This window comes from Salvelinus sp. IW2-2015, linkage group LG15, assembly GCF_002910315.2.
Source record: "Salvelinus sp. IW2-2015 linkage group LG15, ASM291031v2, whole genome shotgun sequence".
In the NCBI taxonomy this organism is placed as follows: domain Eukaryota; kingdom Metazoa; phylum Chordata; class Actinopteri; order Salmoniformes; family Salmonidae; genus Salvelinus; species Salvelinus sp. IW2-2015.
This window is the reverse complement of record NC_036855.1, coordinates 7,074,275-7,218,243: the sequence shown is the minus strand read 5'-3', so window position 1 is coordinate 7,218,243 and position 143,969 is coordinate 7,074,275. Positions and strand designations below refer to the sequence as shown.

Below are 143,969 nucleotides of genomic sequence, written 5' to 3'. Positions count from 1 at the left end.
CTCCTCCTTCTTCTCTTTCCTTTCTTCTCTTCTCTCTCTCTCTCTCTCTCTCTCGCTCTCTCTCTCTCTCTCTTCTCTCTCTCTCTCTCTCTCTCTCTCTCTCTCTCTCATTCAATTCAATTCATTCAATTCAAACTCAAGGGGCTTTATTGGCATGGGAACATGTGTTAACATTGCAAAGCAAGTGAGGAGATATTATACAAAGTGAAATAAACAATACAAATTAACAGTAAACATTACACATACAGAAGTTTCAAAACAATAAAGAAACATTACAAATGTTATATTATATATATACATTGTTGTAACAATGTACAAATGGTTAAAGGCACACAAGTTAAAAATAAATAAGCATAAATATGGGTTGTATTTACAATGGTGTTTGTTCTTCACTGGTTGCCCTTTTTCTTGTGCAACAGGTCACAAATCTTGCTTGCGGTGATGGCACACTGTGGGAATTTCTCCCAGTAGATATATTGGAGTTTATCAAATTGGATTTGTTTTCAAATTCTTTGTGGATCTGTGTATCTGAGGGAAATATGCTCTTCTAATATGGTCATAACATTGGGGCAGGATGGATAGGAAGTGCAGCTCAGTTTCCACCTCATTTTGTGGGCAGTTGCACATAGCCCTGTCTCTCTTGAGAGCCATGGTCATGCCTACGGCGGCCTTTTCTCAATTAGCAAGGTATGCTCACTGAGCCTGTACATAGTCAAAGCCTTTTCCTTTAAGTTTGGGTCAGTCAGCAGTGGTCAGTATTCTGCACTGTGTACTCTTCTGTTTAGGGCCCAAATAGCATTCTAGTTTGCTCTGTTTTTTTGTTTTTAATTCTTTCCAATGTTTGTTCAAGTAATTATCTTTTTGTTTTCTCATGATTTTGGTTGGGTCTAATTTGCTGTTGTCCTGGGCTCTGTGGGGTGTGTTTTCGTGTTGTGAACAGAGCCCTAGACCAGCTTGCTTAGGGGACTCTTCTCCAGGTTCATCTCTCTGTAGGTGTGGCTTTGTTATGGAAGTTTGGGGAATCGCTTCCTTTTAGGTGGTTGTAGAATTTTAACGGCTCTTTTCTGGATTTTGATAATTAGTGGGGTTATCGGCCCTAATTCTGCTCTGCATGGCATTTATTCGTGTTCTTCGTGTACACAGAGGATATTTTTGCAGAATTCTGCATGCAGAGTCTCAATTTGGTGTTTGTCCCATTTTGTGAAATCTTGGTTGGTGAGCGGACCCCAGACCTCACCAACCAATAAAGGGCATATGGGGCTCTATGAGCTGATTCAAGTATTTTTAAGGCAGATCCTAATTTGGATATTTGAAATTTATGTTCCTTTTGATGGCATAGAAGGCCCTTCTTGCCTTGTCTCTCAGATCGTTCACAGCTTTTGTGAGAAGTTACCTGTGGTGCTGATGTTTAGCGACAGGTATGTATCGTTTTTTGTGTGCTCTAGGACAACGGTGTCTAGATGGAAATTTGTGGTCTCTCTCTCTCTTCTCTCTCTCTCTTCCTCTCTCTCGTCTCTCTCTCTCTCTCTCTCTCTTCTCTCCTCCTCTCTCCTCTCTCTCTCTCTCTCTCTTCTCTCTCTCTCTCTCTCTCTCTCCCTCTCCACTCTCCCTCTCCCTACTGCACTGAACACATTAATTCTCCTTGGCGGAGAGTCAACCCCCCCACCCCCCTTTCAGCACCCTGGACAGCACATGGTCTTACTGTCTCTTGCCAAAACCCCCTCTACTGTACATTCATGTTCATTGGCAGAGAGCAGCAGCACAGTAGACAATAAGTGTTAACACATGCCTGCGATACAGACTCTCTGTCATATAGGCCTATGCCTAAACATATTGAAAAGGAAAAGAGCTGTTATTCACAGTTAAACCAAAACATGTACTGTGCTTATGTTTTAAAATGCAAGTTGACAAGAGGAGAGTGATCATGTTGAAGACCCACCCTAGTAACAGTAGCCKAACACATCTGACCTCCTACTAGAGCAGACATAAAGGATCCCGGGTAGGGACAGACCTGAAAGACTACTAAGCACATGTGCACCACATGACTGTGTAGTAGGCCTAATCCTATTATAGGGAGGTCCTGATCTTTCCAGGTGATGCACAGCAAACCTTAACCACTGCAATCAACTTAATTGCAGACATCCAGRTTATCACTGTCATGAAAATAAACATAATCTGGAGAGCTACTGGAAGTTTATATGTCATACTTTATATAGGTCACCAAACGTTGAATTGTTACAGATCAACGTTTACCTCTGTTTGCCTATATCATATGACCATAGCATTGGACGTAATGGAATACAGTGAACAAGAGGTATTCTTCTTACCTGACTTGTTCTGCTTCTGCTCGTCAACATTGACAATGATGACATGGATTGGAAGTCCGTCTGGGCCCACGGTGGCTGGAGCCCTGGTGGGCTTGATCACGGCGGAGGTCATTGGGGCAGATGTGAAGTATTCTGTGTCGATGTCTGTGGGGGTGTCTGGGTCTTCAGTCAGGGTTTCACAGGGGAACTCAGGGATGTGAGTGGTGGACTCTTCAATGACCTGTACGCCTGAGGTCACATCCTCAGCTGACGTCTCAATGTTGATGAGAATGGCAACTGCTGTTGTGCTCACAGAGGAAGGCTGCTTGGATGTCACGGTTGCATGTAGTGTGGTGGATTCAGTTGTTGCGGCCTGTGTTTGACTTGCCTCCTCCCTGTACACGGTGGCTGTTGTCTCTACATCATGAGGAAGAGGTTTCTGGGTGGCCTCAGCTTCAGAAACACCCTCTGTCTCAGCCGGGTGAGTGACGGCTTGCACGGTTGACTCTTGGGATGAGTGTGTGGTCAGGGCATCCGTTTCTGAGCCATCTAAAGGCTTCAATGATGAATCCATTGGTATTGCTGAGTGTGTGGTTCCTGGTTGAGTCGGGGTGGTGGTGGTCTCTATGCAGGTGCCGGGATCTGTATCACACACGATTGGGAGAGTGATGGGAGATGTGGTGGTTGAGGGCTCATCATGTACCTCTTGGGTTGGAGGAACTGGTGGAAGTCTCTCTACAATTCCTTCAGAGGATCCCTCAAGGACCTCTACTGCTGAGGGTTGGGCACTAGCCTCAACTTCAATATGATCAATTGGTTGAGAAGTAGCAMCACTTACTGACACATCTGGAGTGGTAGAGGCAGTCATCATTGTGGAATCATCTGTGGTTTCAAGAGTGTAGGACACTTCAGTTACATGTAGACTGGAATCATCTGTAGTGTCCTCGGTACTAATAGGTTCATCTGTAGTTTGCTCAGAGGTGATTGGTTCTTCTGTAGTTTCCTCAGTGGTGATTGATTCAGTTAGTTCGGTTGTCGAAACTGATTGGGCGTCTTTCAGGTTTAAGGTCATCTCTGGAGTGATCCCTTCCAGGACGGTTTGCTCTGTGTTTCCATGAGCAAACATGGGTTCTGTGCTTGGAGAGGCCTCTAGAAGAATGTCAGGTTGAACCGTGCCGACTTCAATCATGGAGTGATCCTCTGGTTCTTCTGTGGCTTCAGCCAATCTCTGCCCAGATTCTGTGCTCTGTGGCTGGGCCACGGTGGTACCTACAGACTCTTCAGGTTTGGCATCATCCACCAGTACGGCTGCAGTGGCCGGAGGGGGAGCAGTGGAGGTAGAATCACCAGGATGTGGAGCTGTTGGACTTCCTGTTGTAGTGGGTGGAGCTTGGAACGAGTCTCCACGGCCTGGGTACGACTCCACATGGCTTGAGATTTCCTCAAAGTCATTGACGTGGGAATCGGGGAAGGGCGTTGTAATGACATTGTCAATGGTCTGCTTGGTGATGGTGGCAACGGTAGTGTGTGGCTCTGTAGCAGCGGTTGTGTATAGCGGGGTCACCTCTTCAAGATCATCTTCATGTGTTACCGGGGTGKGGCGAGGCGGGGCCATGCTGGTTGAGAACATAGACGGAGTCGCTGCTGTCTCAGCTGATTCTCCTGTCTCTGTGACAAGTTCAGAACTCAGGGTCTGGGTAGTGCTGCCTCTGTCCAGAGAAGAGAGCTCTGTTGTGGAACCAATGGGAGACGTGGCCAGCATGGGGGGGGGCGTGGTAGAACCCTCCACAGATACATCCACCCAGGTTGTCTGATTTCTCAGCTCCCTCGTAGCTGCGGACAGAAGAATAGAAATAAAGTCTATTACTGTCAATGAAATCCCCAGACCAAAAGAAGTGCCTGAAACAAAAATAACCAATGACCGACACATAGAAATATGGTCAGGCCACAAAATAGTTTGTTACATAAGAACAGCGTGATTAATAGACAGTAAATTCATATCCCACTGTCTTATTTTTGGACCACTTAACTATTTAATCTGGGATCTTTCATTCTATTTTCAAACTACCCAGTTCCTGTCTGAGGCTCACTGGCTGGCACCAGAATGGTACGTTTGTCTTGGCTGTACCTTGCCAACTCACTCAATCCGCCAGATTTCACACAGCACTACCCACTTACAATACAGCACACACGCTGGTGTATGGCACGACGCCAGTATAGACTTCACTATAAACCCTACAGTGAGTGTCCTCAGAAGACCCAGCCTCTAGACCTACAAATCATGACATCGTCTCCCACAGCCACAATAAGTCTAATAATGCAAACTCTGGAATAAAAGGAGAGCAACATAACAGAAAAAAGAATGATTGATTAGCATTATTGGCTAATTGTTTATGAAACAAAGCAAAGTAATCCCCTTCAAACATAATTCCCCTTACCAAACTTGGGACTCATYTTACAACATTCTATATACTTGCAGAGTTTATAATAATTTGTAACACTTGGTCAAAAGCGTTTCTTCTTGTGAGAAAACAACAAAATCTGAGTAAATACCAGGCATGGCTTAATAACATAGTGTTGCCATGGCATTTGAGTGTAGGGCATGAAAGAACTCTGTGTAAACATGACGCTTAAAGACACAGCTGTAGTGTTTATCACTAGTCACTCCATAAATTCTCACTTTCTCTCCAAGAAATAATGATATTATTCTGAAATTATTTGTTACATGTTATGGAGTTGACAGTCCCTAGAGCATCAGTATTGGAAGCAGTTTCCCACCACTGAGGTTTGTAATCATAACAAAGGTTCAAATGACCAAACAATGGTCATAATTTGTGTCTAGAAGTCCAGTATTATCATGTTGATCCACTCAGAATGTTCTTTCCCCCCATTCCCCCCACTAGCACAGGCTAATTTCCCTAGCACAGGCAGATACTGTAATGTAGGTGAGGTCATTTTCAAAGCTTTCCATTTTAAATGTTAAGACAAGTACAAACTTTGAACAGTAATTTTACATTCCCTACAGTGTCTATYGGCATGCATGTAGCCATTAAGTGTGAATTAAACAGTAGTGTAAAGTACTTAAGTAAAAAGACTTGATGGTGCTACTTAAGTAGTTGTTTGGGGTATTTGTACTTTACTTTACTATTTACTTTTACTTCATTACATTCCTAAAGAATATTATGTACTTTTTACTCCATACATTTTCCCTGACACCCAAAAGTACTCGTTACATTTTGAATGCTTAACAGGACATGAAAATGGTCTAATTCACTTATCAGGAGAACATCCCTGGTGATCTCCCTACTGCCTCTGATCTGGCGGACTCACTAAACACATGCTTCATTTGTAAATTATGTCTGAGTGTTGCAGTGTGTCCCTGGCTATCCCTAAATAAAATAAAAAATAAAATTGTGCCATCTGGTTTGCTTAATATAAGGATTTGAAATTATTTATACTTTTACTTTTGATACTTAAGTATATTTTAGCAATTACATTTACTTTGATATATTTTAAACCAAATACTTTTAGACTTTCACTCAAATATGATTTTACTGGGTGACTTTCACTTTTACTTGAGTCATGTTCTATTAAGGTATYTTTACTTTTACTCAAGTATGACAATCGGGTGCTTTTTCCACCACTGGAATTAAACAGCACATGAACTTTTAGATGTCTATTGTGGATTAGCTCTTGCTTTTTGGTCTCTTTGTGCCTGTCATCGCACGGCCTCTGGGTTTACTAGTGTTGTTCCTCCCTGTGCTCCAGCTCCTGACTTCATGTGGTTACTGGAACTGCTCCTCCAATATTCCTATTACATAGCCGAATCATAATTATGATCCCTCCCTATAAGCTGCAGCACTGAAGGAATATTAAAGGTTAAGCTGCTAAGAGATCAAGACTATATTCCTCCCAGTCTGGTCTCAGTGACTTGATCAAAGCTTGATTGTTCAGAAGGCACATCCTCGCTCGTTCTCTCCCTGTCCCTATGTCTGACTCACTCTCCCCCTCTCCCTCTCTCCTTCTTTCCCTCTCTCCCTCATACATATATATATATATATACACACACATACACACACACACACTCCTCTCCTCAGTGGCGCGACAGGCTGTGTAAAGCAGATGACAGCTGTTCAGCATTACGTACTTTCCCTCCTTCTCTACCAGCTATCTCTGATGTAAGGTGTGAGACAATTTTTTCCCTAGCAGGAAAAATAGACCGTGGTCTGTTAGAAAGCAGAGGGAGTGCACTATCGCACTGATGTTTGTGTGCTGTCACTGTTACACGGTCCTTTGTTTTCTTCAGTCCAGGGACCAAATTATCCCTCCATTTTCCTCCTCTGCCACTCATCTAACTGACTAATGTTTATATTATGTCTTATTTGATGTTTTTGTGTTTGGGGAAGGGGAAATTATGAAGTGTCCCAGTCAATGGAAAAGGGGGTACTTGAAAAGCACTTAGGTGAGAACAAAACCAAAAAGGGAGAGCTAAAAGGCAACACATGGAGATCTAAAATGGAATACAGGAATGTGGAGGTAAGGGTGCCCTCTTTATGTGACCTCCTAACCCTGTGACTTCTAGCGTCTCTCAGGGAGGCCCAATGGCCTGGCAGGGGGCGGCTTATCTAGCCGATCCTCCTTTAAAAAGATGGAATGGCTAGGTCAGAGGTCGGCTTATCTAGCCGACCCTCGTTTAAAAAGATGGAAAGGCCAGGTCAGAGGTCACCAAGGCTGACTGGTTTTAGAAGTCTGGTCAGTAGCTCCATCCGTTATCCTAACGTCTGCTCTGATAACTACCAAGTGAGTGTTACAGAAAAGGGGCAAACTCTGACAGCGGAAACGGATGGAGAAAAGAGAAAGATAAGGAGAGGAGAAAGGGTGACAGACCTGTATCGGCACTTTCTTTTGGTGGCCAAGTCAATTGGCATCACCTGGAGATGTCATGTTTAGATAGAGTTTAAATAACTTGGATCAAATAAGTATATTAAGTATTATAATTTTTTTTAACATCTTATATTTGTATCTTTTATGAGGTAGTATGTGACTGTTTTCTCTGCTCAACTGCACCAATGAGGTTATTCAAAGCTAGCCACAGAGAAAGAAAACACAAAATGTGCCCAGCCTTGAAGTAATACAGCTATTAGAGCCGGACAGATAATGACTGTGTAGGACCCTCCAACACACTATTTGTAAATAAATCGTCCATTAGTATCAGATTGGACTATGCATCAAGTAAAACACCCATCAGATTGGGCTATGCATCGAGTAAAACACCCATCAGATTGGGCTATGCATCGAGTAAAACACCCATCAGATTGGGTCTAATGCATCAAGTAAAACACCCATCAGATTGGGCTATGCATCATGTAAAACACCCATCAGATTGGGCTATGCATCGAGTAAAACACCCATCAGATTGGGCTATGCATCGAGTAAAACACCCATCAGATTGGGCTATGCATCAAGTAAAACACCCATCAGATTGGGCTATGCATCAAGTAAAACACCCATCAGATTGGGCTATGCATCAAGTAAAACACCCATCAGATTGGGCTATGCATCATGTAAAACACCCATCAGATTGGGCTATGCATCATGTAAAACACCCATCAGATTGGGCTATGTATCATGTAAAACACCCATCAGATTGGGCTATGCATCGATAGTAACACACCATCAGATTGGGCTATGTATCAAGTAAAACACCCATCAGATTGGGCTATGCATCAAGTAAAACACCCATCAGATTGGGCTATGTATCAGTAAAACACCCATCAGATTGGGCTATGCATCGAGTAAAACACCCATCAGATTGGGCTATGTATCGAGTAAACACCCATCAGATTGGGCTATGCATCGAGTAAAACACCCATCAGATTGGGCTATGTATCAAGTAAAACACCTTCAGATTGGTCTATGTATCAAGTAAAACACCCATCAGATTGGGCTATGCATCAAGTAAGAATCACCCATCAGATTGGGCTATGCATCAAGTAAAACACCCATCAGATTGGGCTATGCATCGAGTAAAACACCCATCAGATTGGGCTATGTATCAAGTAAAACACCCATCAGATTGGGCTATGCATCGAGATCAAAGGCAGCAAGAGTTTAGAGTCATGATTTCATTCTAATGTTATCCAATCCCAATTTAGTTGCTGAGGGCGGAACACAAAAGGACATACAATGAGGTGAGTAATTCACTGTAACAGGCTACACAGTCTCTCTAGCACGAAATGCACAACGCTGTACATAGGGATCTGTTTCGTTTGTTTTGATGACAAAAGAAACATGAAAATGAACATGCAAATAAACCATACACTCAATACAAGGTGAGTTATACACAACATATTGAGAGTGGACTGTTTTGTAGACATTTCAGTATTTGTGTCAGAGAGGGTGCAGACAAGATGAGGATTGGTGGGTGGGAGTGAAGCAGCTGCACTCTAAAGGGGGGACATCACAGCACTGTCCTTGACCAGAAATATGAAACCTTCTCTCACCTCAGTCTGTGTCTGAGTCGTGTGCTCTGAGAGAGCTCTGTTAAAACCCAAAAGGAACCCTTTCCACATAGATGCCTATGTATGTTTACCTGTAAAGCAGTAGGCTCCCAGCTGGGTGGAGGGTTCTGGGAAGCCAGTCTGGTTCCTGTAGCGGTACATGGTCCTGACGCCCAGTAGACCTCCACCGCACTGCATTCTGGGTACGGCGACGGGATGGCGAGCGCTACCGTCGGAGAGCCAGCCGTAGTCACATCTGTCCARACCCTGTCTCCAGGCGGAGTGGAGCTGACCCGGCGACGCCAGTACGGCGTTCCTGTTCTCACACTCCTTCTTCGCCTCCTCAAACGTCATCTTTCGGGTCACAGGTGCATAGTACACCTCACCTGAAAACAAACAGGCATTACATGTAAATTGTGACATTCTAGTGACTGGGCATCAGGATGTTGTAATACAACTTATATGTGTGCTATCACTGACTATAGTGTTATCACTAACTTTTTGGTTCTTTAAAAACCTGCTGCAGGCATAATATTGTGTGGTATAGCTTGGAAAATAAATACATGTGACTCTGTATGACAACATAATGATGTTTGTTTCCCTGCCATGATACTAACGAGTATCACAATACTGGTATCATCCATAACAAATATGTCATTCCAATTTGACCATGGTAGCAGTGTCATGAAGATATAGACCAATAACTATAAGCCAGTGTCAGTGCAGTGGAGGGCTCTGGGCCTAAACCTTCTCCCACTAATTCATTTAGGACTACAGTACAGCATTCATTCCATTATCCTGAGGTGGGCTAGCAATGCTGACTATGTGTTTTCACTCTCAAAGACAGTCTGTCCCTCATGCCATTAGGWCCCGCACAGTGGGTGTGGCAGTCCATAGTTAATGTAGTCAACTTCATTACTCATCATCCAAAGTTCTTTTTCACTAAATAAAGATGTCAACACTTATTATGTTTTCAACCAGCCTGCAGTGGAATCTAGTTCAAAACAAACGACAGTGGGGATAAAAAAAACTGCATGTCTTCAGTTAAGATTTGGGTGTAACGTTCACTGTCTTAGTAGTTTCCATTTGAATTATCCCATACTTTAAACCTTACAGATTTACTGCCGTAAGTTCCGGACATCCCCAGTCGCAGTGTCTGGTGTTAAATTTGTCTTTAATAAAGCAGGCGTGAGACATATTAAACACCACAACACACAACTGTCTGTTTCTGTTCTGTTGCCATGTGTCTCAGTGTCAAGGGAAGTATACTCTGGCTTGCTAAACATTGAAAWATGTTCACTGAAAGTCTCAGAATCCATAAATATGCATTGATATGCACAGTAATACCATACAGAAACATTGTAGTATAAGGTATGACAGTGTATATACCATACAGAGGAAGTATGTATAAGGTACAGTATGACAGTGTACATACAATACAGGTACCATTTTGGATTCAGGATCAGGGCTGTTTGATGCTATTTCCTACTTCACAGCAACAACAAAATATATATACATATATTTTATGCSTTCTTGAACATGTGAACTTTCATATGCCTGAATTACAAAYGTGTATGGGTTCCGGAAATATGAATAAAACATTTAAATTATGAGCCTAGTTTAGCCAAGGAGAAAACACTACGCTATATAGGGAGAAAGTTAGGACCCATGATTGGCTGAGATAATAGAGGGGGGACAATAGACAGACTACTTTCTAGAGGACAATGCCATGCTGACTCATGCGTTTAAATGTGTTTTTTTAAAGAGATGGGTGGGCCTAAGGATTTAGAGGGCGTTAACAATGTTGAATGGGCATAAACAAAAAAGAGCTCTCTAGGAAGTGTGAAAATCATTCAAGGTCTGTTTTCTCCTACTTCTCTCCAAAGTGGGATAACAAGTTTATCAAATTTCAAAGAAGCATAACTTGTATCATGTTTCCCCCAACTGCAGTGTATGATATACAATTTTGAAGCTGTGTCTGAACTTTTATAAAAATGCATTAAAAGAATGAACATTTGATTAAAGCTCACCTTCCTGAATTCCGTCACAAATTTGTATTTGTGTACTGTGCATTATTGCATACAGTATATGTATATTGTAAATGAGAGGGTTGAACTGTGAGCAGAACATGGTGAGGTACAGGTGGGGTGGGGTGCTGCTTCCTGGCTGACATTATACTGGAGTAACTACATGCGTTCCTCAGCTAGCCTCCATAACAGTGCATTAAGATCAACACTACTACATGTTACACCCTAATGGTATTATCATACTCCTTATGATCCAAGAGGATTTGACCTGATAATACCACAAGGAAGACACGTGTGATACTTTCCCAGCATGAGTGGAGGAGTGACGTTAGTGCTCAGAGACAAGTGATGGAGCACGCTGCGACTCACATTCAATTTGTCAGCAGGCTCAGCGTGAAGGATAAACACAGATAATAAAGTGTATTGGCCGCTTTCAGGCTTTCCCTTTATGGTGCCAGAAGCATTTAAAGCTCCCATCACCACATAGTTTTTGGTGTCGTTTTTAGAGCCTTTGTGAAGGAAGGATCTGGTCCAACATTGAGAGCCTGGCAGTTTGTCTCTTTTGATGGTTGTGCCTGTCAGGGGTATAACGTTTGGCACCTTGCTGCTTGTCAAAGTTACGTAGAGTTACTGTAGCCTTCACTCATTCCTATTTACAGACCGCAAGTATGTTATAAACAGGCAACAAACAAAATAGAATCCAGTAAATATTTAGAGAGGAAATGCCTTGCCACATGCATTTACTTGCTTACAATACCAGAATAAAGACCTAAATTGGTACATTGCCAACTCTTTCCATCACCAGGTGTGTAGAAACCCATTTCTCCCCCTGACTAGCATCAGTGTAGTTTAGCAGCTTGTCTGTGTATGGTTCCATTGGATGTGCTCATCTTGGTTTTCATTGGACGTACCACTAGCCGACTCTACATCCAACATGTTGTTCTCTTACCATCTAGCTTGTCCACATAACAGTAGACATCATAGGTCTCTGTGGCCTTCCTGGCTCCATACGTCCTCACCCCAGCCTTCCTCTGCAGGTTGCCATAGCAGCCAGGTCTAGGTCTGGTGATTGGGTATCTACACATGCAAACAGAAGATAAGGTCACGTCATGTAATTGATCCTCAAAGGGAAAGGTGATTGCATCAGCTAACCTGTACATCATGTCATAAATGAGAAAGCCAGGGAGTCAGAATAGAGCTGGTACTGTCACTGGCTTAAACTCAGTATATGTCAGTACACATGCAAATTCAGACCAATGACAGCTATGGCAAAGAGTTTTAGACTTCAGGCCCTGTGACAACCAGTTACCAGTAGCCTGGGAGACAGTCCTTTTCTGATTTAGCCAATTACTTCTATTTAGTTTTTGACACAAACAGAATAGAACATGGAAGGTCATCTCACCTAACTGACAGATCTGCGATCCAGCCTGCGTCACATTGGTCAAAGCCGTCATCATAGGCTGATTTAAGCTGGTCAAGCGTGGCGATGGAGGCTCCTATGGTTTGGCAGGCCTGGACAGCACTCTTGTAGTTCATGTTGTACCTGCTGGTGCTTGCCCGGTAGTGAAACACAACACCTGGGAACACACACACACACACACACACACACACACACACACACACACACACACACACCACACGACACACAACACACACACACACACACAAGCACACATAAAAACAAATTAGTTCCTGTGTAGAAAAGTGCTCTAGTAAATAATGGATTCATAAATCAAAGAGTTAAAAACTGGGGGTCATGACTCCTGTCTAATAGCACACACAGGTGAAATAAATCAGGGTCTAATATGTTTCTTGTGATGATTTAGCTTAAGATGACTAGAACCTTCTGCAATGACCACAAATGAAGATAACACTGGATGATTTAGAGACGACACCATGACCCTGACTTGCCATATTTGTGGCAGTAGACTGACGCTGAAGAAATGAATGATAACTGCAACAAGTTGGAGAAATGGGTGGTTATGTCTCTGTGAAAGCCAAAGCGATCCCAAATCAACCCATCCCTGTTTTCAATGTCCCAAATATGAGTTATGTCTGCCAGATAATGTAACTCCCCAAATAAAGATTGATAATATGGTCATATTAAATGATTGGGACACAGTTATCCTTCTACACAAAAATTAAGATTTACACCTCAGTTGCCATAGCTCTGTAACTGTTCTGCATAATATCCCACTTGGGACATAGACTGTAAACATGCCAAGATTCAACATTGTATGTTGACACCTCATCAGTGACTGACCTTACTGTGTTTGTCTTTTATCAGATCATATCTAGTTTTCCTGGTGAGAAGATTAACTTTGCATGCCACTGTTTTCAATGAGAAACTGTTTCGATGCAAAACATTGGGAGAAAGAATGTCACACTAATACCAGATGTACTTCCTGATTAATGATGCACACATGATTGTTTCCTATGCTAAATCAAGAGGATAAAACAAGATGTCTTATTATAAGAGCATAGGGTCTCTCACCATTCAGGTAAAAAGGATGGGAACCATCAACAGGCACCAATATCACAAATGCACACAATACTTAGGCCTATAACGTAGCTGAGTAACTCCTCCCTATGGCATAGCCACTACAGAAGTGATGAGCCCCACGTGACGAAACCCCAAGTCTACAGTCGACACATGTGCTCCCCACTTTCATATTTACTGAATGACACATTGAGGGAAATTGCTTTGATTTGTTACTAATACGTCTCCACCACTACATTCAAAGGTTGGCTCATCAACTTCATAAGCTTATCAAACATTTTCCATTATGAACTTGCAAAAGTGTCAATGTGCTTAGCAGATATTTTCTCCAGCATAAGGGAAGAAGCAGAGAAACTGACTATACAGAAATAAACAGATGACACCAACCCTTGACGTCGAGGTTGACCATGTCCTGCGTGTCCTCGATACCATACATGACCTCGCAGCGGTAGGTGCCGGCGTCGCTGGCTCGGAGCTTCACCATGGTCAGAGAAGAATCCCCCACATCCTCTGGGTGGCTGGGCACCGACACACGGTTTCTGTAGATGGGGCCTATCTTAATGACGCCATTTTGGGCCACCAGCACTGTGGATTCCTTTTCCCCATTAATTTTGGTCCATTTGATGCGCAGGTAGTCTGTGCTGGTGGGGGTTACTGTGCCGTTGGCGTTGATGGAGGGCTTGGCTGTGGGCATATTGGAGAAGTGGCATGGCAAAACCACCTTCCCCGAGAGGGAGCCACTCACAGGCCTCATCATAGTTAACGTGTTGGATGCTGGGAAATATTTAAAACAAAAAAGACTAGGTAAGGCAGCTGAAAATGTATAGAGAGATTACTGAACAATGGCATGTTTTTTCAGAGCATAACAATGTTAACTCTGGGGCAGTATCAGTATGGGTGATAAAGGACAACAACAATAAAAACAACAAGAAACAATTCATTGATTCAAGGTTGTCCCCTTCAACCACACTACCCAAGCTTTTCCTCTAGCTTTTAACATCTGTTAAATACAGTCTGTGACAAGCTCTTCATAAAAAGTTAAACCTTTTATTCAAAGTTGAAACACTCTGCAAAGACTTCTAATTAGTCAAGTGTATTGCTAGTTTGCTATGAACCTCTTATTCAATAACAGACACAGAGGGTGTAACATTAAGTCCCAGACAATTAAAGGACATGCATCATAGCACCAAACTAGCTCTTGGAAAGTCAAGCCTCATCCTCAAAACTATGGGTGGGGAGCTTCTCAGTGACATACACAGAATGTGATGTATGTACATAAAAATGTGTATGACATAAAATAGTCAAACAGGGAAGGCATGTCTGGAGCCTTAAAGTTGTTCCACTACTAGACTACTTGTCAGGAACCATAAGAAAAACTGATGCACTGTTCTTCCAGGCTATCAGAGCTAAACATACACAACTGGCTGGTTTCCCAGACATAGATTTACCTTGGTTTTGGACTAAGGAGCATGTTCAACAGATAATCTACATTGACATGCTTTTTAGTCCAAGATTAGGTTTAATCTGTGTCTGGGAAACACTATAAACTACGAATGATACTTAAAATGCAATGTCAAGTCATAAATTAACAGAGTTTTCAAGTCATCAGAGAAAAAGCTCTTATTTGGTCCACATATCTTAAAATATATTGTTACTCTCTCTCTCTATGAAGGCCAAAGGCGCAACAAGAAAAAACACAGCTACAGTATGACACAGCTATGACAGCTTATGAGCATCGCATCTGGTCTTTCTAAACAACTCAGACTTTCTGGCAGCAGGTCGGACAGGCAAACAGTCCTCTGGAGCAAGGTTATTCACAATTCCCTCAACTATTGCTTTTTATAAAGTAATCAACACAGAGTAACTCCCAGTCTCTGTTTATGTTCCGGTTAGAACCACACCACACACAGCACACATCCTCACGATGCCAGATGCAATGCCATGGCAACGGGCTGAATCACCCTTGGCCACCGGCACGGGATTATCACATTGGAGGGAATCAATGAACGCTCGGAGCAACGATGTGCAGAATGCTTTGGAAGCGGTGTGGGACAGCAGTGAGCAAGGGCTCTGAACAGAGGGCCTTACTAGGCCTGAGAGGTGAAACCAGCTGTTTTAGCTGAATCCAGACTGGGACCTGGGCCTAATTGAAAGGTATCCTGTCTGTACAGGGCAAAGGACCTGAGGTTCTAGCTGCCCACTGCTGCCCATCATAGGGCTGATCTTACTCTGGTTGCAGGGCTCACAGACATTGACTTGGCGTTGTCTGTCTGCTTTTTTGTTGTTGATTGGGTTGAAACCTCATTGCTGTGAGACATGGAGTTATTCATTTTTTAAATGTATTTTATTTCACCTTTATTTAACAAGGTAGAATAGTTGAGAACAAGTTCTCATTTGCAACTGCGACCTGGCCAAGATAAAGCAAAGCAGTTCGACATACAACAACACAGAGTTACACATGGAATTAACAAACATACAAACAATAATACAGTAGGAAAATCTATATACAGCATGTGCAAATGAGGTAGGTTAAGAGAGGTAAGGCAATAAATAGGCCATGGTGGCAAAGTAATTACAATATAGCAATTAAACACTGGAATGGTAGAATGTGAAGAAGATGAATGTGCAAGTAGAGATACTGAGGTGCAAAGGAGCTTGATAAATAAATAAATACAGCATAGGGAAGAGGTAAATTGGATGGGCTATTTACAGATGAGCTATGTACAGGTGCAGTGATCTGTGAGCTGCTCTGACAGCTGGTGCTTAAAGCTAGTGAGGGAGGTAAGAGTCTCCAGCTTCAGAGATTGTTGCAGTTTGTTCCAGTCATTGGCAGCAGAGAACTGGAAGGAGAGGCGGCCAAAGGAGGAATTGGTTTTGGGGGTGACCAGTGAGATATACCTGCTGGAGCGCGTGCTACGGGTGGGTGCTGCTATGGTGACCAGTGAGCTGAGATAAGGCGGGGCTTTACCTAGCAGAGACTTGTAGATGACCTGGAGCCAGTGGGTTTGGCGACGAGTATGAAGCGGGGTCTAGCCAACGAGAGCATACAGGTCGCAGTGGTGGGTAGTATATGGGGCTTTGGTGACAAAACGGATGGCACTGTGAATAGACTGCATCCAATTGTTGAGTAGAGTGTTGGAGGCTATTTTATTAATGACATCACCGAAGTCGAGGATTGGTAGAATGGTCCGTTTTAAGAGGGTATGTTTGGCAGCATGAGTGAAGGATGCTTTGTTTCGAAATAGGAAGCCGATTCTAGATTTAATTTTGGATTGGAGATGTTTAATGTGAGTCTGGAAGGAGAGTTTACAGTCTAACCAGACACCTAGGTATTGTAGTTGTCCACATATTCTAAGTCAGAACCGTCCAGAGTAGTGATGCTGGACGGGCGGGCAGGTGCGGGCAGTGATCGGTTGAAGAGCATGCATTTAGTTTTATTTGCATTTAAGAGCAGTTGGAGGCCACGGAAGGAGAGTTGTATGGCATTGAAGCTCATCTGGAGGTTAGTTAACACAGTGTCCAAAGAAGGGCCAGATGTATACAGAATGGTGTTGTCTGCGTAGAGGTGGATCAAAGAATCACCAGCAGCGAGAGCGACATCATTGATGTATACAGAGAAGAGAGTCGGCCCGAGAATTGAACCCTGTGGCACCCCCATAGAGACTGCCAGAGGTCCGGACAACAGGCCCTCCAATTTGACATACTGAACTCTATCGGAGAAGTAGTTGGTGAACCAAGCGAGGCAATCATTTGAGAAACCAAGGTTGTTGAGTCTGCCAATAAGAATGTTGTGATTGACAGAGTCGAAAGCCTTAGCCAGGTGGATGAATACGGCTGCACAGTAATGTCTCTTATCGATGGCGGTTATGATATTGTTTAGGACCTTATAACAGTAATGGTTACTGTAAACCATTTAAAAACAAATTATATTTTCACATACACCAGATAAATACAGTGAATCTGTTTTTTTAACGGGTCAGCCATAGTAGTACGGCACCCCTGGAGCAGATTAGAGTTAAGTGCCTTGCACATGGGCACATCCACAGATTTTTCACCTTGTCGGCTCAGGTATTTGAACCAGCAAACTTTCGGTTCCTAGCCCAATGCTATAACCGCTAGAATATCTGCCGCCCAAAGCACAATAGTTTCCAATTGACTTAGGACCAAAAAGTGTGTTTGACTACTTGCCGACCTGATTTGTGCTGAAACACATGCATGGGTCATTCCACAAAATAAGTGCATTTTGGGTTGCTTTGATGTTTATATACACTTGAAGTCGGAAGTTTACATACACCTTAGCCAACTATATTTAAACTCAGTTTTTCACAATTCCTGACATTTAATCMCAGTAAAAAGTCCCTGTCTTTGGTCAGGTAGGATCACCACTTTATTTTAAGAATGTGAAATGTCAGAATAGTAGTAGAGAGAATGATTTATTTAAGTTTTTATTTCTTTAATCACAATCCCAGTGGGTCAGAAGTTTACATACACTCAATTAGTATTTGGTAGCATTGCCTTTAAACTGTTTAACTTGGGTCAAACGTTTTGGGTAGCCTTCCACAAGCTTCCCACAATAAGTTGGGTGAATTTTGGCCCATTCCTCCTGACAGAGCTGGTGAAACTGAGTCAGGTAAGTAGGCCTCCTTGCTCGCACACGCATTTTCAGTTCTGCCCACAAATATTCTATTGGATTGAGGTCAGGGCTTTGTGATGGCCACTCCAATACCTTGACTTTGTTGTCCTTAAGCCACAACTCTGGAAGTATGCTTGTGGTCATTGTCCATTTGGAAGACCCATTTGCGACCAAGCTTGAACTTCATGACTGATGTCTTGAGATGTTGCTTCAATATATCCACATAATTTTCCATCCACATAATTTTCCTTTCTCATGATGCCATCTATTTTGTGAAGTGCACCAGTCCCTCCTGCAGCAAAGCACCCCCACAACATGGTGCTGCCACCCCCGTGCTTCATAGTTGATATGGTGTTCTTCTGCTTGCAAGCCTCCCCCTTTTTCCTCCAAACATAACAATGGTCATTATGGCCAAACMGTTCTATTTTTGTTTCATCAGACCACAGTACATTTTTCCAAAAAGTATGATCTTTGTCCCCATGTGCAGTTGTAAACCGTAGTCTGTCTTTTTTATGGCGGTTATCGAGCAGTGGCTTCTTCCTTGCTGAGCGGCCTTTCAGGTTATGTCGATATAGGACACGTTTTACTGTGAATATAGATACTTTTGTACCTGTTTCCTCCAGCATCTTCACAAGGTCCTTTGCTGTTGTTCTGGGATTGATTTGCACTTTTCGCACCAAAGTACGTTCATCTCTAGGAGACAGAACGCGTCTCCTTCCTGAGCGGTATGATGGCTGCGTGGTCCCATGGTGTTTATACCTGCGTACTATTGTTTGTACAGATGAACGTGGTACCTTCAGGCGGTTGGAAATTGCTCCCAAGGATGAACCAGACTAGTGGAGGTCTACAATTTATTTTCTGAGGTCTGATTTCTTTTGATTTTCCCATGATGCCAAGCAAAGATACACTGAGTTTGAAGGTAGACCTTGAAATAGATCCACAGGTACACCTCCAATTTACTCAAATTATGTCAATTAGCCTATCAGAAGCTTCTAAAGCCATGATGACATTTTCTGGAATTTTCCAAGCTGTTTAAAGGCACWGTCAACTTAGTGTATGTAAACTTCTGACCCACTGGAATTGTGATACAGTGAATTTTAAGTGAAATAATCTGTCTGTAAACAATTGTTGGAAAAATTACTTGTGTCATGCTCACATTAGATGTCCTAACCGACTTGCCAAAACAATAGTTTGTTAACAAGAAATTTGTGGATTGGTTGAAAAACTTGTTTTAATGACTCCAACCTAAGTGTATGTAAACTTCCGACTTCAACTGTATATTAAATGAAGTGCCCCTAATATAGACCACATGGAAAATTCAATAAAGGCTTGCTAAAGTTCCAAAATTCAGCATTTAGCATGTCCCTCTGTCAAAACCTGTGTCACTTCTAGGAAGATTTTAACCCACTTAATCCCAAAATGTCTCCCAATTTCACTGTCACTGTTAAGCCCTAGTCATTGTGTTGCTTTGACAAAGTCATATCTGAAGATGATTATTTATTTAATGTGATTAGTTATTCATTTACGCATGTCACTTATTTTAAGGACAACCATGTTATGTGAACTGAACTCTAACTTTAATATGGTAATCCTTTTTTAACAAACTCACACATACAGAAACTGTACAGAGAGAGAGAGAGAGAGAGAGATAGTAGTAGTAGTAGTAGTAGTAGCCTGTAGTAGTAGCAGTAGTAATAGTAGAAGTAGAAGTAGTAGTAGGCAACACTTACCGAACCCAGATGCACTTTGACACAGGCAGTATAACCAGAGGAAATGTTTTATATTCAGTATCATCTTGAACCTGAAGGTGGGAGGGAAACACAATGAATTACCTGATTATTATGAGACACACCAGCCTTCTGCTATAAGGTCTAGCAAGATACACATTCCTCATTCATTACAGTGATGCGTCCATTGACATGTCAGCATGTTCAAAAGTGAGCGATAGTGGTGGACCAACAAAATGACGTAATTGTTACAGGCGAACTCCAACGGATCGATTAGAGAATATAATCCTGATAGCGGTTAATTGAATGGTTCTGTCCGTCCMCGTTTCTGCGGTGTCATTCTACAGCCCTGAACGAGTGTCCAGCGGCTCTCTCTTGCTTAGTATGATGCCCCGGTGGTCGCTAAGGACAATTTGTCTGGCTTGTCACTTCCTCCGAATGTGGGTGGTGGGATTGAGAACCCCATGGAGGTAGCCTCCTGTTGGGTCAAGTCACAAATGTGTGGGGGAAAAGGGGGGGCCGCTCAACAGACTGGCTGTGAGTGGCCTCATTTAATTTGCACCTCGGCAATGTAAACACGAGTGACAGTTGGAACTGTTACATTATAGCCTCTCGGTCGGCTGGCCACGCTTCCCGACGTCAAATGAAAAGGTAATAAATGTATCTGATAGCAAGCACTCGGTTATTTGAGTTGATTGTGGGAGAGAGTTCAGGGCGGGTAGGCTGTGACATGTTATATCGTAATACACGTCTAGAGGGGCTGGGTTGGCTGGCTGGCTGTGTGGAAGTTTGATTCAATACACTCCACCCCAAGAACAGTCATTTAAAGAAAAAATAATCTCTGGCGGCTGGTAAAAAAAAAATTGTTGAGGGGAGGGGTAGTCGATGAGTTGCCAATTCACATTGCCCATGTATTAATCTATAACCTGTCTGTTTGATGTACTGCCCCGCGTTCTGTCATCTTGCTCTATCATTAACCTCGTTTCCAGGCTCAATTGCTAGAGAGAGCCGGCTGGGTGGACGAGATTACTCTCTCATCGACCACTGAGTGTCTAAAGCTTCTCAAACTCAATTTGGCTAGACTGCCCTATACCACTGGATAGGCTAACAGCGGTAACCAATGGCACACAAATAGGCTTACAATAGCCCAGTGTTTGTAATGCTTTCTCGAGTTGTGCATAAAAGCGCATTGCAAGAAAGGTAGACTATAACATTATTTAAATCCTAAAGAACTTTCCTTGTTATGAGTTTGCTGAAATGTGAAACATTGATTATTTTCACTGTCAACATTTCCCACTATCCCATATATATAGGGACACCTGTGGGCTACCTAATGTAAATGTCACGTACATTTAATCAGGACTTGATATGACCAATATCGTTAAAATACCAACTTTGAGAAAGGTGATGCATAACTGAGTGAAACTGGTTCACCTGTCAGGCTACAAACCTCAACCGTCGTCTACAGAAGAAGAACAAACATTTGGTGTCCAACAAGTGTGGACAACATGTGAACTGTGGGCAGTGGTGTACCGTACTTAATTAAGTAAAAATCCTTTGTAGTTTTTTGTGGTATCTGTACTTTACTTTACTWTTTAAAAATGATGTACTTTTTACTCCATACCTTTTCCCTGACACCCAAAAGTACTCGTTACATTTTGACAGGAAAATGGTCCAATTCACACACTTATCAAGAGAACATCCCTGGTCATCCCTACTGCCTCTGATCTGGCGGACTCACTAAACTAAGTGTCGGATTGTGCCCCTGGCTATCCGCCAATAAAATAAAATAAAAATGTGCCTCCTGGTTTGTTTAATAAAAGGAATCTGCAATGGTTTATACTTTTACTTTTGATACTTAAGTACATTTTAGCAATTCCATTTACTTTTGATACTTAAGTCTATTTAAAACCAAATACTTTTAGACAACTAGTATTTTACTGGGTGACTTTCACTTTCACTTGAGTCATTTTCTATTAAGGTGTCTTTAATTTTACTCAAGTATGACATTTAGTACTTTTTCTAACACTGACTGTGAGTTACACAGACGGGGTATTTAAGGACAATACAACTTAGCCTAAAAATATGCACGCACTGAACTGTTTGTCCAATGAGGCTATCATCCGCAAAGGATGCTCAAATAGAAAGTCAAAATAACTTTATAACTAATTATTGTATCCCTGCTCCAAGAAAATGTATAGGCCAATAGAGACATAAAATATGATAAGCTTTTTTATAAGACATAAAGGCTCATACATGCTTATAACAAGTTATAAAGCATTATACCTGGATGCTTTAAGTAAAGGCGTACTAATATATAGTATAATAAAATAACAACAATAAACATTACCTTAAACAAGGTTTTAACTCCATGAAATATAGAAAGAGAATCAGTTTATATCCTTGAAATTCCAGTTACTCCCAGTGTAGTCATGCGTAAAAAGTGCCCAATAAATATTTTATCTGAAAGTCGGTCACTAAGCACTTCTTTCCCGGGTGCGCAGATCCTCTCCAATCACTGTTTCTGTGGTGCAGTGTCCCACTCCAGTATGTTGCTTGTTCTGATCCGGGCAAGAGCAACCAAGAAGTGGTAGCCGGCTGCAAGTTCAAATTCTCTTTACACCCACTGTTATTTCGTCACTGTTGGAGAGGAGGGGCCCACTGCCCATCCGAAAAAATTGTGGACACCTTTGGGAGGGAAAAAAACAAACATAATTAGACCCTTTGTCTAACACGAACATCCTCATCCAATAACGTTGTTGCTACACCACACAATTCACTTGCACTGGTCAGACCGTTGTCAATGAATGCATTTAACTTTCTATTTGGAACCCAGATGTACCCATGCGTCAATTAAATTAATCAATACAAAATAATTATATGTTTCTCTTCAATATTCAAATCACTAGTCAGAGCCATCATCTTTTCTTCCATAATTTGATCCAAGAAAATACTGAAGATGATCAACGAATTCCTTTGGAATAAAGGGGTGTCCAAAATGATGCWAGGTGTAGACCACTCCTACCTAAGGGTGCGCGTAATGGAACGGAGCGCGTTGAAGGAGTGATGTGTAATTCAACAACTGGATAAAGTTCCTTGTTGGACAACACACACAACTGTAGAGGGATGAGGTCGCCCACTTTTGACAAATTTTCGATACAACCCAATCGAATCAATAGGCTACAAATGGTGCGTAAACATACACTTTTGCKCAAAAGCCTATTCCTGCCAACATAGCGGGCCGGCGATAAACACAAGCAAATGTGTGATAATTAAATGAAAAAATCTAATGTAGCCTACTGTATGAGAAGTTGGCAAGTTCACTTCATTTGTTGCAGGCATTTCACCATTGGCAACGCAAATATGATCTAAGAACAAGGCTACTTCACGGCTCTAGGTCGGATAACTGAGACCACTGACATGACCCGACAGAGCCAGAGCCTGAGAGCCAGTGACTGATCTGACAGTGAAGCCCCTTTGCCTGTCCTTTCCACACGGGGGAGAGGCCGGACCGCTCTACCTCCTGGCTGATAGTAACGTTCATTGGCTACTGTCATGATACGTAGGCTGGATGAACCTCTGGGGGAGGTGTGTGTGTGACCAACACTCAAAAAAAGGGATTCCATTCCGAAATCGTTGTCAGAGGAGYTTGTTCATTGTTAAATCAATCAAGGATTGCGCATGCAGTCTTTCTCATGTAGCCTATCATCAATTTCAAATCTCCTAGTTCTTGATACAGTATGTGTACTGTCATTTTATAAAGTAGATTTTTGTTTGTTTGGGAGAAAAAATAAATTAACATTTTCACATTTTACACTTTAGTCATTTAGCAGACACTCTTATCCAGAGGTACTTGCAGTATTCTTAGGTCTAATACCACACTTCTCCATAAAACAATTCATTATGAACACCATGCTTGGCCAGGCATAGGAAAATATTATTTTTGAAATAGTTAGTGTTTTTGGATGAATTATTGTAATTTAAAAGTGCTTTAAGATAATATAAATGTTAGAATGTTTCACCTACTTTCGCATGATATGTTGGTCAATAATATGTATTCACAAATTTGTCATTAAACAATGTTATCATGATATGTGTTATGGAATTGTTAGTTCCGTAGGTTAAGGGTTAAAATAACTATTCCCAACAGACACTTTATTCAGACTATCCCGTCAACTGTTTACACAGGGATGTCCAATCCAACATAATTCAGCCCCTACATGCCTAATAGGTGATTTAAGTCTTACCATTTGGATAGTGAAGATTGCTAACAGCTCCATTTGGGATGTCTACATAGTATAATGGGGACTTCCACACCTGTTGTGTGCTTAGATGTGTTATTCGACTTTAATACAGTCTCTGATCGTTGATCACATAAAACTGACATGGCACTCCATTATCATTATAGTGGATCCACACAGTGGGAAGGTGTGTGTTCCTTCTCTGTAAAGTATGTGAATGATGTAGCCTACTTTTGCACTGTATTTGCCTAGTCGGAGGTGTTGCTAACATTTATGATAGCAAATTTCAATATATATATWTTTTTTAATCACTTTTTAAGGCTACTGTTTACAGGCCTCCTGGGCCATATACAGCGTTCCTCATTGAGTTCCATGAATTCCTATTGGACCTTGTAGTCATRGCAGATAATATTCAMATTTTTGGTGACTTTAATATTCACATGGAAAAGTCCACAGACACACTCCAAAAGGCTTTCGGAGCCATCATCGACTCGGTGGGTTTTGTCCAACATGTCTCCGGACATACTCACTGCCACAGTCATACTCTGGACCTAGTTTTGTCCCGTGGAATAAATGTTGTGGATCTTAATGTTTTTCCTCATAATCCTGGACTATCGGACCACCATTTTAAAATGTTTGCAATAGCAATAAATAATCTGCTCAGACCCCAACCAAGGATCATCAAAAGTCGTGCTATAAATTCTCGGATAACCCAAAGATTCCTAGATGCCCTTTCAGACTCCCTCCGCCTACCCAAGGATGTCAGAGTACAAAAATCAGTTAACCACCTAACTGAGGAAGTCAATGTAACATTGCGCAATACCCTAGATGCAGTCGCACCTCTAAAAACAAAAAATATTTGTCATTGGAAACTAGCTCCCTGTATACAGAAAATACCCGAGCTCTGAAGCAAGCTTCCAGAAAATTGGAACGAAAATGGCGCTACACCAAACTGGAAGTCTTCCGACTAGCTTGGAAAGACAGTACCGTGCAGTATCGAAGAGACCTCACTGCTGCTCGATCATCCTATTTTTCCAACTTAATTGAGGAAAATAAGAACAATCCAACATTTATTTTTGATACTGTCGCAAAGCTAACTAAAAATCAGCATTCCCCAAGAGAGGATGGCTTTCACTTCAGCAGTGATAAATTCATGAACTTCTTTGAGGAAAAGATCATTAGAAAGCAAATTACGGACTGCTCTTTAAATATGCATATTCCTCCAAAGCTCAGTTGTCTTGAGTCTGCACAACTCTGCCAGGACCTAGGATCAAGGGAGACACTCACGTTTTTTAGTACTATATCTCTTGACACATTGATGAAAATAATCATGACCTCTAAACCTTCAAGCTACATACTGGACCCTATTCCAACTAATCTACTGAAAGAGCTGCTTCCTGTGTTTGGCCCTCCTATGTTGAACATAATAAACGGCTCTCCATCCAACGGATGTGTACCAAACTCACTAAAAGTGGCAATAATAAAGCCACACTTGAAACAGCCAAACCTTGACCCAGAAAATATAAAAAACTATCAGCCTATATCAAATCTCCCGTTCCTCTCAAAAATGTTAGAAAAAGCTGTTGCGCAGCAACTCACTGCCTTTCTGAAGACAAACAATGTATACGAAACGCTTCAGTCTGGTTTTAGACCCCAACATAGCACTGAGACTGCACTTGTGAAGGTGGTAAATTACCTTTTAATGGCGTCAGACCGAGGCTCTGCATCTGTCCTCGTGCTCCTAGACCTTAGTGCTGCTTTTGATTCCATCGATCACCATGATCTTTTGGAGAGATTGGAAACACAAATTGGTCTACACGGACAAGTTCTGGCCTGGTTTAGATCTTATCTGTCGGAAAGACATCATTTTGTCTCTGTGGATTGTTTGTCCTCTGACAAACCAACTGTAAATTTCAGTGTTCCCAAGGCTAAATTTTAGGACCACTATTGTCTTCACTATATATTTTACCTCTTGGTGATGTCATTCAGAAACATAATGTTAACTTTCACTGCTATGCGGATGACACACAGCTGTACATTTTGATGAAACATGGTGAAGCCCCAAAATGGCCCTCGCTGGAAGCCTGTGTTTCAGACATAAGGAAGTGGATGGCTGCACATTTTCTACTTTCAAACTTGGACAAAACAGAGATGCTTGTTCTAGGTCCCAAGAAACAAAGGGATCTTCTGTTGAATCTGACAATTAATCTTGATGGTTGTACAGTACAGTCGTCTCAAATAAAACTGAAGGACCTCGGCGTTACTCTGGACCCTGATCTCTATTTTGACGAACATATCAAGACTGTTTCAAGGACAGCTTTTTTCCATCTATGTAACATTGCAAAAATCTGAAACTTTATGTCCAAAAATGATGCAGAACGATTAATCCATGCCTTTGTCACTTCTAGGTTAGACTACTGCAATGCTCTACTTTCCGGCTACCTGGATAAAGCACTAAATAAACTTCAGTTAGTGCTAAACACGGCTGCTAGAATCTTGGCTAGAACCAAAAAATGGTATCATATTACTCCAGTGCTAGCCTCTCTACACCGGCTTCCTGTTAAGGCAAGGGCTGATTTCAAGGTTTTAATGCTAACTTACAAAGCATTACATGGGCTTGCTCCTACCTATCTTTCCGATTTGGTCTTGCCGTACATACCTACACGTACGCTACGGTCACAAGACGTAGGCCTCATTACTGTCCCTAGAATTTCTAAGCAAACAGCTGGAGGCAGGGCTTTCTCCAATAGAGCTCCATTTTTATGGAATGGTCTGCCTATCCATGTGAGGGACGCAGACTCTTTATTGAAGACTCATCTCTACAGTAGGTCCTATGATTGAGTGTGGTCTGGCCCAGGAGTGTGAAGGTGAATGGAAAGGCACTGGAGCAACGAACCGCCTTTGCTGTCTCTGCCTGCACTGGGATTCTGCACTGRGATTCTCTGTCTCTAACCCTATTACAGGGGCTGAGTCACTGGCTTACTGGTGCTATTCCATGCCKTCCCTAGGAGGGGTGCGACACTTGAGTGGGTTGAGTCAATGACGTGATCTCCCTGTCCGGGTTGGCGCCCCCCCTTGGGTTGTGCCGTGGGGGAGATCTTCGTGGGCTATACTCGGCCTTGTCTCAGGGTGGTAAGTTGGTGGTTGAAGATATCCCTCTAGTGGTGTAGGAGATGTGCTTAGGCAAAGTGGGTGGGGTTATATCCTGCCTGTTTGGTCCTGTCCGGGGGTATCGTCGGACGGGGCCACAGTGTCTCCCGACCTCTCCTGTCTCGGCCTCCAGTATTTATGCTGCAGTAGTTTATGTGTCAGGGGGCTAGGGTCAGTCTRTTATATCTGGAGTATTTCTCCTGTCTTATCCGGTGTCCTGTGTGAATTTAAGTATGCTTTCTCTAATTCTCTCTCTTTCTCTCTCTCGGAGGACCTGAACCCTAGGACCATGCCTCAGGACTGCCTGGCCTGATGACTCCTTGCTGTCCCCAGTCCACCTGGTCGTGCTGCTACTCCAGTTTCAACTGTTCTACCTGTGTCAATGTTCCCTGACCTGTTCACTGGACGTGCTACCTGTCCCAGACCTGCTGTTTTCAACTCTCTAGAGACAGCAGGAGCGGTAGAGATACTCTGAATGATCGGCGGCTATGAAAAGCCAACTGACATTTGCTCCTGATGTGCTGACCTGTTGCACCCTCGACAACCACTGTGATTATTATTATTTGACCCTGCTGGTCATCTATGAACATTTGAACATCTTGGCCATGTTCTGTAATAATCTCCACCCTGCACAGCCAGAAGAGGACTGGCCACCCCTCATAGCCTGGTTCCTCTCTAGGTTTCTTCCTAGGGAGTTTTTCCTAGCMACCGTGCTTCTACACCTGTATTGCTTGCTGTTTGGGGTTTTAGGCTGTGTTTCTGTACAGCACTTTGTGACATCAGCTGATGTAAGAAGGACTTTATAAATACATTTGATTGATTGATTGACAGTCAGTTCTAGTGTGCTAACTGATGTTCGAACATGCAAGGATACATCCATCTGGCATTGGAATGCTGATTTCCTCTTGCATGACTTCTCAAACAAGCTGATCTGTCTCTAAACCTTTGACACTGCATGTGWTGTGCGAGGCCTGAGTCTTCCTGTGTGACCTCAGGCTAAATACAAGCAGGAAGTCAAAAATAGACAACATAAACATCATAGTGAATTTCTTACAAACTTTATTACGTCAATTAATATAAGATATGAAAAACAAAAATACTTATCAAGATAAACTAAGAACCATGTCCCAACACAAAATAAAATGTGTATGGTGAAAATTTCTTAGGGGGTGAATATTTCACAAATATGACCTTCCTCTTCCACATTGTACAGTGGTATTCCCCTTGACAATAAACAACACATCAAATGAAATCATCTGGTTTTGTAGACCAATGCACTGCATTGACATTGGTGAGTCATTGAAAGTCTGTCTTCCTTTAGTTTGGCTGTGATGCTGAGAACAACCTCGAAACGGCATCCTGATTGGTTATCTGCTCAGCTCATGTTGGTGGGTTCTTCCTGAAAATGTGAAAGTTGCATGTCGTTTACTTTCCTTAAGCAAATTTAGCCGCTAATAACAACACTAATGACTGCCCTTAATAGTAGTCATTGAGAACAGGCTCTGTGAATCAAAGCTGACAGGAAGATCTGGTCTAGCAGTGCAGGCAAGTTGTATTGTGACATCACTGTGTTGTCTCAGAGACTCTTCAGACCAGATGAGAGCTCGAGCAGGGGTGATCAGCCTGTTTTTAGGGAAGATGGTCCTGGCCCCCTGGGGGCCCTTGTAAAAGTGTTAGGTGTCGTCTCCATGCCTGTCTGCACTGTAATCATCCCCGGGCTGACCACCAGGTACCTACTATACCCCTCCCTACAGCTGGCTGGCCTAGAGTGGTGAAACTGGAAAAGAGAGGAGGGTACCCTCGTCAAAAAATTCCAATAATAACATTTATTACAATCCAAAAGACAATCCAAAAGATTTTGGAACCTATCCTATAGGATTTTATCATGTTGCACTGTATCTATAGAATAAAATTCCACATTTTGTTACGTTATTTACTATTTACTATTTGTGTATTAGTATTGTATTTGCGAGACATTCTACTGCACTGTTGGAGCTAGAAACAAGCATTTCACTGCACCTACTAAAACACCTGCAAATCTGTGTACACGACCAATAAACTTTGTTTTATTTTAAACGTTTATGTTATTTGAATCTTAGGACAGGTATCAATCACCTTTGGACAGCAAGTTTGTCATCAGGAATAACACAGAGTTGCAGAGATGTTATACAAGACCAATGGCATGGGGCATGGACTTCTGAGGTCTGAAACATCTGGAAAACTTAGATTTTGGTAGTGAATGATCACTAGCAATAAGGTTAGGATTGAGGATGATTAGCTGATCCTTGATCTGTGACTAAGGGCAATTTCTACCCAGACCACCTTGCTTAAAGAACTTTGCCATTGACCTTGTCCGTGCCAATACTCTGCTCACCATGGCATCCTCCAGTCAACACACCATATGACTCGACGGGGCTAACAGATTTTACAAGGGGGGCACCTCTCTTCTCTCACCCCTAAAGAGAGGGAGAGACAGTGGGTTGTAACAGGGTAGGGAGATAAGAGGGCCTTCCTCAGACAGCTGCTTTAGGTTAGTGGGCTTCATGTTCAGACACATGTTGGACCCTTCCCTGGTCTGTGAGTCAGATTAACGTGTCCTGAGACGCACAGCTAGGGAACATGAAACATACAAAGGAACTTATCAAGGAAGCTTCCTGGGCCTGGTTTCGCAAAAGCATCTGAAGGCTAAGTTAATCGTTAGAACCTTGGTAGGAGCATCGTTAAAWCTCCAAGCTCTTTTCCAAAACCATTATTTCCAAAGTTACTCTTGAAAACACTTGTTTATTACCGACTGCCTCAGACCACCAGTAGAACAGCTAAGTGCATAGTTAGATGCTTTTTTGCCCTTCCACGTCACTTTCTCTGCTAAACATAGAATGAAGATGTTTATCTGTCTCTGTGGTCGCTGATAACTTCAGAAGTAGTTGACTTAAAATACAAAGTTGCCAATGTCTTTGCAATTGTTACAAACAAGCAAAATATAAAAATATTATTCAAATTAAAACCGAGATGAGTGCATTAAAAGATCAATACAGTACAACGCAACATGTCAAGTGTTGGTCCCATGTTTCATGAGCTGACATAAAAGATCCCAGAAATTTTCCATAYGCACAGATAGCTTATTTCTCTCCAATTTGTGCACACATTTGTTTACTTCCCTGTTAGTGACCAAAAAGCCAGCAGCATCCCACCCTGCATCCCACTGCTGGCTTGCTTCTGAAGCTCAGCAGGGTTGGTCCTGGTCAGTCCCTGGATGGGAGACCAGATGCTGCTGGAAGTGGTGTAGGAGGGTGAGTAGGAGGCACCCTTTCCACAGGTCTAAAATACAAATCCCAATGCTGCAGGGCAGTGATTGGGGACATTGCCCTGTGTAGGGTGCTGTCTTTCGGATGGGATGCTAAACGGGTGTCCTGACTCTCTGTGGTTACTAAAGATCCCATGGCACTTATTGTAAGAGTAGGGTTGTTAACTGCGGTGTCCTGCCTAAATTCCCAATCTGGCCTTCATGGCCGCCTAATCATCTTTAGTTTACAATTGGCTCATTCATCCCTGTAACTATTCCCCAGGTCATTGCTGTAAATTAAAACGTGTTCTCATTGAATTTACTGGGTTGCCAAGATAATCCATCCACCTGACTGGTGTGGCATATTAAACAGCATGATCAGTGCACAGTTTTGGGGACAATAAAAGGCTACTGTTGCAGCTATGTTGCAGTTTAGCCACAGATGTCTCAAGTTTTGAGGCAGAGTGCAATTAGCATGCTGACTGCAGGAATGTCAACCAGAGCTGTTGCCAGATAATTTAATGTTCATTTATCTACCATAAACTGCCTCCAACATCTTTTTTAGAGAATTTGGCAGTACGTCCAACTGGCCTCACAACCGCAGACCACATGTAACCAGCCCAGGAGCTCCAGATCCTGCTTCTTCACCTGCGGGATCGTCTGCTGATGAAACTCAGGAGAATTTCTGTCTGTAATAAAGCCCTTTTGTGAAATCCATAGATTAGGACCTGATATATTTATTTCAGTTGACAGATTTCCTTATATGAACTGTAACTCAGCAAAATCATGGAAATTATTGCATGTTGCGTTTATATTTTTCCCCAGTATATTTCTTGATGTGTAACAATGATGTGCCAAATCTGTGATTTAGTGCATTAGCCTTTTATGGAGACATTGAACCACTGGTCACTTCCGTTTCACACTGTGTATTTAAATACTGTATCCCTGACATAACTCAACATAATATTTCTACAACTGTACATTGTATTTTAGTTTTGTTTATACACACCGCATATTTATTTATACACTGGATTCTTGACATAGCCTATTGTAATATATCTACTGCTGTACAAATCATTCTTAGTTGATTTTGTGTAAATGTTCCTAGATTACATACGTATACCGGTAGATTGTATTTGATTATTGCTACAGTGCTACTTGGGCTGTTAATCAGATTTGTCCCGCCATTCTTGATTTCTTGTCTTTTTTGTCTTTTTTTCCTCTTACATTTGAATTGTTCGACATTTTACTGCATTGTTAGGAGCTAGTAAGATAAGCATTTTGCTGCACCCGCTATAACACCTGCTAAACTATGTAGGGTAAGCATTAGAATAAGACGCAATATTCCATATAGGTGATAATATCTCTCTAGGAGCTGATCCGTCATCAGTGTGGTAGAATAATTATAATATTAATGTAAGATTTGAACGGAGAAAGTGGATCCAAGAGCAGAGCTGCCTTTCTTTCCATCCTATCAGTATTGACACATGCTCCAACTAAGCACTTAGTGGAAGTTCTTCCTACGTACTGTTTTGGGAAACACATGTGAGTTGTTTGGACGTTATAGGAACAATATACTGTTAAAACACAAATTCCTGTTAAAACACAAATTCCATCGCTATTGGGAAACCAGGGCCAGAACAGTAATCCCAATGGGATGACTAACCAAACACCAAATCTGCATACCTGCACACAGTCCCACACGATTTGCAAATAGGTCACACATTTTTTCTTCCAATGAATCAGAGTAATTCCAGCATAATAAAATGAGATTGAGTGAGATAGAGTGAATCAATAATTTCATCCACCTACAATCTACTCAACTTTTGAAATTTCCTTCTGAGAAAAAGTGAGTTGATAACAAGAAACAGATTGCTTGCGTACTCATAGACTTGAGTCAGTTACAGTAAATAGATTGCAGAAGTGTGGGATCCATTTAATTCCCTACCCCCTTGCTGTAAATAAGTTAATCAGTACATACTGCTTCATAGGGGATTCAGAATCACATATTTGTGGGGAAAATCTCCAGATTCTGCAACCGAAAACGGTATGAGAAACGTCACGTAGGCTAGATTTCAGCCAATTCATTGGTTTAAAATTGCAACTCACAATGAAAACATTGATTCTTGCTGTAGCTCAGCCACAGTTAAATGAAAAGAGCTAAGTGAGTGAGACGCTTTACAGTCAGCAGTCTAGCCAGGTTGCAATTACATGGGAGAAGGCATGATGGGTGGGAAGCTTGTCGATTGCCTAGTCTGACCAAGAGGCATGATAACAACATAATATCCCAGATTGCTGATGAGAATAATCTAATTCATGCAATTAAGGAAAATTACTTTTAATAAAATCCATTTAGGATTTTCAAAGCATTTTATTTGAACAAAGCCCAATAATAACAGTTTTGGACCACCCGTTGTAATAGCCTGAGGTGTGAATTTATGATAGGGACAATAAAGATCTTGCCATGTTTTCGTCTGTCTCATTGAAAATGTTCAGTCAGTTGGTGTGTGAGAATCACAGAGCACATATAGAATCATGCTCAAGACCACTCTAAAGCAAGGTTTTCATTAGCAAAATTATGGTCCTATTCAATCCATAGCGTTTGCCCAGTAAATTCACATAAGAATATTTAACACAAGAGACACCGTACCGTCAGATAAACTTCTGAATTATATAACACTAAACAAGATAGTGTTTACTGTGTCCATGTTTAATCACTTCAAGGGAAAGATAGAGGTCAAGAATGTGGTTATGAGCCAAGACTCAACCATAGCTTTGTTAATCCAAAGGATGAGCTTGAGTGCAGGTATACGTTTATAATTGGGTGACCAGCGGACATATACACTGTTCCCACGTCACCCTTGGCCCTGCAATTTAAAAAAACTAACATTTAAGTAATTTAGCAGACACTCTTATCCAGAGAGATGTACAGAAGCAATTAGGGTTAAGTGCCTTGCTCAAGGGCACATTTACAGAATGTTCACCTAGTTGCCTCAGGGATTCAAATCAACGACCTTTCGGTTACTGGCCCAATGCTGTTAACCGCTACGCTACCTGCCACCATCTGCTAGCAGTTTGGGGAAGATTGTAATGATACTAAAGTAGGCCAAGAAAATATAGAATACTGATAAGACAGGAGAATAAGTTAACCGTCTTAGAACACACACATAGACACACACACACCAATTAGAGTCGGAAACACTGGGCTCACCTGGTTGTACTGTACATGTACACTCAGTCTCAATACACTCAGTCACTACAAAGATACTCAGTTGCCAAAGAGGATGAAAACCACTCAGGGATTTCACCTTGATGCCAATRGTGACTTTAAAACAGTTAAAGTTTGAAGGCTGTGATACGAGAAAACTGAGGATGAATCAACAACATTGTAGTTTCTCCATAATTCTAACCTAATTGACAGAGTGAAAAGAAGGAAGCCTGTAAATAATAAAAAATATTCCAAAACATGCATCCTTTTTGCAACAAGGCAAAAAAGTAATACTGGAAAAAACGTGGCAAAGCAATTCACTTTTTGTCCTGAGTGTTACGTTTGGGGMAAATCAAATACAACACATTACAGAGTACCACTTGCCATATTTTCAAGCATAGTGGTGGCTGCATCATGTTATGGGTATGCTTTGAATTCTTAAGGACTGGGGAGTTTTTAAGGATAAAAAAAACAAAAAAAAAACAGAATGGAGCTAAGCACAGGCAAAATCCTAGAGGAAAACCTAGTTCAGTCTGCTTTTTACAAGACACTGAGAGATGAATACACCTTTCAGCAGGACAATAACATAAAACACAAGGCCAAATCTAGACCGGAATCTTTACCAAGAAGACAGTGAATGTTCCTGTGTGGCCGAGATACAGTTTTGAATTAAATCTGCATAAGAACARCCCTTAGCCATGGTATAYTGGCCATATACCACACACCTCGGGCCTTATTGCTTAATTATACCATGGCGTTTTTGAATTCTCGTTTTTGATTGGCTTAAAGGTMATTCTAGAGCGTGCATTATATCCCTATAATGCATGGTATATCAGCACGGTATAATTCAATGGCTAGTTCATTCTTACATGTTCTATGTTTGAGCTGTTTTTGAAAGAAAAAGTTGAATTGAAAATATTAACATTATTGCATTGTTGAATTAGATTTAGCAAGATAGGACTGATGGTTTGGTTTACTAAACTAGCAAGTCTATTTGGCTACCAAGGTAACTTCTGTAGCTATCTAGTAAACKTGCTAGCTACTTCAGTGGATGTTGTACACAATTTCACCGGCAAACGTGTTCAATTATAGCGATGGTATAAAAGGGATAATCAACTCAGGGCTCTATGCGTTCTCTGGAAAATAACGCAACTCCATGGAAGGTAAGTTCCACTCCGCTAGTGCATCGTGGAACACACYTTCCACATCGTTCACTATTTTCCATAGAACGCATAGCCCCTCTGATTATCCCGTACAGATTTATAGAATAATTTCTCTAAAACTGTCTAGCTAGCTAGCTAACACACATACAGTGCAGACACATTCTTTAAATTCATTATTTTACACAATATATTTCCACAGCACTGGCAAACCATGATTGACCAACTCCCTGACCAACATGGCTGACCTGAGGACCATCATAAGAAGGTTAATGTCCGCTCTAGTCTTCTAATTCCTAATTCTATGGTTCCACTCTTGCATGCAGCATCAAATAGGGACAGGCTATAWAAAATTGCTTCATAGAATGGAATCTCAATCAAGCACAAAACATGAGTTTACAGGTCCTTATAGTGACACAATATTCCTTGTCAACATTGTGTGAATTGAATTGTAAAGAACAGGAGTCATATGCAATATACACATACCCACACTGAGAGGCTACAGTGGCCACTTTCTGATCATTCGTGAAATGGCAGACCATGTTCCCTTTTAGGTGCTGAACAGACTTACAGGCTTGAGCCCCAGGGCAAAAGATGGCCCCCTCTCTTTCTCACACAAGGTTCTAAGGTCTTCGAAAGCCAAGTCAACAAACAGATTACCGACCATTTCGAATCCCACCGCACCTCCTCCGCTATGCAATCTGGTTTCAGAGCTGGTCATGGGTGTACCTCAGCCACGCTCAAGGTCCTAAACAATATCTTAACCGCCATCGATAAGAAACAATACTGTGCAGCCGTATTCATTRACCTGGCCAAGGCTTTCGACTCTGTCAATCACCACATCCTCATCGGCAGACTCGATAGCCTTCGTTTCTCAAATGATTGCCTCGCTTGGTTCACCAACTACTTCTCTGATAGAGTATGTCAAATCGGAGGGCCTGTTGTCCGGGCCTCTGGCAGTCTCTATGGGGGTGCCACAGGGTTCAATTCTCGGGCTGACTCTCTTCTCTGTATACATCAATGATGTTGCTCTTGCTGCTAGTGAGTCTCTGATCCACCTCTACGCAGACGACACCATTCTGTATACTTCTGGCCCTTCGTTGGACACTGTGTTAACAACCCTCCAGACGAGCTTAAATGCCATACAACTCTCCTTCCGTGGCCTCCAACTGCTCTTAAATACAAGTTAAACTAAATGCATGCTATTCAACCGATCGCTGCCTGCACCTGCCCGCCTGTCCAACATCACTACTCTGGACGGTTCTGACTTAGAAAATGTGAACAACTACAAATACCTAGGTGTCTGGTTAGACTGTAAACTCTCCTTCCAGACTCACATCAAACATCTCCAATCCAAAGTTAAATCTAGAATTGGCTTCCTATTTCGCAACAAAGCATCCTTCACTCATGCTGCCAAACATACCCTCGTAAAACTGACCATCCTTTTGATCCTCGACTTCGGCGATGTAATTTACAAAATAGCCTCCAATACCCTACTCAATAAATTGAATGCAGTCTATCACAGTGCCATCCGTTTTGTCACCAAAGCCCCATATACTACCCACCACTGCGACCTGTACGCTCTCGTTGGCTGGCCCGCGTTTCATACTCGTCGTCAAACCCACTGGCTCCAGGTCATCTACAAGACGCTGCTAGGTAAAGTCCCCCCTTATCTCAGCTCGCTGGTCACCATAGCAGCACCCACCTGTAGCACGCGCTCCAGCAGGTATATCTCTCTGGTCACCCCCAAAACCAATTCCTCCTTTGGCCGCCTCTCCTTCCAGTTCTCTGCTGCCAATGACTGAAACGAACTACAAAAATCTCTGAAACTGGAAACACTTATCTCCCTCACTAGCTTTAAGCACCAGCTGTCAGAGCAGCTCACAGATTACTGCACCTGTACATAGCCCATCTATAATTTAGCCCAAACAACTACCTCTTCCCCTACTGTATATATTTATTTATTTTGCTCCTTTGCACCCCATCATTTCTATTTTTACTTTGCACATTCTTCCACTGCAAATCTACCATTCCAGTGTTTGACTTGCTATATTGTATTTACTTCGCCACCATGGCCTTTTTTTTGCCTTTACCTCCCTTATCTCACCTCATTTGCTCACATTGTATATAGACTTATTTTTCTACTGTATTATTGACCGTATGTTTGTTTTACTCCATGTGTAACTCTGTGTTGTTGTATGTGTCGAACTGCTTTGCTTTATCTTGGCCAGGTCGCAATTGTAAATGAGAACTTATTCTCAACTTGCCTACCTGGTTAAATAAAGGTAAAATAAAATAAATAAATAAAAAACACACACAAGATGGCACAGTCAGTTCAAAGAGGGGCAGAAGGAAGGCCTACTGCTGTGTTTGTAATGCCCTTAAATGTATTCCTCCAGTTTCCAACAGCCTGCCTGCTGCCTGACCTACATACCTGTACCACCCCCGGCGTGAAGAGCCGCACTGCCCACTGCGAACACAAAGCTTGATGGGTAATGTCGTCTGACATTGCTGGGCCAACAAAACCAAATAAACTCATGAAAGGAAAGTTACCATAACTAAGACGAGCACTGAACTGTTCAAATGTCTTCCTTTCTAGAAAAAACAGTCAGTACCATTTTTTAGATTTTCAAGTCCCATTGATTCAAATCAGATTTAGAGCCAAACATAACCCATGATGATATGTTTTTGAAGCAAACTGAACCTTTGTATCTGCCAAGCCTTAAGAAAACGCTTCCCAACAAGCAAGATAATTCCAATAGTTATCTAAAAATACTGGATGACCTACAACAGACTGCCTGGGTAAAATGAACCAGTTAATTCACTACAATTGTTTCAGTAACAGAATACTGCAAACCCTCAACTTAAAAGACACAGAAGTTGCACAGGGAAGTTGTACAGGGAACGTAAAATTCTCTATATATTGCTTGTTGACTGCAGGAGCCGTGTCAGACATTACAGTACCAGCACAGTGGGTAGTCCGAACACAACATACCTATTCCCCAGACAAGGAGCCCTATGTCTCACTCCTCCAACATGGCAGGACAAGCAGAGCAGGAAGAGTCCTGTCATCACCAGGACTGAGAGAAGGGTGCAGGTGCACACTTAAGTGAATTAAGATGATAAGCAAGTCATTGGACGCTTAATTTGAGGCTGGCATAGCAATCAACGCTTTCTCACTACCAGTGTTAATATTTTCAGCTGCCAGGGATACTCTGGCTTTGACACATAAGCCATAACATGGTATTACTTGGAAGTCTAGAGTCTCTGGAGATTGAGAAAATCATTTCAAATTCTCTACTTCAAACTCTTCCTCATATACAGTACCAGTCAAAAGTTTGGATACACCTACTCATTCAAGGGTTTTTCTTTATTTTTTACAATTTTCTACATTGTGGAATAGTAGTGAAGACATCAACACTATAAAATAACACATATGGAATCATGTAGTAACGAAAAAAGTGTTAAACAAATGAAAATATATTTTAGATTCTTCAAAGTAGCCACCCTTTGCCTTGATGACAGCTTTGCACACTCTTGGCATTCTTTGGGGGCTCCCGAGTGGCGCAGCGGTCTAAGGCACTGCATATCAATGCTAGAGGTGTCACTACAGACCCTGGTTTGATCCTGGGCAATCTGAGGTGCAGTTAACTCTAATGAACTTATCCTCTGCAGCAGAGTTAACTCTTTGTTTTCCTTTCCTGTGTCGGTCCTCATGATAGCCAGTTTCAAAACAGAGCTTGATGGTTTTTGCGACTCCACTTGAAGAAACGTTCAAATTTCTTGACATTTTCCGGTTTGACTTACCTTCATGTCTTAAAGTAATGATGGGCTGTCATTTCTCTTTGCTTATTTAAGCTGTTCTTTCCATAATATGGATTTGATCTTTTACCAAATAGGGTTATCTTCTGTATACCTCCCCTACCTTGTCACAACACAACTGATTGACTCAAACACATTAAGGCAAGAAATGTTTTACTTTTAACAAGGCACACCTATTAATTGAAATGCATTCCAGGTGATTACCTCATGAAGCTGTTTGAGAGAATGCCAAGAGTGTGCAAAGCTGTCATTAAGGCAAAGGGTGGCTATTTGAAGAATCTCAAATGTCAAATATATTTTTTKGTTTAACAGTTTTTTGGTTACTACATGATTCCATATGTGTTATATCAAAGTTTTGACGTCTTCACTATTATTCTACAATGTAGAAAATAGTAAAGATAAAGAAAAATCCTTGAATGAGTAGGTGTGTCCTAAATCTTGACTGGTACTGAACATAATGTACAGTAGTAGCTACTCTATGAGGGAGGCTGAGCGGGACATTCCAATGTGGATTAGGGTTCGTGGAGGGATTAGCAGCAGCATGGCCTCCTGCTGTCATTAATAGTATCATCAGGTCCTAACACACAGTGGTCAGGGGTCAGACTGGCTCCTCAGACACAGGCTCCAAGTCCAAGTTTCCCGTAGGCACAGGTCTGGGACCAGTCTACCCTCCCCAAATCAATTATGATAGACATTATGTGAGGGTTGGATGCTAAACTTTCCACCATAGTCCCATAATACCTGTGCCCAAGAAAGTGGCAGTAACCTGCCTAAATGACTACTGTCCCGTAACACTCACGTCGGTACAGTGCCTTGCAAAAKAATTCATCCCCCTTGGCGTTTTTCCTATTTTGTTGCATTACAACCTGTAATKTAAATGTTTTGGAGGGGGGATTTCATGTAATGGACATACACGAAATAGTCCAAATTGGTGAAGTGGAATGAAAAAAATAACTTGTTTAAAAAAAATCTAACATTTTGGGGGGGGAAAGTGGTGCGTGCATATGTATTCACCCCCTATGCTATGGAGCCCCTAAATAAGATCTGGTGCAACCAATTACCTTCAGAAGTCACATAATTAGATAAATAAAGTCCACCTGTGTGCAATCTAATTGTCATGTAGTTCTGTCCTTGAGCTGTTCTTGTCTAATGATGTTCTGTATTATGTTTCATGTTTTGTATGGACCCCAGGAAGAGTAGCTGCTGCTTTTACAACAGCTGATGGGGATCCAAATAAAATACCAAATACCAAATACATGATCTGTCACATGATCTCAGTATATATACACCTGTTCTGATAGGCCCCAGAGTCTGCAACACCACAAAGCAAGGGGCACCATGAAGACCAAGGAGCTCTCCAAACAGGTCAGGGACAAAGTTGTGGAGAAGAACAGATCAGGGTTGGGTTATAAAAAAATATCCAAAACTGTTGAACATCCCACGGAGCGCCATTAAATCCATTATAAAAAAACGGAGAGAATATGGCACCACAACAAACCTGCCAAGACAGGGCCGCCCGCCCACCAAAACTCACGGACCAGGCAAGGCGGGCATTAATCAGAAAGGCAACAAATAGACCAAAGATAACCCTGAAGGAGAAGCAAAGCTCCACAGCGGAAAATGCAGTATCTGTCCATAGGGCCACTTCAAGCCATACACTCCACAGAGCTGGGCTTTACGGACGAGTGGCCAGAAAAAAAGCCATTGCTTAAAGAAAAAAATAAGCAAACACGTGTGGTGTTCGCCAAAAGGCATGTGGGAGACTCCCCAAACATATGGAAGAAGGTACTCTGGTCAGATGAGACTAAAATTGAGCTTTTTGGCCATCAAGGAAAACACTATGTCTGGCACAAAGCCATCACCTCTCATCACCCGAGAACACCATGCCCACAGTGAAGCATGGTGGTGGCAGCATCATGCTGTGGGAATGTTTTCCATCGGCAGGGACTGGGAAACTGGTCCGAATTTAAAGAATGATGGATGGCGCTAAATACAGGGAAATTCTTGAGGGAAATCTGTTTCAGTCTTCCAGAGATTTGAGACTGGGACAGAGGTTCACCTTCCAAGCAGGACAATGACCCKAAGCATACTGCTAAAGCAACACTTGAGTGGTTTAATGGGAAACGTTTAAATGTCTTGGAATGGCCTAGTCAAAGCCCAGACCTCAATCCAATTGAGAATCTGTGGTATGACTTAAAGATTGCTGTACACCAGCGGAACCCATCCAACTTGAAGGAGCTGGAAATGATTTGCCTTGAATAATGGGCAAAAATCCCAGTGGCTAGATGTGCCAAGCTTATAGAGACATACCCCAAGAGACTTGCAGCTGTAATTGCTGCAAAAGGTGGTTCTACAAAGTATTGACTTTGGGGGGGTGAATAGTTATGCACGCTCAAGTTTTCATTTTTTTCGTCTAATTTCTTGTTTGATTCACAATAAAAAATATTGTGCATCTTCAAAGTGGTAGGCATGTTGTGTAAATCAAATGATACAACCACCCCCAAAATCTATTTTAATTCCAGGTTGCAAGGCAACAAAATAGGAAAAACGCCAAGGGGCTGAATACTTTCGCAAGCCACTGTAGGCATGAAGTGCTTTGAAAGGCTAGTCATGGCTCACATCAACACCATCATCCAGGAACCCTAGACCCACTCCAATTCACATATCACCCGGAAGGATCCACAGATGACACAATCTCAATCGYACTCCACACTGTCCTTTCCCACCTGGACAAAAGGAACACCTATGTAAGAATGTTGTTCATTGACTACAGCTCAGCGTTCAACACCATAGTGCCTAGAAAGCTCATCACTAACCTAAGGACCCTGGGACTAAACACCTCCCTCTGCAACTGGATACTGGACTTCCTGACGGGTCGCTCCCAGGTGGTAAGGTTAGGCAACAACACATCTGCCACGCTGATGCTCAACACGGGGGCCCCTCGGGTAGTGCGTGCTTAGTCCCCTCGTTTACTCCCTGTTCACCCACGACTGAAGGCCAAGCATGACTCCAACACCATCATTAAGTTTCTGGACGACACAACGGCGGTAGGCCTGATCACCGACAACAATGAGACAGTCCATTGGGAGGAGGTCAGAGAGCTGGCAGTGKGGTGCCAGGACTACAACCTCTCCCTCAACATGAGCAAAAGAAAGGAGCTGATCGTGGACTACAGGAAAAGGAGGGCCGAACACAACCCCATTCACATCGACGGGCCTGTAGTGGAGCGGGTCAAGAGATTCAAGTTCCTTGGTGTCCACATCACCAACAAACTATCATGGTCCAAACACTCCAAGACAGTCGTGAAGAGGGCACGCCAATGCCTTTTCCACCTCAGGAGACTGAAAAGATTTGGGTACACAGATCCTCAAAAAGTTCTAYAGCTGCACCATCGAGAGCATCCTGCCCAGTTGTATGGCAACTGCTTGGCCTCCGACCACAAGGGACTACAGAGGATAGTGTGTACGGCACAGTACATCACTGCGGCCAAGCTTCCTGCCATCCAGAACCTATATACTACGCGGTGTCAGAGGTAAGCACCAAAAATTGTGAAAGACAAGTCAGACTGTTCTCTATGCTACYGCATGGCAAGCGGTACCGGAGCACCAAATCTAGGTCCAAAAGTCTCCTTAACAGCTTCTACCCCCAAGCCATAAGACTGCTGAACAATTAAYCTAAATTAATCAAATGGCCAACCGGACTATTTGCATTGCTGCTACTTGCTGTTTATTATCTATGCATAGTCACTTTACCCCTATCTACATGTACAAATGACTTTGACTAACCTGTACCCCCGCACATTGACTATACCGGTACCCCCTGTACATAGCCTCGTTATTTTATCGTGTTACATTTTTATTTAATTTTTAACTTTAGATTATTTTGTAAATATTTTCTTAACTATTTTCTTAAAACTGCATTGYTGGTTAAGGGCTTGCAAGTAAGCATTTCACGTACAAAACCTGTTGTATGTGACAAATACAATTGAATTTGATTTGATCAGTGTCTAGGGGGAATCATCATTCTACTCYGCAGGGGGGCAAGGGATTCAAGTTCAGACTGACACTGAGCTTCATTAACACTTGTGTAAAAAACCTTGTGCTAACCCATGACCTGCCTCTTGGAGGAGTGGAGCACTCAGACAGACTCCATCTTGGGCATGCTGACCCAGTCCTCCTCTAGATGCYTCCGGGGTAGACCAGGCCATGGAGGCACCATGGAGAGAGATAGAGGGGGATTGGATGCTCCACACTACCRTCAGTTAAAAGGTTTAGCACATCATGGCAGCCTTGTCATGAACTTGTCAGTAGACAAGATAAATAAAAACAGATCTCTTTCAGTAGGACAGGTCACTAAAAGACAAACCACAATGTCAATGCACATGCTGCCTGTACAATATCACTGGTTGGTTTGGGATGTATCAATATTTCCAAATCAAAACTGTGCACATCCCTCCACACCCTCAGCCATTCAAATTAGCAAAACAATTGTCTATGGAAATAACCACAATCTGTGCCACATTTGTCAGAACATTCTGCTGTTCCATTTTAACGGCCAAGTCTCAGGGCTCCGAGTAAACATGTCTAGTTTATGAGGAAATGTTCTATGTGTCAGTATGTGTCTCTGTGCGTGTGTACAGTGTACGTGTCGATGGTTCTAGTTTTGTAAACAAAAGACAGTGAACGCAACATGTTTGTGAAGACCCTTTATTGTACTGTATATTCATGGTTTCTCTTTGTGTCTCGTGTGTGTCAGGTTTACTGTGAATCCTTTATGGGTCATTCTTTAAAAGAGTGAGAGATTWGCAAGTTCTCTTAAAAGGTGCAATGCAGAGGTTTTTATCTCAATATCTAATAATTTCTCAGTAACAATTAARTACCGTAATGGGGTTGSTTTCAATTAAAATGGTCAAAAAGAAACCAAAATAGCTTGTTAGCAAAGAGCAATTTCTCAAGACAGAATTTTTGTAGGACTGTCTGGGAGTGGTCTGAGTGGGGAGGGGAACACTGAAAACTAGCTGATATTGACGAGAGGTTCGGAGCTATCTTTCTTATTGGTCTATTAACTAATWTACCACCTGGTGATGTCACCAGGCTGGCCAAAACYCCATCCCACCCAAACAGGCTGAAATTTCAGGCGGTCTTTTCAAACAGCTTTAACGCTAAAAAGGCATTATCATAATTTTCACAATTTCACAGTATTATTCCAACCTCATAGTGTGGACATATATATAAAACACAGRAAAATCATGTTTTTGAGTGCACTTGGCTTTTAACAACAGTTCAGGTATAGGTGCTCATAATGCCTTTACAAGACTAGCAATTCTGTTAAAACAGACCATGATACAATAGATTACGACAGCAGCCGAAGTCAAGTAATAGTAAAACTGAACCTTTACGCTGCCGTTCAATGMCAAATATGTGCAAGTTGAGGTTATCACGACATAATGGCACCATATCAATCTGCAATCCGTATTCTAACAATTAATCAAAGGTAAGTATTGCTGTAAGGTTTGAGAAACCACATAAACAACAAATTCAGACCTTTCCCCGAGTCTGATTGATCAGCCATACCACTGGGAACACACAAACGTAGTTTGCTCCAGAGGCGCCATACTACTATGSCTGACCCTGTAAAACAACACATTTCACTGCACATATCTGGTATATGTGACAATGAAACACTTMAATTTTTTAGAACTGTGGTGGCAGGTCTGAATGTTATCAGACTAGACAAGACACCCTGTGAAGGGAGTAGTCTCCACAGTCTCTGAAATTCCCCCATGGTGTGCCGCTGCATGGTCTGACACAAAACTCAGGCCTGGAAGTTGGCAGCTCCAGCTCTGGGGCGAAGTCAAGCTCTTGAGAAATTGCTTCCATATCTTTGGCCTCGAATTGCGACCGCGTCTTCCAAGTGATTAACTCCCAACGCCATTCCCGGGAAGCACTGGAGAAGGTTAAGTCACTGTCGTCACAAAACCACAAACATGTCTGTAGTGTATTTTTGATGCAGCACTGCGTGGAGAAAACCGCCAGAGGCATTTACAGTATGTAAGAAAGATGGGATGGTGTCAAATCATAGCCTGACGACTCACACTAAATTATTCCGCTGCTCTGTCGTTCGCTACATACTTTGGTCAGAGACTGCCATCATTGAAGTCGTTTTTACGTACAAAACAAAGTCACCAGCAAATGGATCGTCTCTAACCAATCAGAGTATCAAAGCCAAYGACAAATTTTCAAACAGACTCATTGCGGTGAAGAAACTCACGTCCATGGGCGTGGCGTAACGTTTGGCCGGAACAAGGAGTCTAGGTAGCCAGGCAAGTCAAGTCAACCTTGTGACCTTTTTGATTGGATCAAGATGTACAAATTACAGGRGGACAAGATGCAACATGTCAAGAGACCAGCGCCAGATACAATTCTACTGAAAATGTTGTGTAACATTTCTACAAGCAACAAAGATCTAATGGTAATAAATGTGACCTGATGATATGTCACTGAATATGAATGAAAAATAAACTGAAAAGATCTTCAGAAGACAGCTGCATAGTTGTTGTTGTGGGTTTTGGTGTGAGGGTTCACTGGTCAACAGTGACCTGTTTCCTGGCTGGAGAGGTTTCATGGTTTACAGGGAGTCATCCACAGCACTAAGGAAGATTCTAATCAGGCTGGTTGGGAGCTCTGACTGAAGTCCAGCCAYACAGAGATGGTGGGGGGATGGGGCGATAGAGAATGGGACAGTGTTTGAAAGAAAGAGGGAGCAAGGGATGGACAAATCCAGGAGCAGTGCTCACTGTCGTAAATCGGTTTTCTTTTCCATTGCAGTGCATGGGCCAGGGCTAAATTACCCTGAGTATTCCACTCCGGGCAACCGTGATATTTGTTTAAGAAAAAGAGGGTAACAACAAATTAACTCAGGCCGTTTGAACTGGCCAGGGTGCAAATGAGAGAACTGCATGTTTTTACTGGAGCTAATGAGCTGCAGCTGTTAACGCCTTGTTGTACATGCTGCATCCTGGTGTTCAGCTGCAGTCTTTTGGGTGGCTGTTTATTTGCAGACACCTTGAGGAAGAAGTGATGGGTTTTCAAAAACAAGGCGAGAGGAAGTGATGCGACGCAAATTCATTTGAAAATTGGAGGCAGCAAGCTTAGAAAATKTATTTTAATTTTTTAAATACTCTAAAAGCTTTAGAGTTGAGCAATTATCACAGACTCATCTACAGTGGAATAACCAATAATAATCTGTCAATTAAAACTCACAAAGGCGCAAATGTACAAAACGCAAACACCAAATCATAACATCACATTTACATTCAGAAAGTGTGATGGGTCCTCTGCCAGTAGCTAAGGTCCATGTTCAAGCCCATTGCAACAGTGCACTTTGACAGAGAGCAATGATTTACAAGTATCCACCCACCAACCAACAGACAACACATTTTCTYTGCATGAAACTGTCCACTCAGAAAACCCAAAATTATTTCATTTCCAGATCGCTTTAACCCCAAATTGGGTCATATATAGCATTCTTGAGTCGGAATAGACTTTTTGGGGGCATTTGGATTTTGTTCGATTTGAATTCATTAATTACTGTTGATATTATGTGCTATTAGTTCTACTTGTCACGAACCGGCTCGAAGTTTGTAACAAAAAGGAGACCACGTGGAGATAAAGAATAACAAAATATATTTATTAMCTGAAGTAAACTAAATACAATTAACAATGGTGTGTGTAATCAGTAGTGTAAGTGAGTSTGCGTGCATAAATGTGATAATGAGGGGTGKTGAAAGTGCCAAAGCAAACATACAAAACGACCACAAAAATGCCACAACAAAAATCTATCAGTGTCTGCATGGAGTGAGTCTCCTCAATAAATGRGGAAGAGGTGTATTTATCGCRGGACACAACCGAGCCCAGGTGTGTCCCATTTTGCTGACGACCCTCCCGGCTCCGCCCACYAACATCCTATTAAGGAAAACAAGAGCAAAAAGAAATAATTYGTCAGACAGAGTGGGAGGGTCGTCACATACTGGTGAAATTGTTCTCGCAATGCCTCTTTGTGTATGTGGAGGAATGGCCTCGCCACCCACTGGATGCTCCTAACAATTTTAGAGGATGTGGAAAGATTAACGAGATCAAGCATAATTCTGTCGAATGACTCAGTATGTTTAGCATTTGAAAGAAGCATAGATTAGCTTCAGGCACATATGGACCGGGCTACACAAACAACCATGAAACGTTTTAGGATTAGGCCAACACTTTCTGTTTCTGCAAAGAAATTCCAGCAGACCTACATCTAGTTTTTGTATGTATTTTTTATCTCAACCTTGAAAGACCCTTTGGTGATAATTATTATTAGTARTAGTATTTATTACATGAATAGCAATATCAAGTTCTTGCCGAAATAACTTTTAAGCCTGATTGATGCACAAAAAGGTACTCTTTGTTTGATGTAGGCATCGAATCGGGATGCCAGTGGCTGACTGGTTAACCACCCTTTACAAATTAGCCAGTTAAGCTTATCAGTTGAATGGTTTATTTGCACTATTTATGGATGTTTGCATAAGGTAAATTGTATTAGTGAACATTGCAGGACACTGTGAAAGCTGAAAATAGTTTTGAACACCACAAGGGGTCACAAAGGTGCAATAAGTAAGATACGGGGCAAGAGGACAGGTGAAGGGGTCTGAAGAAAATTTAAAGTTGCACTACAGCTCTTTTTATCTGAATATCAAATATTTTCAGGGAAACAATTAAGTACCTTACTGTGATCGTTGTCAATTAAAATKGTCAAAAATAAACAAAAATAGCATCTTAGYAAMAAGAGCAATTTCTCAAGCAAGAATATTGCTAGGACTGTCTGRCAGTGGTCTGAGTGGGGAGGGGAAAACTGAAAACTAGCTGTTATTGGCAGAGAGGTTTGGAACTCTTTCTTATTGGTTAATTAACTAATTGGTGATGTCACCAGGCAGACCAAAACTCCATCCCACCTCAACAGGCTGAAATTTCAAAACAGCCCTTATACTAAAAAGGGCATTATCATAATTTTCACAATTTCACAGTTTTATTCCAACCTCATAGTGTGGAAATATAAAACACAGAAAAATCATGTTGTTTTCTACTGCAATGGGCCTTTAAGGTTCTGTAAAATGATTGAGGTGGCCAGGCTGATAGTTTTGACTATGATTAAATCCCTCGAATAGATATTCATTCAGGCTTTATATGCATGATATTAGTATGAGTATTCTGGGATGATTGTGTAGACCTGAACTTTTTGGCATGGATAACTGGTTTTCAACTGTTAAAAAACTGGGCACTCACTTACAGTTGAATTCGGAAGTTTACATACACYTTAGCCAAATACATTTAAACTCAGTTTTTCACAATTCCTGACATTTAATCCTAGTAAAAATTCCCTGTTTTAGGTCAGTTAGGATCACCACTTTATTTTAAGAATGTGAAATGTCAGAATAATAGTAGAGATAATTATTTATTTCAGCTTTTATTTCTTTCATCACATTCCCAGTGGGTCAGAAGTTTACATACACTCAATTAGTATTTGGTACCATTGACTTTAAATTGTTTAACTTGGGTCAAACGTTTCGGGTAATCTTCCACAAGCTTCCAACAATAAGTTGGGTGAATTTTGGCCCATTCCTCCTGACAGAGCTGGTGAAACTGAGTCAGGTTTGTAGGATCCTTGCTCGCACACACTTTTTCAGTTCTGCCCACAAATGTTCTATAGGATTGAGGCCAGGGCTTTGTGATGGCCACTCCAATACCATGACTTTGTTGTCCATAAGCCATTTTGCCACAACTTTGTTAGTATGCTTGGGGTCAATGTCCATTTGGAAGACCCATTTGTGACCAAGCTTTAACTTCCTGACTGATGTCTTGAGATGTTGCTTCAATACATCCACATAAATTTCCCCCCTCATGATGCCATCTATTTTGTGAAGTGCACCAGTCCCTCCTGCAGCAAAGCACCCCCACAACATGATGCTGCCACCCCCGTGCTTCACGGTTGGGATGGTGTTCTTCGGCTTGCAAGCCCTCCCCTTTTTCCTCCAAACATAACAATGGTCATTATGGCCAAACGTTCTATTTTTGTTTCATCAGACCAGAGGACATTTCTCCAAAAAGTACGGTCTTTGTACCCATGTGCAGTTGCAACCGTAGTCTGGCTTTTTCTATGGCGGTTTTCGAGCAGTGGCCTGAGCGGCCTTTCAGGTTATGTCGATATAGGACTCGTTTTACTGTGGATATAGATACTTTGTACCTGTTTCCTCCAGCATCTTCACAATATCCTTTGCTGTTGTTCTGGGATTGATTTGCACTTTTCGCACCAAAGTACGTTAATCTCTAGGAGACAGAACGTGTCTCCTTCCTGAGCGGTATGACGGCTACGTGGTCCATGGTGTTTATACTTGCGTACTATTGTTTGTACAGATGAACGTGGTACCTTCAGGCGTTTGGAAATTGCTCCCAAGGATGAACCAGACTTGTGGAGGTCTAAAAAAGAATTCTGAGGTTTGGTGATTTTTTAGATTTTCCCATGATGTCAAGCAAAGAGTCACTGAGTTTGAAGGTAGGCCTTGAATACTCACAGCACATCTCCAATTGACTCAAATTATGTCAATTAGCCTATCAGAAGCTTCTAAAGCCATCACATCATTTTCTGGAATTTTCCAAGCTGTTTAAAGGCACAGTCAACTTAGCGTATGTAAACTTCTGACCCACTGGAATTGTGATACAGTGAATTATAAGTGAAATAATCTGTCTGTAAACAATTGTTGGGAAAATGACTTTTGTCATGGACAAAGTAGGTCCTAACTGACTGSCCAAAACTCTAGTTTGTTAACAAGAAATKTGTGGAGTGGTTGAAAAACAAGTTTTAATGACTCCAACCTTAGTGTATGTAAACTTACAACTTCAACTGTACCTAAGTATCATTGATACATGTATGATGTCAATGATGCCAAAATCATAATAATATTAATTCAATATAATGTTGACATATGACATTTTGATAATAATAATGGTGGTAGGGAGGTCAAAGGTAATGAATAGGATCATTCTGATGTTGACAACTACCATATTAGGGCTTCATTGGCTGCTGCACTAACCTGTGAGTTTACTTCTGGTCTGGAGAGGGCTTCTTAACCTTTAACTCTGGGCTCTGGTGGTAACAGAGCCCATGCTTGTGGCTGGGCAACACATCTTTGCTGTCACGCACAGTGTCCTCCATAGAGCTCGTCTGGCTTGAAATGTCTGGGTGACAAACACACACACACACACACACACAAATTACATGCAAGACACCCTCTCAAAGCTGTTGGTGGTCAGTAGTCAGAGGTGATGTATTTACTTTAAGTCAGTTTGGCTGTAAAGTGATTAAGGGGGTCATTAACATGTGATTTGATAGAAGGGCCATTCAGGGCCACATTCTTTGATGAGCTCATTCATTCACAATGCCAGAAAACACACCAAGGTTATGAAAAGGTCTATGAAATGTCTATAAAAAAGGTGATTGTACGGAACTAGATTACACCTACGTATGCAACTGCCCCTTGAGGTTCAATTCACATGTATCAACTGACTGTGTCTAAGGTCCTATTATCCTAACCCTAACATGCTGACCAAACCGGACGCGCGCTTCCGTCTGCGTGCGCACTGGATTTTGTTCACCCACACCAGAAGCAATCAGGACACACAGGTTGAAATATCAAAACAAACTCTGAACCAATTATATTAATTTGGGGACAGGTCAAAAAGCATTGAACATTTATGGCAATTTAGCTAGCTAGCTTGCTGTTGCTAGCTAATTTGTCCTGGTATATAAACATTGGGTTGTTATTTTACCTGAAATGCACAAGGTCCACTACTACGACAATTAATCCACAGATAAAACGGTAAACCAAATTTGTTTCTCGTCATCTCTCCTCCTTCCTTAAGGCTTCTTTTTCTTCTTTGGAGTTGGCAACCAACTTTACAGCATTACTACAACCTACCGGAGTGTGGACCTAAGTTCATCTTTCAATCACCCACGTGGGTATATGCTCCTAAGAACCTATGAGGAGATGGCACATGGGTATATGCTCCTAAAAACCAATGAGGAGATGGCACGTGGGTATATGCCCCTAAAAACCAACGAGGAGATGGCACGTGGGTATATGCCCCTAAAAACCTATGAGGAGATGGCACATGGATATATGCCCCTAAAAACCAATGAGGAATATGTTGAGCGTCACAAATAGAACCAATTTCTATTTTAGCACCAGGCCACGCAGATGCTTGCTGACGCCCACGAGTAGTGTTGGTGCAATGATTGAATAACATCTATGTGCAAATTTATTTTGCAACGCTCGCGCACGTGATGTGAGCGGTGTGGTCAGCATGTAATTCTTTACTCCAACCCGGGTCCTAACCCTAAATCTTTACTCCAACCCGGCTCCTAACCCTAAATCTTTACTCCAACCCGGGTCCTAACCCTAAATCTTTACTCCAACCCGGGTCCTAACCCAAAATCTTTACTCCAACCCAGGTGCTAACCTTAATTCACTTGCCTGTCCTACTGTCTCCTTTGTAGAGTAATTGGGGGACATTTTTGGGAGGATGACCTCAGAAAATCTCTTGACCCCTGGTGACCTCTACAGACATCCACTGACTAAAGATCTCACATTCCACACAAGCCCACGCATACACTGATAAACCATAAACCAACACATTGAAGAAAAACACACAGACACACGCCCTAGTCCTCTAAACCCTGTTACGGTTTCATGCTGAACAGGGAACTGCCAGTGTCGTGATGAGTGATGGTCAGAAATGATTTAGGTCAACTGATYTCAAGGAGAGTGACTGGCCATGGTTGATGAACTGAGATGCTGAAAACCTCCCCAGGTTGTAACCACTCTGTTTCCACCTTTAAACCTTTTCCCCCCTCATCCATAGGAGAGCAGGGGTGATAATGTAGTGCCTAATTTAATGTAGCCTACATACATTATAGAATATACAAGGGGGTCATCTGGGGATGCCGTAGATTTAGAGGTCTGTCATAGTCTAAAGGACAACCCCTAATCATCCCCACTTCCCTCTCTGCTCTCTCTACCCTCCTCACACTCCTACCCTCCTTCCCTCCCTACCCTTCCCTCTCTCAGTCCTGACACTCTCTCCTTCATTTCCACTCCATAGGTCTTTGGGTCCTAAATGTACTTCCTGTAAGAGTGTGTCATAGAGTCACATGTAGACATTTACAGAGCACAGAAAAAATGACAGGAAAATTGTAGGCTAGATTTCCTTTTTCCCTGACACTTGTCTGTCTGTCATCCTACTCTSTCTTATCAGGCCATAATCAAGAGGAAAACATAAACCAGGACACTCACAGAGGGACATGGGTTAACTAGGGTCAAAACAGCCACATGGGCTTACTCTGGTCTGGTCATGTTCACAGACAAACACAAAAACACAGAAGAAGCTGCCACGCAGACACATATGGCGACAGATTTTCATTTGAATATTCTAAAATCAGCATAAAGAAAATAGGCACAGTTTCCACGAAATGGACTTGTTGCTGAGAAAAATCAGTGTGCGATTACATAGTACACACAAAATTAAATTATTTATGTGCTGAATAAAAATCTAAAGTTTGTGTTTCCATCGCATTTTCAACTTTACAGATAATTTTGTATGTTTTGTCCCAAAACTGTTGTGTTAAATAGCAAATGTGCCTACGCTGGTTTTGGAACCTGCACTCTGGACAACAGCTGGCAGATACAGATTTTTWAAACAGCAGTCAAGCATTGATCATCATGTCACCAAAATAAGACCCTCAATATTTATTGGAAAGGAGTATCAAGCTTATCATCGGGCACTTTCACCACCCTGTAAAGTTCATTGTAACTTATTTCATCTGTAGCCTAATAAACTGCATGGTTTCCCAAGTTGTAGTGGGAGGACCACAMACCATATCATCACGTTGACTCCAAGTTTGCTACGATATGATGGATATTATAATCTGTATTTGCGCATAAAGGCATTTCCACCACCATTTCTAGCGAAATTTACTTTACCGACACAAAACGATCCCACCATGTCGAATGAACAAATTACCTGTAAGAATTTACTTGCATGAAAACTCTGGATGGAAACATGGTTATAAACACACAAACACTGCATGAGCCCAGCCCGTCTGAGAATATATAGTCAGTTTGAGAATATTGAACAGTGCTAACACACACACACACACACACACACACACACACACACACACACACACACACACACACACACACACACACACACACACACACACACACACACACACACACACACACACACACACACACACACACACACACACACACACACACACACACACACACACACACAGAATAGACTGACCCAATGGACGGAGCCACCACAACTAATCCCGATGCTACAGATGAGAGAACCATGACTGTGTTGCGTTTCAAAACCGCCTGCTCCATCCCTCTGCTGGGTTTGGACCAGACACAAGGAGGCCCCGGTTCCCCCCGTACAGTAGAGACAGGGGGGTGGCTCTCTCTGACGCAGACAGGGGACCACCTCGCAGGCGGACGTGCTGAACCCCTTGGAAGCAGAGAGGACTACACACGGTGGGTTTATGACTCACTGGTGAGAGCTTTCCAGGAATCCAATACCCCAGGCGATGGCGTTTCAATCTAAACCGCTGTTCTAAGATCAGTTCTGTTGCCATGTGGAGTTTATGGGGCAGTAAAAATGAACATGGATAAACTTGGGAGCTCGCAGACATGGACTGGGAGAGCCTGACCTATATGTCGTCATGGTAATTAATATCACGACCTATGGCATCATGAGCAGTAAAGGGAATGGGCGAAAAATGAAACCCAGTTGAACACCCCACCCAAACTGTTGCTTGTGCTCGTGGTGCTGGAGTGGACCAATAAGAGTGTTGGTCACACTACTGTAACTTAATAGAGCACACATGAATCAGATTCTACCACAGGTAGAAGCTGCTATGTCAGTGTTCCAGAACTGCACAGTGATCTAGAAAGCTATAGGTGAACCCTGTGGTTAGGAATGCTTCTTGGCACCTCTCTGTGGGCGTCRGCTAAGGCAAAATGACACTTCCACAGACCAATGGGGTGCTTGATTGATTGACACACAATGTCCTTTTAAAGTCATCCTCCAAATTCCAAATGGACTCCTAGACCCAGTCCCCTATACCCTTGTGGAGATCTGAAAGGATAGGATAGGTACATTCAATATGGTAAAAGCATCTCMTTGTCTTCTGATGGGCTAGGTGAGATTTTAACAAAATCTATTAAACCTATTCAACAATTCAACTAAAAACAACACAAGTGCATTTATTTGTGAATTGGCATGTGCCATGCTGCATCTTGGTGGAACCAATGGAAGTGGGAACCAATGGAAGAACACCTATGGAAAAAAAGCTAACGTAATGACAGAGTGCCACAGAATCAACATCAACAGTGTGTTTTAGGGAAATYCATTAGTCAAGCCTTGTCATGGTGTCCAAATTACAATGAGTTTCAGTATTTAGCTGCTGTATTCATGGTGGAAAAAAATTGGAATATCAGAATAGAAACACACACACACACAAACACACACACCTCTGATGAGCACTGTGGGTGCCTGAGATGGGTGGAAGCTCTGAGGCAGGTCCTCCTCCTTAATGCTGTCGCCAGCCTTGGATTTGACAGTTACCCCAGTTACMCTACAGAGAGACAGAGTGAGGGAGAGGAGACAAAGAGAGAGAGGGATCACTCACTGAGGCATCACACTTTATTTGAGGACATCATTGACATCTCTCTCAATAATTAGATATTTTTTTGACATCTGTTTATCTTTTTCTGACATTAGCAATCGATTAAAATGTAATTAAAAATCTCAACAGATTTTCCTGGTTACACAAGCAACTAAATTAAGTAAAATTCAATCCAAGACCATGAGGGACAGCAAGAGAGCCAAGCACAAGCAACTAAATTATGTGTAAAATTTACTATTCCGATAGTATCCCATGTAGAGCTTTCAATGGAGTATGGACTGGACTGAAGGGAGATGTAAAAGTTATTAGCCACTGCCTGCTCAGTTACACACAGACACAGACACGGCACACGCCAACACACACACACAAAAAACACACACACACACACACACACACACACACACACACACACACAACAGCACACACACACACACACACACACACACACACACACACAGCTCTGGGTGCTCAATAAATTTCCACTTGGGCATTCTAATTAACTTCAACAGTAGGGTGGCTGTCTTTCCACTTTGGGTTGACTATGGCTACAGCTCACTCAGAGGCATGATGATATCATATATAACGTCCAATCATTGTAGGTTTTGTCGTCAAAAGTACAACTCAAGTCAACTACTTTCAGACAAGTTAGTCCCTCAAAAAGACACCGATTGTACGTTTTTTTTTTAGGACAATCATCATGCGGCCGCCTATCTCAGAAACTGACAAGCTGGTAAAGAGACAGGGTGCCGGGGACATGAAGACAGACAAAACAAAGAACCCGACGGTGTGTTGGAATATTGCAGTTGTTGTCCACACGGTGGTTCTCCTGCTCTTCCACCCCTGGTCCAGCTGCTGTTTGGACGTGTCTGGATGGTGTCCTGCAGGGCCCTGATTCTTGGCCTTCTTCTCATTAAGCAGCATGATGAAACGAGAAACAAGTCTCCCTCCATCGTCTCCATCTCCTGGACATGCTTCTCCAGACTGGGGATCACAGGTTGGTATCATCCACATTAGTGGTGTGTGTTGTACGCACGCACCCACTATTAATGCCACAAAATAACCAAAATAGTATCATATATGAGTATGAGAAGAGAGAGAGAGAGAGAAGAGAGAGAGAGAGAGAGAGAGAGGAGAGAGAGAGAGGAGAGAGAGAGAGAGAGAGAGAGAGAGAGAGAGAGAGACAGAGAGAACGAGAGAGAGAGAGAGAGAGCGGATGACGAAGGGACGTCGGAGACCAGAGCAAAATCAGAAATGCTATAAACATTGTCATCCTGAAAAGAATGGGTATTAGAAGCAGAATGGAACCCCACAGTGTTTTATTTTTCCCTTATTGACGTTTGATTTATTTTGTGTCTGTGTTTTCTTTCTCTATTGTATATTTTTCTTTTCATTTTTTTTTTTATTTTATATATTATTTTTTCGTCTTTGTTATATTCTATTTTTTTATTTTTTATTTTTTATCGTGTGACCCTCTAGGTTACAGAGAGCTTGGTAGTCCCATCCAAAAGTACCCTAGCGTGTGAAACAGAGATTGGGACATAGGGGGTTATGCTTATCTTGGTATAGATCAGACTTAACTCACTTCCATTAAATTAAATCAAAGCAGGAACATTTTACATTTGGCTAGAAATTAAAAAGGAAATAATCTCAAAAGAGAAAAATGTACCTATATCCCCCCACTAGAATCCCCATACTTTAACCAAGACAACTTCTCCAACCTAGAGGGGGAGATCAATTATTTCCAGACACAGGGATAGGGCTGTGGCTGGCATGAAATTTCGTCAGCCGGTGATTGACAAGCAAATAACTGACGGTCTCACGGTAATTGACMGTTAATTAACAAACACATTTAGCATCTCCTGGCTTCCACACAGCCTACAAGCCACTGATGGAACATTGGAACGCAGACCTTTGGAACATATGCATTGTAAAAAGTCTAATAAATCCATGTAATATCGCATACACCTTCACAATAAATCCAATACTTATTTTAGACAGGTCTAAAGAAGCATGATATGAAGAAAATGTAGTCTATTTCAGAAGAACAGAATAGCATAGTCTAAGTTGTCCTTATGTTAGGTCCTGATCTGGCTATGCCAAATGGCTACGGGCTACATTAGTTCATTTAGCAGACAGGATTTGCTTAGAATTCCGTGACATTATTTTATTTGATAGTATGAAGAATACAACTGAACAAAGCTGGATAAAATATAAAAGGATATTTTCTCCAAAGGATTTGAGGGAGTGCGCTATTCTGTGTTTTATTTKATTTAACCTTTATTTGAGCGGTTRACAAAGAAATAKGTCYTCCTATATGCTTAATTTAGAGTTATTAATGTAACTTTCRTTATTCTACAAACATTGGGCTATATGTTTCTATTTTTWTACATTGTAAGGCTGCATGATGCGACACTAATCATGATTTGAAAAAAGTAGCTTGAAAGGCATTAGCTCTGCTTTGTTTTTTTGTGCAGGCTGTACACACTTGCACAGGCGGTCTCTYATTCACAATTTGACAAGCRYTTGATAATGCCTCGAATTTCACGGTGGCATCCACTTTGTGTGCACCCTAAAAWAATCCATGCCTTTTGAGGCCAGTGGCCGTTGTGCCCTTGGCYCGGAGTGCTGTGTTGTGCCCTTCTCCCTGAGTGCTGCTAGCTCYGAAGCACCTCTCACTCACATGGCTTTCMCTCACGTGATCGGGTCTCCCTCACAGGCTAAAAGTGAAAACAGACACATCAGGGAGGCAACTGCGCCTGTCCTTATCCAATTCTGAGGTGCATATTGAAGATATTCATCAGCCAACAAGATGAGTAGGCCTAACAAACAGCAAAAGCACTAGCATATGTCAATCTACTATCCCCATAGTACAAAAGTTGACCTATCCTATTCTGTGCAAGAAATAAATATTCTAAACATAGTCTGTGACAGTTGTGGGATGCGATAGATCCCAAATGAATACAATCACTAGCATCAACAAACCTTTATTACGCAATGTGGCTGACGCAACAGATCAGAATGTTTAGCTTAAAATGTTGATAAACGATTAGGCTATTTCTTCACATTATAAGTGCAGCAATGCGCACATAGCAGTAGGCTATACGTGCTAATGTTCCATTAGCGGAAAAACACCATTATCAAAAGTGACCGCAAATGAGATTATGCATGTAATGCTTTTATTTTAAAGGTGCATTTTTATGGTGAAAATGTTATTCTACAAAGTTGAAACTCATGCGCTACTTATGTATGCCAGTTAGGCTCTACACTTCTTGTAAAGCAGATGAATGTGCTTAATTTTAAGAAGTTATTTGGCCTATATAGGCCTATGGGCTAGGCTACATGAGGTGTGCAACTATGATTTTTTTTTTTATCGCAAAAAAAAGGCATTGTCCAATAATCCAGAGGGCGTGATCAGAGAATTCATGCAATCCGCCTTGAAACTTCCTATAGAGACTGTAAACAAGGTGGCTTTCCACCGAGTACATAGACTTGGAGCTAGGAACGACAAGACCAAGGGTTCCCCGACCGATCATCGCAAAATTTKAACACTACCAACAAAAGRAGTTGATCAAAAGCAGGGGAAGGGAGCTTAAAGGGACCAAATTCGGTCTCAATGACCAATTTCCAARGGAGATAAACAAACGTCGCAAGAAACTGTATCCGGTACARAGRCAACAAAGGGAGAARGGTAAGCGTGCCTTTCTCATTGTGGACAAACTCTTTATAGATGGACAGCTATTCCCGAGACAGCTCCATAACACCATAGCWGTACTAAATTCTACAGGRACYTCAGGTTACRAAAMAAAGAAAGTATGGGAACYGTAAAAATATCTGAACAYTATGAAGTGGATATGAACACACATGTACTCAATTACATGCTCGCTTACACATACGGACTTATACTTACACATACACACTAGATCTAACTCTCTTCTCTCACTCTCTCTTTCTCTCTCTCTCTATTGTCATGAACTGTTTTATAATTCAATATGTTTCTTGTTTGTCTATCTTTTTTAYGTCTTTGTCTACATGTTTATATATGTTTACAACAARCAAGGGGAAGATATCARAATAGGGGCATTGGGGAATAATAACATATTGTACGGAATACATTTGTACTGTAGTGAAGCCGTCTCTATGGTAATGCAAGGTCTCTTTCATGATCATGTGAAATGTCAATTGCTATGGAAATGCTGGGATGTGTTTTTCAATGCTGTTAAAGATAATTATGATGCAACTATGATGGYGATACGATATGGATTACAATTATCATCATGAATATTAAGGCTATACACACTACATGTTACACTCATAGACACTCAACCATGCAAATTGCCGGAGTTATTATTGATTTGGACAGCACACATTATAGTCTTACTGTTAGATGTCGTACACACTCTCACTACAGTATATCACATCCAATATCATACACATCAACCTACTCAGATTTACTACACACATATCGTCTCAATTTTCTAACATCTGTGGCATTGGCTCACAGGCAAACAGGCAAGGGAATAAAACAAATATTGCTAGAACTTGTTTCTTGAATTCTAAATATCAGACATTTGAAAGCTCTAATTTTGGCAACCATAATACCTCTGATGGCAGTAACTTTACAAGCACTAATTATGGTCAATTTAGACACAAGAATAGTATCTAGTTATGGTAAGGGGTGAAATAAGTATAGCCAGTTATAATTGTAACGGTTTAGCAGATTATAAAAAGAAGATCAGTCTTTACATAGCTAAAAGAAAAGGAATATAACATACACTGTTTACAGGAAACTCACTCTACATCCTTAGATGAAGTTGCGTGGAAAAAGGAATGTGGTGGTGAAATAATTTTCTGTCGTGGACAAAGGAACTCAAAAGGTGTGATGATATTAATTAACACCAATGTTGATCTGAATGTGCAAATAGTCAGGAATGATTCGCAAGGAAGGTGGATCTTTTTGAATATGAAAGTGGACGAAAAAGAGATTTGGCTCATTAATCTATATGGTCCAAATCAGGATGATCCATACTTCTTAGAAAATATTTATAACAATTTATTGAACTTACAGGCAACAAATGATCAAAACATTATGGTAGGAGCCTATAACACAGTGTTAAGTACCTTAATGGACCGTAAAGGAAATCACAAATATTATGGACACATTAGAAATAGTGGATATTTGGATACTAAAAAACCCAGACCTAGTGAGATATACATGGAGGAGACTTAATCAAGCTAGTCGTCTTGACTACTATCTTGTCACTTTCTCTCTTGCGTCAAAGGTTAAAAAAGTTCTAATAGGAGACAGAATGCGATCGGATCATCATCTAATTGGCCTTCACATAACTCTTATAGAATTTCCACGTGGACGGGGTTATTGRAAATGTAATCAAAGTTTACTGGAGGACAACTTATTTTTAACTAAGACAAAACATCCACAGCATGATGGTAAACCCAGGGACTTCTTTCAGAACAGGGGATAATGTTTCAGGAAACAGTGCTTCGACAGTGGAAAAGTAAGTCAGCTAACAAGGCATTATAGTCATTTTATAACAAGGTGATGATAAACAGAAATAAGGGAGTACTAACTAACTCTCATAGTAGTAAATGTGAGTTTCTCTTTTCAAACAATCTGCTGCCTTGTACACAGCTAAATAGCTACATTTCGCACAAAGCAAGCTAGCTACTGATATGCAACCGTAGTAACAGGTACAGGAGAAGATTAAAATGATCAGGCCTAACTGTAACATATTACTGTAGAAATTATTGTGAAAACTAGTATAGGTTGGAACTGTTGCTGTTAAATACAATAATAATTGTTATTCTTAACTGGAATAAACTCATTGAACGCAAGATGCTTTTTGAGGCAAACACACTCACAACAGTTCTGGTTGCTCATCTGCAGCAGGAAGCGGTCTCCCTGCCTGACTGAGAAAGCAGTAGATGTTTCTGGTCGCAGTTTGGCACCACATACAGTTGAAGTCGGAAGTTTACATACACTCAGGTTGGAGTCATTAAAACTCCTTGTTCAACACTCACAAAATGTCTTGTTAACAACTTTAGTTTCGGCAAGTCGGTTAGGACATTCTACACTAAGTAATTTCTCCAACAACTGTTTACAGACAGATTATTTTCACTTATAATTCACTGTATCACAATTCCAGTGGTCAAGAAGTTTACATACGCTAAGTTGACTGTGCCTTTAAACAGCTTGGAAAATTCCAGAAATGATGTCATGGATTTAGAAGCTTCTGAAAGGCTAATTGACATCATTTGAGTCAATTGTGTGTACCTGTGGACGTATTTCAAGGCCTACCTTCAAACTCAGTGCCTCTTTGCGTTGACATCATGGGAAAATCAAGAGAAATCAGTCAAGACCTCAGAATTTTTTGTAGACCTCCACAAGTCCGATTCATCCTTGGGAGCAATATTCCATACGCCTGAAGGTACCCACGTTCATACTGTACAAACAATAGTACGCAAGTATAAAACACCATGGACCATGCCAGCCATCATACCGCTCAGGAAGGAGACGTGTTCTGTCTCCTAGAGGATGAACGTACTTTGGTGCGAAAAGTGCAAATCAATCCCAGAACAACAGCAAAAGGACCTTGTGAAGATGCTGGAGGAAACCGGTACAAATCTATCTAATATCCAACATAAAACGAGTCACTATTTCGACATAACCTGAAAGGCCGCTCAGCAAGGAAGAAGCCACTGTCCCAAAACCGCCATAAAAAAAGCCAGACAACGGTTTGCTACTGCACATGGGGACAAAGATGGTACTTTTTGGAGAAATGTCCTCTGGCTGATGAAACAAAAATAGAACGGTTTGGCCATAATACGATTGTTATGTTTGGAGGAAAAAGGGGATGCTTGCAAGCCGAAGAACACCATCCAACCGTGAAGCAGCGGGGGTGGCAGCCTCATGTTGGGGGGTGCTTTGCTGGCAGCGAGAGACTGTGCACTTCCAAAAAGATGGGCATCATGAGAAAGGGAAAATGATGTGGATATATTGAAAAGCAACACTCAAGACATGAGTCAGGAAGTTAAAGCTTGGTCGCAAATGGGTCTTCCAAATGGACAATGACCCAAGCATGCTTCCAAAGTTGTGGGCAAATGGCTTAAGGACAACAAAGTCAAGGTATTGGAGTGGCCATGCACAAAGCCCTGACCTCCAATCCTATAGAAAATCTGTGGGCAGAACTGAAAAAGCATGTGCGAGCAGAAGAAGGCTTACAAACCTGACTCAGTTACACCAGCTCTGTCAGGTGGAATGGACCAAAATTCACCACCAACTTATTGTGTGAAGCTTGTGGAAGGCTACCCGACATGTTTGGCCCCAAGTAAACAATTTAAAGGAAATACTACCAAATACTAATTGAGTGTATGTAACTTCTGACACCACGGGAATGTGATGAAAGAAATAAAAGCTGAAATAAATCATTCTCTCTACTATTATTCTGACATTTCACATTCTTAAAATAAAGTGGTGATCCTAACTGACCTAAGACAGGGAATTGTTACTAGGATTAAATGTCAGGAATTGTGAAAAACTGAGTTTAAATGTATTTGGCTAAGGTGTACAGTGGGGAGAACAAGTATTTGACACACTGCCGATTTTGCAGGTTTTCCTACTTACATAGCATGTAGAGGTCTGTAATTTTTATCATAGGTACACTTCAACTGTGAGAGACGGAATCTAATAAACAAAAATCCAGAAAATCACATTGTATGATTTTTAAGTAATTAATTAGCATTTTATGAAAAGGGAAATGAAATGTACCGATATGTATGTACAGTTGCATATTTTCCTAAGCTTGGGTCCCAGGTAAACACAGAATTTCTCATTTGGGTCCCAGGCTGAAAAAGTTTAAGAACCCCTGCACTAAACCTCTCTCTAAAAGCTTCACTTATTCATAAGTTTTACTTGAACCCTTAATGGTTCCCAAGTAGACTACTAAGAAAAGCTCATCCATTGTTTAAAAATTGCCTTTTTTCGAATAATTGAAAATTATACTTTTTTCAAAGTATCTCACTTTTTCAAAACAAGCATTGCAGAGCTAGCTACAATTTCAATGTCATCCCCCTGAAAAGATTGAACAAATATAACAACAAATATTAAGGTTGAACTCTAATGTGCTGATTGATAAAATACCTGTATTTATGGGAAAGATGTTTGAAAAGGGTATTTTGTTCTTAAATGATGGAATGGTGGAGTTATGTCCTTCGTGGAGTTATCAGAATTGTACGGAAAGGTCTGCTCAATCCAAGAGTACAGCCAATTGATTACAGCATTACCCCAAAAATGGAGGAGGCAGGTGGCAGTGGGAGGAGGTATGGAACTGGTCTGTCTGCCCAATATAAAGGATCAAAACGGGCAGAGGAATAAAAATAGTATAAATAGGAAAGAATACCAGTTTCATTTGAGGATCAGGATGTTGACAACTGTGCCATACAGATTGCAAAATAGTCAGGAAGAGATTTTTGATGTACCCAGAGTACAGGGTTTTCGAGCTGATATATAAAACGACGCAAGATTCAATACTTTGTGCTTTTCAGCTAAAATTATTATATAGAATTATTGCCACCAACAAAATGTTGAATATTTTTGGGCATAAAATCATTGAAGCTCTGCAGATTTTGTTGTGAGGATACAGAATCAATAGACCACTTATTTTGGTATTGCCCTCAGGTAGCCTGTTTCTGGTCTCAGGTTCAGGAATGGCTGAAAATGCATAGCATTGATCTAAAATTGACCCTAGAAATAGTAGTGTTAGGAGATCTGAAGAGACCAGGTCAGTCAAATCAAATCAAATGTTATTGGTCACATACAYATGGTTAGCAGGTGTTAATGCGAGTGTAGCGAAATGCTTGTGCTTCTAGTTCCGACTATGCAGTAAAATCTAACAAGTAATCTAACAAATTAACAACAACTACCTTATACACACACAAATACACACAAATGTAAAGGGATGAATAAGTATATGTACATATAAATATATGGATGAGCGATGGCGTGCGGCATAGGCAAGATGCAGTAGATGGAGTAGAATACAGTATATACATATGAGATGAGTAATGTAGCATATGTAAACATTTTTAAAGTGGCGTTATTCAAAGTGGCTAGTGATACCTTTATTAAGTTTGTTTATTTAATTGGCCAGAGATTAGATTCTGTATGTTGGCAGCAGCCTCTCAATGTTAGTGATGGCTGCCTAACAGTCTGATGGCCTTGAGATAAAAGCTGTTTTTCAGTCTCTCGGTCCCAACTTTGATGCACCTGTACTGACCTCGCCTTCTGGATGATAGAGGGGTGAAMAGGCAGTGGCTAGGGTGGTTGTTGTCCTTGATGATCTTTTTGGCCTTCCTGTGACATCGGGTGCTGTAGRTGTCCTGGAGGGTAGTTTGCCCCCGGTGATGCGTTGTGCAGACCGCACTACCATCTGGAGAGCCTTGCGGTTGAGGGTGGTGCAATTGCCGTACCAGACGGTGATACAGCCTGACAGGATGTTCTCGATTGTGCATCTGTAAAAGTTTGTGAGTGTTTTAGATGACAAGCCAAATTTCTTCAGCCTCCTGAGGTTTAAGAGGCGCTGTTGCGCCTTCTTCACCACGCTGTCTGTGTGGGTGGACCATTTCAGTTTGACCGTGACGTGTATGCCGAGGAACTTAAAACTTTCCACCTTCTCCACTGCTGTCCTGTCAATGTGGATGGGGGCTGGGGGGTGCTCCCTCTGCTGTTTCCTGAAGTCCACGATCATCTCCTTTGATTTGTTGACATTGAGTGAGAGGTTATTTTCCTGACACCACACTCCGGGCCCTCACCTCCTCCCTGTAGGCTGTCTCGTCGTTGTTGGTAATCAGGCCTACCACTGTAGTGTTGTCTGCAAACTTGATGATTGTGTTGGGTGATGGGTGACCAGTGAGTGCAGTCATGGGTGACCAGGGAGTGCAGGACAGGGCTGAGAACGCACCCTTGTRGGGCCACAGTGTTGAGGATCAGTGGGGTGGAAATGTTGTTCCCTACCTTCACCACCTGGGGGCAGCCCGTCAGAAAGTCCAGGACCCAGTTGCACAGGGCAGGGTCGAGACCCAGGGTCTTGAGCTTGATGACGAGTTTGGAGGGTACTATGGTGTTAAATGCTGAGCTGTAGTCAATGCACAGGTGATATGGTCATGGATATGGAGGTGATATGGTCCTTGACTAGTCTCTCAAAGCACTTCATGATGACAGAAGTGAGTGCAATGGGGCGATAGTCATTTAGTTCAGCTACCCTAGCTTTCTTGGGGACAGGAACAATGGTGGCCATCTTGAAGCATGTAAGGACAAGACTGGGATAGGGATTTGTTGAATATGTTCGTAAACACACCAGCCAACTGGTCTGCGCACGCTCTGAGGACGCGGCTAGGGATGCCGTCTGGGCCGGCAGCCTTGCGAGGGTTAACACGTTGAAATGTTTTACTCACGTTGGCCACGGTGAAGGAGAGCCAACAGGTTTTAGTAGCGGGCCGTGTCAGTGGCACTATATTGTCCTCAAAGCGAGCAAAGATGTCGGTGTCCGCGACGGGCTGGTTTTCTTTTTGTAATCTGTGATTGACTGTAAACCTGCCACATACGCCTCGTGTTTGAAGCCGTTGAATTGAATTGCGACTCTACTTTGTCTCTATACTGACGCTTTGCTTGTTTGATTGCCTTGCGGAGGGAATAGCGCACTGTTTATATTCGGTCGTGTTTCCGGTCGCCTTGCCATGAGTAAAAGTGGGTGGTTAGCGCTTTCAGTTTCGCACGAATGCAGCCATCAATCCATGGTTTTTGTTAAGGAAGGTTTTAATGGTCACAGAGGGAACGACATCTCCAATGCACTTCCTAATAAACTCGCTCACGAGTCAGCGTAAATGTCAATGTTGTTGTCTGAGGCTATCCGGAACAATATCCAGTCCACGTGTTCAAAGTAAACTTGAAGCGTGGAATCCGATTGGTCAGACCAGCATTGTATTGACCTGAGCACGGGTGTTTCTGTTTTAGTTTCTGTCTATAGGCTGGGAGCAACAAAATGGAGTTATGGTCAGAATTTCCGAAGCAGGGCGGGGGAGGGCTTTGTATGCATCGCGGAAAATCGAGTAGCAATGATCCAGAAATCTACCAGCTCTTGTCGGGAAGTATGGTTCTTAGTTAGCTTTGTTAAATCCCCAGCTACAATAAATGCAGCCTCAGGATGTAATGGACACCTGAAACACCACCTCTTTAAGGAATACCTAGGATAGGATAAAGTAATCCTTCTAACCCCCCCCCCCCCCCCCCCCTTAAGAGTTAGATGCACTATTGTAAAGTGGTTGTTCCACTGGATATCATAAGGTGAATGCACCAATTTGTAAGTCGGATAAGAGCGTCTGCTAAATGACTTAAATGTAAATGTATGGTTTCCAGTTTACATAGATTCCAGTGAAGTTCTTTCAGGGCCGACGAGGGATCTGCTTGGGGGGGATATACATGGCTGTGACTATAATCGAAGACAATTCTCTTGGTAGATAATGCAGTCGGCATTTGATTGTAAGGAATTCTAGGACAGGTGGACAAAATAACTTTAGTTCCTGTATGTTGTTATTGTTACACCATGAGCCGGTAATCATGAGGCATACACCCCCACCCTTCTTCTTACCAGAGAGATGTTTGTTTCTGTCGGCAAAATACGTGAAGACCGGGTGGCTGTAATGACTCCGACAACATATCCCGAGTGAGCCACGTTTCCGTGAAACAGAGAATGTTACAATCTCTGATGTCTCTCTGGAAGGCAACTCGTGCCCTAATTTCGTCCACCTTGTTATCTAGAGATTGGACATTGGTGAGTAATATGCTCAGAAGCGGTGGATGGTGTGCTCGCCTTCTGAGTCTGACCAGTAGGCCGCTCCGTCTGCCTCTCCTGCAGCGACCACGTTGTTTTTGGTCGGCCTCTGGGATAAGATCGCATGTCCAGGATGGAGGTCCGAACAAAGGATCCGCTTCGGGAAAGTCGTATTCCTGGTCGTAATGATGGTAAGTTGACATCGCTTTTATATCCAATAGTTCCTCCCGGCTGTATGTAATAACACTTGAGATTTTCTGGGCTAACAATATAAGAAATAATACATAAAAAAACAAATAACTGCATAGTTTTCTAAGGACCTGAAGCGAGGCGACCATCTCTGTCGACACCATCTTGCTGATCAATTACTAATATACTAATACTCTAAGTAAAAGCATTTATCTTCAACTCGCAATCTGTGGTTTCTATTCGATTAGATAGATTGAAATTGTATGTTAAACATCACAGCATAGTTGAAAGATATATGTTGCGCAGAATTCCGAAGAGGGTGGTCAGCAGAGATAGTTGGGATGGGCTGAGGGAAGCAGAGGGTTGGGATGTGGAATTGGAGACAAGTGGGATAGGAGTTGTTGTGCGGGARATTGAATGATGGTCAAAGATAAAAGTMAAAAATAAAGTCCAAATTAAACATAATAAAAAGKAAGTYTGAATGACACTGAGGGGCAGTGTTTTTACAGCTAATGMCGGTTTGCCTGAGACTGATATTGTGCAGGTACTTGTACACATGCATATACACACACTCTCATTCAAATACACACATACACGGACACACACACGTAATAGTGCCAGACATGCACTCAAACATATACAGTTGGCATTGCTGTTATGATTTTAGTTGTCCTTGATGTCCTTTGTTTAGTTTTTTTCTTGCATTGTTGTTTGCTGTTTTCTTTAGTATTTTTCTTTTTTCTCTTTAGTTCATTTTCTTGGTTGTTTGTGCATTGGGGGGTTATTGGGGGTGGGGAATGGAATTAATTGTACTTGTTTTTTTTATTGTTATTTTTTCTTCTTGGGGGATTGTGGGATGGTTCTCAGATGGTTGAGGGACAGCTATTGGGGAACTGTGGGGGGATCTTGGAGGGTTTGGGTCCCCGTGTTTTTGGCCTGGTGGGAGATCTGTCGATGTGCCATTGGGCAGGGCATTGACCCTGGATGCTTCAGTGTGTCGCTCTGAATGGGAGTCTGTTGGATGACTGGTGTGGTGTAGTTGTTGAGCGGCTTCACTGCAAGTATATTGTATGTTTTGAATATAAAAAATAAAAAACATTTAAAAATAAATAAAAATAAAATTGTTTCTTGCCTTATTGTTTCTTGCCTTATGCTGGACATCATTCACAAGTGATAATACATATATAAATAAGTGATAGGCTAATATTGTCACCCATCAGACTATTCTTGATTTAATCTCGYCTTTACATATACTAAATAATATATGTGTGACATTTGTTTTGAATTTGAATGGACCATTATCAGGCACCTGTCTCRAAACAGAGGCAGCGTGAAAAAATACATGCACTTAAAAAGTGAATGGAGGGCGCTTTTCCCGTGGTTCATTTTCATGACAGCCAGGTAGGCTATACTCCTGTTGTAAAGATAAGCAATGTGTGTTAATATTAGAAAAGTTGAGAAATTWAAATATAGTAGGCCAAGCCTATAGAAAGCTGATGGGATCCTCCTCTTTTTAATATCGGCCATCACTCTGTTTTCTCTTGCAATTGCATAGCCTACAGAAATGTTACGCAATATGAGCTCAATGGGCTCTCATGAAGTGTTTGATTAGATTTTCGAATACATTTGCATTGATGTCAGAGTAATTAGAGGGACAATAGAGTGCCCAGTACCAGGCAGTTAGCAAGTTTGGTTGGCTACTAATGACCATCAGCAGCATCAGAGCTTGGAGAAGCCTAATCACCGTGACTAAAAGGTCAGGTGGAATTTGACTGCCTTCATGACTCACAACTCGTGATCGCCGGTGTRGTGKTAATATGGTCACCGCAACAGCCCTACCCAGGGACATGTACTAGTTTTTGGGGACCTAAATGCCATAACTGGACAAGACCCAACTCTTGCAGTTCTGTCACACACTGGGTCTGTACATAATCAATGGTAGGCTTCGAGGGGACTCCTATGGTAAGTACACCTACAGCTCATCCCTAGGCAGTAGTACTGTAGACTACTTTATCACCGACCTCAACCCAGAGTCTCTCAGAGCGTTCACAGTCAGCTAACTAACACCGCTATCTGATTTATACCACAGCAAAATCACAATCTACTTSAACAGAGCAATGCTCAACCATGAGATATCGAAGCCGAACAAACTGGGTAGTGTAGTGTAGAAACCTACCAAAACCTACCAAAACCATTGGCCAACAATCCAATCCCTSMTAGACAACTTTCAGGACAAAATGTTTCCCTGCAATAGCAAAGGTGTAAACTTAGCAGTAGGAAGCCTGAACATAATATTTGACCTAACAGCTAACATATTGTTAATCAAACAATTATTTTTTATTCGTCACATACACAGCGTCGCAGATGTAATTGTAGGGTACAATGAAATGTTTAAGTTCTGAGTACCAACATTGCAGGTCAAAAATAGTGAATGAAACAACAATACCCCCCAAAACAAAACAAAAATATTATATACACATAATTACAACTGTAACAATGATAGATGTCCATTGGAAGGGGGGGGGGGCAGGATAGAATGTCCCCGAGGAAATGTCTATAGTGGGAGCAGCAGAGGGGGAAGTGAGAAGTGAATTAAACAATATAAAGAATAATACATAAATATTTATAACTATAACAATGGTAAATGTCCATTTGGGGGTGGGGGCAGGGTAAATTATATCTCAAGGATGATCAATGGAAATTGGATGCACCTGAGCTCAATTTGGAGTGACATAGCAAAGGGGTGTGAATACTTATGTAAAATAGTTATTTCTATATTCAATAAATTCGTAAAAATATCAAAAAACATGCTGTTTTCTCATTCTCATTAGGGCTATTGTGTGTAATCCACTCAGTAACACAACAAAATGTGGAATAAGTCAAGGGATATGAATACTTTCTGAAGGCACTGTATGTGGTCTGTCGTACGATATTTACTGTAGGTAATAAACCAATTTGACATTTGCTCAGGACATTGTTTTCACTGAGGAAAGGTTGGAGTCTGCTGTTGATGATATTGCAGAGGATTTTTCCGAGCTTACTGTTGATGCAGATTCCACGGTAGTTATTGTGGTCAAATTTCGCTCTACTTTTGTGAATTTGGATGATCAGACCTTGCTTCCAATATTGGGGAAGATGCCAGTTCTGGGGATAATGTTGAAGACTAAGAATAGCCAATTTGAATTTGTGGTCTGTATATTTTATTATTTAGTTTAGTATACCATCAACATTGCGCTTGGTTCTTTGTTATATGGTCAAAAAGGTTGGAGAAGTGGTTTATTGCAAAAATTTCTAAAAACATGTTCTCACTTTGCAATTATGGTGTATTGGGTGTAGATGAGTGAAAAAAAAGCTGTAACACAACAAAATGTGGAATAAGTCAAGGGGTATGAATACTTTCTGAAGGCACTGTATACACCCTACACACCCCAATTGACAAACAAACCAAACCAAAAGCAAAGTCTTCTCATGCTTTGCTGATTTCAAAAAAGCTTTTGACTCAATTTGGCATGAGGGCCTGCTATACAAATTATTGGAAAGCTGTGTTGAGTGGAAAACATACAATATTATAAAATGAATGTACACAAACAAGTGTGCAGTTAAAATTGGCAATAAACACACACAGATTTCTTTCCTCAGGGCCGTGGGGTGAGACAAGGATGTACCTTGAGCCCCACCCTCTTCAATATATATATATATATATATATATTAATGAATTGGCAAGGGCACTAGAACAGTCTGCAGCACCCGGCCTCACCTTACTAGACTCTGAAGTCAAATGTTTACTGTTTGCAGATGATCTGCTTCTGTCCCCGACCAAGGAGGGCCTACAGCAGGGATCATCAACAAGATTCAGCCGAGGGGGGGGTCATTTTTTTCTTGAGCGGATGGTCAGGGGGCCGGAACATTATTACAAATAATTTGTAGACWAACAATTGACCGCAAGAAGCCCAAACAGATATATTTGACTAAAACATAATAATTTCAAACCTTGCTTACATTTGTATACGATCACATATATCCCTCTTTTATGCGTGGCAATACTTTGGAACAGATTTTTTWAATTAAATCACTTGGAGCTGATTTGCTGGTGTTTTTACAGTATTTTATGTCCAACATTTGTATTCYTTTTAAGTTAGTTTTGTTTTGCTCATAAAACTTGGGGGGCCAAATAAACATGGGGTGCCAAATTCGATCCACGGGAACAGAGTTCCCCAGTTGGGGGAATCACCTAGATCTTCTGCACAGATTCTGTCAGACTTGGGCCCTGACAGTAAATCTCACTAAGACAAAAATAAAGGTGTTCCAAAAAATGCCCAGTTGCCAGGACAATTCTAATTAGACACTTTTGCCCTAGAGCACACAAAGAATTATACCTACCTCGGCCTAAAAATCAACACCACAGGTAACTTCCACAAGGCTGTGAACAATCTAAGAGACAAAGAAAGAAGTGCTTTTCATGCCATCAAAAGGAACATAAAACTCAACATCCCAATTAGGATCTGACTAAAAATACTTAAAACAGTTATAGAACCCATTGCTCTCTATGGTTCTGAGGTCTGTGGAGCACTCACCAACCAATAATTCACAACATGGGAAAATTATCCTTCATGTACAACGCAAAACACCAAACAATGCATGCACAGAGCAGAATTAGGACTATACCCGCTAAATATTAAAATCCAGAAATAACTGTTCAACTCTACAACCACAAAGCACCCACCTACAGAGATGAACATAAAGAAGAGTCCCCTCAGCTAGCTGGTTCTGGGGCTCTGTTCAGAAACACAAACAGACCCCACAGAACCCCAGGACAGCAACACAATTAGACCCAACCCCCCCCCCCCAGGAACTCAAGTCCTTATACAGGAACTTAACTTAAAAAATAACTATTTGACACACTGGAAAGAATCAAACAAAAAACTGAGCAAACTGGAATACTATCTGGCCCTAAACAGGGAATACACAGTAGCAGAANCTCCAGGTATGCCTATGTGCCCACTGCCCAAATAAATGAGGTGGAAACTGAGCTTCACTTCCTTACCTATTGCCAAAGTTATGACCATATTACAGACACATATTTCCCACAGATCCACAAAGAATTTGAAAACAAATCAAACATTGATAAACCCTCATATCTGTTAGGATAAATACCGCAATGTGCAGTAACAGCAGTAAGATTTGTGACCCATCGCCATGAAAACAGGGCAACCAGTGGAGCACAAACAACATTGTAAATACAACCAATATTTATCTGTGTACTTATCATCCCCTAATATTCGTACTACAACTATGTGCACATGGTTAAAAACATGGTACAAAGCTGATAATAATAAATGTATCCCTTTGAAACCTTTATGAGTGCAATGTTAACTGTATATTCTTTTAGGTGTTTTATGTGCTTTTTTGTTTCTTCTCACTTTTGTTAATGGCTTATTTCACTTGCTTTAAAGCCACTTTGAATTGAATTGAGAGAGAGAACTTTGGGTGGGTGTGGTTGGGATGATGATGTGCCCCACCCTGGCCAGACATGAGCCACTCTACTGTCTGGCTTTTTCAGCTCCTCAAGGGATCAGGGAGGAAAGAAAAAAGAAAAAAAGAGGGGAAAAAAAGAAAAGAAGAAATTAATTAATTAATTGAAGTCAATTCCCAGAAATCCCAGAAAGTCTTTGTGGCCTGGACGTGGGAAACTCTCTCCTCTCACTTGGGCGGCTAGTGATGATGTTATTGAGTGATGATGTCATTGTTGAGTCTCTGGGGAAAGAAGGCTAGGGAGTAGACCTAAGACGAGGAGCACGGGCACAACAACCCACAGATAAGTGGACTGCATCATAAAAGTGGAAAGTTACTTCCTTTTTTCGTGCCCTCAATCTAAACATACACATGCACGCSTGCACACATACACAGTCCTTACTCTGCAAGGAGGTGCTGCCGCTCCTGCCGGAGTGTCTGATTCTTCTCCTGCAGCCGTCTGTTCTCTGCCTCCAGGTCAGCGCTGTGCTCCAGAGTGTGGGCTATCATCTCCCTGTTGAGATCCACAGGGGCAGGGTGCAGCTCCACTGCACCCATGTTCACCTACACATAGAGACATACAACAGACAGAGAGATGGTTGGGAAAGTAGAGGGAGAGAGAGAAACAGACAGAAACAGACAAAGAGATGGTTGGGAAAGTAGAGGGAGAGAGAGAAACAGACAGAAACAGACAAAGAGATGGTTGGGAAAGTAGAGGGAGAGATAWAAACAGACAGAGAGATGGTAGGGAAATTATAGGGAGAAAGAGAAACAGACAGAGAGATGGTTGGGAAAGTATAGGGAGAAAGAGAAACAGACAGAAACAGACAGAGAGATGGTTGGGAAAGTAGAGGGAGAGAGAGAAACAGACAGAGAGATGGTTGGGAAAGTAGAGGGAGAGAGAGAAACAGACAGAAAGAAAGAGGGGAACAAGACTAAGTGAAGTTCTCTTCTTGAGTGTGTGCCTGTGTGTTTATGCAAAGTGTTAGTAGGTGTGTGGTGTGTGTGAGGAAACAATATCAGTGTGGGATTCACTACTATCGCTTTAGAACCCACTACAGAACAAGCACCCAGCTTTCTACCCACCCAAACGGGCATTCAGCAGCAAGGAAGCAGCCTCTCAGCACAAGAGGAACTCAAAGTTGTTTATCAGAATGGAGGGCTTTAGAGGAGATACTCGACTTTCAGGATCTCGGCCTCGGTGGCTTGAAGACTTAAAGTTCCAAAGCTCCCTCTCTCTCGCTTCATCTCACATCCTCCTTGGTGAGAGGGAGTGATGTAGGGAAAGAGAGGAGAAAGGCAAGAAGGAGGTGAGATTGGATAGGGAAAATAAATGTTCCAAGCTTTTTCTCGTCTCCTCTCTTGTCCCTCTCACCATCCCCACTCCTTGTAAACAAGGTATAACAGTCAACTTAATTCATCGGTCCAAACACATCTAGCTACAGTACTGTACCTCCTAGGGGCTCTTGACTGACGTGTCATTATGGGGCGTTCCATAATYGTCATTCTCTGTTTTTATACACTAACAACACAGGAATGCCTGTACATGCACACAGTGAACATCCATTGATCTGAGCGCATAGACAGAGAGCTGTCAAATATAGGGAGCCTTTCAAAAAGGATAAGAAAATAAGTCATCAAATGGTGCCAAGGTGAGGTCATCAGACAGAGACAGGGTGGGAGTTGATTTACTGCATTTCGCTCTCTTTCTGTAACATGTTGAACATGTTGAACACACTCCCCCCTTCTAAGCTTCACTCTCTCAGGTAATGAGGTAGCCCGTTGTGTGTCTGCTGTTGTTTCCTGAAGGAGACAGACTGGTGGTACAGTGAGTGTTCCTTATAAACCTGTCAGCTTGAGGGGGGCTGTCTCCGCTTCTGGCTAGCCGTCTCCCATCTTTCACCCTCCTACGAATGGGCACTTGTCTGGGTCATATCTACTAGCCTATAAGCATCCAAAAAAGTACCTTTAAAATCTGTATGGCAAAGTGACCTGTGATGGTCCTTACTAGTGCATGTAGCTATAACAAAGTGGAATTGTAGCTACAGTAGTAACTCAATCACATCAATTGGGTTATGCTAGCCAATATGTTGTCAAAGATTSTGATGTTGTTGAGGTCAAGGTGGCTAGAGTAGCTAACTGAATGACATAACGCACAGCTCCACCCTCTCTCTCAGTCACTTTCCCTCTCTATGAAGTGGTCTAAATACCGGATGGCGCTAGCTGGATGAATTAGCTAGCTAGCTATGTTAGCTAGTTAGGCCATGGCTAGTAGTACCTTTTATTGATTTCTCGCAGTCAAAGACTGAATTGTACATATACTTACAATTATAAAACCAATCATAAATAATGATCAAATGGTAAATCCTAAACTAGCAAAACACCTGAGTAGTCAGGGTTTGAGTGAGGCTAGGGTGCCAGGGACAGCATACTCCGGAACTGGTTTTACGTAGCAGATGTAGATGGACAGTAGGTCTGCTGTGGTTACAGAGAAGTGCTGAATGCGCTTGAGGAGGAACTGCTTCCTGCTGGTGCTTGTGGTCATGGTGTCAACCTGGCTGCTCCAGCGCAGGTCCTGCTGGACAGTGAGACCCAGCACCCTGAACTTTGATGTCTCTGACAGGGGGACACCGTTGATGAAGAGTGGTGGTGCAGGCTGGGTTTTCAGAGAAGGTGACATGCATCAATACACATGTATTCTCATTGAGAAGCATGTCATTGGTAGCGGTCCAGGTGCTGAGATCATCCAGTTGCCTCTGCATTGATGATGGTTGCTGCAGTTTCAAGGTTTCAAGCAGATTCATGTTATATTTCCACACGGTTGGCAGCTTCATGTACAGCATCAATGATGAGGGCAAGGACAATGACAGGGTCAAGGAGGGTCCAAGATTAGATGGTCTGCTAGCAAAATTGCAACAAGGATGCATCCACCAGATGTGGTAGCAATTGAGCCTAGGGGTGAGGTCACGGTTAACGATAGGTAGCTAACAGGCTAAAATTTCATTAGCTAGCTAGCTAGATAGAAATACTCCCAATATTGCACTAGTAAACGTAGCTAGCTTTACGTAACGTTCCCTCGAGCTATCTAGCATTGTTTCATGATAACATTTGGTAGCTAGAAAACCAAAGAAGGCTGGTGGAAGGAGCTACAGTATAGGAGGATGGGCTCATTCTAATGTATGGAATGGAATTACTGGAATGGTATCAAATGCATCAAATTAATTGAAGCTGTTCTCAACCGTATCTTATGGCAAAAAATAGCTTCTGGATATCAGGACAGCGATCACTCACCTCGGATTAGACAAATATTTTTTCTTCAACAAGCAGGACGCACAGGACATTCTCATAACACCGACAAGGCCAAAATCCCAGTTATTTGCAAGAGGAAGAGGTGCAGGTACAGAGGACACAGAGAGGGATGCCACGTGARGATCCACAGAAAGTGAGTGGGAAAGCTGCTAACGGGATATACGCTGCACCGGCAAGAAAGAAATGCAGACTCCGGTAAGACGAGGGGGGGCGGTCTGTGCATATTTGTAAACAATAGCTGTTGCACGAAATCTAAGAAAGTCTCTAGATTTTGCTCGCCTGAAGTAGAGTATATTGTGATAAATTGCAGGCCACACCACTTGCCTAGAGAGTTTTCAGTTATACTTTTCATCGCTGTTTATTTACCACCACAGACAGATGCTGGCACTAAGACCGCACTCAGTTAGCTGTATAAGGAAATAATAATGAGCTAAAGGGTAGAGCTACCGCTTCTAAGGTGCGGGRCTCTAACCCGGAAGCTTTAAAGAAATCCTGCTATGCCCTACAACAAACCATCAAACAGGCAAAGTCATCAATACAGGGCTAAGATTGAATCATACCACTCCGGCTCCGACGCTCGTCTTATTTGGCAGGGCTTGCAAACTATTACAGACTACAAAGTAGAGCTGCCCAGTGACACGAGCCTACCAGACGAGCTAAATCACTTCTATGCTCGCTTCGAGGCAAGCAACACTGAGGTATGCATGAGAGCATCAGCTGTTCCAGACGACTGCGTGATCACGCTCTCCGTAGCCGACGTGAGTAAGACCTTTAAACAGGTCAACATTCACAAGGCTGCGGGGCCAGAGAGATTACCAGGACGTGTGCTCCGGGCATGTGCTGACCTACTGGCAGGTGCCTTCACTGACATTTTCAACATGTCCCTGATTGAGTCTGTAATACCAACATGTTTCAAGCAGACCACCATAGTCCCTGTGCCCAAGAACACTAAGGTGACCTGCCTAGATGACTACAGACCCCGTAGCCATGAAGTGCTTTGAAAGGCTGGTAATGGCTCACATCAACACCATTATCCCAGAAACCCTAGACCCATTCCAATTTGCATACCGCCCAAACAGATCCACAGATTATGCAATCTCTATTGCACTCCACACTGCCCTTTCCCACCTGGACAAAAGGAACACCTATGTGAGAATGCTATTCATTGACTACAGCTCAGCGTTCAACACCATAGTACCCTCAAAGCTCATCACTAAGCTAAGGATCCTGGTACTAAACACCTCCCTCTGTGTAACGGCTTTCTTCCTGGGATGAAGGAGAGGACCAAAACGCAGCGCGGCTAGTGTTCAACATGTTTAATAAAGAATAATAACGTGAACACTACAAGCCACAAAACAAYAAATGTGAAAACCGAAAACAGTCCTATCTGGTGCAGAACACAAAGACAGAAAACAATCACCCACAAACCAACAGTGCAAACAGGCTACCTTAATATGGTTCCCAATCAGAGACAATGCAAAACACCTCTGATTGAGAACCATATTAGGCCAAACAACAAACCCAACATAGAAACACAAAACATAGACTACACCCACCCAGCTCACATCCTGACCAACTAAACAAAGACTAAACCAAGGAAATAAGGTCAGGAACGTGACACTCTGCAACTGGATCCTAGACTTCCCGACGGGCCGCCACCAGGTGGTGAGTGTAGGTAGCAACACATCTGTCACGCTGAACCTCAACAATGGAGCCCCCCAGGGGTGCGTGCTCTGTCCCCTCCTGTACTCCCTGTTCACCCACGACTGCATGGCCAGGCACAACTCCAACACCATCATTAAGTTTGCAGACGACACAACAGTGGTAGGCYTGAGCACCGACAACGACGAGACAGCCTATAGGGAGGAGGTCAGAGACCTGGCCGGGTGGTGCCAGAATAACAACCTACCCCTCACCGTAACCAAGACTAAGSAGATGATTGTGGACTACAGGAAAAGGAGGACGAGCATGCCCCCATTGTCATCGACGGGGCTGTAGTGGAGCAGGTTGAGAGCTTCAAGTTCCTTGGTGTCCACATCACCAACAAACTAGAATGGTCCAAACATACCAAGACAGTCGTGAAGAGGGCATGACAAAGCCTATTCCCCCTCAGGAAACTAAAAAGATTTGGCATGGGTCCTGAGATCATCCAAATGTTCTACAGCTGCAACATCGAGAGCATCCTGACTRGTTGCATCACTGCCTGGTGCCTGGCCTCCGACCGCAAGGCACTACAGAGGGTAGTGCGTACGGCCCAGTACATCACTGGGGCTAAGCTGCCTGCCATCCAGGACCTCTACACCAGTCGGTGTCAAAGGAAGGCCCTAAAAATTGTCAAAGACCCCAGCCACCCCAGTCATAGACTGTTCTCTCTACTACCGCATGGCAAGCGGTACCGGAGTGCCAAGTCTAGGACAAAAAGGCTTCTCAACAGTTTTTACCCCCAAGCCATAAGACTCCTGAACAGGTAATCAAATGGCTACCCGGACTATCTGCATTGTGCCCAACCTCTCTTTTACGCTGCTGCTACTCTCTGTGTGTCATATATGCATAGTCACTTTAACTATACATTCACGTACATACCACCTCAATTGGCCCGACCAATCAGTGCTCCCGCACATTGGCTAACCGGGCTATCTGCATTGTGTCCCACCACCCACCACCCACCACCCCCTCTTTTACGTTACTGCTACTCTCTGTTCATCATATATGCATAGTCACTTTAACCATATCTACATGTACATACTACCTCAATCAGCCCGACTAACCAGTGTCTGTATGTAGCCTCGCTACTTTTATAGCCTCGCTACTGTTATTTTTCACTGTCTTTTTACTGTTGTTATTTATGTCTTTACTTACCTATTGTTCACCTAATACCGTTTTTGCACTATTGGTTAGAGCCTGTAAGTAAGCATTTCACTGTAAGGTCTACAACTGTTGTATTCGGCTCACATGACAAACTTTGATTTAATTTGAAGACAAAAGAAGAGAGCACAATCTTGAGGATAGAGCTTGCTCAAAAGGGGTGCTTGCAAGTTAACCATCCTTGCTCAATAACTGGTGTGTTCATGAGTCTGAAAATCTGAACCTCTGAGTTAAAATTAAGTTATTTGCGTATTGGTTGATTTTCATACTTTCCAAGTGGGAAACTCAGGCCTCACAGCCACAAAGTCATAAACCCCACCTATTTCTAAATTTGATCTTCTTCTTAAAATCTGATTTTATCTAACCCTAAATCTAACCCTAAACTTAACCACACTGCTAACTTTATGCCTAACCCTAACCTTAAATTAAGACCCAAAAGCAAATTTTTGTTTTACGATATAGAGCCCTACAGTGGAGGTGTCATAATACCCATAAAACCTAGCGGTCAAACAGGGAAAAGGTTCCAATCGTTTTTCTACCATTCATTTTTCCCATAGGGAATTTTAGAAACACTTAAAATAAGGCCTGTGTTTCGTGTATCCTTTCACTGGCATGACGTTTTGATAACCATGTAAATCTCTCGCGGACAAGGTGACTTTTATCAATTTATTCGCCTCTATTTACTCTCAGATTCGAAAATGCTAATTAGCATCAAAGTAGACATCATGCAAAACTACAAAACTACATGCAAAACTGCAAGCTCCTGCACGTAATCTCTAGCGGACACCTTTGCCAACAGGTATTGTGTCAATTTAAAAGATACACAAGATAGTTCACAGAATTGTCCATTTCAAGAAATGTAGCAAAATGTTTACTTGCAGGTTCCTTCTCGGCAATGCAACAGCAATTACAAATGATAAAACATAAGAATATGAACATAAAGTAAATGGCTCGGTAGAATAGAATAAACCTTTAATCATAAGTATAATACAGGAAGGCACAATATTTACACATTTCAGGGAAGGGGGGATTGGGGGGCAAGTGTTTAAATTGTGCAGTATTAACAGCAGCAGTTGTGATGTGTGTGTAGCATGAATGTATTTGTGTGTGTGTGKGKGTGTGTGTGTGTGTGTTATATGACTGGTTTCACATTTGTTTCCACCGACTAACTCCACCGAGTTAAAATAGATCTAAAACAAGTGTKATTTTATATTTACAATCCCCTTCTCCAAACAGATTACTCATTTACCTAGGTCTTATTTATAGCTCTTATCAATTTGTAAATTACAGTGCATGGAGAATGGTGTTATTTCTACAAGAAAAAATAAMGTTTATGTTTTTCCACTTGGAACCAACAGGTTGCTGGACCTTATTCATAGTTTCCTCACGTGTARAGGTGGTGGAATTATGAGAGAATTAATACATGCATTTCCCCATGCTTAAATTCAAGAGGGAAGTGTTTGAAAAAGGAATTAAGTTAATTTTACATATGCATACCTCAGGTCTGAATTCCCCCCATAGAGAAAGAGGATGCAATGCCTCATGATGAGTTGGAAAACCAGAAGGTAGTGAGGTGCTAAATCTTTGCTGGGCTGTGTTGGGGTCGTTGACCCACTGTAATAAAGGCTGGCGTCTTCAAAAGCTCTCATTAAATGCTTGTAATTTTTGTCTAGGCCAGAGTTGTCCTGGCAGGCCACACAGCTGTTTTCTCCTGGCACTGTGAACCTGATCGTGTCAAAGTAGACACTCCTCATCATCACCGTCCTCTCTATGTTTCCCTTCCTGCTGGTCTCTTTCTCCCCGTGTACTCAGACCCAGTCACAGTAAAATTAAGGAAACCTGAACACAAGTTTGTGAGAAGTTATACGTGTACAGTGTTCCTCATTTTACTGTGACTAGACCATGCTAGTTCACTCTTATACAGTATTTAAATAACTTGCACAATGCTAGTTTATTCTGATTTCTGCTAGTAATTTCAATTTTGGAAAAACATAATGATTGTTTATTTCATTTTGATATAATGCAACTCTTTCCACCAGTGTTTGTATTTCATGGTACTAAAATCAATGTTTAATTCCTGTAAGGATTTCAWTGTGTTTGGAGATCACTGATTTGCTTTATATGTTATTCAATACTTTGGCTTGCAGAATAGGGCCCTTTATAYAGCTCTGTCTCATTAATTTCTAAATAAACAAAGTTATGCTCTTCTGTTTTCAATATACAGCATAATATGGTATTGTTCACTAACTATATAGCTTTCAACACTCAAAAACATGACAATACAAAGCTAAAATACCACAATGCACATTAACCCCCCTCAGACTCCCTGTCCTTGTTTTGTKTGATTGCTAACCTAAGCGCTGCCATCGGCCTTGGTGTTGCCAAACAGCCGATATAACGGCTGTGAAAGAGCCCCAACAACGAGGGCTGATTACGACATGGCCATGTAAATCAGTACTTTAACAATGCACTAATGGCTTCAGGATTCGGAGGAGACCACCCAGGTTATATTGAAAGACAGCTTCCCAACCTCGTAAAAATAAGACCAAAATGAAGATGTTACTGACTGATCCTATGCAGGCTGAGCCTCACAGCCTGAGAGTCTATGAAACTGTAGGCGTGTTTAATAAGAGATGATAAAAGTAATGTGCAGAGTTTCAAATGAAAGAGCTGTTTAACTAGAGGGTGTTTGTACACAGGTCTGTGTGAGTGACCGTTACATGTTTGAACGCGCAAAGGTGAATCTGAGCAAAGGTTTAGAAAGTGTACGTGTGTTCAGGTAATGATGTGTCACACTGAGTCACACTTAAGGCTTTGTTCTTACTTTAACTCCAACCCCCTTCACTTCTTCCCTCAGATCTCTCCCTTCACCCCCATGCCATTGCAGAGTGTCAGTCAGCTCAGTGTGGCTAATCACAGGTCAGTCTATCTATACTGTAAAGTACAGTACATCTCTGTGACCCCGTGGTTCATCCCTGGTTCACATGACTCTGCCTGTAAGATGTGCTGTTTCATGTATCACTATAATGATAGGATAGGGGAGTAGAAGAGGTCATAACAGCATGGGGTAAACTATAACCCTTGTGTACACTAACACTCTGACAAGTCACATTGAGCCCTGAAGTCGACTGCAGCTTGGCTACTCCTGTTCTGGGCCTCTTGTATTCAGTTGGTTTTGCAGCTCATTACATTTCGAAGATCATTATGTGCACATTTGTTTCTCTGCTCCCTCTCATTCTGACGACAAACTGTTTCCTTGACACAAGTCCTTCTTGCCAGTGACCAACGTAATGTGTTTAGGCTATGTTGGGTACATATTGTTCTGTGAGTGGGTGTTTAAAGCCCTGGGGGCCAGGTCACTGGGCGTCCTGGGACCCCTGTCCAGGTAGAGAGAGGTAGGGCTGGGGGGGTAAGAAGCTCTGTTAGCAGAGGCATAAAGAACCTATTTATGAACTAGGGCCAGCTCCATCTAAGACATTATGAGACAAAAGCTCAGTTATACAGGACTAATGCAAACAATGAGTATGGTTACATAATGTGATTATTGTGGATAGTCAGATGAATATAATAGTTCAAATTAAAACATTTACATGCTTTGGAAGAAGAAGGATTTCCTTAATAATCCTGTTTACATGGACACATCTGAAATCAGGCTACCTGATGGCACTCTGATAAATGCCGAACATCGCCAATCAAACTAAACGTTCTACCACAGCAACCATGTTATTTTTGGGACATATAAAGCTTGTGTGTGAAAACTACTTCTAAGATGCATACATTCAGTTGTTCTGAACTCACTTCACTCACGCTAAAGAGGGAGGCTCGCTCGGCTGGCGCCAACACATGAGCAGATCAAATACACTGCTGGAACACCGGTTAAGGTGTTTATATGTCCTAATAATTCGAAAGACTGCCCTGAAAACCAGGTGTTTTAATCGGCGTAAGTTTACTTTGATTTTGACCATACGCCGATTAAGATAAGCAGAGTAAGGTGTTTACATGACTATTGCATAATCTGCCTACTGGCATAATCAGTTTAATATCGAATTATCACTGTTGCATCGTAACAGTACTCATGATGCGTACGTTTGTGTGTGGGGTGTGTGTTAAGAGTGGAGGCTAGAAGGGAGTGTGAAGCAGGAGAGGGGAGTGACATCAACAGTATGTGGGCAGCGCAGAACACAACAATGCAAGGGAGGACAAACTCAGAATCTGACGGCTCAGCGCGGCCAGCGTCACGTCCAATCATAAATGGACAGGAGTCAGTGGTAGTGCCTGTGTGTGTGTGTCGTGGTGTGTGTGTGTGTGTGTGTGTGTGGTGTGTTTGTTGTGTGTGTGTGCTGTGTGTGTGTGGTGTGTTGCCGGGACTGTGTGTGTGTGTGATGCCACACCGTGAAAAACTCTATTCAAACGATATTGCAGACTTGTGGAGCAGAATCAGCCACTTCTTTCAGAACTGTATTGATTGTCGTCCACATACTCAAAAGAGAAATGATATCGTCATAAGGATCACCAACATCGCTATATTACTACTAGAAGAGGTTGCATGAAAGAGTGTGACAGGTATGAGAGTTCTCCGTGGAAAGACTACAGTAGATGATGTCTCTCGTGGATAGGTGAATAATTTAACGGACACAGGATCGCGAGTCTCCGTGAAAAGAACCAAAAAGAATACAGACAGTGTATGATGTGCTCCGTGGACACATAGGACGGACTAGGTATGGTATTTCTCTCTAGAAAAAAGAAATTATACAAGGATACTAATCGGACAAAGGAAACATGATAAAAGTTCGTGCCGTGGAAAGACTGAACAGATGACAAGTCTCTGTGAAAGAACAGAATGGATAATTCTACTGTGAAAGACAGACAGGAATGAATCTCCCGAATAGAAAAACGACAGGCAAGTCGTGCGTGGAAAGACGGAGAGGATGAGTCTCACAGTGTGGAAAGAGTTACGGACATGTTAATGAAATGCGTGCCGTATAGAAAGACGGCACAGGAAATGAGTCATGCCGTGGCAAAGCGGGACAGGCATGAACAAGTCCTCGTAGTTGAAAGAACGGAATGATGACGAGTCTCTGGACCGACCAACAGTGATGAAGATCTCTTGGAAAGATCGTGACCTAGGATGAATGTGATTAATGTCTTGAGAGAGGGAGACGGAACATCGGGATTGCGTACTCACATGTGGAAAAGAGGCAACACGGATGAAGTCTCCGTGCGACGGAGCAAGTTCGAGACAAGCGACAGGCTGAAGTCTCCTGTGGAGAGCGACAGTGGCAATCATGCAAGTCTCTCGTGGAAAGATATCACGTAACATGTGGCTGAAGTCTGCTGTGGAAAAGGCACGGACAGGATGAAGTCTCTGTGCGAATGACAGAATGAAGTCTTCTGTGTACAAACCAAAGACAGAATGACAACAGTCTCTTGTGGAGAAAGACGACAGTGATGAAAGTCTACTGTGAAAGACGGACATGATGAAGTCTTCCGGCTGCGAAAGACAGACAGGATATGGACAGGCTCCTGGAAAGCACGATCAGGATGAAGTCTCCGTGGAAAGACGGATATGATTGAAGACTCCGTGTGGAAAGACGTGACAGGATGAAGTCTCCGCTGGAAAACCAGGATGAAGTCTCCGTGGAAAAGACAGACAAGGATTGAAGTCTCCCGTGTGAAAGACAGACAGGATGTAAGGTCTCCGTGGGAAAGCAGCCACGTATCTCAAGGAGTCTACTTCTGCTGGCACAAGACACGATCACATGCTGATTGTACAGTGAGAGTCTCTCCTGTACGCAAAACGGCAGCAAACAATGCGATGGAAAAGATCTCTTTGTGTGGAAATACACGTGATGACGCTTTGTGCTCTCTCATTCCTTTTACTTTTTGCTTTTACTTTTCTTTCCTCTCTGAAGACCGCACTAGGTTACGGTACTCAATAACAGCTTACGCAACCCAACATTCTGTGACCACCCTGTCCGCTCTAGGCCCTTGGTGCCAGCGGCTCTGCGAGGCAGTAGATAAACTTGGGCTACGATCACCAAAACTGCTAGCCGATCGATGTACCTGATATAAGGTGCTACTCCTTCACAGAAGCTGGCTACCTGCTACTGATATAAAAGAACCTCCTTCAGACAGAGGCAAACACCCTGTTTTCATGGTGGAATTGGTTAACTGAATTGCGGTTGCATGTGCAATATTGCTAGTGCTGAGATGGAACACACTTCATAGCACCATATTATACTTAGCGATATTCAAGTAGGCGAGATGTTGCGAACATTCACGTCGTCTTATTGGTCATTGATTCCTGTTACTGAAGAGGAAACGACAAGGAAGCAATGGATTACAGGAAGGAGTGTCACAGGGAGGAACGGTCCTTTCTCAGGTATCATGCAGTATGTGAGCCTTGCCTGGTGAACAGGATATTGGTGTACAAGTGGTATAAACAACTTAACTTAGACTCAGATATATTTGTCTACGAAAATACGGATCAGTCAAGTGACATAGAACAATCCTTGACAGACTAGTAAATGTGCTATAGAATTCTATGTGAAGAGATGAAACACACACTCTTTACTGTGTGAAAGCACATAGTGGAAAAGAGTATGACAAACCTCCGACCATGAATTTGACGAGAAGGCAACCCTTAGTGTTTAGAGGGAAAGCGAGTTTTAGGCCAGAAGTCGTATAAGGAGTTGCTGGATCGAAGATCCCGAAGCTGAGGGTAGGAGTAAAAATAGTGATTGTCTGCCCGAGATCGGTGATAACAGATGACTATGTTTAACCTCCACTGTTCCCTGGTAGGCCGTCATTGTAAATAAGAATTTGTTCTTAACTGACTTGCCTAGTTAAATAAAGGTTACATTTCAGAATAAAAAATAAAAAAAAGAACTAAGCTAATGGATACCACACACGTTTGTAAATGTTTGTAAAAAAATCCTATTAAATTAGATACATGGCCTTGATATGCATAATCCATTCACATACAAATTACTTATACATACCATACATTCCCCAATTTGTAGACACACACAGTTATGACCCCAGCCTTATGTCCACATTTACAAACACATCTTCGACCCTCAGAATATACCTCCCCACTTTGTAGTCTAACACACAACTGCCTGCCCCTCATACACACACATCCTTAAGAAAAATATCCTTAAAGAAAACACGTTCCATGTGCTCTCTCAATACAGACATAACAGCCAGCATACTGTATATGTACACCCATCCGCCATACAGTACCCATATGCCCATCACACAGACACACTTCCATTATTCCCCTGTCTTATACATCCGACACAGATAAATGCCAGCGGTAGCGTGCGGAGCACAGCTTAGGACAATACGCCAGGGCTCAGTTTTATTRGAGAGAATGAAATGCATAGAAATAGAATGAATAGAACAGGAGTCCCCATTCAAGTGAAAAATTATTTGTCTGTTCTATTCATTGTATTTATATGCAACCTATCCAATAGGCGAAATCCAGGTAGATAACTTTTGAAAAACTGGGCCCTGGCTTTTCTTTACCAGCTTCTCCTGTCACCCCCCCACATCAATAGAGTAAGGAATCACAGTATGAGAGGAACAGACGGGGGTGAGGGGAGGGTAATAGCCTACGGAAAAGAGCAGGGAGCCTGTTGAAGTAGAGGGGGGAAGACTGGAGTTGGATACCTACTTTTTCTATTTGGTATCTAGATCTTTGGGTATGGCTGCCCACAGTACACACCCACACCACTCTGCTTCAATCAGAGAATAAAGGGTAATCAGTGTAAGTTGTCTGAGGGGAATCCTAAGTGGTGTGGTAGTGTGTGGGTGTGTGTTGTGTGGTGTGGTGTGTCTGTGTGTGTGTGTGTAGGAGGTTGTGTGTGTGTGTGTGTGTGTGTGTGTTGTGTGTGGTATAGTATATATATGATATATAATATACAAATATATATACTATATATAGGTATATAAATGTATATAATATAGATTATTATATTAAGTAATTATGACCTAGTCCAGACAGTCAAGTTCCGACGCCACAAGCCAGAAGTTCAGCAGCAGGAGAGGGGAGGTGGAATGTAGGACTGGTAGGACAAAGGGAAAGGACATGACCCAGTGAAAATGGAAACACATAGTGGGATAGAGGGAAAAGGCATTCCTTATGGGAGCATCCAACTCCCAAGTGAATGTCCTGAAGTCACCCTGGTTACCACTGGGAGTCCTAACTCAAGTGAATGTCCTGGAAGTCACCCTGGTTACAAGGAGCACCAACTCCAATGTGAATGTCTGAATGTACCCTGGTTACACTGGGGCATCCAACTCCCTAAGTGATGTCTGAGTCACCCTGGGTTACACTGGGAGCAAGGGAACAATGAACTCATTCATAAAGGCAAAGTCTACTTGATAATCTAGACATCCTTTTGGTTTTCCGATAAAGTTAAGAGCGATTTCATCCACACTGTGCTAATAGAAACTTTAAGGAAATGACCTATGTTGGCAGAGTCCGCAGGTGAACCCCATTCATTGCTTAATATACAGTACACATTACACAGACAGGATTAGTACGTAGAGAGTAACACATTACAACAGACAGGATTTAGTGAGAGAGCGTACAGCATTATTCAACAGACCAGTAGATTTTAGTAGAGAGTACACATTACAACAGACAGGATTTAGTAGAGAGTACACATTATTACAACAGACAGGATTTAGTAGAGAGTACACATTACAACAGACAGGATTTATGTAGAGAGTAACATTATTACAACAGACAGGATTGTAAGTAGAGTACACCATTACAAAGACAGGATTTAGTAGAGGTAACATTAACAAACGACAGATTTAGTAGAGAGTCATTACAACAGACAGGATTTAGTAGAGAGTACACATTACAACAGCCAGGATTTAGTAGAGAGTACACTTACAACAGACAGTTTAGTAGAAGAGTAAACATTATTACAGAGCAGGACTATTAGTAGAGAGTACACATTGACAACAGCAGAGAGTTTGTAACAGTACACATTATTACACAGACAGGACTTAGTGAGAGTACACATTATTAAAACAGACAGGACTTAGTTAGAACAGTAACATTTTACAAAGACAGGGATTAGTAGACACCAGTAACATGTTATGACAACAGACAGGACTTAGTAAGAAGTACACATTATTACAACAGACAGGACTTAGTAGACAGTAACACATTATTACAAAGACAGGACCTTAGTAGAGCAGTACAACTTATTAAAACAGAGCAGCACTTAATAGACAGTAATATATTATTATAAGACAGGACTTAGTAGACAGTACACATTATTACAACAGACAGGACTTAGTAGACAGTACACATTATTACAACAGACAGGACTACTGTTGGAGCCCACGCAACCATTAGCCATATCCCCCTTTCCTAGCTCAAAATGGCATGTATCTCTGGAAAACAATTATGTGTGTGTGTGTGTGTGTGCATACGTGCGGGTGTGTGATCGTATAGCACTGTATGTGTGTTTTGGGGTGGGAGGGGGTCTTTATTATGGGAAGCGTGGGCATCTAGTGGAAAGCTTGCCCTGTCAGCAGCAGATCCACCTAGCAGAGGCTGTGGGGAAGATAATGAGACGGAAGTGAGAGGCGGCAATGCCCTGATAAAGACTGATCATTTGAGCCTTTCTAAACAGCTTAGTGTGTGTGTGTGTATGTGTGTGTGTGTGTGTGTGTGTGTTAAACAGGGGGAGGACATGCACGTCTCTCCTGTTATGAGTGTAATATGCCAGCAGCCACAGAAGACATGTTTCTCTTAAGAATAGATCTTGCCATGAACATGATGACACTATTGGGTGGTCACATGTCTGATTGTAACAGAAAGACTCCGGCAAGATTGTGGGAGAAAGCTGCATGTCAAAATTAATGCAGTTCTTTAACAAATACGTGTAAGTGCAACTTGTGCAAACAGATAAAAAGATGAATGATGGACACCCAGACAGACCACATGGATTAGTCCTAAATTGTATCCTCCATTGTGGCCTGGCGAATCTTCATTTTCAGCTTTCTTCCAATTGTCATACAGAACTGGCCGTCTAAATTTCTTTGTAATTTGCAACCAAATACACAATTTGAGTTGTATTAATTATCCTACTTTTCAGTTACTCTGGTCCCTGTCTGCTTTTGTTGGTTTAGCGATTTATCCAAACACAAATTAGCGGCATCGCACCACGACACAAAACTGTGAAAATGGAAACACAAAACAGGACGCCCTTATTTCTAGGAGAATATACTATTGTATCCGAGAGGGGTCTGGCATAGGACTGAAATWATTCTGTATTTCACCACTACTTGTTCTGCCCAACACTGAACATGTTCTTAATAAGACATTATCTACAGTTCGTTAAGTAAAACAGACATCTAGACATTTTCCCTGCAGTGTTACCTGTATCAGAGCTTGTCTGTTTCGGTAGGCAAGCTCAACAGTCAAGTCGCCCTGCGTATCTATCAATGCATTCTGCCTAACAAAAGCAACAGCCCCYTAGACATGGGCACCACTATATGACTGTTTGCCAACAATGACGTATCTGTGGTATTCACAGACGTGTTTGGTTTTGGGCTGGGTGGGGACAATTCCTTTTCATTTCAATCACACTGTTTTCTTTAGTTTCCATCGCTGTTCTTCCTCTTTTCTGCCACAGAAGCAGGCGTTGGAGCAGCTCCATGCCCAGTAGAGACAGCTAGATGAGACAGTGGTATCGTTGGTATAGAATGGGTTGGACATGATATGGACCTTTAGACACCCTACAGTAGTACAATAGCATGGATACTGGCAACACAGTGAGAAAGGTCATGTGTAGTCTAGTCATAATATGGATAAGTACAATATTTAATGTGAGTTAATGTAGCGCAAAGAAAAGGACAGGGAACTTTCCTAGACCATATAAATCCAATAGGAAGCATCATAATCCGCAAAAAATAAAYAGAAAATTATGTTTTTCCTSTCTCTCAGACCAAGGGTTGAGAGAATGCCAAGAGCGTGCAAAGCTGTCATCAAGGTAAAGGGTGGYTAYTTTGAAGAATCTCAAATATAAAATATATTTTGATTTGTTKAACACTTTCTTGGTTACTACATGATTCCATATGTGTTATTTCATCGTTTTGATGTCTTCACTATTATTCTACAATGTAGAAAATAGTCAAAATAAAGAAAAACCCTTGAATGAGTAGGTATGTCCAAACTTTTGACTGGTACTGTATATATATATAAAAAAATATGTGTCTGACATGGTAAAGCATTTATCCCCCAGCCTGATAGTTCTCTAGAACCCCTGAAAGATGATGTCGCTGACAATATCCAACTTCACCTCAACACCAAACTAGCACATCTCTATTCATTAAAGTATTACTTTCACAGAGGAGCATCAATGAATCAACGGAAGATCCAAACAAGAGAACCTGAACATGTGTCAAGTGCAGTGTACTGTAGGTATTTATCTAAATATATGGCTCTGGGCAATGCATGCAAGTGAGCGGCTGCAAGAAAGCCCTTGCCACAAGTCATGGGTCAAATCAAATCAAAGTTTATTTGTCACGTGCGCCGAATACAACAGGYAGACCTTMCAGTGAAATGCTTACTTACAGGCTCTAACCAATATTGCAAAAAAGGTATTAGGTGAACAATAGGTAAGTAAAGACATAAAAACAACAGTAAAAAGACAAACAAATAACAGCAGCGAGGCTATATACAGTAGCGATGTCAGGCTGATTGAGGTAGTATGTACATGTAGATATGGTTAAAGTGACYATGCATATATGATGAACAGAGAGTAGCAGTAGCATAAAAGAGAGGTTGGCGGGTGGTGGGTGGCGGGACACAATGCAGATAGCCCGGTTAGCCAATGTGCGGGAGCACTGGTTGGTCGGGCCAATTGAGGTAGTATGTGCATGAATGTATAGTTAAAGTGACTATGCATATATGATAAATAGAGAGTAGCGGCAGCGTAAAAGAGAGGTTGGGCACACAATGCAGATAGTCCAGGTAGCCATTTGATTACCTGTTCAGGAGTCTTATGGCTTGGGGGTAAAAACTGTTGAAAAGCCTTTTTGTCCTAGACTTGGCACTCCGGTACCGCTTGCCATGCGGTAGTAGAGAGAACAGTCTATGACTGGGGTGGCTGGGGTCTTTGACAATTTTTAGGGCCTTCCTCTGACACCACCTGGTGTAGAGGTCCTGGATGGCAGGCAGCTTAGCCCCAGTGATGAACTGGGCCGTACGCACTACCCTCTGTAGTGCCTTGCGGTCGGAGGCCAAGCAATTGCCGTACCAGGCAGTGATTCAACCAGTCAGGATGCTCTCGATGTTGCAGCTGTAGAGCCTTTGGAGGATCTCATGACCCATGCCAAATCTTTTTAGTTTCCTGAGGGGGAATAKGCTTTGTCATGCCCTCTTCACGACTGTCTTGGTTTGTTTGGACCATTCTAGTTTGTTGGTGATGTGGACACCAAGGAACTTGAAGCTTTCAATCTGCTCCACTACAGCCCCGTCGATGAGAATGGGGGCGTGCTCGGTCCTCCTTTTCCTGTAGTMCACAATCATCTCCTTAGTCTTGGTTACGTTGAGGGATAGGTTGTTATTCTGGCACCACCTGGCCATGTCTCTGACCGCCTCCCTATAGGCTGTCTCGTCGTTGTCGGTGATCAGGCCTACCACTGTTGTGTCGTCTGCAAACTTAATGATGGTGTTGGAGTTGTGCCTGGCCATGCAGTCGTGGGTGAACAGGGAGTACAGGAGGGGACTGAGCACGCACCCCTGGGGGGCTCCAGTGTTGAGGATCAGCGTGTTGCTACCTACCCTACCACCTGGGAGCGGCCCGTCAGGAAGTCCAGGATCCAGTTGCAGAGGGAGATGTTTAGTCCCAGGATCCTTAGCTTAGTGATGAGCTTTGAGGGTACTATGGTGTTGAACGCTGAGCTGTAGTCAATGAATAGCATTCTCACATAGGTGTTCCTTTAGTCTAGGTGGGAAAGGGCAGTGTGGAGTGCAATAGAGATTGMATCATCTGTGAATCTGTTTGGGAGGTATGAAAATTGGAATGGGTCTAGGGTTTCTGGGATAATGGTGTTAATGTGAGCCATTACCAGCCTTTCAAAGCACTTCATGGCTACGGATGTGAGTGCTACGGGTCTGTAGTCATTTAGGCAGGTTGCCTTTGTGTTCTTGGGCACAGAGACTATGGTAGTCTGCTTGAAACATGTTGGTAATACAGACTCAATCAGTGACATTTTGAAAATGTCAGTGAAGACACCTGCCAGTTGGTCAGCACATGCCCGGAGCACACGTCCTGGTAATCCGTCTGGCCCCGCAGCCTAGTGAATGTTGAYCTGTTTAAAGGTCTTACTCACGTCGGTTACGGAGAGCGTGATCACACAGTCGTCCGGAACAGCTGATGCTCTCATGCATGCCTCAGTGTTGCTTGCCTCGAAGCGAGCATAGAAGTGATTTAGCTCGTTTGGTAGGCTCGTGTCCCTTTGTAGTCTGTAATAGTTTGCAAGCCCTGCCACATAAGACGAGCGTCGGAGCCGGTCTAGTATAGTTCAATCTTAGCCCTGTATTGACGCGTTGCCTGTTTGATGGTTCGTCGCAGGGCATAGCAGGATTTCTTATAAGCTTCCGGGTTAGAATCCTGCACCTTGAAAGCGGCAGCTCTACCCTTTAGCTCAGTGCGAATGTTGCCTGTAATCCATGGCTTCTGGTTGGGATATGTACGTACAGTCACTATGGGGACKACGTCCTCRATGCACTTATTGATAAAGCTAGTGACTGATGTGGTGTACTCTTCAATGCCATCGGAAGAATCCCGGAACATGTTCCAGTCTGTGATAACAAAACAGTCCTGTAGTTTAGCATCTGCTTCATCTGACCACTTTTTTATAGACCGAGTCACTGGTGATTCCTGCTTTAATTGTTGCTTGTAAGCAGGAATCATGAGGATAGAGTTGTTGTCGGATTTACCAAATGGAGGGTTTAGGGGAGCTTTGTATGCGTCTCTGTGTGTGGAGTACAGGTGATCAAGAATTTTTTCCTTCTGGTCGCACATTTAACATTTGGGAGAACATATTTAAGTTTCCCTGCATTAAAGTCTCCGGCCACTAGGAGCGCCGCCTCTGGGTGAATGGTTTCCTGTTTGCTTATTTCCTTATACAGCTAACTGAGTGCGGTCTTAGTGCCATCATCTGTCTGTGGTGGTAAATAAACAGCCACGAAAAGTATAGCTGAAAACTCTCTAGGCAAGTGGTGTGGCCTGCAATTTATCACAATATACTCTACTTCAGGCGAGCAAAATCTAGAGACTTCCTTAGATTTCGTGCAACAGCTGTTGTTTACAAATATGCACAGACCGCCATGCCTCGTCTTACCGGAGTGTGCATTTCTTTCTTGCCGGTGCAGYGTATATCCCGTTAGCTGAATATCCATGTCATCATTCAGCCACGATTCYTTGAAACATAGGATATTACAGTTTTTGATGTCCCTTTGGTAGGATATTCGTGATCGTACCTTGTCTAATTTATTGTCCAATGATTGCACGTTGGCGAGTAATATTGACAGTAACGGCAGCTTTCCCACTCGCTTTCTGTGGATCCTCACGAGGCATCCCGCTCTGTGTCCTCTGTACCTGCGTCTCTTCCTCTTGCAAATAACTGGGATGTTGGTCTTGTCGGTGTTAGGAGAATGTCTTGTGCGTCCTGCTTGTTGAAGAAAAAATCTTCTTCTAATCCGAGGTGAGTGATCGCTGTCCTGATATCCAGAAGCWMTTTTTTGCCGTAAGATACGGTTGCAGAAACATTATGTACAAAATAAGTTACAAATAACGCAAATAACTGCTGCCATTTCTTCCGGSGCCATTTGTCAATGGGTATGAGAGAAGTGACTCAACACGCAAAACCTCCAAACATTGGAGAGCCTCCATAGGAAGCCTCTGGGAATTCCCTGGGACTGGATGCTCCTGGACCTGCCCTGTCCTCTGGGAGGAAGAGGAGCAGTTACAGTCAGGGTGTTCCCCCCTCAGCTAGGCTAGCCAACAACATCAGCCACACATCAGCCTGTGGTCTGGGTGGAATGGTGACAACTCAGGCAGGCCTGTCATGGGGGAACATAGTGTGGAGTGTGTGCCATATACTGAACATGGGGGTGCTATTTCCCCAGGCATGGCAGTTTGTGCGAATGGGGAAAAAGCATACAGTGGCTAGTGCATTGTGTAGAAGGGGAAAGAGTGAGTCATAACGTAGCGAGGCTCTACAAGAGGATAGTCCAACATACCGTAGTACACAGGATTCCTATACTGAAGCCCAAAAAATCAATAGGTCTTGTGTTGATTGCATATGAACGCATTCACAGTATGTGTAACTATGCTTGAAATCAATGCAAGCAACGGGTGACAATGCTTAAGAAGGAGATTAGGAAACTAAACAAAATACCTAAATCACTAATCAATGTGCTTCAGAAAAAGGCATTAGCACCTTCAGGAAACTACCCCAGAACTGGAACTGTCCTGTAGGTGTTTATAAAGCAGGAAGGGAATCCCAGACAAGGTATAGTCATGTTTAACTAGGCTATACAGTATGCTACTGTACAAAACCATGAGTTGGTGTCTGTTGAAATGAGGCCATGGGAGCTATGTAAAAACACACAAAGTTAGCATCATTGCCACAGAAGTCCCAGCTGACAGAGTGTTACAAGAAGACCGCCCCCTCTTCCTTCATCATCCCTTCTTTATCATCCCTTCTACCCTATGTGATAATCTACTGACATCCAAAATTCAACGAAGCATGTAGTTTGTCAGTATAATCTGCACTCATACACTCATACACTATATGACCAAAAGTATGTAGACACCTGCTCGTCAACATCAAAATCATGGGCATTAATATGGAGTTGGTCCAACCTTTGYTGCTATAACATCCTCCACTCTTCTGGGAAGGCTTTCCACTAGATGTTGGAACATTGCTGCAGGGACTTGCTTCCATTCATCCACAAGAGCATTAGTGAGGTCGGGCACTGATGTTGGGTGATTAGGCCTGGCTCGCAGTCAGCGTTCCAATTCATCCCAAAGGTGTTCGACACTGATCTCGATAAACCATTTCTGTATGGATCTCGCTGTGTGTATTGTCATGGTGAAACAGGAAAGGGCCTTCCCAAAACTGTTGCCACAAATTTGGAAGCACAGAATTGTCTAGAATGTCACTGTATACTGTAGCGTTAAGATTTCCCTTCACTGGAACTAAAGGGCCTAGCCTGAACCATGAAAAACAGCCCCAGGCCATTATTCCTCCTCCGCCAAACTTTACAGTTGGCATTATGCATTCGGGCAGCTAGTGTTCTCTTGGCATACGCCAACCTCAGATTCGTCCGTCGGACTGCCAGATGGTGAAGCATGATTCATCACTCCACACACCACTCTTTACAGCTATCTGTCACTGTTCTCATTGTCAACTAGACCACACTACTGAGTACTGTTGTTAACTTAACATTTACAGGCAATATAAAATGTTACACATTTTACAGAGATAGTCCCCTATTCAGCAGAGACTGGGTGTGTGCGCCTATAGATTAATAGATTGTGTGATCAGCGTTCCTGATCCTAGATCAGAGTTTACGAGCATAGTGAATGTGATAGCAATAGCACCCAGGTTGTTTCTTTTGCAAACACTCCGACTTTACATAGCTATATCATAAAATCACTAGTGTGAAGGGACGCTGTGTTGACATAATGATTGGGCAAGCTGCTGTGGACATTCAACCCAAAATGAGGAATATCACCTGGTGCCACAATGCTACCTCAGACTCTGAAGCAACAGGTGTAGACTGTTAACCACCTGGCAAGACACAGAGGGAACAGCTCAACCAGTGCATCATCATCCCTCTCTCTCTTTCTCTCATTTTCTGCTGACTTTGCAAAGCACGACCAATACAGACAGTAAGGAAAGAACGTTAGTTAATATTTCCAACAGTGACTTAACTCAAGCAATATCAATATCAAGAGCATACTGTATCATGAACTAYCATAATAACAGTATAAAAAAAGATACTCCTTAGCCTACATTGCTAATACACAATCTTCAAGACGATTTAAAAGCTTGATCTTTTCCACCAGCAACGGTGAGGCTGTAAAATGCACCGTTAGGAGTTTGATGTCAGAGTAAGTCATCTAAAACACCTGCTTAAGAGCAGTTTAACAGCCAAACCTTATATTATATATAGTGTATCATTACAACTTCTAGGRGTCATGTGCATCAGATATTAATGTCAGGTTAAGTTCAACACCTGTTTTGTACTCTTTCTTCTCCTTTCTTGTGCTCCCGAAGAAAACTTGCCTCATCTTAGTCACTTTTGTACCCTAAAATTATCTCGCTAAGAAGACATGTTACACTTTTCAACTTCTGTGTGTTGTGAAAAAGAATGAGAGAGAAAAAGAGCAAAGAAAAGAAGCAGGTGATAACCCAGCTAAGTTGTTAAAGTTTAATGCAAACAGACCCCAGGAATCTTCAATAAAGGCCTAACACGCACGCACGCACGCACGCACGCACGCACACACACACACACACACACACAATGTTTGTATTAGTCCTCTGTAACTGACCTTTTGTCCGGCCCTAGTTCATAAACAGGTTATTTATGGCCCCTGCTAACAGAGCTTCTTACCCTCCAGCCCTCCCTCTCTCTACCAGGACAGGGGTCCCAGGACGCCCAGTGACCTGGCCCCCAGGGCTTTAAACACCCACYCACAGGACAATATGGACCAAATCCTACCTTGAGATCTGTGCAAAGACTAAGAATGTTCTCACAAATCCCCCAGTGATTTCAATGCATGATTTACGCACAGGGACTAAACCATTCTGTTCTGATAAGATGGGTAATAAATTGCCAGATTGTTATCTTGGTTTCTCCTCAAGTGGCCCTCAAGGGAACACAACCTTCTTTATCCTGGATTGTGGAGAAACAATACATCTTATCTTTAAACAGCCCCTTGTAAACCCTCTTAGTGACTTCCTGTCTATTTTTTGTGTGTGGCTAGAGACCTACGTCCTTGGGGCATCATGGGAAATGAAGTGTGTGGTCAAACAAATTGAACCGCACATAAGAAAAACCTATAGGAAACCAGAAGACTAGAGGATCTTGCAATGAGAGCCATTAGGCCTAGTATCAGTTTACATTTGGGGACATGTTCACAGGCCCAGATTAAGCCTACTTTCAAATCCTTGACTAAAAAGAATGTTCAAAGGAAACTCTCCATTGGTCCAGGAGTAGTACAGATGTAGGATCTTAATTTGGACCAGTTCGCTACAGCAGGAAAATAAATCTGCAGCAACAGGAAATGTGAATTATAATAAATTGACATTTTTGTAGGGGTGGATAMATWTTTCGTAAGGTAAAATCAATTCTGAAATTTCTAAGTGGAAATTACGAAACAGAATACTTTTTAAACCTGAAATTAATTATATGTTTTAAATGTCCTGAATTGCAGGAAAGTTCTCCTGCAACAGTGTGATCAAATTCATATCCTAGATCTGTATGATTAAAAACAAGCAGTGGATTGGGCTACTATTCTACCTGGTATGTTAGCATAGATATTGGGATGTAGCCTGTATCTCCATTTGAAAGGGAAGGAGTCATGTGGGGTGTCATGCTATAGTAGCCATTGCTGACACTTACCAAAACGCCTCTCTGGGTCTTCTTGTCATACGACAGACAACCGTGGTCAGAGGAGAGGTGGAACAGGTACTCCTCCTTTTCTGCCACTCCTCCTCTTCCTCTTCTGCTTTCTCCTCCTCCGGTCAGTGCCCGATGAAGATCTTCCACATATTTCTCCCTTTTCACTCCCAACTCTGTGGCTTTCCTCATCATCTCCTCCTCTGGTACTGTAAGAGTACAAAGCAGGGGTTAAAACAAGAAGACACAACTTTAGTCCCCAAGGTTTCTTCTGGCATTGATCCTCACTTTTCAATAAAAAAATTAAAAAAATGTAATCAGAGACTGATTTCTACTTAGCTACCAACATGTAGGTGTGTGGACTGGCCCGTCAATGATATTGATGCCAGTAAATAGGACTGGAGTTGTATAAAATTGCTGACGTGACTATACCGAAGTCTCACTGGAAGGACAATGCATACTTTAAATGCATGWATAAAGGAGGCTTAAAGATTAGGGGAAAATTTGCATGAGGGGAAACAGCGCCGCTGTTCGCCCCAGCGCCTTTGCTATTGTTTTTGTTTTATTGATGAAAACAATGTAGAGGGGTATTCGGCAGCGTGAAAAAAATCTAAAAATCTGTGCACTGCTGTCCTATCGCACGTGCAACGATGTCAGGGGGGGGGGGACTGTTAATTTTTCTGTAAGTTCTTTGTTGTTGGAATATCCCAAACAGACGTGGCAGTCTCACCAATTAAGAATTCCAGCTTTAAGGAAAGCATGCAAGGAGCCAAGAAGAAGATCATTAGCTGGAGCACAGCTGCTCTCCAAGGGGCCAGGGTCCCAATTAACACAGGTTCAAACACACACACACACACTSACACATGCACGTGCATATCTGTCACAATGCCGTTACTGCCTGTCATCTCCCAGATGGACAGCCAGAGAAGAGAGTAGCTATGTTCCATGTGTACATGAAAGCAAATATAGCAGTGCTTTGTTGCCATTCCTAAATGACACAAAACAAATGGTGCCCTAAGTAACTTCTTAGTTGAAAGACACAGTGTGGCATTCACTCGGACACCCCTCAACACACACACACATATACACTCACGCACACGCACACACACACTCACACACACACACACACAAAGACAGGCCTTGTAAGGCTTCATCAATGTAATACACCTGTAAGCTGCACCATATGAGTGAATATGGATGATGAAACAAGCCCGCTGCTGTCCCTCTGGCTAACAGACCTGCAGTCACAGTGCTATGAGTCGAGGTACATAGTTGGGCCAGGTGCCTACTTAAGAAGCCTTATGAAGAGAACCCCAAACACACCTGGTGACAACACAGTCTGGAGGATGGTGAAGGAGTCGGGCCTCTACCATGGACTTACTTTGTCTGTCTGTGTGTGTGTGTGTGTGTGTGTGTGTGTGTGTGTGTGTGTGTGTATGCGTGCATCTACATACATACTTGTGTAAGCCGCATCTAGCCCTTACCTTCTCCGATCCAGGACGAGCTGCCGTCACTGAGGGCGAGAGTGAACCCAGCACCCAGGTCTTCGGCCCAGTCCACCCGCAGGAAATAGGGGATGCTCGGGTCCAACACCACACTGATCTGACGGACCGTACCACTCATGCCTCCCAAATACCGTCCCACTTCTAGCTCCAGACCTGCAGAGATAGAGACCCAAGGGACAGACTTTAGACAAGGACAATCTTCATCAACGTTGAGTAGTGTCCACTGTACATAAAACACTCTTGATGTAACAACTTTTTTTTTTTTTTTTTTTTTTTTTATTTTTTTTAAATATACTTTTCCTGTTATGAATTTGGATTATTAACAGTGGTTGCATCAATGCCGGGCATTGTTTTATTGCTCATGGTTTACTGTGAATACAAGCCCCCATGCAAATTCACTCAGGGATTGGGCAGTGCCATACAGTGTGTTTCAACAAAGGGCCTTTTAGGAGGTTGAATATATATGTGTGTGTGTGTGTGACGTTAGAACCACAGGGGATATCCATGGGGTCTGGCATTGGGGTGTTGGCTGTCTAACCACCAACAACGTGCAGAATAAAAGAAAAGAGCACCACATCCTGGTTGTTTAACAGCTAACTCACTTAGAATGTTGTGTATCAAAACATATAGGTTAGACCTAGGCTGAATCACTTGATTCCCTGGAGGTTTTACCAGACAAAGATTTATCCTCAATCACAGGATTGAGGATTACAAGCCAATCTCAGATTCCCCTACCTGCAACATTTCTTCAAATGTCCCAATACAGAAACCATTGATGAATTATAAATGTATTGGAAAATTTGTTTTCCTCGACAAAGCCAGGGAAACTTTTACTTGATTACGAATGTCCATGCCAAAAAGCATGATTACAGCTTCCAGGTGAAGTGAGAGGTGAGTTGGACTATTGCCTGCTAAAGTATAGGGCTGAGTGAAAAGAACAGCTTCATTGGCAGTTGGCCATTTGGACACGTTTGAAGAAATGAAAAGGAGCCCATCCGGAGAGGGAGCCAAAAGTTATGTGTACACACATTTTTTCCCCCCTAAAGAAGCCCAAGGAACAGGTCAAGGTGATTCAAAATCAGTGGTACAGCTGAGACCTGTCGTCTCTCACACACACACAGACACACACACACACCCGCCCCTCTCAGCAGATTAAAGTTGACCCTTTGTGCTCTGAGGAGGGTTTGGTTAGGCAGGATGGAGGGGTAAAGGATAAGGAGGGAAGGGGGGTGGGGTCAACTTTAACCTCATAAAGAGAGCCCAGCTTCTCATTAGTTACTGTAACATCTGTCTGAAGGGACGATGACCCTGCAGTAATGACAGAAGGACACTCCAATTAAATAAACACTGTGCTGACTCTCAGGAATGGAGCAATGCCCATAGAGCTTCAAAGCCAATGCTGGAATTCTGGCCATGTCATCCTCATACCCCTTACACACAATCATCCCTGTATCCCTAAATCATGACACAAACTCCCTCCCTTTCACCTCTAGCCCCTCACTCCTCTATTCTCCTCTCACTAACTCTGTAATTCTTTGTTCACTCCTCCCCTCTTTCCCAATGTTATGTTCTGTCCTTTCTCTTCTGAAGCACGTTTGGCAGGGTCTCAATGGTTGAAGTCTCAATGGTGCAGTACTCTACTGTAGGGGTCATCAAAAAGTTACCGCAGCCACAAAGTAAACCCTGCCTATATCTTCAATTTCTCATCCTAAAATTGTACTTTAAACCTAACACTAACCTTAACCACACTCCTAACCKTATGCCTAACCCTAACCTTAAATTAAGACCAAAAAGCCAATTGTTTAAAAACAATTCTAATAACTGAAACAGTCGGAAAATCGACAAAGATACTCCAAACTTTTGAATTTTTATAATCCATCAGATATTGACTAAATTATAGCAGATAAAGAATATTTTACTGCCGCAAAAATAATGTTTAGGGATTTTGGTTGGAATTCATGTATAAAATGTATTGTCAAATTTCACATTTTATTCTTAGAATGAAATCATATATACATTTTCTTATTGTATCAGGTATATTTTTTAAATATATTTTGTGTAAAAAAAAGATTATATGTTCCTCATTTCCATAAATACACAGGGTATATTTACATATATGAATACATTAACAAAAAAGGGGTGGAATAGGGCTGCAACCAGCACTCACCTGAACTGCCTAGACTGCCTCAATTACTTATTCAACAAGTGTGTCAATAGCAGGATACCCTCAGAGTAAAAATCAACACGCTTGGATCACGCTAGATTACACCTATCTAAACATCAAATCAAATTGTATTGGTCACATACACATATTTAGCAGATATTTAAAAAWAATAATAATAACAGGGAGCGYGTTAGCGAAATGCCTTCCATTGTTTGCAAGTTTAGACATAATAATCACTATTATCATTTYCTTTCATTTCAGTGCATCTAATTTGTAAACATTTCAACCAATTTCGAAGAATGTTTATAAAAACGTTACCTTGTCTATTAAGACAAAAAACAGGGTGTAAATTTTAAAAAAAGGGTGGGAATACATTTTGTGAATGAAATATTTTGTCATGATGAAATCTTGGAAATAAAAACAATGAAATATTTTTGGGGGTTAAATCCAAACAAGCACTTGTTCTTGATACTAATCACTGTAACTTGATTCCTGAATAGATCACACTGAGTTTTTAGTTTTTTAGTTTTATTTATTTTTTATTTTTTGTTTTTACAAGTTTGCTCAGTCTGTTCATTTGAAAGAGATGGTAATTCTATATGTAAAATACGCCTGTAAGATTTTTTTAATGTATATATATATATATACAAATGTTTGGACACACCTGCTCATTCAAGGGTTTTTCTTTATTCTTAATATTTTCTACATTGTAGAATAATAGTGAAGACATCAACACTATGAAATAACACATTTGGAATCATGTAGTAATCAAAAAAGTGTTAAACATATCAAAATATGTTTTATGAGATTCTTCAAAGTAGCCACTCTTTGCCTTGATGACAAATTTGCACACTCTTGGCATTCTCTCAACCAGATTCCCCTGGAATGCTATTCCAACAGTCTTGAAGGAGTTCCAACATATGCTGAGCATTTGTTGGCTGCTTTTCCTTCACTCTGTGGTCCAACTCATCCCAAACCATCTCAATAGGTTTGACGGCAGGTGACTGTGGAGGCCAGGTCATCTGATGCAGCACTCCATCACTTTCCTTCTTGGTCAAATAGCCCTTACACAGCCTGGAAGTGTGTTGGGTCATTGTCCTGTTGAAAAACAAATGACAGTCCCACTAASCGCAAACCAGATGGGATGGCGTATTGCTGCAGAACGCTGTGGTAGCCATGCTGGTTAAGTGTGCCTTGAACTCTAAATAAATCACAGACAGTGTCACCAGCAAAGCACCCCACACCTTCACACCTCCTTCTTCATGCTTCACAGTGGGTACCACACATGCGGAGATCATCCGTTCACCTACTCTGCATCTCACAAAGACACAGCAGTTGGAACCAAAAATCTCAAATTTGGACTCATCAGACCAAAGGACAGATTTCCACCGGTCTAATGTCCATTGCGCGTGTGTTTTGGCCCAAGCAAGTCTCTTCTTATTATTGGTGTCCTTTAGTAGTCGTTTGTTTGCACCAAATCGACCATGAAGGCCTGATTCATGCAGTCTCCTCTGAAGAGTTGATGTTGAGATGTGTCTATTATTTGAACTCTGCGAAGCAATGTATGTGGGCTGCAATTTCTGAGGCTGGTAACTCTATGTCTTGTTTTCTTGTGTTTCGGTTAGTTATTATTTTTTTAATTCAATGTAGAGCCCCTAGTCCAGCTCAACATGCCTTAGATTGCTCTTTTGTCACACACCCCATTTATGGGCTGACCTCACYAGACTTAACTGGTGTCTACAGAGATGCAAGCTCTATCATCGTCACTCAATGCCTAGRTTTGCCCCAATGCCCCAATGCCAAGGTTTGCCTCATCGTCACTCAATGCCCCACTGTAATCATATCCTACCATACCTTTGTCTGTACATTATGCCCTGAATCTATTCTACCATGCCCCGAAATAKGCTCATTTTATTCTGTTCCCAACGCACTAGACGACCAGTTCTTAAAGCCTTTAGCCGTACCCTTATCCAACTCCTCCTCTGTTCCTCTGGTGATGTAGAGGTTAACCCAGGCCCTGTAGTCCCCAGCATTACACCTATTCCCCAGGCACTCTCATTTGTTAACTTCTGTCACCGTAAAAGCCTTAGTTTTATGCATGTTAACATCAGACGCCTCTTCCCTAAATTGGTTTTATTCACTGCTTTAGCACACTCCGCCAACCCTGATGTCCTAGCCATGTCTGAATCCTGGCTTAGGAAGGCCACCAAAAGTTCAGAGATTTCTACCCCCAACTACAGCATTTTCCATCAAGATGAACTGCCAAAGGGGGCGGAGTTGCAATCTACTGCAGAGATAGCCTGCAGAGTTCTGCCATACTATCCAGGTCTGTGCAAAAACAATTYGAGCTTCTACTTTTAAAAATCCACCAAATCAATAAATAAATATCTTAATGTTGCCGCTTGTTATAGACCCCCCGCAGCCCCCAGCTGTGCCCTGGACACCATATGTGAATTGATTGCCCCCATCTATCTTCAGAGTTCGTACTGTTAGGTGACCTAAACTGGGATATGCTTAGCACCCCGGCCGTCCTACAATCTAAACTAGATGCCCTCAATCTCACACAAATTATCAAGGAACCTACCAGGTACAACCCTAAATCCGTAAACATGGGCACCCTCATAGATATCATCCTGACCAACTTGCCCTCTAAATACATCTCTGCTGTCTTCAACCAGGATCTCAGCGATCACTGCCTCATTGCCTGCGTCCGTAATGGGCCCGGAGTCAAACAACCACCCTCATCACTGTCAACCGCTCCCTAAAACACTTCAGCAGGCAGGCCTTTCTAATCGACCTGGCCCGGGTATCCTGGAAAGATATTGACCTCATCAGTAGAGGATGCCTGGTTGTTCTTTAAAAGTGCTTTCCTCACCATCTTAAATAAGCATGTCCCATTGTGTCACGAGAATTATGTTCTGCCCTTGACCAGCACAAAAACATCCTGTGGCGTACTGCATTAGCATCGAATAGCCCCCGCGATATGCAACTTTTCAGGGAAGTCAGGAAGCAATATACACAGTCAGTTAGGAAAGCTAAGGCTAGCTTTTTCAAACAGAAATGTGCATCCTGTAGMACTAATTCCAAAAAGTTTTGGGACAATGTAAAGTCCATGGAGAATAAGAGCACAGCTGCCAGCTGCCACTGCACTGAGGCTAGGAAACACTGTCACCACCGATAAATCTACGATAATTGAGAATTTCAAAAGGCATTTTTCTATGGCTGGCCATGCTTTCCACCTGGCTACCCCTACCCCAGCCAACAGCTCTGCACCCCGTGCAGCAACATGCCCAAGCCCCCCTATTGTTGCAACCCCTAATTCAACCCTGTTCAACCTCTCTTTCGTATCGTCTGAGATCCCTAAAGATTGGAAAGCTGCAGCGGTCATCCCCCTCTTCAAAGGGGGGGACACTCTAGACCCAAACTGTTACAGGCCTATATCCATCCTGCCCTGCTTTTCGAAAGCCAGCTGGTCATGGGTGCACCTCAGCCACGCTCAAGGTCCTAAACGACATCATAACCGCCATCGATAAGAGATATTACTGTGCAGCCGTATTCATCGACCTGGCMAAGGCTTTTGACTCTGTCAATCACCGCATTATCGGCAGACTCAATAGCCTTGGTTTCTCAAATGACTGCCTCGCCTGGTTCACCAACTACTTCTCAAATAGCGTTCAGTGTATCAAATCGGAGGGCCTGTTGTCTGGACCTCTGCCAGTCTCTATGGGGGTTCCACAGGTTTCAATTCTCGGTCCTACTCTTTTCTCTGTATATATCAATGAAGTCGCTCTTACTGCTGGTGATTCTCTGATCCACTTCTACACAGACAACACCATTCTGTATACATCTGGCCCTTCCTTCGACACTGTATTAACAAACCTACAAACAAGCTTCAATGCCATACAACACTCCTTCCGTGGCCTTCAACTGCTCTTAAATGCTAGTAAAACTAAATGCATGCTCTTCAACCGATTTCTGCCCGCCAATCATCACTACTCTGGACGGTTCTGACTTAGAATATTTGGACAACTAGAAATACCTAGGTGTCTGGTTAGACTGTAAACTCTCCTTCCAGACTCACATTAAGCATCTCCAATCCAAAATTAAATCTAGAATTGGCTTCCTATTTCGCAACAAAGCCTCCTTCACTCATGCTGCCAAACATACCTTTGTAAAACTGACTATCCTACCGATCCTCGACTTCGGCGATGTCATTTACAAAATAGGCTCAAACACTCTACTCAGCAAATTGGATGTACACTACCGGTCAAAAGTTTTAGAACACCTACTCATTCAAGGGTTTTTCTTTATTTTTTATATTTTCTACATTGTAGAATAGTGAAGACATCAAAACTATTCAATAGCACATATGGTATCATGTAGTAACCAAAACAGTGTTAAACAAATCAAAATATATGTTATATTTGAGATTCTTTAAGTAGCCATCCTTTGCCTTGATGAGAAATTTGCACACTCTTGGCGTTCTCTCAACCAGCTTTACCTGGAATGCTTTTCCAACAGTCTTGAAGGAGTTCCCACATATGCTGAGCACTTGTTGGCCACCTTTCCTTCACTCCGCGGTCCAACTCATCAAAAAACCATCTCAATTTGGTYGAGGTTGGGGGATTGTGGAGGCCAGGTCATCTGATGCAGCACTCCATCACTCTCCTTTGTGGTAAAATAGCCCTTACACAGCCTGGAGGTCTGTAGGTCATTGTCCTGTTGAAAAACAAATTATAGTCCCACTAAGCCCAAACCAGATGGGATGGCATATCGCTGCAGAATGCTGAGGTAGCCATGCTGGTTAAGTGTGCCTTGAATTCAAAATAAATCGCAGTGTCACCAGCAAAGCATACCCACACCATAACACCTCCTCCTCCATGCTTTACGGTGGGAAATACACATGCAGAGATCATCCGTTCACCCACACCTTGTCTCAGAAAGACATGGTGGTTGGAACAAAAAATCTCCAATTTGGACTCCAGACCAAAGGACAAATTTCCACCGGTCTAATGTCCATTGCTCGTGTGTCTTGGCCCAAGCAAGTATCTTCTTCTTATTGGTGTCCTTTAGTAGTGGTTTCTTTGCAGCAATTCGACAMTGAAGGCCTGATTCACGCAGTCTCCTCTGAACAGTTGATGTTGAGATGTGTCTGTTACTTGAACGCTGTGAAGCATTTATTTGGGCTGCAATTTCTGAGGCAGGTAACTCTAATGAACTTATCCTCTGCAGAAGAGGCAACTCTGGGTATTCCTTTCCTGTAGCGGTCCTCATGAGAGTTTCATCATAGCACTTGATGGTTTTTGCGACTGCACTTGAAGACACTTTCAAACTTCTTGAAATGTTCCGTATTGACTGACATTCATGTYTTAAAGTAATGATGGACTGTCGTTTCTCTTTGCTTATTTGAGCTGTTCTTGCCATACTATGGACTTGGTCTTTTACCAAATAGGGCTATCTTCTGGATACCCCCTTACCTTGTCACAACACAACTGATTGGCTCAAACGCATTAAGAAGGGAAGAAATTCCACAAATTAACTTTGAACAAGGCACACCTTTTAATTGAAATGCATTCCAGGTGACTACCTCATGAAACTGGTTGAGAGAATGCCAAGAATGTGCAAAGCTGTCATCAAGGCAAAGGGTGGCTACTTTGAAGAATCTCAAATCTCAAATATATTTTTATTTKTTTAACACTTTTTTGGTTACTACATGATTYCATATGTGTTATTTCATAGTTTTGATGTCTTCACTATTATTCTACAATGTAGATAATAGTAAAAATAAAGAAAAACCCTTGAATGAGTAGGTGTTCTAAAACTTTTGACCGGTATTGCAGTCTACCACAGTGCCATCCGTTTTGTCACCAAAGCCCCATATTCTACCCACCACTGCGACCTGTATGCTCTTGTTGGCTGGCCCTCGCTACATATTCGTTGCCAAACCCACTGGCTCCAGGTCATCTATAAGTCTTTGCTAGGTAAAGCCCCGCCTTATCTCAGCTCACTGGTCACCATAGCAACACCCACCCGTAGCACACGCTCCAGCATGTATATCTCACTGGTCATCTCCAAAGCCAACACCTGCTTTGGCCGCCTTTCCTTCCAGTTCTCTGCTGCCAATGACTGGAACGAATTGCAAAAAATCACTGAAGCTGGAGATTTACATCTCCCTCACTAACTTTAAGCATCACCTGTCAGAGCAGCTTACCGATCACTGTACCTGTACACAGCCCATCTGTAAATAGCACACCCAACTACCTCATCCCCATATTGTTATTTATTATTTTGCTCTTTTGCACCCAGTATCTCTACTTGCACATCATCTGCACATCTATCACTCCAGTGTTAATGCTAAATTGTAATTATTTCACCACTATGGCCTATTTATTGCCTTACCTCCCTAATCTTACTACATTTGCACACACTGTATATAGATTTTTTTTTGTGTTATTGACTGTACGTTTGCTTATCCCATGTGTAACTCTGTGTTGTTGTTTTTGTCACACTGCTTTGCTTTATCTTGGCCAGGTTGCAGTTGTAAATGAGAACTTGTTCTCAACTGGCCTACCTGGTTAAATAAAGGTGAAATAAAAATAAATAAATCAACATTACAAACTGTTGTATGCAAATCTCTTTTGATACAAGGGAAATGATTTTGTCAAAATCAAAACAAATGTACCAGAAAKAAATAAAGATCATGGGCATGTGACTCTATGATCTGTATAGGGCACATTGAGCTGCCTGAAAAATGTGAACTAGGCCTAGGTGATAAAAGGTCATTCTCCATAGAGGATGAGTTATGGAGGATGTGAAGTCAAACAACCCCAGCCACTAATTCAAGGTGCTTCCAAGAGATAAGTGATTCTCTAATTACATATAGCCAAGTCACTGCAGCCAAGGCCTGGACATCCAGCAGTGTAATTAACTGACATTCCCAACATGYTCTGCACTTGCAAAACTGATGATTTGCCTATGGGCAGAAACATCAGAGAATCACTTTGGCGGCATGACAACAGCACTGTGAAATATGAGGACTTTGTTTTGCTACTAGGCCTAGTTCATGAAGTCGCTCGACCCTCCCCCACAAGTCCTTCATGATCAGCCCATGGGAGTTTGAACAGATTGGGCATGATTGAAAAATATGGTGTCTCAATATTTTTTGTTAAAAGTGACGCTTCAGGGCATATCAAGTGGCACTGAAACCCATGTAAACGGTCATTACATTGGCAGGTGAATTGTCTACATGGTATATAGTTCCACCTGTCCATGGCTTGCACAATCTTGTAGATATGCTCATTAACTATGGATATTACTTTGTAGCTTCCTTTTTGCATATCTAAATCATGGAAAATGAAAATATTTAATTGTGTAGGCCTAAATACATAAACCACGAGGCATCACAGTTGAAACGAGAATTTGTACCAACACTAAAACACTTTTTTTACATGACTAATTGTGTAACATACTAGTCAGTGGAACACCACGTGTGTATTCATTAGTCGCACACCGTAGCAAAACTTTTGGATCATAGCGAAAGGTTTTGCAATGAAAACTCCTATTGGACAAATTCCAGTAGGTCCCTCCCTGTTTGGTTCCTAGTGAATACCCCCCTGGGTATTGTTTCTTGTCGACTCATGACCAGGACCTTAAATTATTTAATCAAGAACATGTATTTTTAATATCAATAACAACTAGGTGAAGAAGGCTAGTGTGCAGTGTGTTATTTAAAAKATATTGAATTACAACAAACATTCCAAATCCGATTCAAATAAACACTTCTGGAGCTAACAAGTCTCAATTCCAAGAAATCATGACCAAATTCCCATCTGCATTTTACTGTAGAACACAGTTGATTTATGTGTGGTTTCGATTCAAAATGTTTGCATTAATGGTACATTAGGAGTGTCTAAGAGGCAGGCGTTGGGGAGATCATAAAACATGGTTTAAATGCAATCATGTCAAGATGTCTTCTAGGTATGTCGGAGGGAGCATATTGTGAAAACGTGTGACGTGAGGAAATGACCACAAACATGTCTAACGTCAGAGAAAAAGAGAGCACATCATTGCCAGTAACCTTCAATGTAGTAATTTTAGTAATGTCCCATTGTTAATCTTCTCCTTCCCTGCCTACATGATTGTAAGCTGTCGGAAAACTGTCACTGTACGCTGAGAGCTCTACTATAAATAATATAACCTATGACTGTGTTGTATCGAACTTTTGGTAACTAGCTAGTATCGTTCACTGTTTTTCCTCCATTCAAATGTAGCTCATTTGATATTGACCACCACACCTTCATCAGGAAGTAAGCAAGCAACTTCTCAATCAACTTTGCACGCATTCATTATGAATAAAAAAAAATCCGATATACATCGCATGTAGCCTACATGACGCAAGAGAAACAAATCTTACATGAAACTTGCCTCTTATGAATGAGTTCACTTCAGAGTAATAACTTGACTTCCGCGTTTCAGAAGTAGGTTAGGTATTCTCACTGTCTCTAACGTGTAAATTGTACACCACTGAAATAAATGATGCACTGACTGCATGTGTTTTCGACACTAAAGAAACMAACTGAAATAGCTAGCTAGTGCCCACATACTTTAAATACTGCACTTCAGAGAATCAACGCATGTTTTGAAAGCAAAGATATTTGAAGTTTGATAACTAAGCCCACAAAAATGGCCAGTAAATTGTAAGCCAATCAGGGAAGGGCTTGGGTGAGTGCGTAATGACGCACTAGTAACTAGGTCATTTCTAAGGACGAAGCGGAAGTGTGATGTGGCTTTGAGAAATTTAGCTACAAAAATGGTAAGAGTGAGAGTTGTTCAACTTTTCAATATCAATTCGTGACAATGGTTGATATAGGTTTTCGTATATAGTATCCAATTACCTCTATATGACATGAGTAGCTGGCAAATGTTTCTGTAGACAGCATGTGTAGCTAGCTAGCTTGCTTGTTAGCAAACAGTACTGTAACGTTAGCTAGCTTTGCCAACAAGGGCAATACATCAGGACAAAACATCTCGATCTGTGTTGTCTCGGTTTCTCCTATCATACTGACCTAGCTCTTTCATTTAATAACCTATTTGTTAGATGTCGATTGCATATCCACACGGTAGATGCCAATCAGTGTAACAGTTCGCAAACTCGACGAAATTGTGCCACGTCTGGTGCTTTAAAGACAACCGGGTTTGGGAACGCAAAAATAGGTCAAGTTATGACGTCAGTAATCTTCGGGTTGGAAAGTGGGGACTCTAGAAAGAGGCCCGAGTTTCCGAGTTGGGTGACCGTTCAAAACTCGTATTTTCCCGAGTTACCAGTTGTTTTCTAACGAGGCATTTTCCGTTCCTGGGCCACAAATGTAGCATGCCTTTGTTTTATGCCGCATTCACGTACTAGTCAGAGTTTGAACATTTCAGACTTTCTAACTGGTTTTATTTATACACGAGTAGCGTTCAACAAGTCGAAAACTTCCGAGTTTCCCAGTTCAGACTAGCATGTGAAGGCGGCATTATGCGCCGTTTACATCGTGACCTATTTCATTACGCCTTACATCATCTTCACTGAGTCTTTGCCTGCCTCAATATGGAGGAGAGCCTGTCTCATCAGATAGCGAAATATGGGGTGGGTATAATTTGTGGCACGTTCCAACAAGAATGTGTCAAACTTCGTAAAGTACAAGGTTGCCAACAAACAACGCATGCAAAGTAACATGATCAATCCACCTAGGTAACTAGCTGCCGAATAGGCATCAACTTCTTCTTAGTTTGTCGATAGGCTACCAGAGTGAGTACAGGCATTTATCGGGAATAAACATTGTGAGTAAAAAAACGTAATTAAATAGCCCACTCCCTACCCCGGTATCTTATTCTGCCGCTATACAACTTTGTGTGCGTTGTTTGTTGACAACCTTGTTATTTACAACGTTTTTGGAACGGATTCCTGTTTGAATGTTCCACAAATCATACCCACCGCAAAATATGACTTTTTCGTTCAAGACAGGATACATATTGTTTCAGGTGATAATATAAAATGTTTGTAAAGTTACTTTTTTCTCAACTTGTTTCTTTAACTGAATTTATAAATCGGGTGGTTTGATCCATGGATGCTGATTGGCTGAACATATGACAAAACAATACTTTTACTGTTCTAATTACATTGGTAACTAGTTTATAATCACAATAAGGCGCCTCTGGGATTTGTGGTATATGGCCAATATAAAATGGCTGTATCTAGGCCGTATACCACAGCCCTAAGCCGTGGTATATTGACCACCTTCCACGCCCCCTTGGGCCTTAATGTTTAAATATAGCAAGTCAAGCTAGCTTGCACTGCAGAGCAGCTAGCTGGCTAAAAGGTAGGCTAGGTTGAAGATTCCATTGTAGCTAGCGACCCACCCCCCACCTAATAATTAGCATCAAAAACGTCATTACCATCACATTAAACTTAAACGGGAAGTAACAGTCATATAATTGTCTTAACAGCCAATGTGTATTATTTAACATTACTATTAAAATGGTACTTATTTTTAGGAATGGTTAATTGTTTACAAGTTGCTAGCTATCCCATAAAGCCATCACTGAAAACCACATATTTTCATCTTCTGTGGTTTGGTAACTTCCTGTTCTTCAACAGAGTCTGGCTGGACTGAAGATGATGCAAAGTTTGGAAAGTTTCAAAGTATGCAGCCTCAGTCTCGCAATGGAGCCTTCCATTTTCACTCAGTTGTGGATGTCGCCATTGAAATGCATGACATCCGGCGCAACATAACTGAGTGGTATTGGGAACGAGGCGTGACATGSTGACTACACCGGCCATGCGCGCCATCATGCGCATGTGTATTTTGTATATCCCCACCAGACACAATCGTGACGCGCAGGTTAAAATACCAAATTCAACTGTCAATCAATTATATTAATTTCTGGGCAGGTCGAAACACACATTCAACATTAATTGACATTTAGCTAGCTAGCTGTTGCTAGCCTGTTTGTACAGGGAGATTAACATTTAGTTATTTTACCTGATATGCATATGGACCTCCTTTTAGTTGGTTATTTGTAGAATTTTGACCTGGAGTCATACAAATTGTGAGTTTCTCTAGTCCAATGCTTAATCCACAGGTGTATTATATTATTTTTATTGTTTCATTCACTTCCCTTTGACCTGCACTGTTGGAGTTCGGAGCATAAGAATTTCATTGTACCCTACAATAACATCTGCAACCCTGTGCATGTGACTCATAAATTCTGCAAATCTAAAAAAGAAAAGCTTTTTAGTTATCTTTTAATCTCTTCTCATTTGTCTTTCAAGCACCCACATGGGTTTATCTTCCTGAAATCCAGTAAGGAGGGGACTTGTGGAGCGTCTCAAGTAGAACCAAGTTGTATTCTAGCGATGGCTACACAAATGCGGTGTGGGGGAAATTATTGAATAACATGTATGTGTTAAAAATAAATATGCAGCACACGCCACATGTACGATGAAGTTWGCACGTTATGTTGTCTACAGGAGGATGCCCAACTGCTGAATRTTTTTGAGAAGGTCCTCAGCAAAAGCAGCCACTAGCTAATGTTAGAGGCTTGGGCTAGGTTTAGAGCCTTTATACCAGATCAAACTTTATTTCAATATCTCCTTCAAATATTGTATGGCCATTTGTTGGGATGCTAAGAATTAGTTTTATATGTTACTTTTTTAAAATTTAAATACCCATTTTCTTTGTGAAAACTTTAGTCCGATGCATTTCTTTCATTTGTCACTCTCTCCTCTTGCAGTCTGCCATTTTCAACTTCCAGAGTCTTCTGACTGTGATTCTTCTGCTCATCTGTACATGTGCCTACATCAGAGCTCTAGCCCCCAGCCTGCTAGACAAGAACAAGTCAGGGTAGGTACCATTTGAGTTCAGTTTAAACATTTAAGGGCAACTCGGGGTGTTAGCCCATGTTACAGACCTCAATGAACAAGGTCTATGAGTATATCACAAGCAAACCGTGCAACTTAATTCCCGACCTGTGATTGTACTGTTTGYGACAAGTTTTCCACGTCAGAAGGTCCTTAATTGGTAGAAAGTTAAAAAGGCATTATTTACAGTGCCCAATAAATAMTTAAATCCAATTGTTAGATGCTACCAGGGCCTAAAAGTTTCTTTTTGGACCACCAGCCACTGTGGCAGGTAGATTTTTACAAATCTTGAAGCCACTCAGATTTTTTCCCCAGACAAAATATATTTTTGCCATGCATACATAAAAGAACAAACTAAAAGCAGATGMCAATGCTTTGTAATGTTTCTAAAACAAGACATTTCTTAGTAAAGACACAAGCCTAGCCAGACGAGCCAGACGAGCTAAATTACTTCTATGCTCGCTTCGAGGCAAGCAACACTGAAGCATACATGAGAGCATCAGCCGTTCCGGATGACTTTGTAATCACTCTCTCTGTAGCCGATGTAAGACCTTTAAACAGGTCATGTACTCTGAGCATGCGCTGACTAGGGCGTCTCTTTGCTGTCAGTGGAAGCAGAAGACTCAAACTAGCATTGAAAAACAACCAAGCTTGTGAGCAAAACAATGTAAAGAGCAAAGAAACATGAGGACAAAGTCTAACTTTGAGGACAAAGTCTAACTTTGTAGACTTGCGCATAAATTAGACCAATTTTTATGCCTGCGCAGCGCCTCCAACATTAATCTATCAGCACTTCGCTGTATTTTTCTGTTCGCGTCTAACAACTGGATTTAATACTTTGTTGTGCACTGCTCAGTGATGCCAATTTAATAACAACAGCCTACCGACTATCGATATACATTCTAATGTGGGACGCTTCTCCAATGTTATGCCCTAAGACGGAATGTTACTGTTGTAATAACTGCACTGGGCTACCAGACTTAATGCAGTTATAAGGACAAAGCAGTGTACCATAACGTTCAGCTAGAAGAACAAGACTTCTTCTATTAACCTGCCTCTAGATAGCCTTGTTTGGTAGCTATTGACAGTGACACATTAATACTTGTGTTAAACTATTTCGTTTTATTTCTCAACAAATAAACAGCTTGTCAGAGAATGTTAGACCAGCCTATTCTCATCTCCATTGGGTCATTATTTTTCTTGGGAGAACACAGTCCATGATTCACTATAATGAGGCTGAGGTAACCTAGTTTYACACAGCTAGAGCTAGGAGGGACGCAGTAAGTATTTTGCCCAAGAATGATTTGTTGACTTGAGTGTATTTGGTTGTGATGTGCCACAGCAAATGTTTCATCATGGGTCCAATGCGTGTTGCGATTGATTGAATCTCTGAGGCTACCATCACTGCTACATCGACCAATATCCTTATCTCTATAAAAAGGATGTGTTGTTGGTGTTAACCTAAAAAAATACTTGTTTCCTGTACTACACTCTATCAGTGGCAAAATAAAACAATCACTGGAAAACATTCTGTTTGCCCCAAAAACATTTCCTTCAGATACATGAGCTAATTTATTTCACAGTCCAAGAGTTTAGAATGGAAAGCCTGCTCTGGTCATTGAGGGATTGGGTTGGAGAGGTGCTGTTGGCCAACTCGCACACACACACACAGGAGCATAATCTGACCACACACACACCTAAATATTCAATCTGTGGATGAAAATGCAGTCTTAGAAATGCCAGTTAAGGAATTCAAATCAAATCAAATTKTATTAGTCACATGCGCCGAATACAACAGGTGTAGTAGATCTTACAGTGAAATGCTTATTTACAAGCCCCTAACCGACAGTGCAGTTTAAAAAAAATATGGATAAGAATACGAGAGAAAAGTAACAAGTAATTAAAGAGGAGCAGTAGAGAATAACAATATATACAGGGGGGTGCCGGKACAGAGTCAATGTGCGGGGGCACCGGTTAGTTGAGGTAGTATGTTCATGTAGGTAGAGTCAATTAAAGTGACTATGCATAGATGACAACCRAGTGTAGCAGCGGGGGGGCAAATGTGAGTAGTCTGGGTAGCCATTTGACTAGATGTTCAGCAGTCTTATGGCTTGGGGGGGTAGAAGCTGTTTAGAAGCCTCTTGGACCTAAACTTGGTGCTCCGGTGCCGCTTGCCATGTGGTAGCAGAGAGAACAGTCTCTGACTAGGGTGGCTGGAGTCTTTGACAATTTTCATGGCCTTCCTCTGACACCGCCTGTTATAGAGGTCCTGGATGGCAGGATCCCTGGCCCCAGTGATGTACTGGGACGTTCGCACTACCCTCTGTAGTGCATTGCGGTCGGAGGCCAAGTAGTTGCCATACCAGGCAGTGATGCAACCAGTCAGGATGCTCTCGATGGTGCAGCTGTAGAACCTTTTGAGGATCTGAGGACCTATGCCAAATCTTTTCTCCTGAGGGGGAATCGGTTTTACAGGGCCTTCAGAAAGTATTCACACTGCAGCAGCAGGGATGTGATAGGACTTGGCTGCTATCTTCAGACTCAAGTATTTCTGTCCTTCCTTTTGATGTGGGTTAGGGGAAAGGCACGAGGAGGGATTGTGTAAGGTTTGGCCACCATGTTTAATTATGAAGTTATACATTTTTTATTGAGCTGTTGAATTAAATATATGTTGTTCCCTTTCAGAATTTTGGGAATATTCTGGAAGTGTGCCAGAATAGGTAAGCTATGTACATACCTTTTTTCTTAATCGTTTAGCTGATTGCTAATATGTCGATTTGTTATATAAGAGTAATTGTGACCGAACACAGTCTTATAACTCTTCCTTTTTCTCTCTTGCTCTCTTTTTTTAGGTGAACGTAAGAGTCCCTGGGTGGCTTTTTGCTGTGTCTTGATGGCTTTCAGTATCCTATTTGTACAGTAGCACACCAGACGAGGRGGGGAGAAGAGGAACGAGAAAGGAGAAGAAGCATCAAATGGACTGTACGATCCACAACGCACAGCAGAACCTGGATAGAGAGAAAGGGGAAACCCATCCCTACTATAGTAATGGATAGAGTGAGGGACCTGTGTATGAGGCTGGGGGTTGTCAGTGATTGTCCCCTCGCCCATAAGGAGTGTGTGAAATTCACCAGGGACTCTTGTCAGTGTGTGTAATGTTTACTCCAGTCATGGGTGGGCAATGTCTCCTCCACTATTCAGTCAAATGCTTTAATGACTCAGTTTCACCCTCTCTTTGTTCATGGGATCAAAACATTGTTTCCTCTCTTGTGCTAGAGGTTGGTCATAGAATTTCAAACATATCGTGAAAGACAGTGGTTTGTATTTTGCCTTGATTGGGCACTAAACTAACTTTACTGTGTTTTTGTAATTGAGAAGTGTCATTTTTTGAGGACATGTATGCTTTCTCCATGAAAATGATATTACGATCGGGAAACACCTGTTTCGTGGGGAATTTTATATTTGTTAATTGAACTGCAACGTGGAGAGTTTATAATGCATTTACAACACAAGCTCATAGTCTTATCATATCTCCTTTATATTATTGAGAGGTTATTGTTGGAAGTCAATGTGATCAAAATAACATGACACCCAGCAGTCATAAGGCTGATTGTCTTAACTACATGTTRGTTTCACAGAGCGGTGTATTTTTTTTGTGTTGTAATGGGTCTATTTATTAAATAACCTTTTTTGAAACTGAGGCGCCCAGTTTGTTACATACGTCAAGTACTTTAAGATCCATGCTTATTTCATATTTGGTATCTGTCAATCCTAGTTAACCCTTGGAATGCACTWTGGTACAGTTGAAGTCTGAAGTTTACATACACCTTAGCAAAATACATTTAAACTCAGTTTTTCACAATTCCTGACATTTAATCGTAGTAAAAATTCCCTGTCTTAGGTCAGTTAGGATCACCACTTTATTTTAAGAATGTGAAATGTCAGAATAATAGCAGACAATTATTTATTCCAGCTTTCATTTCTTTCATCACATTGCCAATGGGTCAGAAGTTTACATACACTCGATTAGTATTTGGTAGCATTGCCTTTAAATTGTTTAACTTGGGTCAAACGTTTCAGGTAGTCTTCCACAAGCTTCCCACAATAAGTTGGGTGAATTTTGGCCCATTCCTCCTGACAGAGCTGGTGTAACTGAGTCAGGTTTGTAGGCCTTCTTGCTCGCACACACTTTTTCAGTTCTGCCCACAAATTTTCTATAGGATTGAGGTCAGGTCTTTGTGATTTCCACTCCAATACCTTGACTTTGTCCTTAAGCCATTTTGTCACAACTTTGGAAGCATGCTTGGTGTCATTGTCCATTTGGAAGTCCCATTTGCGACCAAGCTTGAACTTCCTGACTGATGTCTTGAGATGTTGCTTCAATATATCCACATMATTTTCCTTTCTCATGATGACATGTATTTTGTGAAGTGCACCAGTCCCTCCTGCAGCAAAGCACCCCCACAACATGATGTTGCCACCTGTGCTTCACGGTTGGGATGGTGTTCTTCGGCTTGCAAGCATCCCCCTTTTTCCTCCAAACATAACGATGGTCATTATGGCCAAACAGTTCTATTTTTGTTTCATCAGACCAGAGGATATTTCTCCAAAAAGTACGATCTTTGTCCCCATGTGCAGTTGCAAACCGTAGTCTGGCTTTTTTTATGGCGGTTTTGGAGCAGAGGCTTCTTATTTGCTGATCGGCCTTTCAGGTTATGTCGATATAGGACTCGTTTTACTGTGGATATAGACATTTTTGTACCTGTTTCCTCCAGCATCTTCACAAGGTCCTTTGCTGTTGTTCTGGGATYGATTTGCACTTTTCGCACCAAAGTACGTTCATCTCTAGGAGACAGAACGTGTCTCCTTCCTGAGCGGTATGACGGCTGCGTGGTCCCATGGTGTTTATACTTGCATACTATTGTTTGTACAGATGAACGTGGTACCTTCAGGCGTTTGGAAATTGCTCCCAAGGATGAACCAGACTTGTGGAGGTCAACAATTTTCTTCTGAGGTCTTGGCTGATTTCTTTTGATTTTCCCATGATGTCAAGCAAAGAGGCACTGAGTTTGAAGGTACGCCTTGAAATACATCCACAGGTACACCTCCAATTGACTCACATGATGTCAATTAGCCAATCAGAAGCTTCCAAAGCCATGACATTTTCTGCAATTTTCCAAGCTGTTTAAAGGCACAGTCAACTTAGTGTATGCAAACGTCTGACCCACTGGAATTGTGATACAGTGAATTATAAGTGAAATAATTTGTCCTTAAATAATTGTTGAAAAAATTGTGTCATGCACAAATTAGATGTCCTAACCGACTTGCCAAAACTATAGTTTGTTAACAAGACATTTGTGGAGTGGTTGAAAAACTAGTTTAAATGACTCCAACCTAAGTGTATGTAAACTTCCACTGCATGTCTATTGTAATGTTTACAGTAGGGTCATATGAGGATAGGGTAAGCACATTATCTGAGCTCCTCTGTATTCTCTCCTGACTGAGGGAGACAGTGAGGGGATTTTGATGCCCTTGTGTTGTCGGCTATGACCTCACACTCATCACTCTTCTCCACTCTTCTATTGCTAAGGTTGTAGCACTCCGGTGAGGATGACAAACGATACAAGACGCCACTTCTCATTTCTGCACCCTTAATGCAGTAGTGCTCTGTTCCTGTTTAGTCTTCTACTTTTAAAATGCAGAGGAAACTTTTTCTCAATTCGTTTTGAACCTTTGGACTTTGCTGAAGCTTGTCTGTGAGACCAACTACTTGTGAGAAGTTGAAACACTACATYTCACTAGGTATCAATGCTGAAGCCTATCCAGAACACACACACAAGTTTTCCCACGCTATTTCCCCATTGTCAGTTGTTACAAAAGTGTCAACTGTGGTAACTTAACCGGCAGATGTGTCGACATACAAGAACCATGGTAGCCTAACTGGCAGCGTCCATCAATAGAATGCCCCGGTCCCCATATTGGTGCGTATCTGTTTTGGCATATTCTGATTAAGATGACCCATCAAGCAGAGCCTGCCGGTAATGCAGTGATAATCAGGCCGTGACGCAGATACAGGAGCCACTGAKGAATAGTGGCCTCAGTCATCACTGCTGCTATCTTACAGAGGCCTGATATGGGACCTGAGAGACAGTGTTGGGCTAGTGGACCAAGCTGTCTTGGTTGACGATGAAAGGGTAAACTCGGGTCTGTTTTTCTCTGTGTGATGGTAGTAGCAATGCCATTATGGAGGGAGAGGGATAGTACAGATTATTAAAACAAAATGAAGTCCTCAGTGTTTATTCAGTCTAGTATGGCAGGACTGAGATGAGACTGATGTGAATTATCGACATTAAGCTTGGCTAATACTTAAACAGTTTGGCAAATGTCAACTCTTGTGAAAGTGGAGATGTGCTTTCTTTTAATTACTCTGTTCATTTTAATCTGCCTAAATCCTCCTACTCAATTAATAACCATTGACAAAAAAGATTACCTAGCGAAAAACTCTAGAGTAGGTTGCCCAAAACAACAGTTCACCCATTCATGTCGATAATAAAATAGTCTTTCCTGATTCTTGGTAATATATTTGAGTTGGCTGCTCTGAATTTACCCACGGTGATGCCAAAGGGTAAGGACCAGAAAAAATAAGACTGTGGCCATTTCCTGTTAAACCTTTCAGTTGGAGTTCCAAATCATTGGTTTCACATCATTACCCCCCCACACACACACACACACACCACAGGAGGTTGGTGGCACCTTAATTGGGGAGGACGGGCTCATGGTAATGACTGGAGCGGAATAAATGGAATGATATCAAACACATGGTTTCCAGGTGTTTGATGCCATTCCATTTGCTGCTTTACGGCTATTATTACAAGTCGTTATCCCCTCAGCAGCCTCCTGTGACACACACACTTTGTGTGAAACCCACACATTAACACAACAGACTTGTCCTGACATGGCACCAAGAGTGGGTCTCAATTCACTCTGGAAAACGACCAACACAAAACATTCCACTCTCTGCTATTCTCCAGGTCTCAATCCCCATTGTGACAATACACAGAGTTAGCTTGACAGGAGCAACTAACAACTAACCCTTTAACGAAATGGTCAAACATTTCTTGATATTTGTGTCTTTGGCACTCAGGGATCATGAAAGTGATATATTTTTGTTTTTTATTTAGTTATTGTGCAATTAGACAGGCTGACCCGAAACATGCTAATTGTTATACAGCCAGTCCCAAACTAAATGGAGTATTCGTCAAGCTAAACTAATGGGATGAATAGCTTAGCTGTGTATAATGCTTTCACCTCTACTGTGGCACACAGACAAATGATGACAGTCATCTCAGGAAACAAAGCCCTGTCTTTCATCGCTGGGCAAAGGCTGCTTCTCCGGATTCCCTGGATAGTGTTTTAAAGGATAAGCACTCTGTATTCATTGTTGTGTTAAATAGTTACTGTATAGCCAATAGCATCATTATCACAATGTATATCCCCAATTGGTTTTGACTGGTCTTGGTTTACCATGCTGGCTTCATGGTTGGCAGTTGTTGGTCCAACACCTAACTTACTGTACGACAGTTTAGTTTTTAAGAATACGGTTTCAAATAAAGTTTTTATTTTGATTGTAATTTGGTATGTTTTRGGATAAACCCATGTAACCTCTACATTTATGAGGTATAAAACAGAAGCCCAGATGTAAGTGACTCCATGAAGTGGCACGAAATTAAGATTTCTGATCCAAAACACCTAATTTAATACGCTGGTCAATTTAATGCGTAATTAATTCATATGAATAGTTATGGTTCATGTCAGGCCTGTTCTAATACATGTATTCCCTCCTTAGAAAGTTGAAATTGATGGATGGTTGGTGGGGAAGCATGAGGACCTAAGACAACAGTACAACARTGAGCTTGGCTCATTTGGTTTAGATTCTGTCCTCTAGATTTCCTCTCTACATTAATGACTGGAAAAAGCCTGTCATATTGAGCATTGAGGACATGTCTATTGAGAAACAGCACAGCAGACGTATTACTGGTTCTGGGGTGGAATGGGTTCATCATCTATTCCTCTTACTGCTTTCAGAGCATGTTGCGATGATCAAATTTTCAACTGAGGCCGTACGTGGTAGGACCAGACAGACCATGTGCTCCTTTGATCGTTAGCATAGACTCGTTTGACATCTTCAAAGGCAATCAAGCTAATAAACTGTCCACGACCGGACCACAGGAGTCACACAGGAGCCCTAACAGACCTTTCAACATGTTAGCAAGGGAGGAGAGAGAGCGACGGCTTATTGATGAGAGAGGTAGGGAGGATGTTACAGTAAGATGTTAGAAAGACAATATGCATGGCTGGAGTTAGTTAAAATGGGATTATATTGGATATTAATACATTTTTGTTATACARAGTTAGTTTCTCACTTCTTACCTTCTGTCTGACCCCATGTTTATCCATGGACTTTTCTGTTTGTTTAATTGTTTCTCTTTAGTTTATTGAAGCTTTAGAGGCCAAATCTGTTATTGCTGTGGTGTCACACAGAACAACCACAGGCAGCTAAGCAAGCCCCACTGTAAAGAACACAACATTCTCATTCCTGAAGTCTTCACTCTTTTTCYCTCCAATGAGAAAGGATTACAAAGTGAAAAATGATACCCCTCATAATGTAAATGGTTGACGCCATAAAAATCACCTGTCCTCGGTTGCAACACTCCACTCCCAACACTCCCCAACATCAGCACAATAACTGTTCATCTGGAGCTTCATGAAATGTGTTTCCATGGCCGAGCAGCCGCATGGAAACCTAAGATCACCATCCGCRATGCCAAGCGTCAGTTGGAGTGGTGTAAAGCTTGCCGCCATTGGACTCTGGAGCAGTGGAAGCGCATTCTCTAGAGTGATGAATCACTCTTCATCATCTGGAAATTCGATGGACAAATCTGAGTTTGGCGGATGCCAGGTGAACGCTACCTGCCCGAATGCATACTGCCAAATGTAAAGTTTGGTGTAGGAGGAATAATGGTCTGGGGCTGTTTTTCATGGTTCGGGCTAGCCCCCTTAGTTCCAGTGAAGGGAAATCTTAACGCTACAGCWTACAATKACATTATAGACAATTCTGTGCTTCCAACTTTGTTGCAACAGTTTGGGAAAGGCCCTTTCCTGTTTCAGCATGACAATGCCCTCGTGCACAAAGCAAGGTCCATACAGAAATGGTTTGTCGAGATCGGTGTGTAAGAACTTGACTGGCCTGATCTTAACCTCATCGAACACCTTTGGAATGAATTGGAACGCCGATTGCAAGCCAGGACTAATTGTCCAACATCAGTGCCCAACCTCACTAATCCTCTTGTGCCTGAATGGAAGTAAGTCCCCACAGCAATGTTCCAAAATCTAGTGGAAAGCCTTCTCAGAAGATTGAAGGCTGTTGTAGCAGCAAAGGGGGACCAACTCCATATTAATTCCATGATTTTGGAATGAGATGTTTGACGAGCAGGTGTCCACATATTTTTGGTCATGTAGTGTATAAAGTGGCTAAAACACTATGTAACATTACTAAAATAACACGTGTTCAATGACTATGTACATAGGGCAAAAGTCTCTAAGGTGCAAGGTAGAGTACCGGGTGGTCGAGACTCTCACTGTAGGCTGTCTCGTCGTTTTTGGTAATCAGGCCTACCACTGTTGTGTCTTCGGCAAATTTTATGATTTATTTGGAGACGTGCGTAGCCACACAGTCATGGGTGAACAGGGTGTACAGGAGAGGCCTGTGTGGGTCTGAGGTAAGGTTAGGGTTAAGTGTTAGGGGTTAGGGAAAATTGGATTTTGAATGGGAGTTCATTGTTTGGTCCCCACAAGGATAGTAAAATGTGTTTGTGTGTGCATGTGCGTGCGTGTGACTTTCAGGTCACCTTCACCCCAACAGATGCAATCTGTTACTAAAAACTAACGAGAGAAAGAGAAAAGCAAAGTCCTGCTGGGCAACTCCCCACGGCCTCAGAAACTGAGGCACTGTGTTTCCTTTGAAGATGGCTTTTGCTCCGAGGGCGGTTCGTTAGGCTCTCGACAGCCCTGGGCGGAAGTGGTATGTAACAGGCTATTCCCACATGGCCCTGGGAGCCCACTCCCTGTGCCAAGATAGCTGAGTCAGCCATAGCTAGGATGTGCTGTTAACCGTGGTCCTGGAAAGGTTACGTAAAACCAAAGCTCTCTCACTTCAAAGAACACCTGACCTGGTGGATTCAGGGTCGTCAAAGCTCCCCAATCTGGGTCACAGGCCCGGGTCACTAGATTATAACCAGGTCTGAAGGTGGACAATATAATGATTAACTCTAACTGTCTTATAGTTCTCCATCTGGTTGAATCTCTGTGTTCATTTTAGATACAGCACATTCCTGTTCAGTAGTTCATTGTCAAACTGGCAGCATTACCTATGGGAAGTAGAGGTGAATGCGTTGAAACATGCAGGTCTTGCAATGAGGTTTTGGCTAGCCTAGACTACAGTCAGAATGATGAATAACCCATTGATAACATGCTGAGTCATCTAACTCTTCTTAATCTTTCTGAATAATCACTTTCTGACTTATTTTCTGAGAAATCCTGTTTTCACCAGTTCCCATTAAAAAAATGCTCACCTACATGGGTGGATAGATAAATTGTCATTGCCAAAATAGCTAGTCTCTTATCTTTGCTTATCAAACCACAGTTAGGATTTCATATTACTGAACCAATGAGTCATTACTTTCTACAAACATAGAGAGTGAATATTAGATCTCAGGTTGTTTTCTCCATTTCCACCTAGACACATCTAGTTTGGGCAAATCATGCATAATATAACCATCATTTGCATAATATAAACAACCTTTACTGTTGATCCCAGAGATAAACGCCTTTGGACGTGTGGACATAGTAACAAGAATGGTAATAATACATCAACCATTTACAGTACACTATAAAATAGAAAAGGTTCCTGGAGTATCCTTTAGGGGTTCTTCAAATTGAAACTGTGGGGGAACCCCTATAAGTTCTTCGAAGAACCCTTTAAAAGGTTCTTTAAAAAAAAAAAACTTTTAACGGATCCTCAAAGAACCCTTTGAAGAACCCTTTGGGCTTAATTTGACAAAATCCAAATATGAGGTAAACTCCCAGCAGAGCCCCAAATCCAATGCTGGGTATATCCTCTGTTGTGTTGATGTTAATGTAATTCCATAGCCAGAATTRTTTTGCAGTGCATGATGATCGAACAGGTTTCCTGTTATATTCATCAGAGGTGTAGTCTGTGAATCCAAAAATGTGTAATTATACAGATAATTAACAAAACATACGCATAACACTATTCATACCTTGGTTTTTATGTTAAATGTGRAAAAAAAAARGTTTTCATACACATACATTGTCCATAATGTAGAGGCCTATGGGATATTCATTGAAGAGATAAGGGAGGAGGATGATAAATGTGATGTGCATAACATACCAATACCAATTGACATACCTTTGTATGCCTCCTCATCTGTTTACCTTCAGACATAGACACAAAACTGAGCAGTTCAGTCATCTGCACCCAATACAGCTAGCCTTCAACATATTCTTATAGCCTACATATTCTTACCTCTGTTGATTGATATCCATTGAATTGTGTTCATGTTCTGTTTTAGAAGGATTTGCACAAATTTGAAAAGATTGATAGGATCATCGTGAATCAATATGAATTTAGATCATACAAGGAACAAACCTTACCTTACATTTTCCAGTTAAGTGCCTGCACCTGCTGTCCTTTCAAATCCAAATGTTTCAGTTGGGCAGTTAGGTTCCTGCAAGAACCCCCATCAACTACGGAGGTTCCTCAATGAACCCCAACTCCTATGGGGTTCTTGAAAGAACCTTTTGGGGSCAACGTTCAGTGCCAAGAACCCTGAGGTTCTTCTAAGAACTTTGAGGATCTTAGAAGAACCCTTGTTGAACCTCTCATTTTTTAGAGTGTAGCTACAGACTCTACTACCTACCTTCTTTTATGTTTTCATATTCTATCACATGTTCCCTTCCAATAATCCATGACCCTCATTCTGCAGTGGGTGTTATGTTGTGTATTTTTATGAATCCATGTCTGTCTAAGTGTTAGACAGTAACTGGATTCAGTAACTAACTCAGTAACTGGATTCAGTAACTAACTCAGTAACTGGATTCAGTAAGTAACTCAGTAACTGGATTCAGTAACTAACTCTTACCATATCAAAGGAGTATGTCCCAAATGACCATTCACTCCAAGCCTGTTCCCTGCAGTTACAGGTCAGTGCTCTACAATGCAACATGTTATGGGACAAATGGAATCCCTGACAGCCAATTAGACCTTTGATTGAACAGAACCTTTTACTCCTGGGTGCCTGTTGCCATAGCATTGACACAATGAGTTCCATTACAGCCTTGACTCCATATGATAGGCTGTCAGATAATAGAGTGATAGAGATACTATAGAAAGGCACCTAATTATTGCGGTTGAAATGACAGGGGAAAATGCATCTGGAGGGGAATGATTTGGACAGGCACTGGTGTTTCCTAGCAATTGTGGACCAAACATGTTAACATGCCATGCTAACGAGGGAGCACAACCAAAGCCCGGTCTTGTGTAAATTAGACAAAGCAAGTCAACTATTTTGCCAACTCTGATTGCTAATTAGAGGATGTTGACATGTTTTGATTTGGTCTGCATCACAATCCACTGCATTAGCAGAACAGACAGATTGAAGAGATCATTCCACCATGGAAACTATTTTGATTCAACCAGTGTCTGCCCAGTGGGTTATTATTTTCACCACATAATTTCAATGAAATTACATTGAACCAATGTCGAATAGACGTTGAATTTATGTCTGTGCCAAGTGGGAAGATATTATTACAACCCCTTAGAACACAGTTGCACTAGCCAAAGGTACAACGCTTTCAAAGTGTGTAGACCAAGTTTGACACAGAACAATTACTAGTAAAATGTAACAACTTCAGGCTTACAGAGAGCAGTGTCTGTGTATCCTCAACTCCTGACAGTAGCCTTAAATGACACTAAAGTAGCTCACAGAGTGTTATACAGGATAGGATGTTTTATTAGTGCCATCCAATCCCATTTTCCATTTTAAGACAGACCACAAGCCGATTGAAGTTTTACAGGCGGGACTATCAGTAACTTTATCCTCTTTGAAACAGAGTGTTTCATCTTCCACTGGTCCTCCCACCACCCACATCGTTTCAATTGTATCTCTGCAGGGTGGTGTTGGGTTTAGTAGGTCAGCCTACCTGATCTATAGTTGCTTAGTGAAAGTGGGGCAGGGCGATGGCCGGATATATACATGGGCATCTTACATTCAATTTTTAACAAGGATGGCCTCTCAGACAAACCCTTGCTGGGGTTTCTGCTCAWTTCACCTTCAGACATCTTAGGCCCATGGAGTTGGATAGAGGGCACATCTTTGCCATTATGGCTTCTTTGACAGCATGGGCAGCGCCATTGAGGGCTATCTGAATTTAAAGTACTTGATTTATTGTTCTTGTACTTCGAGTCTATGGACAGTCAGTAAACAGACTGAAAGGGTGCATACTACCACCTGAAGTCTGTTGTCTGAACAGGCAACAAAGCCAAGGTTGTTGATTTACTGCCACCTGCAGTTATGGAATGTTTTCACGGGACTCAGGAGCACATTCAGTGTCTGACCTCTCCTGCTGAGATCCTTCAGGATGTCCTGCCCAATTGACTACTTTAAAATGGTCTAAAGTCCTCAATGGCGCTGTGCATGCAAAAACAGGCTTTGTGTCAAGAGCACTCTATTGAATTCCATGCTCATTACACGTTGCATTGATTGTTTTTGCGACATTGCTTTTGTCGAATAAACCTGGGTCCATGGAAACTAGCTTTGTGATGCGTTCTGTATGATAATTACACAGAAAATAAGTAATCTTGTGTAAATTACCTCACTGCCAGTGCTCAAAGTTTCTGTCTCCCTTCCAGGAGGCCTGAAGAGTGTTTCCACTCAGGCACTTGAGATAGACGCCCGAGTCCAGCAGGCAGGGTTCCAAATATGAGCTTGGAGAAAGCTGCTGGAGTAAGTCAGATCAAGGGATTTCTGTCCTTCTTGCCTTTCTTGCCTCATTCGTCAGACCTTCTATACTGTATAAACAATGTCAACTCAGGGAACAACACAAAACGCTCAATCATATGCTCACTCAACTTGCTCACTCATATGCCTGAGTGGAGCCAGCTGATCGAGGATAACAACCATCTCCATTTAGATACTCTTTGACTTTCTCTTCAGGTTCTTCCCACCAGTGGTGGAAAACGTATCCAATTGTCATACTTGAGTAAAAGTAGAGATACCTTTATGGAAAATGACTCAAGTAAAAGTGAGTCACCCAGTAAATTACTACTTGAGTAAAAGTCTAAAAGTATTTTGTTTAAAATATCAAGCTGAAGTAGGAAGTTTACACTCATCTTCACCAAATACATTTAAACTCAGTTTTTCACAATTCCTGACATTTAATTCTAGTAAAAATTCCTTGTCTTAGGTGAGTTAGGATCACCAGTTTATTTTAAGAATGTGAAATGTCAGAATAATAGTAGAGAGAATTATTTATTTCAGCTTTTATTTCTTTCAWCACATTCCCAGTGGGTCAGAAGTTTACATACACTCAATTAGTATTTGGTAGCATTGCCTTTAAATAGTTTCACTTGGGTCAAACATTTCGGGTAGCCTTCCACAAGCTTCCCACAATAAGTTGGGTGAATTTTGGCCCATTCCTCCTAAAAGAGCTGGTGAAACGGAGTCAGGTTTGTAGGATCCTTGCTCGCACACGCTTTTTCAGTTCTGCCCACAAATGTTCTATAGGATTGAGGTCAGGGCTTTGTGATGGCCACTCCAATACCTTGACTTTGTTGTCCTTAAGCCATTTTGCCACAACTTTGGAAGTATGCTTGGGGTCATTGTCCATTTGGAAGACCCATTTGAGACCAAGATTTAACTTCCTGACTGATGYCTTGAGATGTTGCTTCAATATATTCACATACTTTTTTTCCTAWTGATGCCATCTATTTTGTGAAGTGCACCAGTCCCTCCTGCAGCTAAGCACCCCCACAAAATGATGCTGCCACCCCGTGCTTCATGGTTGGGATGGTGTTCTTTAGCATGCAAGCCTCCCCCTTTTTCCTCGAAACATAACGATGGTCATTATGGCCAAACAGTTCTATTTTTGTATCATCAGACCAGGACATTTCTCCAAAAAGTACGATCTTTGTCCCCATGTGCAGTTGCACATTTGCACTTTTCACAACAAAGTACAACAAAGTACATTCATCTCTAAGAGACAGAACACTTCTCCTTCCTGAGTGGTATGATGGCTGCGTGGTCCCATGGTGTTTATACTTGCATACTATTGTTTGAACAGATGAACGTGGTACCTTMAGGCATTTGGAAATTGCTCACAAGGATGAACCAGACGYGTGGAAGTCTACAATTCTTTTTCTTGGCTGATTTCTTTTGATTTTCCCATAATGTCAAGCAAAGAGGCACTGAGTTTGAAGGTAGGCCTTGAAATACATCSACAGCTACACCTCCAATTGACTGAAATGATGTCAATTAGCCTATCAGAAGCTTCTAAAGCCATGACATCATTTTCTGGAATTTTCTAAGCTGTTTAAAGGCACAGTCAACTWAGTGCATGTAAACKTCTGACCCACTGGAATTGTGATACAGTGAATTAGAAGTGAAATAATCTGTCTGTAAACAGTTGTTGGAGAAATTACTTGTGTCATGCACAAATTAGATGTCCTAACTGACTTGCCAAAACTATAGTTTGTTAACAAGAAATTTGTGGAGTGGTTGACAAATGAGTTTTAATGACACCAACCTAAGTGTATGTAAACTTCCGACTTCAATTRTACTTAAGTAACAAAAGTACATTTATTTATTTTATTTATTTCACCTTTATTTAACCAGGTAGGCAAGTTGAGAACAAGTTCTCATTTACAATTGCGACCTGGCCAAGATAAAGCAAAGCAGTTCGACACATACAACAACACAGAGTTACACATGGAGTAAAACAAACATACAGTCAATAATACAGTAGAAAATAATTCTATATACAATGTGAGCAAATGAGGTGAGATAAGGGAGGTAAAGGCAAAAAAATCCATGGTGGCGAAAGTAATAGCAAGTAAATATAGCAAGTAAAACACTGGAATGGTAGTTTTGCAGTGGAAAGAATGTGCAAAGTAGAGATAGAAATAATGGGGTGCAAAGGAGCTAAATAAATAATAAAATACAGTAGGGGGAGAGGTAGTTGTTTGGACTAAATTATAGATGGCTATGTACAGTGCAGTAATCTGTGAGCTGCTCTGACAGCTGGTGCTTAAAGCTATTGAGGGAGATAAGTGTTTCCAGTTTCAGAGATTTTTGTAGTTCATTCCAGTCATTGGCAGCAGAGAACTGGAAGGAGAGGTGGCCAAGAAGAATTGGTTTTGGGGTGACCAGAGAGATATACCTGCTGGAGGCGTGCTACAGGTGGGTGTGCTATGGTGACCAGCGAGCTGAGATAAGGGGGACTTTACCTAGCAGGGTCTTGTAGATGACCTGGAGCCAGTGGGTTTGGCAACAAGTAGAAGCGAGGGCCAGCCAACGAGAGCGTACAGGTCGCAGTGGTGGGTAGTATATGGGGCTTTGGTGACAGAACGGATGGCACTGTGATAGACTGCATCCAATTTATTGAGTAGGATGTTGGAGGCTATTTTGTAAATGACATCGCCGAAGTCGAGGATCAGTAGGATGGTCAGTTTTACAAGGGTATGTTTGGCAGCATGAGTGAAGGATGTTTTGTTGCGAAATAGGAAGCCAATTCTAGATTTAAATTTGGATTGGAGATGTTTAATGTGAGTCTGGAAGGAGAGTTTACAGTCTAACCAGACACCTAGGTATTTGTAGTTGTACACATATTCTAAGTCAGAACATCCAGAGTAGTGATGTTGGACGGCCGGCAGGTGCAGGCAGCGATCGGTTGAAGAGCATGCATTTAGTTTTACTTGTATTTAAGAGCAATTGGAGGCCACGGAAGAGAGTTGTATGGCATTGAAGCTCGTCTGGAGGGTTGTTACACAGTGTCAAAGAAGGGCCAGAGTATCCAGAATGGTGTCGTCTGCGTAGAGGTGGATCAGAGACTCACCAGCAGCAAGAGCGACATCATTGATGTATACAGAGAAGAGAGTCGGTCCAAGAATTGAACCCTGTGGCACCCCCATAGAGACTGCCAGAGGCCCGGACAACAGGCCCTCCGATTTGACACACTGAACTCTATCAGAGAAGTAGTTGGTGAACCAGGCGAGGCAATCATTTGAGAAACTAAGGCTATCGAGTCTGCCGATGAGAATGTGGTGATTGACAGAGTCGAAARGCTTGGCCAGGTCAATGAATACGGCTGCACATTATTGCCTCTTATCGATGGCGGTTAGGATATCGTTTAGTACCTTGAGCATGGCTGAGGTGCACCCATGACCAGCTCTGAAACCAGATTGCGTAGCGGAGAAGGTATGGTGGGATTCGAAATGGTCAGTAATCTGTTTGTTGACTTTGCTTTCGAAGACCTTAGAAAGGCAGGGTAGGATARATATAGGTCTGTAGCAGTTTGGGTCAAGAGTGTCCCCCCCTTTGAAGAGGGGGATGACCTCAGCTGCTTTCCAATCTTTGGGAATCTCAGACGACACGAAAGAGAGGTTGAACAGGCTAGTAATAGGGGTTGCAACAATTTCGGCAGATCATTTTAGAAAGAAAGGGTCCAGATTGTCTAGCCCGGGTGATTTGTAGGGGTACAGATTTTGCAGCTCTTTCAGAACATCAGCTGACTGGATTTAGGAGAAGGAGAAATGGGGAAGGCTTGGGCGAGTTGCTGTGGGGGGTGCAGTGCTGTTGACCGGGGTAGGGGTAGCCAGGTGGAAAGCATGGCCAGCCGTAGAAAAATGCTTATTGAAATTCTCAATTATAGTGGATTTATCAGTGGTGACAGTGTTTCCTGTCCTCCGTGCAGTGGCCAGTTGGGAGGAGGTGTTCTTATTCTCCATATACTTTACAGTGTCCCAGAACTTTTTTGAGTTTGTGTTGCAGGAAGCAAATTGCTGCTTGAAAAAGCTAGCCTTGGCTTTTCTAACTGCCTGTGTATATTGGTTTCTAGCTTCCCTGAAAAGTTGCATATCACAGGGGCTGTTCGATGCTAATGCAGGACGCCATAGGATGTTTTTGTGTTGGTTAAGGGCAGTCATGTCTGGAGAGAACCAAGGGCTATATCTGTTCCTGGTTCTAAAAATCTTGAATGGGGCATGCTTATTTAAGATGGTGAAGAAGGCATTTAAAAAAAAAAAACAGGCATCCTCTACTGACGGGATGAGGTCAATATCCTTCCAGGATACCCCGGCCAGGTCGATTAGAAAGGCCTGCTCGCTGAAGTGTTTCAGGGAGCGTTTGACAGTGATGAGTGGAGGTCGTTTGACCGCTGACCCATTACGGATGCAGGCAATGAGGCAGTGATCACTGAGATCTTGGTTGAAAACCGCAGAGGTGTATTTAGAGGGCAAGTTGGTTAGGATGACATCTATGAGGGTGCCCGTGTTTATGGCTTTGGGGTGGTACCTGGTAGGTTCATTGAAAATTTGTGTGAGATTGAGGGCATCAAGCTTAGATTGTAGGATGGCTGGGGTGTTAAAAGCATGTTCCAGTTTAGGTCGCCTAGCAGCACGAACTCTGAAGATAGATGGGGGGCAATCAGTTCACATATGGTGTCCAGAGCACAGCTGGGGCAGAGGGTGGTCTATAGCAGGCGGCAACGGTGAGAGACTTGTTTTTAGAGAGGTGGATTTTTAAAAGTAGAAGTTCAAATTGCTTGGGTACAGACCTGGATAGTAGGACAGAACTCTGCAGGCTATCTTTGCAGTAGATTGCAACACCGCCCCCTTTGGCCGTTCAATCTTGTCTGAGAATGTTGTAGTTAGGAATGGAGATTTCAGAATTTTTGGTGGTCTTCCTAAGCCAGGATTCAGACACGGCTAGAACATCCAGGTTGGCAGAGTGTGCTAAAGCAGTGAATAAAACAAACTTAGGGAGGAGGCTTCTAATGTCATCAAAAGAGAGCGCCTGGGGAATAGGAGTGGAGCTAGGCACTGCASGGCCTGGATTCACCTCTACATCACCAGAGGAACAGAGGAGGAGTAGGATAAGGGTACGGCTAAAAGCTATGAGAATTGGTCGTCTAGGACGTCCGGAACAGAGAGTAAAAGGAGGTTTCTGGGGGCGATAAAATAGCTTCAAGGTATAATGTAAGACAAAGGTATGGTAGGATGTGAATACAGTGGAGGTAAACCTAGGTATTGAGTGATGATGAGAGAGATATTGTCTCTAGAAACATCATTGAAACCAGGTGATGTCATYGCATGTGTGGGTGGTGGAACTGAAAGGTTGGATAAGGTATAATGAGCAGGGCTAGAGGCTCTACAWTGAAATAAGCCAATAAACASKMMMSWRARSMSMAWWRRRCMARKMAWAWKGMMWWTWRRSAKWRRSRWGMKKWRTSSWKWGWYSAKWRRKSWYMAGKGWSYAGTGAGKWKKGWKGKKGKWWSGGSKMWYSRRRMWKCWRRCWGMKMSMYKRGYMRYMRGYWRSMAKMKRRYRKARGTCTGWTTTTAGCCACCTCGTGCRTTTCCGACGGTAGATTAGTGGGGTTCCTTGTGGTAGAGGGGATCAATCCAATTGGCAAAATAGATATAGTTATAGTGACACAAGAAAAATTGTCCGATAGACCTATTCAGATAGCTGCCGATAAGACAGCTAACGATTAGCGGGCCGCAGATGGGCGTTYAGGTAACGTCGCGATGGAGGGGCCAGTTGGATAACTCCCTCGGGCAGATAACGTCGGTAGTCCAGTCGTGAAGGCCCGGTGGGGCTCCGCATCAGCAGTAAAACGGGTCCGGATAGGTGATTGTAGCCCAGGAGTGGTTGATGGAACTCTTCAGCTGGCTAGCTCTGGAATAATTGATGTTTGCTCCGGGATCGACGCAAGCCAATAGTCACACGGATAGCAGCTAGCTAGCTGCGAGATCCAGGTGTAAATGTCCAGAGCTTGTGGTTGAAATCYGGGGATATGGAGAGAAAAATAGGTCCGGTATGTTCTGGTCTGAGTCGCGTTGTACAAAACTGGCGATAGCTTTTCGAGCTAAAGGATAGCTGATGACCACAAACCGTGGTTAGCTGAATACTAACGTTAGCCAGTAAACTGGCTAGCTTCTGGTTAGCTTCTGGTTAGCTTCTGGCTAGCTTCTGGCTAGCTTCTGGCTAGCTTCTGGTTAGCTTCTATTGTGGATTTCAGATTTGAGGTAAATAATACTTATTTTTTTAATTGGTGAGGCGGGTTGCAGGAGAGTGTTTTGAAGTTGAGTTTTTGGAAAAGAAAATATATAACAGATATGCGAAGAAAGATGTAAATATATATATACACGGGACACGACAAGACGAGGATAAAGGACGTCTGACTGCTATGCCATCTTGGATGGAATTGATGTAATGTAATGTAATTGTTAAATGTAATTGTTAAATTTACTTAAGTATCAAAAGTAAAAGTATAAATCATTTCGAATTGCTTATATTAAACAAGCCAAAGGCATAATTATATTTATATGTTTTATTTATTTATTTTTCCTTGCCACCGTGCTTCTACACCTGCATTGCTTTCTGTTTGTGGTTTTAGGCTGGGTTTCTGTACAGCACTTTGTGACATCAGCTGAAGGGCTTCATAAATAAATATGATTTACAGATAGCCAGGGGCACATTACACCTCTCAGACATAGTTAGCAAATGTGTGTTTAATGAATCCGCCAGATCATAGGCAGTAGGGATGACCAGATATGTTCTCTTGATAAGTGCGTGAATTGGACCATTTTCCTGTCCTGCTAAGCATTGAGAATGTAATGTGTATTTTTGGGTGTCAGGGGAAATTTATGGAGTAAAAAGTACATACTTTTCTTTGGGAATGTAATGAAGTAAAAGTAGTCAAAAATATGAATATTAAAGTAAAGTACAGATACCACAAAAAATTACTTAAGTAGTACTTTAAAGTACTTTACACCACTGCTTCTCACTGGACCATCAGTATAAGTAACTCATTTACTTAAACATTTGATACCATTTATATCAGGGATGGGTAACTTTGATGGGGGTGGGGGCCACAAAAAAACTGAACTCTTCATGAGGGGCTGCAGTGGCTCGCAGGTGTGTACGCACATACCCACACATGCAGTCGGAGCCGGCCTAACCAGTCTAAACATTTCTAGATGACACAGGCTAATTGAGTGAATGTCAGTGACTGATATAACAAGTGAAATGTCGAAATTTCACCTTGTGTATTCTACTATTCTATCTCTCAACATTAAGTGGAGAACCCCGACTGAGTCCCCTCCCCCCAAAAAAGAAGTTGAGAGAGAGAGAGAGAGAGAGAGAGAGAGAGAGAGAGAGCACAGTATGGGAGAGAGACAGAGGAAGAGAGAGAGAGAGAGAGAGAGAGAGAGAGAGAGAGAGCACAGTATGGGAGAGAGACAGAGGAAGAGAGAGAGAGAGAGGGGGAGGAAGAGAGAGAGAGAGAGAGCACAGTATGGGAGAGAGACAGAGGAAGAGAGAGAGAGGGGGAGGAAGAGGGAGAGAGAGAGAGAGAGAGAGAGAGAGAGAGAGAGAGAGAGAGGCACATGTCTCTAAGGACACTTGCCCCATGACTGCTCTCTACACTTTCTTCTACTCCATCCAAGTCCCCTGTTTCTTCAAGCTTTCACAGAACAAGGTCACTTCAGTCCAGGCTTTTCTTCTTGGAAGCAAAACAATGGTCCCTTTCACACAGCGCATATTGATCAATAATCTCACAGAAACATAATACCACAAGCTACGTGCCTTGCTGATATTCAGTGAAATGTTAACTGATTTGACTGGTCATGGTATAATTTATTGAYATAAATGTAATTAGACAATCACATACAGTACCAGTCAAAAATTTGGACACACCTACTCATTCAAGGGTTTTTCTTTATTTTTTACTATTTTCTACATTGTAGAATAATAGTGAAGACATCAAAACTATGAAATAACACATATGGAATCATGTAGAAACCAAAAAAGTGTTAAACAAATCAAAATATATTTTATATTTCAGATTCTTCAAAGTAGCCACTTTTTGCCTTGATGACAGCTTTGCACACTCTTGGTACATTGTTGTATTTTGGAAGGTTTTGTTCGGCAATAAAAGCATTCAATAGGGTATTTATTTAAAGAACAGTACATTTACATGTAGGAAATGCTTGTTTATGTCACCAGACATAAAGACAAAAGATTATTGTAAGTATCTTAGGGAAATGTATAAAGCTGGTTGTTTGGATGCTGATTGGTCAAGCAGCGTTCCAAGCCGTGCCGTATTGGCCGTTACAGGCACGTCACTATGCCTGTGCAAATTATCACTGCGTCTCAAGAATAATATGGTCATGTTGCTGTCCAAATCATCTTTTGTATTTATCTCAATTTAGACATTATTTCCCCTTGCTTCCACGCTAGCATTTGGTTTGGTACAGCGGGGGCTAATATAACAAATAAGCCTCGCTATCTGCCTTTCCGACCTCAGAAACATTGTTTCACTTTAGAATTGGCACCTAAAATCCTCGCAAACTTTTACAGATGCACAACTGAGAGCATCCTGTCGGGCTGTATCACCACCTGGTACGGCAACTGCATCGCCCTAAACCACAGGGCTCTCCAGATGGTGGTGTGGTCTGCCCAACGCATCACTGGGGGCAAACAGCACCCGATGTCACAGGAAGGCCAAAAAGATCATCAAGGACAACAACCACCCAAACCACTGCCTGTTCACTCCGCTATCATCCAGAAGGCGAGGTCAGTACAGGTGCATCAAAGCTTGGACCGAGAGACTCAAAAACAGATTCTATCTCAAGGCCATCAGACTGTTAAGTAGCCATCACTAGGCTGCTTCCACCTGGTTACATAACCCTGCACCTGAGAGGCTGCTGCCCCATATACATAGACTTTAAATTACTAGCCCCTTTAATAATGGAACACTAGTCACTCTAATAATGTTTACATATTTTTGCTTCTACTCTTCTATTCTACTGTAATTTAGTCTATGCCACTCCGACGTTGCTCATCCTAATATTTATATATTCCTTAATAATTCCATTATTTTACTTTTAGGTATTGTGTGTATTGTTGTGAATTTGTTAGATATTACTGCACCGTTGGAGCTAGAAACACAAGCATTTCGCTACACCCACAATAACATCTGCTAAACATGTATATTTGACAATTCGATTTAATTTGATTTGAAATGTCAAATATGACGTTAATTTGACAAAAGCTGAATCCCTTCTAGCCTTGATCACGAAAAGGGAGGCGCAAATTGTACAATATGACATCCATGTAGCCTGGAGGAGATTACTGTCCAGAAAAACTCCAGTGGTTATCACATATTCATATAACAACCCAATGATCATTTCAAACTGTATTCATAAGAGGGAAAATGTATGGACATTACAGCATAGGACAAAAGCCTCAATGGGATAGGGCAACATGATGTGTTGACTATTGTTTGTTCCAGCCCAACAATGGAGTTATTCTTTAGATGACACTAAAACACCTGAATGAATTCAACACAACCAAACATTTAAGAGCCATGATGGTATTGTCACGAACGTCGTCAGGGAAATGACCGGACCAAGGTGCAGCGTGGTGAATGTACATTTTCTTTTAATGTTATAAATGTCGCCAACAAAACAGGAAACAACAAAAAGGAACGTGAAGCTGACTAGGGCTATAAAGGCCACTAACACAGACAACTACCCTACCCTGCCTCACACCTGCATTCACCAGCTGCTCTCTGGCGAAGGTGTGGGCTGTCTCCAGGCGGAGACAGGCATATTCTCTGGGCATACTCCAGCCCCTGGGGGAACTGGAGGGCTATCCAGGGGCCGACCAAACGCCATCTCCACAGGGGTGCGGATCTCTCTCCCCAGCATGATTAGGGCAGGCGTGCAGGAGGTGGAGTCTTAGACAGCGGCACGGCATGCCATGAGGACCATAGGCAGGTGCTTGTCCCAGTCACGCTGGTGTTTTGCAGAGACAATGGCCAGCTGCTGTCCAAGCGTTTTGTTGAAGCGCTCCACAACGCCATCACTTTGAGGATGGAGAGGAGTAGTGCGGGGCATACCCAGCCTCTCACACATGGTGGCGAACACACGGGATTCAAAGTTTCTGCCTGCTGAACATCCCCGCTGTCAGAGCATCGACGATGGTCTCTGCCTCATGGTTAGGCAGAGCATAGGCCTCGGGCCATTTTGTGAAATAGTCCATGGCCGTGAGCACCCAGCGGTTTCCACTGTCTGTGGTGGGGAATGGCCCAACTACATCCACTCCCACCCTCTCCATGGGAGCCCCCACTGGGAAATGTTGGAGCTGAGCATGAGAGCGGCCTGGAGGGCCCTTTCTCGTTGTGCAGTTGTCACAGCGGCTGCAAAAGTCCTCCACATCTCTCTTGTGCTGCCCCCAGTAAAAGCCCTGACGGAGGCAGCAGAGTGTATTTGTGACCCCAAAGTGTCCAGTCCCCAACCCCCCATGAGTGCTCTGGAGCACAGCCTCCCGCATTCCTTTTGGGACCACCACCTGCCACCTATCCTCTCCCGTAGCTGACTCCTTCCATGCCCGCTGTAACACGCCATCAGCCAGCCGCACTCTCAAACTTTGACCACAACCCTTTGGTCGCGAGTGAGAGCGCTGCCACCTCTTGCTACGATGCCCTCAGCTGCGCATCTACCCACTGTAGCACCGGCTGTAGGTCTGTGTCCCGTCCTTGCTGCTGCGCCCATTCAGCCACGTCGACAGTCTGCAGCTCACAGCAGACAGGCCCGCTCGCCCAACACACTGTGGCACAGACCCCCTCCTCTGCACACAGCTCTCTCTCACGGCCCTCTCCAACCAGCGTGCCACCTGCCCATCTGGCTCTCTGAAAGACATGAGCCACTGAAGAGCAGAGTGGTTAGTCCTTACAGTAAAGGGCAGGCCACCCAGGTAGTACTTGAAGTGTTTGATGGAAGCCACAATAGCACAGCAGCGGCGCTCATGTTTGTCAAATGTTTTGCACCACCACTCTCTCCCCCTCTGGCCCCACCTGGGCCAGCACCCCACCCATGCCCACATTGCTCACGTCGTGTCCAGGATAAAGGGAAAGGTGAGGTCAGGGGGGGCGAGCACAGGGGCCTCGATCAGTGCATGTTTGAGGGTGTTGAAGGCCTCCTCGCACTCCACTGTCCAAGTGAAGGCCTTGTCCTTCGGCAGCAGGCGGTTCAGGAGAGCAGGGACGCTTGCGGAGCCCTGTACAAACCTCCTGTAGTACGAGGCCAGGCCCAGGAAGCTCTTCAGCTGATGCTGGTCGGTGGGGGCCAGGGCCAGTCTCGGAGAGCCCCCACCTTGTCCTTCATGGTGCTGATACCCTCCTTCCCCACTCGGTGCCCCAAGAAGGACACCTCTCTCYTCATGAAGTGACACTTACTTCTCGGAGTGGAGCTTCAGGCCTGCAGCATCCACCCTCTCCAACACATGCCGTAGCGTCCCCAGCGCTGACTGGAAGGAGCTGCCATGGGCCAGGATGTCATTGAGGTATACCAGACACTGCCATCCAGCACCCTGTCCATCAAACGCACAAAAGTAGCTGCAGCGATGCACAGGCCGAAGCACAGGACCTTGATCTGCCAGTGTCCTCTGTTAGTGGAGAACGCCGTTTTGGCTCTGGCCTCTGGGGAGAGGGGCACCTGCCAGTAGCCACTGCGGAGGTCTAGTGAGGAGAACCAGGTACAGAGAACCCCTAACCAGGTCCAGCAACTCATCGATATGTTGTATGAGGTATGAGTCCTACCTGGTTACCTCATTCAGCCGCCTGTATTCCGCACAGAACCTCAGCTTGCCCCCCTTCTTAGGAACCATGACGACTGGAGCTGCCCAGGGGCTGTCTGAAGGCTCGATGAAGTCTGCCTGATGCATCTCCAACACAGCCTTGTCTGCCGCCTCCTGGCATGCCAGCGGGATACGGTGGGGACGCATCTTAATGCCTAGCATCACCTGTGTCGATCTCATGCTGCACCAGATGAGTCTGATCCACCTCTTCCTCACTCAGCGCAAAGCTGTCTCTGAATTCAAACAGCAACTGCCACAACAACTGCTGCTCGGGGTCAAGACCAACACAGTTCCTCCCCCATATCTCCCTCACTGCAGACAGTGTCCTCTCCTCCCCCATATCTCCCTCACTGCAGACAGTGTCCTCTCCTCTCCCATCTGGGGTAGCTGGGCTGGGGGGGCGCGGCCCGAGCTCACGGAGGGATGTGTCTTGGAAGTATCTGGGGAATGTAACACACAGCCGTAGGTGACAGAGGGGCTGGGGAAAAGTCACACACAGATGTGGGGGAGCCATGAGCCATGAGTCTCTGCTGCTTTAAATGTTGGAGTAAAGGGGTTGTTGGGTTGTGTGAATGTGACATTCGGAGGGGGCCATGGTGACTGCTGGATCTCCCTGGGAGCTCAGTGTGCCCCCATTTAGGTCTAACTGGCAGCCTGTGCTCCTAAGAAAGTCCAACCCCAGAATACAAGGGTCCTGCACAGCCGCCACCAACACAGGATGATGCTCAGTCCTGCCCCCTACTGTCAGAGTCATTAATCCCTTCCCTTTCATGGGTGCCAGCTCACCTGTGACTGTGCGGAGCTGCACAGTTGTGGGCTCAAACTGGTCCAACCTGGCACAATATCCGGGCTCACCAGGGTTAATGTGGACCCAGTGTCCACCCCCTCCACAGTAACAGGGACATGACAAAAGTCCTCAACACAGGTCTGGCCCACCACAACAACAGGTTCCATCCGCTTGCCCTCTTCTGTTTCTGGAGAATGTGGAGCCTTGCTCCCCCGTCCATGTCAGTGGGCTCCTGAATATGGTGGTGGTTGGGAAAGAGAGCCAGAGGTCTGCACTGCCCGTCTATGCGGACCCCAAGCCGTTTCCCTGAGCTCTGGGGTACATGGGGCAATCTCGGCGCAGATGGCCTGGCTGGCCACAACCCCAGCAGACCCTGGGACCAGGATGTGTGTTTCGTGCCGCCTGTAGCGACACAGCACGAATGAGTTCAGTCATTTCAGCCACCCATGCAGGCTTTTCCGGCTCTGGGCTGCTCTGCTCCCCAGCTTGCACAGTGGGTCTGTCTCCCTGCACCCCCACCGAAGCCCCAGCTGAAGCCCCAGCCCACACAAGCTCCCTCTCTAAAGCCATCTCCAAGGCTCTTCATCTTCTATGACTCAGGATGAGCCAGCTGGGTATGTATACGCAGCTCTGTAGGAGAGCGCCTGTATGAACTGGTCCCGTGCTAGCTCGCTCTGCACGGAAGGGGGCATGTGAGCATATGCCCGCCGAGAGAGGCTCTCAATGTCATTAGGTAGTACCCGTAGTGGCTCTCCAGGCTTCCTGCGTCTATTACTCAGTTCGGAGTGCAGCAGCCCGGGCTGTACACACTGTCCAAAGCGCCTCCTCAGTGCTCCCACTAAAGCCCCATAATCACGCCTGTCCTCGGGGCTAATCAATATCATGAGGACAGAGCATCATCCATGAGGCACAAAGCCAACTGCAGTGCCCGATCTTCATTCGACCACCCCCAAAATGAGCTAACAGTTCAAACTGAGCAGGAAAAGCTTCCCAATCCGCCTTACCGGAGTACTTCGGGGTCTTAACAGATACGGATGCCATAGGGAACTGAGCGCCGCCATGTTTGTTTACATTCTGAGCCCCAGATTCCTCGTCCCGCAGCATCGAGGTCACCCCTTCGGTCCACCCACCAGAATCCGCGCGAAGCACAGTCGACGAAGCACTCATGCCTGCTTCAGCCAGCATCATTCTAGCGGTTTCCCTCAAGCGGCCTCTGGGCTCCGACGCCCTGGCGATCTCCTCAGCCAGATCCTCCGACGTCCATGCACATGCACCTCTTTGGCCATAATCGTCCCCTACCTCCAACTTCACTTTTTGATTCCCTAGAAGCATTTTCAACACCCGTTCTCACGTACATTAGCTAGCCATGGTAGTCAGCTAACTTTGATCTATGTTTTTACTTCTGACCTCAATGTAATGACCTGGCTAGATCATAAAGGAACAATTGTCCAGACAGAGGATTGAGTTTACGAATTTACGGTTTATTAACCCAACTCCACACAGGCTACTGTTTGGCTGTAGCCCACGCCAAATAATACCCTATGAAACAACCGTGACATTCTCTTTTGAGGACCAGACTTAAGAGAGAGAACAATGGCTAAACCTGGTCTTAACTTGCAATGCTCCATCCCCCTGCCAAACCTCCCCCACGCCACTCCATCAACCACCAGGATGCCCGGCATCAGAACATTCCAGGCATTCTCGTGATTGGCAGATAGCAGGTTGATTGGCATGTCAGACCCCACGTACACTGGGTACTGGTAAGTACAACACAACCAACTAATAGCATAACACATAATACACAGCTGTCTGTGCGGGTCACTACAGTAGCATAACATAACATGTACAATGACCTTATGACAGCTGTAGTTAACTCTTCAATGACAAAATAGGATTTACAGTAATACTTGTTAATAACTAGTGACTGCTTCATTACATGTTTTTAGTTGTCTTTACAAAGGTTATTTGACCAACAAATAGAAAATAAAAAAGATCCATTGAAGTACAGCAGTCCAAATGACCATCCATCAACAAAATGAATTCCCTGTAGGAAACAAATACTTACTGTTGAATGAGCTTACAGCAAAGGCTTACATAATTTAAGTGTTATAAGCAATTCAATGGTATCTTAGTGACATGTGAAAGGTTTTCTGAGATGGTAGATGTTTGCTTTGTTTGTTTCTTTGTTTCCTCTCCACATCTTTAGTCTCTGTCCAATCCAATAGATCTATGGCACTGGTACAATAAACGCACAACCAATGGCGTAACACAACACTGATAGCACAAGAGGTCCCAACCATTCCCCTCTTTCAATTGAAACCAGGATTTGTAACCACGTTATGTCAAGAACTGGACGTCTCCCCGTTTGTTGTGCAACCATCACCCCTTGCAGATATAGTGGGTATCCTCTGTTAAGCCATTGTGTAATAACTAACTTCATAACTCATGCAGATAGAAACCTCCCGCAAAGCTGAATTGGCACGTTTTATCTGAAGTACATCAAATCAAATGTATTTATATAGCCCTTCTTACATCTGCTGATATCTCAAAGTGCTGTACAGAAASCCAGCCTAAAACCCCAAACAGCAAGCAATGCAGGTGTAGAAGCACGGTGGCTAGGAAAAACTCCCTAGAAATGCCAAAACCTAGGAAGAAACCTAGAGAGGAACCAGGCTATGAGAGGTGGCCAGTCCTCTTCTGGCTGTGCAGGGTGGAGATTATAACAGAACATGGCCAAGATGTTCAAATGTTCATAAATGACCAGCATGGTCAAATAATAATAATCACAGTAGTTGTCCGAGGGTATAACAGGTCAGCACCTCAGGAGTAGATGTCAGTTGGTGTAACGGTCGTTTTCCTCCTCGTCTGAAGAGGAGCATGGATCGGACCAAAACGCAGCGTGGGTTGAATACATAATGATTTATTAAAGAAAGACGAACACGAAAAAACACTTGATAGACTACAAAACAATAAACTACGTTAACAGACCTGAACTTGAGAACATATAACAAGAACGCACAAACAGGAAAGAACGCAGACGAACAGGAGAAAACACAGACGAACGAAACAGTCCCGTGTGGCACAAAACACTGACACAGGAACAATCACCGACACACAAACAGTGAGAACAGCCTACCTTAATATGGTTCTCAATCAGAGGAAACGAAAACACCTGCCCCTGATTGAGAACCATATACAGCTAATTGAAAATGAACCCAACATAGAAAACACATAACATAGAATGCCACCCCAACTACACCCTGACCATACTAAACAAAGACAAAACAAAGGAAATAAGGTCAGAACGTGACAGTTGCTTTTCATAGCCGATCATTGAGAGTATCTCTACAGCTCCTGCTGTCTCTAGAGAGTTGAAAACAGCAGGTCTGGGACAGGTAGCACGTCCGGTGAACAGGTCAGTACATGGATCTCAGTGTAGTGGACTGTACCCCTGTCAAAAAAAACATGCTTTATGTCCATGTCGATGCTGAAGTGTTTCCAGGATATTTGGCTGCCTATGAGTGTATCAATGGAACAGATGGCTAACATATTAGAGACCAAAGATGTAAGTATGGAAGGTAACCCATCCTTTCAATATTACACTCATTAGGCTGAGTAGGATTTGTTTTTCTTTTATTAGATACAACATTTTCTGTACTTCAACACTAATATATTCACTTTCCGCAGTTCAGACAAACCAACGGCATTATTCACAGATCTATACCGTCAATGGGCTCATTGATCTATGTGAATAATGTGTATATTCCCCAAATCCAGCCATACATTTTATTTAATTCAACTGTTAATTGGCTTATCGTATGTGGTTATGACGACATGTCACAGTTACAAGCTCAACGTATTTTCAGAAGCCATTAGCTAGATTCAATAAGTAAAGACTGAAATGTCATGTGTGACTACAACAGTGGTCTGCTGTTTCACTGAACATCCTCATTACAACCTGATGCAATGAAAATCCTCATATACCAAAACATTTAAAGATAAGTGTAAATGATTATGAAAGAAGCAAAAAACTAAAGGACTGTGAGATAATGAAGAGGCCTGATATACTGTTCTGTACTCTGCAGAATTACTATAAACTCTGGGCCTTGACTTTTGCACATTGTAAAATGTTATTTTCTGTTGAATCCAGAGAGTTGCTAAGACCCGGCCAGCTGGCTCATACAGCCCTCTATCTGTCTCTGACAGTCTCTCTCTCCACATCTCGCTGCAGTTTCTATACAGGAAATGAACAATGAACATGCACGTAGATTTGTTTAACTGGCACATTRGTCATATAAACAGAAAAACATCAGTGAACCCCGAATCTGGGTTTAGAAGTTATTGGAGAGCAACACATTAGACGATGCTGGAAAACCAGGTTCTCTTCTGGTGGGTAACTACACTACATGGCCAAAAGTCGAACATCTCATTCCAAAATCGTGGGCATTAATATAGAGTTGGTCCCCCCTTTGCTGCTATAACAGCCTCCACTCTTCTGGGAAGGCTTTCCACTAGATGTTGGAACATTGCTGCGGGGACTTGCTTCCATTCAGCCACAAGAGCATTAGTGAGGTCGGGCACTGATGTTGGGTGATTAGACCTAGATCGCAGTCAGCGTTCCAATTCATCCCGAAGGTATACGATGAGGTTGAGGTCAGGGTTCTGCGCAGGCCAGTCAAGTTCTTCCACAGCGATCTCAAACAAACCATTTCTGTATGGACCGCACTTTGTGCACAAACTGTTGCAACAAAGTTGGAAGCACAGAATCGTCTCTAGAATGTCATTGTACACTGTAGCGTTAAGATTTCCTTTCACTAAACTAAGGGGCCTGAACCATGAAAAACAGCTCCAGACCATTATTCCTTCTCCATCAAACT

At 42.5% G+C, this 143,969-nt stretch overlaps 3 protein-coding genes across 9 annotated transcripts in view; 1 reads left to right on the top strand and 2 right to left on the bottom strand.

Annotated features, from left to right (window-relative positions):
• LOC111973961 (versican core protein-like) overlaps positions 1 to 14,074 on the bottom strand; it is a 63,090-nt gene extending 49,016 nt beyond the window's left edge. Inside the window, exons 1-5 of the mRNA XM_070446868.1 lie at positions 13,721 to 14,074; positions 12,236 to 12,410; positions 11,783 to 11,910; positions 8,899 to 9,192; positions 2,328 to 4,139 (exon numbers count right to left, since the gene is read on the bottom strand). Coding sequence (XP_070302969.1) covers positions 2,328 to 4,139; positions 8,899 to 9,192; positions 11,783 to 11,910; positions 12,236 to 12,410; positions 13,721 to 14,027 — 2,716 coding nt within the window. The 5' untranslated portion in view covers positions 14,028 to 14,074. The remainder of the gene's footprint in view (positions 1 to 2,327; positions 4,140 to 8,898; positions 9,193 to 11,782; positions 11,911 to 12,235; positions 12,411 to 13,720) is intronic.
• A 14,052-nt stretch (positions 14,075 to 28,126) lies between these two features.
• LOC111974165 (DNA repair protein XRCC4) lies at positions 28,127 to 109,082 on the bottom strand. 6 transcript variants are annotated; one of them, XR_002878674.2, is made up of 7 exons: positions 108,830 to 109,082; positions 98,221 to 98,394; positions 96,740 to 96,945; positions 72,293 to 72,453; positions 55,163 to 55,327; positions 54,192 to 54,296; positions 28,127 to 28,483 (listed from the first exon to the last, which is right to left on the bottom strand). XR_002878674.2 is itself a non-coding variant. In XM_070446906.1 (7 exons), the coding sequence occupies exons 2-6, from the start codon at positions 98,357 to 98,359 to the stop codon at positions 49,691 to 49,693; spliced, it is 747 nt and encodes a 248-aa protein (XP_070303007.1). In that variant the 5' UTR covers positions 98,360 to 98,394; positions 108,819 to 109,081; the 3' UTR covers positions 28,127 to 28,483; positions 49,683 to 49,690. The 6 variants fall into 6 exon arrangements, 4 of the variants coding, with proteins under 4 accessions (XP_070303007.1, XP_023857567.1, XP_070303008.1 ...); XM_070446906.1 differs by lacking the exon at positions 55,163 to 55,327 and adding an exon at positions 49,683 to 49,827 and having other exon boundaries at positions 54,192 to 54,295; positions 108,819 to 109,081; XM_024001799.2 differs by lacking the exon at positions 55,163 to 55,327 and adding an exon at positions 49,683 to 49,827 and having other exon boundaries at positions 54,192 to 54,295; positions 108,830 to 109,081.
• A 37-nt stretch (positions 109,083 to 109,119) lies between these two features.
• Positions 109,120 to 116,003, top strand: LOC111974166 (protein kish-A). Of its 2 annotated transcripts, none has more exons than XM_024001801.2 (4): positions 109,120 to 109,217; positions 112,181 to 112,290; positions 114,993 to 115,027; positions 115,160 to 116,003. In XM_024001801.2, the coding sequence occupies exons 1-4, from the start codon at positions 109,215 to 109,217 to the stop codon at positions 115,228 to 115,230; spliced, it is 219 nt and encodes a 72-aa protein (XP_023857569.1). In that variant the 5' UTR covers positions 109,120 to 109,214; the 3' UTR covers positions 115,231 to 116,003. The 2 variants fall into 2 exon arrangements, with proteins under 2 accessions (XP_023857569.1, XP_023857568.1); XM_024001800.2 differs by lacking the exon at positions 109,120 to 109,217 and adding an exon at positions 111,048 to 111,089.
• The last annotated feature ends 27,966 nt before the right edge of the window (positions 116,004 to 143,969 follow it).

What these genes read in the sequence shown, in the direction of transcription:
- LOC111974166 (XM_024001800.2), top strand. Translation starts at nt 111,063, where the DNA reads ATGATGCAAAGTTTGGAAAGTTTCAAA. An exon ending in AAAGTTTGGAAAGTTTCAAA is followed by an intron (nt 111,090 to 112,180) that starts GTATGCAGCCTC and finishes CTCCTCTTGCAG; the next exon opens with TCTGCCATTTTCAACTTCCA. An exon ending in CTGGAAGTGTGCCAGAATAG is followed by an intron (nt 115,028 to 115,159) that starts GTAAGCTATGTA and finishes CTCTTTTTTTAG; the next exon opens with GTGAACGTAAGAGTCCCTGG.